This window comes from Bufo bufo, chromosome 6 (genome assembly GCF_905171765.1).
Source record: "Bufo bufo chromosome 6, aBufBuf1.1, whole genome shotgun sequence".
Taxonomy (NCBI): Eukaryota; Metazoa; Chordata; class Amphibia; order Anura; family Bufonidae; genus Bufo; species Bufo bufo.
In genome coordinates this window covers 158,354,824-158,494,180 of record NC_053394.1, presented here as the reverse complement: position 1 = coordinate 158,494,180, position 139,357 = coordinate 158,354,824, and the positions used below count along the sequence as shown (strand labels likewise).

At 44.5% G+C, this 139,357-nt stretch overlaps 3 protein-coding genes and 1 long non-coding RNA gene across 11 annotated transcripts; 1 reads left to right on the top strand and 3 right to left on the bottom strand.

The window, feature by feature from the left end:
• Positions 1-32,422: 32,422 nt before the first annotated feature.
• LOC121003742 (gastrula zinc finger protein XlCGF26.1-like) lies at positions 32,423-58,725 on the top strand. 5 transcript variants are annotated; one of them, XM_040435616.1, is made up of 9 exons: positions 32,438-32,480; positions 36,143-36,259; positions 42,490-42,594; positions 43,965-44,047; positions 44,159-44,320; positions 50,539-50,662; positions 50,777-50,874; positions 51,774-51,897; positions 56,630-58,725. In XM_040435616.1, exons 2-9 carry the CDS (start codon positions 36,199-36,201, stop codon positions 57,685-57,687), a joined length of 1,815 nt encoding a protein of 604 aa, XP_040291550.1. In that variant the 5' UTR covers positions 32,438-32,480; positions 36,143-36,198; the 3' UTR covers positions 57,688-58,725. The 5 variants fall into 5 exon arrangements, with proteins under 5 accessions (XP_040291554.1, XP_040291555.1, XP_040291551.1 ...); XM_040435621.1 differs by lacking the exon at positions 36,143-36,259 and having other exon boundaries at positions 32,427-32,480; XM_040435617.1 differs by lacking the exon at positions 36,143-36,259 and having other exon boundaries at positions 32,427-32,480; positions 43,896-44,047.
• A 10,038-nt stretch (positions 58,726-68,763) lies between these two features.
• On the bottom strand, positions 68,764-92,283 carry LOC121005391 (zinc finger protein 391-like). 3 transcript variants are annotated; one of them, XM_040438117.1, is made up of 7 exons: positions 92,151-92,283; positions 77,297-77,429; positions 74,216-74,395; positions 74,008-74,131; positions 72,876-72,973; positions 71,451-71,562; positions 68,764-70,716 (listed from the first exon to the last, which is right to left on the bottom strand). In XM_040438117.1, the coding sequence occupies exons 1-7, from the start codon at positions 92,180-92,182 to the stop codon at positions 69,692-69,694; spliced, it is 1,704 nt and encodes a 567-aa protein (XP_040294051.1). In that variant the 5' UTR covers positions 92,183-92,283; the 3' UTR covers positions 68,764-69,691. The 3 variants fall into 3 exon arrangements, with proteins under 3 accessions (XP_040294051.1, XP_040294052.1, XP_040294053.1); XM_040438118.1 differs by having other exon boundaries at positions 77,297-77,424; positions 92,151-92,214; XM_040438119.1 differs by lacking the exons at positions 77,297-77,429; positions 92,151-92,283 and adding an exon at positions 77,073-77,153.
• An 11,665-nt stretch (positions 92,284-103,948) lies between these two features.
• LOC121005385 (gastrula zinc finger protein XlCGF26.1-like) lies at positions 103,949-111,254 on the bottom strand. 2 transcript variants are annotated; one of them, XM_040438105.1, is made up of 5 exons: positions 111,201-111,254; positions 110,719-110,864; positions 110,408-110,599; positions 109,975-110,098; positions 103,949-105,514 (listed from the first exon to the last, which is right to left on the bottom strand). In XM_040438105.1, the coding sequence occupies exons 2-5, from the start codon at positions 110,824-110,826 to the stop codon at positions 104,169-104,171; spliced, it is 1,770 nt and encodes a 589-aa protein (XP_040294039.1). In that variant the 5' UTR covers positions 110,827-110,864; positions 111,201-111,254; the 3' UTR covers positions 103,949-104,168. The 2 variants fall into 2 exon arrangements, with proteins under 2 accessions (XP_040294039.1, XP_040294041.1); XM_040438107.1 differs by having other exon boundaries at positions 103,949-105,511.
• A 4,631-nt stretch (positions 111,255-115,885) lies between these two features.
• On the bottom strand, positions 115,886-130,695 carry LOC121005407. Its single transcript, XR_005779933.1, has 3 exons — positions 130,467-130,695; positions 124,247-124,252; positions 115,886-115,897 (listed from the first exon to the last, which is right to left on the bottom strand). It is a non-coding gene; the product is annotated as an uncharacterized LOC121005407 (long non-coding RNA).
• Between the last annotated feature and the right edge of the window lie 8,662 nt (positions 130,696-139,357).

Below are 139,357 nucleotides of genomic sequence, written 5' to 3'. Positions count from 1 at the left end.
TTGCGTTCTTTTCTTCCGGCATAGAGTTCCGTCGTCGGGGCTCTATGCCGGAAGAATCCTGATCAGTTTTATCCTAATGCATTCTGAATGGAGAGAAATCCGTTCAGGATGCATCAGGATGTCTTCAGTTCCGGACCGGAACGTTTTTTGGCCGGAGAAAATACCGCAGCATGCTGCGCTTTTTGCTCCGGCCAAAAATCCTGAACACTTGCCGCAAGGCCGGATCCGGAATTAATGCCCATTGAAAGGCATTGATCCGGATCCGGCCTTAAGCTAAACGTTGTTTCGGCGCATTACCGGATCCGACGTTTAGCTTTTTCGGAATGGTTACCATGGCTGCCGGGACGCTAAAGTCCTGGCAGCCATGGTAAAGTGTAGTGAGGAGCGGGGGAGCAGCATACTTACCGTCCGTGCGGCTCCTGGGGCGCTCCAGAGTGACGTCAGGGCGCCCCACGCGCATGGATGACGTGATCGCATGGCACGTCATCCATGCGCATGGGGCGCTCCGACGTCATTCTGGAGCGCCCCGGGAGCCGCACGGACTGTAAGTATACCGCTCCCCTGCTCCCCACTACTACTATGGCAGCCAGGACTTTAATAGCGTCCTGGCTGCCATAGTAACACTGAACGCATTTTGAAGACGGATCCGTCTTCAAATGCTTTCAGTTCACTTGCGTTTTTCCGGATCCGGCGTGTAATTCCGGCAAATGGAGTACACGCCGGATCCGGACAACGCAAGTGTGAAAGAGGCCTTAAGATATATAAATAATTCTGTAGACCAATATTTTCCAACCTGTGGCTCTGAGGCTGCTGCTAAAACTCTGAGCATGTCCTGGCAGTCTTTGGTGGGCAAGAAATTCAGAAAGTTGTAGATCTGCAACATAGGTGGGGCCCTGGTCACAGACTTTACCTAGGGAATCTCACTTGACTTCGCCCATACAGCATCACAGGGTAGCGACAGCATCACAGGTCCTTTACCTCCTCCAGTTGCACAGCCTGTGAGCCTGACTCCTCCCACACAGGATCACATGGTCTTGACATCATCACAGGTCCTTTACCTCCTCACGCTGAACAGCCAGCCCAGGAGACTGACTCCGCCCACGCAGGATCACGTGGTCGTGACATCATGAAAGGTCTTTTAGCCTCCTCCAACTAGAAAAAGCCTGTAATGTATGGGCTACTGGGAGGAATAGGTCACGTGACGAGGGGACGCGAAATAGCCGGTGAAAAAAAACTCTTTAGCACAGCTGCGGCGGGCCCCTATCCTGGCCGGGCCCTCGGACCACGTCCGAAATGCCCGACCGGTCAGTCCGCCCCTGTAGCACAGTAACACCACAAATGCTATCAACTCTTACCTGCCGCAGCCGAGATGGAAGGACGGCACCAACGACAACCCGGACTTCCCTGCGACCACAAGAAGCATGGAGGTTCCGGGCTGGGAAGCACACAGTCTTGCATATTGCTTAAACCCCTCCAGTGCAACATACACACACCAAAAGTGACACGTCAAGCAGCCATGCTGGTAACAACACCACAAAGACCAGACATGGCACACCACACTAGACGTACAACAAAACCAAAGAGGAAGGGTACAGGAAACAGACACAAATAATAACAATGACAACTAAGGGTGGCTCACACAGCATGACACATTCAGCCAGGTAGCAGAGCTCCAACACAGACTGACAACAAGCAAACTCAAACTGACCTCAAGCTGCACCACACCAACATATAAGGAGGCCTGAGGTCACACCCACCACACTCCAACAAGTTTAACCCCGTGCACACCAAAGCAGGGAAAACACCATTAAACGTTGCCGCAGGCAACTAAATGAAGCCACGACCTTAACACAAGGTCGTGACAGTGTGGTGACGTAACCACGTGGGAGCGTGCAGTGACGTCATCACACACATTGAAGGTCCTGTTCAGTGAAGATAGAAGAGACTGCTGCAGAGCGAGCAAGTGGATAAGCTGTGGGGGATTTTTTCCGTGTAAAATCAAGAAAACAGAAACAACGGTGGACCATTATGGGGGCATTGTTTAAAGCATGGAGGAAATTAAGATGGGGCATTAAAAAAATTTATTCATACCCTACGGGGGGCCATTATTTAAGATGGGGACCTATATTGGGGGCATTATTAAAGCTGAGGGTGCTAAAAACACACACACACACACACACACACACACACTATAGGGGACATTATTAAAGCTGGGGACAGTAAAAAAAAATCCTACACTATGGGGGCGATTATTAAAGCTGAGGTCCTACATGGGGTACATTAAAGCTGGGGTCCTACATTTGTATCATTGAAAGGTCTGTTATTCTATTTTTCTTTTAAAGCAAAAGATGTGAATGTATGAGTTTTTCTAAAATAAAACCTCAACATTAGGCCATTGGCACTTTGCGATAAGTAAGTGGGTTTTGGGTTGCGATTTGGGCACTCGGTCTTTAAAAGGTTCGCCATCACTGCTCTAGGCTGTCGGTTTAGAAAGACACTGAGGAGGATCCGGAGGAGGGTCAAATTTATCTTCCTGTCCCTACCTGGTTGGAGACGGGTCATAGTATGCCGTCATGAAGGATTCATGAAAAGGAAATTACCGGTAAGAAATATGTTTTTTTGTTACCTTACATCACTAAAAGTGCAACACCAAGCGATCAAAAAGGCGTATGCCCCCCAAAATAGTACCAATCTAACCGTCACCTCATCCCACAAAAAATGAACCCCTACCTAAGACGATCGCCCAAAAAATAAAAAAAACTATGGCTCTCAGACTATGGAGACACTAAAACATAATTTTTTTGTTTCAAAAATGCTTTTATTGTGTTAAATAAAATAAAAGTAGACATATTAGGAATTGCTACGTCCATAATGACCTGCTCTATAAAAATATCACATGACCCAACACTTCAGGTGAACACCGTAAAAAAATAAAAATAAAAACGGTTTCAAAAAAGCCATTTTTTTGTCACCTTACATCACAAAAAGTGTAATACTACACAATCAAATAGTCATACTCACCCAAAATCATACCAATCAAACTGTCATCTAATCCCACAAAAATTTGAGACCCTACCTAAGACAATCGCCCCAAAAAAAAAAAGATAATGACTGTGGGTCTCAGACTACAGAGACACTAAAACATGATTTTTTTTTTTGGTTCAAAAATGCTGTTATTGTGTAAAACCTAAATAAATTCTACATATTATACATATTAGGTATTGTCAAATCCCTAACGACCTGCTGTATAATAATATCACATGAACTAACCCCTCAGGTAAACAGCGTAAAAAAAAAAAAAAATTAACTGTGTAAAAAAAAAGCCATTTTGCATGACAAAAAGTCATATGTACCCTAAAATAGTACCAATCAATCAAAGCGACATCTCATACCGCAAAAAATGAGTCCCTACATAAGACAGTCACCCAAAAAAAAAATATTAACTATGGCTTTCAGAATATGGAGACACAAAAAAAATTATTTTTTCAAAAATTCTTTATTATGTAAAACTGAAACAAACAACCAAAAAAGTTGTCATATTTGGAATTGTCGCATCCGTAACAACCTGCTCTATAAAAATACCACATGATCTAACATGTCAGATGAACAGCTATTTTTTTTTCCTTGTCTCACAAAAAGTTTAATATAGAGCAACCAAAAATCATATGTACCCTAAAATAGTACCAACAAAACTGACACCTTATCCCGTAGTTTCCAAAATGGGGTCTTTTTTGGGGATTTTCTACTCTAGTGGTGCATCAGGGGGTCTTCAAATGTGACATGGCAACTAAAAATTATCCCAGTGAAATCTGCCCTCCAAAAACCATATGGCGTTCCTTTCCTTCTGCGCCCTGCCGTGTGCCCGTACTGCAGTTTATGACCACATATGGGTTGTTTCTGTAAACTACAGAATCAGGGCAATAAATATTGAGTTTGTTTGGCTGTTAACCCTTGCTTTGTTACTGGAATTTTTTTTATTAAAATGGAAAATCTGCCAAAAAAGTGAAATTCTGAAATTTCATCTACATTTTCCTTTAATTCTTGTGGAACACCTAAAGGGTTAACAAAGTTTGTAAAATCGGTTTTGAATACCTTGAGGGGTGTAGTTTCCAAAATGGGGTAGCTTTTCTGGAGTTTCTACTCTAGGAGTGCATCAGGGGGTCCTCAATGTGACATGGCAACTTAAAATTATCCCAGTGAAATCTGTCCTCCAAAAACCATATGGCGTTCTTTTCCTTCTGCTCCCTGCCGTGTGCCCGTACAGCAGTTTACAACCACATATGGGTTGTTTCTGTAAACTACAGAATCAGGGTAATAAATAGTTTTGTTTGGCTGTTAACCCTTGCTTTGTTAGCAGAATTTTTTTTTATTAAAATGGAAAATCTGCCAAAAAAGTCTGAAATTTCATCTCCATTTTTCTTAAATTCTTGTGGAACACCTAAAGGGTTAACAACGTTTGTAAAATCAGTTGACAATACCTTGAGGGGTGTAGTTTCTAAAATGGGGCCATTTATGGGTGGTTTCTATTATGTAAGTGCCACAAAGTGACTTCAGACCTAAACTGGTCCTTAAAAATTGGGTTTTGGAAATTTTTGGATTTGCTTCTAAACTTCTAAGCCTTCTAACGTCCCCAAAAAAATTAATATGTAATTTACAAAATGATCCAAACATGAAGTAGACATATGGGAAATGTAAAGTGATAACTATTTTAGGAGGTATCACTATCTGTTTTAAAAGAAGAGAAATAGACATTTTGAAAATTGCAAATCTTTCCAAATTTTGGGTAAATTTTGTATTTTTTAATAAATAAAAATGAAATATTTTGACTCAAATTTATCACTGTCATGAAGTACAATATGCGAAGAGAAAACAATCTCAGAATGGCTTGGATAAGTAAAAGCGTTTTAAAGTTATAACCACATAAAGTGACACATGTCAGATTTGCCAGAAATGGCCTGGTCCTTAAGGTGAAAAATGGCAGGGTCCTGAATGGGTTAATACCACCGCTTTGTTTTTCTGCAAACAGTAATAATCATCAGATAAGGCACTGTCCAACTAAGGCTACTTTCACACTAGCGTTTTTACTGGATCCGGTAGGGTTCAGCAAAAACGCTTCCGTTACTGATAATACAACCATCTGCATCCAATTTAAACGGATCCGGTTGTATTATCTTTAACATACCCAAGACGAATCCGTCATGAACTCCATTGAAAGTCAATGGGGGACTAATCCGTTTTCTATTGTGTCAGAGTAAAACAGACCTGTCCCCATTGACTTGCATTGTGGGTCATGACGGATCCGTCTTGCTCCGCATCCCATCTGGCATGAGAACGCAACCAAATGGAACGGAATGCATTTTGGAGGATTCTGTTCAGTTACGTTTTGTCTCCATTGACAATGAATAGGGACAGAAAGTAAGCGTTTTTTTTCCGGTATTGAGACTCTATAACGGATATCAATACCGGAAAATATTAACGCTAGTGTGAAAGTAGTGTTGATCGCGAATATTCTAATCGCGAATATCGGAACTTCGAGAATTCGCAAAGATGTAGAATATAGTGCTATATATTCGTAATCGCAAATATTCTAGATTTTTTTTTCAACAGTAACCTCCCTTCTTGCTTGTGGGCCAATGAGAAGGCTGCAATGTCTTTGTCAGAGCTTAGCAACATCCCTAGCAACCAATAGGAACGTTGCCTACCCCTTACTATATAAGAAACCCCCCAGCAGCCATTTTCTGCAGTTTTTTTGCAGTTCTGAGAGAGAGAGCAGTGTCATTACTGCGCTCTGTGCTTTCATCTGGATCCTATTCCTTATCCAATTACATTATATAGTTAGTTAGCTCATATATATAATACAGATAGTTAGTGGGAGATAGTCAGTGTAGGTTAGATAGTGATATAGTGTAGCTGATAGGTTCCACTGCAGGGTGTTAGGTAGTGTGATAGGAATTACTGTTTCTCTGCTGTCCATACATACATGCTACAGACATAGTGCTGTGATGTCACAAGTTCACAACAACAAGTACACCAATCAGTAATATCTACTCAGAGACTTCCGGTTCCGGCGCCATCATGTGAAGAAGCAACTCTCGGAGCTCCCGCTTACAGGCGATTCCAGCGATCATTTAGCAGCGTGGGGAGGCGATCATACCCCCGAGGGAAGTGTGGCTGACATTACTTACCTACTCCTGGACGCCGATGGAACGATACTTACTCCGGAGCGGCCAGAAACTTACAGGTGCGCAGCAAGCAGCTTCACAGGACGCGGCAAAGATGGCAGATAGCCAGCCGCTGCTGTTTCAAGATGAGAGCTCCCAGAATCTCCAGGGAGATATGACTCCCCTGGGTAGCCCTGACCCCCTGGATTACAAAAAGCTAGCCATAGAAGTGGTGCGGCGCATTATGCCGGACATCCAGAAGACACTGGAGACTACTATAATGGCCTCATTTAACTCCCTGAGAGAGGAGGTGAAGCAGAGCAGTCTTCAAGTGGGGAACTTGGAAAAAGAGCTGCGCTCTCTCCAGCAACAAGTTGGGGACTCTGATTCTGTCATTCAATCGCAGCAGCATGCCCTAGAATATTTGCGCTCCAAGGTGGATGATCTAGAGAACAGGTCCTGCCGCAATAATCTGAGGGTGGTGGGTCTGCCCGAATCTATCAAGCAACCTGAGCTTCTGGACTTATGTGAAAGGGAACTACCTAAGGCCCTCGGCCTAAATTTTTTCTGCAGGGTGGAACGCGCCCACAGGATAGGCCCGGAAAAAAGCCCGGCGACTCTGTAGCGGCGTCCCCCCGTGGCGGGGATGGACGACCGCGTCAAGTCATCTTTAAGCTGCTGGACTTCAACGACAAGGTGGCCCTGCTATGCAGCTTTCGCAAGAGACAGCACCAAATCATTATCAGGGGCCACAGAATCTTGCTCTTTGAGGACTTCTCGGCAGATGTTGCGAAAAAACGCAAGGTTTTTAGCCCTATTTGCACCAAGCTTTATCACAAGGACATTCGCTTTCAGCTCCTTTTTCCGGCAGTGCTGAGGATCCACTGCGCACGAGGAGGTACAGTCACTTTTAGATCCCCCTCTGAGGCGGAGGAGGCTATCGGCAGGATCTTAGACTCGGAGCTGCGTGACGTCGCCCTATCTCCTCAGCGGTCTACACCAAAGCCGTCAGCGGAACCAACGGCCCGCCGGGGGAGTGACCGTTTACGGAATGGCTCGGGAAGGCACTCCAGAAGGGGACGTTGAAGTGCATTAGTCTCATGCGAGACTCAACCTCAGGGACCACCACGCTTACTCGTGAGCTACGGGGGTGGCACCCGGACCTGAGCAGATCTTGCCTTTCTGGCCCATGCACGGGACGTATCCGGATACTTTTGGCCAGGAGTTTATCTAATTTACGGGGTCTTGATAATTTAGCCTTACTGGTTGTTATTGTTTAGGCAGTGTATACGGGAGTTCCGCCATGGCGGAAAAAAGAGACGTCAACACCCAGATTTAGGGAAGGCAAACACCATCTAGCCTTGGTGCCTGGCGGGTATCATCTGCTATATTTACAGGCAGTGTTATATATTGTTTTTCATTTTTTTGTGTGTTCTTACCCCTTTTCCTCCCTTCCATTTCCCCTACCCACCCACTGCTCTCTCTGCCCGGGGATCCGTGATTATCAGAGCTGAAATGCGAATCATCTCCTGGAACGTCAAGGGGTTACGCTCACCACAGAAGCGCTCCAAAATTTTGCGTCATTTAAAACGCCTCCAGCCTGACATAGTTCTCCTACAGGAGACCCATCTAGAAGATAAGGATTTCTTTCGATTGAATTTTTTTTGGGTGGGCTCTGTTTACGGATCCTTGGCCAGGGAGCGCAGGGCAGGAGTGCTTACACTGCTCCACAAGAATTTATCAGGGACAGTGTTATCAGAATCCCATGATAGCGAGGGCAGATGGCATAGGTTGCTTCTTGAATTTGAGGGGACATCATATAGTATCCACAACGTATATGCCCCAAATGACACTAATGCGCCTTTTTACGCTCTTCTTGAGAACAGACTACATGCGGACGGAACCCATAATAGAATTGTGGGTGGCGATTTTAACTCAGTTGCCTCTGTTCTGGAGGATCGGAAAAGAGGCGAGGGGGTTGTGGGTACACAGAGGCTTTCTGACAAGGTCATATCGCCTCTCTTGGCCTCTACTGGCTTATATGATATCTGGCGCTCTCTACACCCCAATGATAGGGAATACACGCACTTCTCCCATGCGCACAATGCTTGGTCTCGTATAGACTATCTATTTGTGTCATCACATATGTCTTCTAAGGTAGTCTCCTCTAAAATCCATGACTTACTGATCACTCACCCGTTTCCATCTGCTTGCAGAATACATACCCTAGAGGGACAGATTTCCTGGTGCGTTTTCCTTCGTTCCTGGCCAAAGATGACAACTTCAAAGATACAATACGAGGTTGGTGGAGGGAGTTCCAGGGGGACAATCCTCGGGGTGCATCAGATGTTTCGACCCATTGGGAGACCGCTAAAGCGGTCCTGAGGGGTCGGATACTTAGCTATGTGAGCAACTTGCGCAATGTGGTGGCTAAACAATATCAGGAAGCTAGCACAGCCCTCCGGCTAGCATACACTAGATTTTCTTCAGGTGGCCTTCGGTCAGCAATTTTAAATTATGGGTTGATAGGCGGGAAGCCATGTATCGATCAGAATATCAGTTGGATCTTTTCCGATTTGGGAATAAGTCGGGCAAAATGCTAGCAAATTTAGCTAAGGGAAGGAGGGGTCCCACGGTCATTACGTCACTGAAAGGTGAAGACGGAGCTATTCACACAAACCCCAAGTTGATAAATGAACTGCTAGGAAAGTATTACGAGCGGCTTTATAGGGACACCCCAGGGGAACAGGAGGAGGGCGAACGTTTTTTATCAGCAATCAAGCTACCGTCCCTGACGGAGGAACAGCGGGGGATCCTGAATGCCGAAATATCGGCTGAGGAAGTCCTACATATTATACGTTTCCTACATAACGGGAAAGCGCCAGGCCCTGACGGGTTTTCAGGGGAGTTCTATAAGATGCTACAAGATCACCTCGCCCACACCCTAGTTGAATACTTCAATCATCTCCTGCACACGGGCGGTTTCCCCGCCCACGTCAATGTGGCCTACATTAAATTGATACTAAAGCCCAATAAGGACCCGCAAGATCCGGGTTCATATCGCCCGATCTCGCTCATCAATCAGGATCTTAGGATTTTGACTAAAATCCTGGCTGATAGACTGAGCCTCCTAATGCCTGCTCTGATAGGCCCCTCGCAAGTGGGTTTCATAAAGGGGAGGTCGGGGGTAGCAAACATCAGAAAAATGCTGGCAACCTTGGATTGGGTTCGACGCCGCCCCCAGCCGGACACAGCCCCTATCTTGTTGGCTTTGGACGCGGAAAAAAAGCTTTTGATTCGCTGCGGTGGGACTGGCTGGGGGTGGTGTTTGATAAATTCAAGATCTTCGGGGATATCCGTACCTTTTTACAGGGACTCTATACCAGCACCGCGGCGCGCATTCATACGGGAGGGTTTCTATCCCCCATTTTTCCCCTTCAGAGAGGAACCAGACTGCCCGCTCTCCCCCCTCCTTTTTGACTTGGCCATCGAACCTCTGGCTAGATTTTTAGAGGACTCTGAGCTATACTCGGGAATCACTGTAGGTAGGAAAGAGGTCAAACTGGCTTTATATGCCGATGACCTATTGCTCTTTATGGCTACTCCCCAGCGACATCTAGGCCCCTTGATGGATCTCCTCCGTCGTTTTGGGTCTATTTCGGGATATAAAATTAATTATTCCAAGAGTGAGGTCCTGGAGTTGCACACCACGAATCCCCCTTACCTCTGGACTTCCTCTGGTTTCTCCCTAGCGACTGTTAAGTGACATATCACCTACTTGGGGGTGAAGATTGGTAAGCTCCCTGGGTCACTGTATCAGCTAAACTACCCACCCCTCATAGCGAAAATAATTTCAGAACTACAGAGATGGCATTCGCTTCCCTTGTCTCTCCTCGGCAGATGTCAGCTCATCAAAATGATGAGCTTCTCTAAATTACTTTACCCCCTCCAAACGCTCCCGATTCTACTGAAACATGCTGATGTTACTGCTTTGAATAGGGAATTTACCACCTTCTTGTGGTCTGGTCGGCGACCCCGTATCTCTCTCTCAAAGCTCATGTTATGGAAACCTGAGGGAGGGGTAAAATTCCCGAACATACGGGGATACAATCTATCTTGCCTTCTGAGACATATCTCGGATTGGGTACACAATACCGACCACTTTTAGAATAGAGAGCTGGAACAAAACCTAGTAGCCCCGTGGAATCTAGTGGCATGCCTCCATTCCAATCTGGCTTTGCTTCCCAAGGCTATCAAAATCTCACTCTTATTAAGGGATACGGTGGCAGCTTGGAAGGCGATTAGAAAAACAGTTGGACTGTCTCATTCGATCTCTAAGTGGATGCCGCTGTGGGAACATCCCGAGTTCCCCCAGGGGAATCGAACAGGACTCTCTGAGCTGTGGGAGTCTAGAGGGTTGGTCAGGGCGGAACATCTGATGCACTGAGAGGAGAAACGATGGCTGACCCCTAAGGAACTGAAGGAAAAATACGCCCTGCCTGATTCCCATTTTCTGCTGATTATGCAGACTCTGGGTTTCTGTACACACAGGTTACGAGACTTGTCAAGGGAGGCGACTAAGAACTTTGACGATATTCTCAGTTTCTCTCCTCAAACAGTATCTCTCTCGCGGTTGTATAGGGCACTCTCAGGTAATTTCACGAAGGCCAAACCATCCACTCTGTTTAAGAAATGGGAACGCATCACCATGGATGATGAGATCGGGGAAAAAATCCTGGAGGGCTGGGGCAAGGTCCGCCAGTGTGTGATAAGCGAAACATGGCGTGAAACATACTTTAAAATGATGCACCACGCAATTTTTTATTTTATTTTCCAGCCTCTCCTCAATTCCCGGATCGCATCACTCATTGTCCTAATTGCAGAGTCTCGGCAACTGACTTCTGGCATGGTATATGGACGTGTACCAAGGTTGCTAACTTCTGGCTCACAGTGGTGGCTTATATATCAAAAAACACTGGCTATTAGACTTGCCTATGGAGCCCCAGGCTCTGATATTCCACTACATACGTCTTGATGGGGGGCAGTCTGGTTGTCCGACTAAGATCCCGATCATTTTACATTCTATATTGCTGATAGCCAAGAGAGTTCTGCTGCAATGCTGGCTCATAGATACCATGCCAGACATTTCTGTTGTGATCTCTGAGTTGAAGGTGCTGATGGGTTTTGAAAGAGTGGAGGCAGTAAGACACAAGGAGTGCTCGGCTTCAAAAAATTTCAGCAAATGGCGAACCTTCATCATTGCCCACTTTAGCCCTGCGGATATTACGGAGCTGGTCAAACTCTTTCAGTATACCTCCTGGTACCTCAAATCCTCTCTGTGTGACACCTTGGGTCCTCTGGCAGTGTAGCCCTGCCCATCTTTTTCCCCATGACCCCCTCTCCCTCCCCTTTTCCCTTCCCCGGTTCTTGTTCACTGTTTTATTTAAAAAATGCAGTCAGACGCGCATGTTTAAGGCTCATGATCCTTTAAATGCCGTACCGACTCCTTTGTTCTCGCAGTGGGAACATGGGAGATTCATTGTTGTATGATTTGTCTGTACATGACCCTTGTTCTTGTCATTTTGCTGATCTGCTTTCAATAAAAAGAATTAAAAAAAATAATAATAATATCTACTCAGACCTGATAAAATGTGAAGTTGCATGTATTGCGCAAAAAATATGCACATCATTAGTGCCGATTTGCGCAATAATGACGAGATCACGAATTCTAGAATTCGCGAATTTATTATGCCAAAAATTTGCGCAATATCACGAAAACGAATATTGTCTATGCCGCTCATCACTATGTGAAAGTAGCCTTATCAGAGCCTGACTGAATTTCATCTTCAGGTGAGCACTGAACATCACAGTTAGAAGTGGGGGAAGAGGGAGCATAATGCCTGGGAGAATGGTTCCTGGATATTTTTAATTTTTTAGAACGGCTATGGGATTTCTTCACCTACTGAAAATCCTTAGACGATTGGGATTTGAACCATCTGAAAAATCTACTTGTTTCTGGCTGAAATCCGGAATCATCAGCTGGTGAGTCACATACATCGGACTTGTCTGGCAGCAGTTGGGAACACTGCAGACATGGCTGATGTTTCCCTTTTCTCTTACTTTTGCAATGGTCTCCATTGTGACTGGACATCTATAACACAAAATGCCACATAAATACAGGAGCAGGAGAATAAATAGAGCGATACACCAGGCTCACAGCCCTGCGACCTACTCTAACCCTAAACAGGTGCTGGGTACTTGCACCAGGTATCCTGCTAACAACCAGCCACTGCTGCTCAATACTGCCCATAGCACAGATCAAATACACCCAATGACAAGGGGAAAAGGGTGGAAGATCGTAAGATACCAAATAGTGAGGGACACAGCAACCACTGGGAGCGTTAGTATTCTACTAACATAGACTGCAGGTCTCAAAAGGATCAAAGGCATGTATGATGCTGTAAGTTTGAAGTCGGCCTTGGAATAGCCGCCCTAATATGGATGATAAAATGCACCCACATTACGACCTTGTGAATGGATCCTTTAGTCATATAGAGCTGTAGTCCTGCGCCTGGTTGTCTCCATGTTACTTCAGGTGTAAAAGAAAAATGGATAAGGACCCTTGAGGGGAATGTGTAATGATGGGATTTTTTGAAGACACCTAAAAGTTGCAAATTTTGTTGTAAAAATTTATTGCACCAACATTTGTGAAAAGAGTGCATAAGGGGACAGAACTACAGATACAGCATGTCCAAGCTGTTATTATGGGATATTAGTAGTGAAAGCACTACCAGTGCCGTACATGTTCGGCGATGGGCAAACCTGGTGCCCGCTTGCATGTGCAGCGGGCGTCATGGCCAGCAGGTCTCTACTATTTCAAACAACAGAGACCCGCTTCCGGGCTTCTTACCGGCATCCTCTACAGCCAATGAGGATGCTGGTAATTGATTTAAATGTGCTAGGTCTAGCTGAAAAGACCTGGGGCATTTAAGCTGCAATTCTGATTTTGGCCAGCAGATAGCAGGCCAACAAAAGAAATGAGCAATTCTGACCTGCAGGGAGAGCTGGATCTGAGCAACAGAAGTGGCACAGAGGGCAATACTACTACAAAGGTGGCACAGAGGGCATTACTACTGTGAAGGGGGCACAATGGGCATTACTACTACATAGAAGGCACTACTATTAAGGGGCACAATGGGCATTATTACTGTGAAGTGGGCACAGAGGACATTACTACTATTAAGGGGGCACAATGGGCGTTACTACTGTGAAGGGGGCACAATGGGCATTACTATTACAAGGGGGGGCATTACTAAGATTAAGGGGGCACAATGGAACTTATTACTGTGAAGGGGCACAGAGGGCAATACTACTATGAAGCGGGCATAGAGGGCATTACTACTATTAAGGGGGCACAATGGGCATTGCTACTACGAAGAGGGCACAGACGGCATTACTACTATGAAGGGGAAACAATGAGCATTATAACTATGAAGGGGGCACAATGGGCATTACTACTATAAAGGTAGCATTATGAACATTATTACTATGGCAGTTAAGGATTTGGTACCTCCCTGACGGTTGATGTACAACAATGAAGGAAGAAAAAAGAATGTAACAGTGGAGCGCTAAGGGCTAAAGAAAAGGTAAGGGGGTGAAAAAACACCAATAGGTGTATCAGAAATCCCCAGATTAAGTTTATAAGAGATGCAATTAATCTAAAAGGGGTATTCCCATCTCATTGATTCTATTTTAATTTGTTAGAGAAGTGGCCTGTGAGCATTTTTGTAATTATGTTCCTTTAGCAAATCCCTACCTATCTCGGAAAAAATCTTTCAATCCTACCCCACTGTTGTCTTCTGGTATCCACTAGATATGGCCACCGCTTGTCTGCTGCATCAGTGGGCCGAGCCTGCGTAGAACACATTTTCTTCCCCTGGCCGGGCCGCACATCGCTGTCTTGAACGCGCATATCGCTGTCTTGAATGTGCACGCCGCTGCGCATGCGCCATGGTGACTTCTTCCTGGCCGAGTATAGTACAGAGACGCGCATGCTCTGTATGCAGCACAGCTCTATACTATACACGGCCAGGAAGAACTCACCATTGCGCATGCGCGGCGGCCAGGCCCAATCTCTTTGCAGCCACTTATTGCCTTCTGGCTTGTCACTTAAAGGGGTTGTCCCATCTAGCAATTTCATACTCACCTGCTGCGTGCTGCGCTGTTCACTTCCTGGTTTCCGGCTTGTGAGGCTGGGCAGGCTTAGTAAGCTTAATTGAAGGCTTGTCCCGGCCAGGCCGCGCATCGCTATCTAGAACGTACACGCCGCCGCGCATGCGCCATGGTGATTTCTTCCTGGCCAGTATAGTACAGAGCCACGAACGCACATGCCGCCGCGCACGCGCAATGGTGACTTCTTCCTGGCCGAGTATAGTACAGAGACGCGCATGCTCTGTATGCAGCACAGCTCTATACTATACTTGGCCAGGAAGAACTCACCATTGCGCATGCGCGGCGGCGTGCGCGTCTGTACTATACTGGCCAGGAAGAAGTCACCATGGCGCATGCGCGGCGGCGTGTACTTTCTAGACAGCGATGCTTGGATTTGGAGCATACCGGTTCCATTCGTCCTGCTCCACCCGGTTCATTGTGGGTCACGTTTGCCCGTTTAACTGTGAGTCATCCACATGGTACAGCACGGGGCCACTCCGTTTGTTCCCCTGTACCACTCATTTCATTTCAACATTGTGGGGCTCATGTCAGGTTCTCACTCGTACCAATTTGCCAATTTTGTTTTTTTTTTTCGGTCATGCCTGTCAGAACATGTGCAAGAATGCAATCACACGGGAGCTCCGCTCCATGCATATCAACCACAAACTACCACGGGGGTTTGTTGCTGCTACCATGCCTCATGCGGTTCACCGAAACCGGCAAGGTTCTTTCACACGTGCCGGGGCTTCCATTAATCAGCAACATGCTCAGGAAGCCCTCAACTTGCATACATGACATGTCCGCACAAATACTTAAAACACGGTAACACACACAAACACTGCCTTTTGCTTTTTCCACAGGCACTTGTCCGCACGGTACCCGCGCTGCTGCAAGGCCACTCTGCCTCCGCTGCTGTTACCCTCACCCCAGTCACGCCGCCGATGGCGGCCGGCCGCGTCCCCCTGGCTGGTCTGCGCACACGCGGCCCGGCGGTGCTGCGCATGCGTGGCGTTTCCGTCCGCGCATGCGTGGCGTTTCCGTCCGCGCACGCGCGATACCCAGACTATCGTCCGCCGTAGCGGCCTAGCACGGAGAGCCGCCGGCGGTTCGGTCCTGCCACCCGGCGGATCAGCGGAGCACCGGAAGCCGGCAGTCAGCCCACCCACCCCACACCCACACGGGCAGCACGATCGTGGTGGCATTTCGGTCCCGATGCCGCCAGGGGCCATTTCGGGTTGTGAGGCTTTTCCTCCTGCCGGGTCAAGCAGCTCCAATGGCACTGCCACCTAGCTGACTTGCACCCCGGTGGTGGGTCAGGTCCTGGCTCCAGATTTGGTTCACCTGGCGGCTCGGTATGCCACCCCGCCACCGCCTTTCATGCGGGCACCACAGTGCTGAAAAAAAAAAAAAAACAAAACAACAACAAAAGGGGAATCCGCCATATAGTCCGCGTGTTTCGGGCGATGGTGTGGTGGTGCATGGGACCGGCGGTGGTTGCAAATCCTGTATGTAACCATGCGCATTAGAGCCATGATTCATCCCCAGCACATTCGGGTCACTCATATTTACAGCCACACATAATTCTGAGTCACAGGCAGCAAGCATTTTAGTACCACCCCATGGGTATACTATCGGGTGGAAACCACCATAAATGTCACTTCATGTACTCATAGCCATCCTCCATTACACATAGATCTTCCTTGTTTAGCACTGATGGGAAAAAAAAAAAAAAAACGCATGGTATGGCGCCTACGTAGACCATGCGGTCACACGTTCATGACGGTCATTTCAGCCCACATGCTAAGCCTCATTTCTCACGTCTCGATCCAACCGGTCACACGCGCAAGCATGTACTTGTTTTCACTCTCACGTTCATGATCCCATCAAGGTCATGTGTCCGTTCGCACCACAGTCCACACTCATCTTACCACTTTCTTTTAACCCCTTTTAGGCGGTCTAGCATAGACATATTTTTCTCTACACATGTGTTCTGTGAATTTTCTTACCACCAGGTACTTACACCTGCTCTTACGATTTGCATTTCTTTTCATTTCTAGGCCTATAAGAGTGAGGCACCACTCACATCCAGTGCTGCATTCACCCACTTGTGCTTCCACTAAAGCTGCATTTCTTTTCATTTCTAGGCCTATAAGAGTGTGTTCCTACTATGTTCACAAGTTGGTTATTCGTTGTCACGATAAGGGTCTTCTCTTAGCGAACTGCAATGCCTCTGGCTCTTTTCTCCATCAGTTCAATTTTACGGTTCGCGGTTGATTAATGTTTCAGTTGTGCACGTGGTTCGGATCACTACTGTCCATGCTTTTTTCCATCAGGTCTGGCTCATGTTTAACTACTTATCATCACCGTGAGGTCATCCAGTTCAGTCCCTTGGCTTCGGGATCCCGGTGACCGTTCTTCGTGTTGTCCATTAGAGGTACTATACGGTTGTAGGCGGGTTAATGTCTCAAGTTCATTGTCGGAGATGGTCATGGTTATGCGAGTCCTATTGGTGCCGCATAAGTGATAAAAAATAAATAAATAAATAAATAGATAAATAAATAAAAATAAAAAATAAAATAAAGTAAAAATCTGCCATTAGTCGCCCACGCATGGCTTCTCCATTTTAGTTTTACACACAGAACTCCGCCATTGGTCTCCCACGCGTGGCTTCTCCGGTTAGTACGCACATACGACTCCACTATTAGTCGCTCACGCATGGTTTCTCCGTTTCAGTTGTATACATACGACTCCGCTATTTGAGTCTCACGCATGGCTCCGCCATTAGAGTCTCTCACGCATGGCTTTCTCCATTTTAGTGTTTCACACACAACTCCGCCATTAGAGTCTCTCACACATGGCTTCTCCGCTTTAGTATTTCACATATAACTCCGCCATTAGAGTCCCTCACGCCTTACTTCGCCGTTTAGTTTTACACACATTACTCCGCCATTACAGACTCTCACGCATTACTTTGCCGTTTTAGTTTACACATATAACTCCGCCATTAGAGTCTCTCACGCATTACTTTGCCGTTTTACTTTCACACACATAACTCCGCCATTAGTCTCTCACGCATCACTTCGCCGTTTTAGTTTTACACAATAACTCCGCCATTAGAGTCTCTCACATATGACTCCGCCATTAGAGTCTCTCACGCATGGCTTCTCCGTTTTAGTGTTACACACATGACTCCGCCATTAGTCTCACGCATGGCTTCTCCGTTTAGTGTCACGCATATGACTTTGCCAGTAGAATCTCTCACGCATGGCTTCTCCGTTTCAGTGTTACACATATAACTCCGCCATTAGAGTCTCTCACGCATTACTTTGCCGTTTTAGTTTCACACATATGACTCTGCCATTAGTCTCACGCATGGCTTCCCCGTTTAGTGTCACACACATGACTTCGCCAGTAGAATCTCTCACGCACGGCCCTGCCATTAGAGCCTCTCACGCATGGCTTCTCCGTTCTAGTTTTACACATATGACTCCGCCATTAGAGCCTCTCACGCATGGCTTCTCCGTATTAGTTTCACACATATGGCTCCGCCATTAGAGTCTCTCACGCATGGCTCCGCCATTAGAGTCTCTCACGCATGGCTTCTCCGTGTTAATTTTTACACATATGGCTCCGCCATCAGAGTCTCTCACGCATGGCCCTGCCATTAGAGCCTCTCACGCATGGCTTCTCCGTTCTAGTTTTACACATATGACTCCGCCATTAGAGCCTCTCACGCATGGCTTCTCCGTTCTAGTTTTACACATATGACTCCGCCATTAGAGCCTCTCACGCATGGCTTCTCCATTTTAGGTTTACACATATGACTCCACCATTAGAGCCTCTCACGCATGGCTTCTCCGCGTTAATGTTACACACATGGCTCCGCCATTAGAGTCTCTCACGCATGGCTTCTCCGTATTAATTTTACACATATGGCTCCGCCATTAGAGTCTCTCACGCATGGCTTCTCCGTGTTAATTTTACACATATGGCTCCGCCATTAGAGTCTCTCATGCATGGCTCCGCCATTAGAGTCTCTCACGCATGGCTCCGCCATTAGAGTCTCTCACGTATCGCTTCCCCATTTAAATTCTACACACATAACCACGCCAGTCGAGGCCGGCTGCGTGATCCCACAACCAGTAGGTTCCATGTCTTTTCTGCCTTCAGACCCGCTCGCATGGCTCGGTCATCTGTGGCTTGCAATACAATTATCTTGTGGTGACTCGCACGCGTGGCTTGCGCCATCAGAGTCTCTCTCACGTTTTCGTTTTCTCTGACTTTTTATTTTCTAGGTTATCAGATTCCTCTTGGAACATAACATCACGCACCCTTTTGTCATGTCTTCTCTTCTGGGATTTGCTTCTTTCTGCCACCTTAAACTCAAATGTCATACAACGCCATCATACTCTATCTCACTGGCATTCAATACCACATGCTAATCTTACACCCTAATAACATCAGTTTCATGGCCTCTCACCAAATCAAAACCATACTCAGAGGTATTCAGAAAGCGGAACCCGCACGCACAGCCCAGAGGCTACCCATAGACAATCATGTCTTCAAGGCGTTATCCGACCTACTAGACGCAAGGCCTTTTTACACAGATACAAACTCCATCTTCAAAACAGCTTTACTTGGCTTTCTACGGATTCCTAAGGCCGGGAGAATTCACTACATCTTCCACGACCCAAACTACGCCTTTTCTCCTTGTCTCCCACTTGCCAAAACACATGGATCGTTACATCCTGACGTTACCTCACTCCAAGAACAGTCAGCACATTCCCATCAACATTCCGTACTACCCCACGCACAACAGATGGTGTCCAGTCAGGGTTCTTGATGCCTACAGGCAGCGTCATAATCTTCTACCCTCACAGCCATTTCTACAGCTGCAAAGTTCTGTACTCACCACCACCACCTTCATGACTTATGTCAAGTCTTCCCTCACACAACTAGGCCTCAACGCGGCCAACTACTCAGGGCACTGCTTTCGTATAAGAGCTGCATCCACAGCCTCAAGTGCCAACATCCCAACTTATGTCATCAAAACATTAGGGTGCTGGAAATCATCCACTTACTTGCGATACATACCCAATCCAGTTCAGGAGGTTAGGGTTGCTTTCAAAAACATGTCTGGTTAAGAAATACGTGTATTGATTGTCTGCAATAAACTTGTTCTCTTCATTTTTGCCCTCTTCTTTCTCAGGCCTACTTCATCCTCGGTTTCGGCACACCACAACCGACTACGTTCATTACCCTATTTCCTAGGGTTCCTCACTGTACTATTGTAAGCGCCTTACACAAGTATTAAGGCAATTTGCCTGGATTTGTGGGAGGGGCTGAGATCCACCTCCAGCCTATTTAAGGCACTCCCCTTACCTGGCTCCTGTACCGTCCGAGGTCTGAACTGCTTGACCCTCCCACCACTCCACTTATTCACACTCATCCCTTTCCATATCTTTTCCTTGGGTAGGCCCTCTTCTTTCTCAGGCCTACTTCATCCTCGGTTTCGGCACACCACAACCGACTACGTTCATTACCCTATTTCCTAGGGTTCCTCACTGTACTATTGTAAGCACCTTACACAAATATATATATATATATATATATATACAAACCGGATTCCAAAAAAGTTGGGACACTAAACAAATTGTGAATAAAAACTGAATGCAATGATGTGGAGATGGCAAATGTCAATATTTTATTTGTAATAGAACGTAGATGACAGATCAAACGTTTAATCCAAGTAAATATATCATTTTAAAGTAAAAATACGTTGATTCCAATTTTCACGGTGTCAACAAATCCCAAAAAAGTTGGGACAAGTAGCAATAAGAGGCTGGAAAAAGTAAATTTGAGCATAACGAAGAGCTGGAAGACCAATTAACACTAATTAGGTCAATTGGCAACATGATTGGGTATAAAAAGAGCTTCTCAGAGTGGCAGTGTCTCTCAGAAGCCAAGATGGGTAGAGGATCACCAATTCCCACAATGTTGTGCAGAAAGATAGTGGAGCAATATCAGAAAGGGGTTACCCAGCGAAAAATTGCAAAGACTTGCATCTATAATCATCAACTGTGCATAACATCATCCGAAGATTCAGAGAATCTGGAACAATCTCTGTGCGTAAGGGTCAAGGCCGTAAAACCATACTGGATGCCCGTGATCTCCGGGCCCTTAAATGACACTGCACCACAAACAGGAATGCTACTGTAAAGGAAATCACAGAATGGGCTCAGAAATACTTCCAGAAACCATTGTCAGACTTCCAGACACAATCCACCGTGCCATCCGCCGTTGCCAGCTGAAACTCTACAGTGCAAAGAAGAAGCCATTTCTAAGCAAGATCCACAAGCTCAGGCGTTTTCACTGGGCCAGGGATCATTTAAAATGGAGTGTGGCAAAATGGAAGACTGTTCTGTGGTCAGACGAGTCACGAAGTTCTTTTTGGAAATCTGGGAAGCCATGTCATCCGGACCAAAGAGGACAAGGACAACCCAAGTTGTTATCAACGCTCAGTTCAGAAGCCTGCATCTCTGATGGTATGGGGTTGCATGAGTGCGTGTGGCATGGGCAGCTTGCATGTCTGGAAAGGCACCATCAATGCAGAAAAATATATTCAGGTTCTAGAACAACATATGCTCCCATCCATACGTCATCTCTTTCAGGGAAGACCCTGCATTTTTCAACAAGATAATGCCAGACCACATTCTGCATCAATCACAACATCATGGCTGCGTAGGAGAAGGATCCGGGTACTGAAATGGGCAGTCTGCAGTCCAGATCTTTCACCTATAGAGAACATTTGGCGCATCATAAAGAGGAAGGTGCAACAAAGAAGGCCCAAGACGATTGAACAGTTAGAGGCCTGTATTAGACAAGAATGGGAGAGCATTCCTATTTCTAAACTTGAGAAACTGGTCTCCTCGGTCCCCAGACGTCTGTTGAGTGTTGTAAGAAGAAGGGGAGATGCCACACAGTGGTGAAAATGGCCTTGCCCCAACTTTTTGGGGATTTGTTGACACCATGAAATTCTGATTCAACATATTTTTCCCTTAAAATGGTAAATTTTCTCAGTTTAAACTTTTGTTCCGTAATTTATGTTCTATTCTGAATAAAATATTAGAAGTTGGCACCTCCACATAATTGCATTCAGTTTTTATTCACGATTTGTATAGTGTCCCAACTTTTTTGGAAGCCGGTTTGTATATACATATACGTATATGAACCCTATGAACTTGTAAAGTGCTGCGGAATATTGTGACGCTATATAAATACATTTTATTATTATTATTATTATTATATATGGAGAAGATTAAACTCTAGATTATTTCCACAAACATACTAAAAGAAATATAAACAACTTCACAACATCTCCTGCGGTCTTCCTGATCCAGAGAGACACTCTTCCAAAAGGACAGAAAAAAACCCAATGAGCAATGTTGCATTAGGGGTTCTTATAGGACAAAAGGTTAATCAGATTAATTGACATCTCCTGTCCGTATCTTTCAGGAGGATCAGGCATCCCCAATGGTGCTGCTGCTGCTGTAGGACGAAAAGGAAATATATATTATTTCCTATTCAGCGGTGTAGTTGTATGTTCTAAAGCCCTTTTTGGCATGTATTAGTGGCAAAAAAATATATATTATTTGCCGTTCAGCCGTGCAGTTATATGTTCTAAAGCCCTTTTTGGCGTTTATTAGTTGCAAAAAAAAATATATTATTTGCCATTCAGCCATGCAGTTATATGTTCTAAAGCCCTTTTTGGCGTGTATTAGTTGCAAAAAAATATATATTATTTGCCGTTCAGCCGTGCAGTTATATGTTCTAAAGCCCTTTTTGGCGTTTATTAGTGGCACAAAAAAAGTATCTGCCGTTGTGTGGTGAAGTGAGAAAATTACAGCCCTTTTTGGCGTGTATTAGTGGCAACAAAAATCATATATTTGCCGTTCAGCGGTGCAGTTATATGTTCTAAAGCCCTTTTTGGTGTGTATTAGTGGAAAAAAAATTGCCTAATAGCCGTTGTGTGGTGCAGTGAGAAAATTACAGACTTTTTTGTGGTGTTTTAATTTCCTTTTTATTTATTTATTTGATCTAACAATATGTCAGACAGAGAAGTGCCAGGCCCTGCACAGGGGAGTGGCAGAGCCCTAAATGTTTCTGGAGCAGGCACAGGTCGCAGCAGAGTGAGCGGTCGTGCCACTGGGTGATGCAGCGGTTGCTGCGGCAGGCTGGACCACCACATCGGTGGCCGCAACTGGCAGAGTTTGCCCTGGAAAAGCTGTCCTGCCTGACCAGTAGTATCAGAGTGGGTGTTTAGTGTGGCGGGGGCCATAGTTACCCCAAGAAGAACTCACCTGTCAACCCAAAATGTGGAGAGACTGACCTTTGTCAAGATGAATCAGCTGTGGATCAGCCAGGATTTCCACCCACCAATGCTTGATGCATCAGACTAGATCATCCATGGTGCCACACCAACACTTGACAAAAGAGACCGGTTTCTTCTGGCTACCTACCTCAGCTACTATTCTGATGCTGCCACCCGCCTGATGGCACACATCTGATGCCGTGCTCCTTCTTTCACCCACCATCTTCAGCTGGTACTGGTATTGCCACCCACCTCCACAATCTGTCGCCGGGTCACTCTGTGGTCTCCTGATGCTGCGGCCACCTCCACAATATGTCACCTTGCCACTCTGTGGTCTCCTGATGCTGCTGCCACCTCCACACTATGTCACCCTGCCACTCTGTGGTCTTCTGATGCTGCTGCCACCTCCACACTATGTCACCTTGCCACTCTGTGGTCTCCTGATGCTGCTGCCACCTCCACACTATGTCACCTTGCCATTCTGTGGTCTCCTGATGCTGCTGCTGCTACCTCAACGTTATGTCCCCATGTCACTCTGTGGCCTCCTGATGATGCTGCTGCCACCTCCACAATCTGTCATTGTGCCACCCTATGGCCTCCTCCTGATGCTGCTGCTGCCGCCACCTCTACACTGTGTCATAGTGCCACTCTGTGTCCTCCTGATGCTGCTGCCACCTCCACACTGTCATTGTGCCACCCTGTGGCTTGCTCCAGATGCTGCCGCCACCTCTACCCTCTGTCATTGTGCCACTCTGTGGCCTCCTCATGCTGCTGCTGCTGCCACCTCCACACTGTCATTGTGCCACCCTGTGGCCTTCTCCTGATGCTGCTGCTACCGCCACCTCCACACTCTGTCATTGTGCCACTCTGTGGCCGCCTGATGCTGCTGTCACCTCCACACTGTCATTGTGCCACCCTGTGGCATCCTCCTGATGCTGCTGCCACCTCTACACTCTGTTGTTGTGCCACTCTGTGGCCTCCTGATGCTGCCACCACCTCCACACTGTCATTGTGCCACTCTGTGGCCTCCTCTAGATGCTACCACCCACTCCACACTCTGTCATTGTGCCACTCTGTGGCCTCCTGATGCTGCTGCTACCACCTCCACACTGTCATTGTGCCACTCTGTGGCCTCCTCCTGATCCTGCTGCAACCTTCAGACTCTGTCATTGGGCCACTCTGTAGTCTCCTCATGCTGCTTCCACCTCACCACTATGTCATAAGGCCACTGTGGACTTCTCATGCTGTTCCCACCCTTCCCACTTCATGACTGGGCCGCTATTTTGCCTTTCGGCCTAGCTGACATCATTATTTATTTGACCCTTCTTCTGATCTGTCAGAAGGAAGGAAAAATTAAATGCACAGCGGATCCTGTCTATGTAACAGCTGTAAGGCCTGCATGACATGGTCCCTATTTTGCATCAGAATTGGCTTATGATTTGGTAGCCAAAAGCAGGAGTGGGTACAAAACACAGAAGACATGCAAATATTCCATTCATGTGTTATCTCTGTTTTGGATCCACTCCAGTTTTTTTGGGCTTTAGCAATACTGATGGATTACTGACCAAATGCTGACCGAGTGAAGGCGGATGCTCCACAGACAGGATACGTTTTTTGGGGGGTTATTGTCCTGACGGATCAGAGGGAATGCAAAATAATCAGTGACGTCAACACAAACTTACTGCTGACATCCTCTCCATTCTGTCAGGGGGGGCTCTACTTGTATAAGCGTTTAATAGAACAGGTTCTGTAGACATCTATGTGGAATCAGCTGCCGACGGTGTAAAAGGACTGCGCTTCTTCTTGGCGCTAACATTGACCTGTAAGGCTGAGTTCACACTTGAGTTATTTGGTCAGTTTTGGCCCCGTGACTGCCCAAATAAGTGAAGTGTGCAGTGATTCTAAGAGCGACACCTGTCATATGCATGTTATACGGACTCACAGTATTGTTTCACTACCACAGAAGACTCCCTATACGTGTTACTGCAAGGCACAGTGTTCTACACTACTATAAAGGCTCTCTGCAGCCAGGGCCGGACTGGCCTGCCGGGATACCGGGAAATTTCCCGCTAGGCCGGCAGGCCTGAGTGCCGCAAGGCCGCGGCCCTGGTGACAAGTGGGGGTGGCCGGCGGCAGGGCACAGCAGCAGGAGATGAGCGCTTCCATTGTGGAAGCGCTCATTTCCATAGTCATCTGTATCGCCGTCCTCAGGACGGCGATACAGATGTCTATGCTGCGGCAGAGGAGGGAGAGGTGTGTCCCCTCCTGTTCCTCTGATAGGCTGCCGGCCTAGTGCTGGCAGCCTATCAGAGGCCGGTGCAGGCGGCGCGATTACGTCATCGCACTGCCTGAGCCGTATAGCGAGGGACACAGGCCGGAAGAGGCCTTCATCGCATCGCTGGAGGTAAGTATAAGTGTTTTATTTTTATTTTTATATAGGTACAATACTGGCACATGATAAGGGGGGACTACTGGGCTGGCACATGATAAGGGGTGACTACTGGGCTGGCACATGATAAGGGGGCTACTGGCACATAAGGAGGACTACTGGCACATAAGGGGGACTACTGGCACATGATGGGGGTGCTACTGGCAGACGATAAGGGGGGCTACTGGCACATAAGGGGGATTACTGGAACATGATAAGGGGGGGCTACTGGCACATAAGGACGACTACTGGCACATGATGGGGGGGACTACTGGCACATGATAAGGGGGGGGCTACTGGCACATGATAAGGGGGGCTTCTGGCACATGATAAGGGGGGCTACTGGCACATGATAAGGGGGGCTACTGGCACATAAGGGGCGGCTACTGGCACATAAGGGGCAGCTACTGGCACATGATAAGGGGCGGCTACTGGCACATAAGGGGGGTTACTGGCACATAATAAGAGGGGGCTACTGGCACATGATGGGGGCACTCTGGCTACTGGCACATGATATGGGGGGGCTCTGGCTACTGGCACATGATGGTGGGGGGCTCTTATTACTGGCCCATGATTGGGGGCATCTATGGGGCCACATCATACTGGCACATGATTGGGGGCATCTATTGGGGCACTTATTACTGGCAGATTATTGGGTGGCACTATAGGGGCATCTACTGAGGCTAAAAAGAAGGGGTATTTTATATAGGGGGCTCTGTATAGGGGCATTTAATACTGGGACACATTATGGTGGGTACTATGGGGAAGGGCGGAGAGGAGCACTGTGGGGTCATCTACGGGGGCACTGAGAAGGGGTATTTTATATTGGCACATTATGGGAACATTAGCTCAACTGGGGGCATTACAAAGGGGTATGTTTTGCACATTATAAGGAGAATTATTACTACTGGGGGGGACATTATGGTGGGCTTTATTACTCCCCCATGGTATGACCCCCTAGTAGCAGCACCAGCCTCTCCCTGCTCTGCTATCCCTCTGCCCCTTCTCCAAATCCTTATTATGAAATCTTTCTCATTAGGATAAAGCACAACATCAGCTCCACCGAGCCCCCAGCCAAGTGTTGAAGTGGTGTCCGAGATCCCCAAGGACCAAGCCAAGTAATTGTAAGTTTTCATGTGAAATATGTTTATGTTTGTAGTTGATCTTTATTATCGATTTTACATTGCAAATTATTATTTTTTTTCAGCATATGGGTGAGATTTTATAAATATTTTTATTATTTGGTCGAAAGGCTCATTGGGGGGGAGGGGGGATTGTAACAGGACTGCCGTAGAATATCTAAAATAGCTGGCCAACTAAAATGTTGCATGCAACAATCATTAAATAGGTGGCCAACAAAAAAGGGGCGGGTCGAAGGGCGTGGTAAAACACTGTCTGAGCAAGCTGAGAGTTGTAGTTTTGCAACAGCTGGAGGCATCCTAGTTGGGAAAACACTGTGATAATATGAACAATGGGGGTTCTACAAAAGAGCTATCGTGGGGCAAAGTTCATATTCGTGTTTACACACGTGTTTTAAAATGAATGCTTTCTCCTATTATAAACAAGTAAATAATGACGCAATGCTGTGGGGCTGGTGTGCAACTTTTTCCAGGGCTGGTTTTTATCCCCAGTCCGGCCCTGTCTGCAACCAGGAAATAGACATTTTAGGTTTTTTTTTTTTTTTTTTTTAAATGCGAACCGGACTAATTGAATTTTTTAGAAATTCGCTCATCTCCAGTGAACAATGAGGGCATAAATACTGTGAGGGGGCACAATATGTCTATTAACCCCTTAAGGACGCAGGGCGTACCGGTACGCCCTATTTCCCGAGTCCTTAAGGACTCAGGGCGTACCGGTACGTCCTAACTTTAAATGGCGATTCCGGCGCCGCGGGGGTTAATCGGAACGGGATGCCGGCTGAAATCATTCAGCCGGCATCCTGTCACAACGCCAGGGGGGGTCATGTGACCCCCCTGTATCGGCGATCGCCGCAAACCGCAGGTCAATTCAGACCTGCGGTTTGCTGCGCTTTCTGCAGTTTCTGCAGAAACTTTAGTGTCCCTAAAATAAAGATTTTGCACCCCACCTGCACCACTGCATGATTTTTTGCCGGCGGGTGGTGCAGGGGGGGAGTTGGGGGCGGTGTTGGGGGCCCGCCTCCTCTTGAAAATTTGTTGGCGTCTAGTGGGTATACCAGGGTGTCAGCACATTGCTGACACCCTGGTATAAACGGCTGACATCTGTGCAGATGTCAGCCATTTAACCCTTTCCATACCGCGGTCCGTAACGACCTGATCTATAAAACGGTCATGTTACTTTCCCCGCACGATGAACGCCATAAAAATTAAAAAATAAAAACTATTAGGAAATTGAAATTTTGCCCACCTTACTTCCCAAAAAAGGTAATAAAAGTGATCAAAAAAGTCGCATGTACGCCAAAATAGTACCAATCAAACTGTCATCTCATCCCGCAAATATCATACCCTACCCAAGATAATCGCCCAAAAATTGAAAAAAACTATGGCTCTCAGACTATGGAAACATGATTTTTTTTGTTTCAAAAATGAAATCATTGTGTAAAACTTAAATAAATAAAAAAAAAGTATACATATTAGGTATCGCCGCGTCCGTATAGACCGGCTCTATAAAAATATCACATGACCTAACCCCTCAGGTGACCACCGTAAAAAAATAAAAATAAAAACGGTGTAAAAAAAGCCATTTTTTGTCATCTTACGTCACAAAAAGTGTAATAGCAAGCGATCAAAAAGTCATATGCACCCCAAAATAGTGCCAATCAAACTGTCATCTCATCCCGCAAAAAATGAGACCCTACTTAAGATAATCGCCCAAAAACTGAAAAAACTATGGCTCTTAGACTATGGAGACACTAAAACATTTTTTTTGTTTTAAAAATGAAATCATTGTGTAAAACTTGCATAAATAAAAAAAATTGTATACATATTAGGTATCGCCGCGTCCGTGACAACCTGCTCTATAAAATTACCACATGATCTAACCTGTCAGATGAATGTTGTAAATAACAAAAAAAAACGTGCCAAAAAATCTATTTCTTGTTACCTTGCCGCACAAAAAAGTGTAATATAGAGTAACCAAAAATCATATGTACCCTAAACTAGTACCAACAAAACTGCCACCCTATCCCGTAGTTTCTAAAATGGGGTCACTTTTTTGGAGTTTCTACTCTAGGGGTGCATTAAAATGGAAAATCTGCCAAAAAAGTGAAATTTTGAAATTGTATCTCTATTTTCCATTAAATCTTGTGCAACACCTAAAGGGTTAACAAAGTTTGTAAAATCAGTTTTGAATACCTTGAGGGGTGTAGTTTCTTAGATGGGGTCACTTTTATGGAGTTTCTACTCTAGGGGTGCATCAGGGGGGCTTCAAATGGGACATGGTGTCAAAAAACCAGTCCAGCAAAATCTGGCTTCCAAAAACCGTATGGTATTCCTTTCCTTCTGTGCCCTGCCGTGTGCCCGTACAGCAGTTTACGACCACATATGGGGTGTTTCTGTAAACTACAGAATCAGGGCCATAAATAATGAGTTTTGTTTGGCTGTTAACCCTTGCTTTGTAACTGGAAAAAAAATATAAAAATGGAAAATCTGCCAAAAAAGTGAAATTTTGAAATTGTATCTCTATTTTCCATTAAATCTTGTGCAACACCTAAAGGGTTAACAAAGTTTGTAAAATCAGTTTTGAATACCCTGAGGGGTGTAGTTTCTTAGATGGGGTCACTTTTATGGAGTTTCTACTCTAGGGGTGCATCAGGGGGGCTTCAAATGGGACATGGTGTCAAAAAACCAGTCCAGCAAAATCTGGCTTCCAAAAACCATACGGCGCACCTTTCCCTCTACGCCCCGCTGTGTGTCTGTACAGTAGTTTACGGCCACATATGGGGTGTTTCTGTAAACGGCAGAGTCAGGGCAATAAAGATACAGTCTTGTTTGGCTGTTAACCCTTGCTTTGTTAGTGGAAAAAATGGGTTAAAATGGAAAATTAGGCAAAAAAAATGAAATTCTCAAATTTCATCCCCATTTGCCAATAACTCTTGTGCAACACCTAAAGGGTTAACGAAGTTTGTAAAATCAGTTTTGAATACCTTGAGGGGTGTAGTTTATAGAATGGGGTCATTTTTGGGCGGTTTCTATTATGTAAGCCTCGCAAAGTGACTTCAGACCTGTAGTGGTCCCTAAAAATTGGGTTTTTGTAAATTTCTGAAAAATTTCAAGATTTGCTTCTAAACTTCTAAGGCTTAATTCACACGTCCGTGGTGTGTTGCGGACCCGCAAATTGCGGGTCCGCAACACACCAGCCCGTCACCCCCATTGAAATGCCTATTCTTGTCCGCAAGCTGCGGACAAGAATAGGACATGCTCTATCTTTTTGCGGAGCTGCGGACCCAAAATCGGGGCCGCGCTCCGCAATTGCGGCTGCAGACAGCACACTGTGTGCTGTCCGCAACCATTCCGTCCCCATAGAGAATGAATGGGTCCGCACCCTTTCCGCAAAATTGCGGAAAGGATGCGGACACATTTTGCGGACGTGTGAATGGAGCCTAAGCCTTGTAACATCCCCAAAAAATAAAATATCATTCCCAAAATGCTACAAACATGAAGTAGACATATGGGGAATGTAAAGTAATAACTATTTTTGGGGGTATTACTATGTATTACAGAAGTAGAGAAACTGAAACTTTGAAATTTGCTAATTTTTCAAAATTTTTGGTAAATATGGTATTTTTTTTATGCAAAAAAATTAACTTTTTTGACCCAATTTTACCAGTGTCATGAAGTACAATATATGACGAAAAAACAATCTCAGAATGGCCTGGATAAGTCAAAGCGTTTTAAAGTTATCAGCACTTAAAGTGACACTGGTCAGATTTGCAAAAAATGGCCAAGTCCTTAATGGTTATCCGACTTAAATAAATCTATTCTAATTGCATTTATTGTAGACCAGTGAAAGATTCCTAAAATCACTTTCATCACCTATCTATCACTGTTTGGCCAGTTCAGTTCAGGGTCATGTTACACCTGACGTCAGTAGCACTGACGTCCCGTTTACAAGCTTCTCTCTGCTTGAGGGAGTGTCCAGGCTGTGTAAACGGAACGTCAGAGCCTCTGGTGCCCTTCCCCCTCCAGCTCTTGTCACTGCCTCAGCACTGCTATGCGATCGAGGCAGTACAAATCAGAGGTGATCTCCAGCAGCACAGGGTAAGTTTGTCCCTCCTGCATTCACTGGGGCTAGAGGTGGCAGTTTGTAAACGTTCCCCTCTGCATCTGGGGATCATTATTACAGCCCTGGTCCCCCCCCCCCCCCCCCCCCCACACTAGTACACATTGAACACCCCCTGGGAAATATAAATAAATTATTGGCCATCATTATTATCATCATCATTATTCAGCTATATAAAATCCTTATCTGCCACCAATATATGGATTTATCTAAGCAATATCCATATTGAATATATATTTGAATAATATAGATATTGCTTAGATACAGATAATGCTAATGATATTTTCACACTAGCGGCAGGACGTATCCGACAGGCTGTTCACCCTGTCGGATCCGCCCTGCCGCTATTTGACGGTGCCGCTGGACGGATCCGTTATTGCAATTCATTTCTAGACGGATCCGCACCTGGATCAGTCTACAAATGCTGTCAGTTGTCACACTGATCGGCGGATCCGGCGGGCAGCTCCGCCGATGGAACTGCCTGCCGGATCACACTAACGCTAGTGTGAAAGTACCATAAAAAAAATCCAGGACTTTTAGTCAAGTGGCCGTTCGCTGTGCACCGCCGTGCTGCGCCATAGCTCCACCACCGTCCCCTTTATAGTCAATGGGGACAGAGTGGCAGTCCAGCGGCACGGCAAAATAGCGGCTGGCCGGATCCGACAGGGTGAACAGCCTGTTGGATCGATCCTGCCTCTAGTGTGAAAGTACCCTTAGGCTCCATTCACACATCCGCAAATGGGTCCGCATTTGTTCTGCAATTTTGCGGAAAGGGTGCGGACCCATTCATTTTCTATGGTGACGGAATTTGGAATTAGTGCAAATACGTCCTCCTTGATATACTGTAATAACAGAAAGAACATTTTTAGACTAGAAACAAAACCAAACATGAAAGAAATGTATGTAAAATAACATAACTAAGGCTACTTTCACACGAGCGTTCGGGTGTCCGCTCGTGAGCTCCGTTTGAAGGGGCTCACAAGCGGCCCCCAACGCATCCGTCCAGCCCCAATGCATTCTCAGTGGAGGCGGATCCGCTCAGAATGCATCCGCCTGCCAGTGTTCAGCCTCCGCTCCGCTCAGTGAGCGGACACCTGAACGCTGCTTGCAGCGGATCCGTTCAGACTTTACATTGAAAGTCAATGGGGACGGATCCGCTTGAAGATGACACCATATGGCTCAATCTTCAAGCGGATCCGTTCCCCATTGACTTTCAATGTAAAGTCTGAACGGATCCGCTCAGGCTACTTTCAGACTTAGAAAATTTTCTAAGTTATAATGCAGACGGATCCGTTCTGAACGGATGCGAACGTCTGCATTATTGGAGCGGATCCGTCTGATGACACATCAGACGGATCCGCTCCGAACGCTCGTGTGAAAGTAGCCTTACACTGTACAGCTGCAATGTGACAGGGAGGTCTTCTGCCCTGTGTGTGTATTTATTTATTTTTATGCAAAGTGCAGAGCAGGGGGCGGGGAAGGTCAGGTTGTTCACGCCCAGAAATATTCATGAGGCAGAGCTCAGGCTTTGTTGTTATACGCCCCCTCAGCATGTAAACAAAGCAATGACAGGACCATGAAAAGGTGCAAATATGGGTTTTAACTTGATGAAATCAAGCTTAACCAAATTATATGTATATCCTGATGGATTTTAAGTGTTTTTTTTTTTTTTTATTAACTCGGATAACCCCTTTAAGGTGAAATAGGGCTGAGTCCTTAAGGGGTTAATAGTAGGCACATATCTAGACATAACTACTGTGAAGGTTATACAATGAGGGCAATGCTACTCTGAGGTGGCACAATTTTTTGAAGTATTGGGCGAGGCTTGCCAGAGAAAGGGTGCCAAACATCTTGGCACAGCACTGATTCCGTTATAATCCTGTTATAACGGAATTGCATTACAGCTGGTACAAGTCTCCACTCACAGAGCAGCTTCTCACCAGACACGCACTGCTCAGCCCCGCCCCCATCATGTGACTTATCACATGACGGTGACATCATCACAGGTCCTGTAGTGACTAGGATTGAAGAGCTTCAGTTCTTGGTCAGGGTATGTATTTAGTAACGGTTATGTGCTGCCGCCATGTATCCACGTACAGAGCTGTCATGTGTGTATACAGAGGCAGGATACAGCCTTCTGTCATATATACCCCCCTTGTATATAGCACTGCTCTTTTGTGAGTGATAGACAGGGCAGCCCCCACCCCTTTGTCTGGGATTTGCAGGACCTGGCTTGTCCTGGCAGCCACATCCATCTTCCTCCTCACCTCATATACTTTCTGTGGCTTCCCTTGTGTTATTGTGACTTGATGGTTGCAGATTGGTCAGCAACCTCTGGCACTCCAGCTGTGGTGAAACTACATCTCCCAGCATGTCCCATTTACTTCTATGGGAGTTTCCAAGATCAGCCAAGCAAGTGTGCATGCTGGGAGTGGTAGTTTCACCACAGCTGGAGGTTGCTGATCCCTGTTGTGGCCGATAAGTAGATCTCTCCACTAGCGCTGATATTTTCAGAAATTTGTGTCCACTTGTGAAGGTTGAAGTAGACCTCAGATGGCTGCCGGGTGCCGGCTGTCACCTCTGTCAAGGCAAAGTAATAATAGTGCCTTCCCAGGATTCTTTGCTCCTAATGATTGCTTTCAGCCAATGGCAAGAAGTAGTGTCACATGACACTTCCCTTTAATAATGGCAGTGTCACATTAGGAGAAGCAGTCATCTTAGGTTATGTTCACACAGCAGATTCCATGCTGATTTCGGCACATGTTCCAAGCAGAAATCTGTGTGCAGAAAATCTAAGGCCCATTCCGATGGGAATCTGCATTGCCGTTCACACTGCCCCACACACTTGAAATCCATAAAAAAAAAAAAGACAGGTTCTTCTTGGTGCAGTTTGCGAGGTCAGATGTGCAGCATTCAAGCTACAAATATGCAACATAAATCCGAGGGTCAGCCTCAGATTTTTGCCACAGATTTTACAGCAAATATCTAGCAGCACAGTGGCTCATGGGTTAACACTTGTGCCTTGCAACACTGGGGTCCTAGGTCCAAAGGACAACATCTGCATGGAGTTTGTATGTTCTCCCTGTGTTTGTGTGAGTTTCCTCCGGGTTCTCCGGTTTCCCCCCACACTCCAAAGACATACTGATAGGGAACTTAGATTGTGAGCCCCACTGGGGACAGCAAGATGCTAATGTCTGTAAAGCGCCGCGGAATATGTCAGCGCCATATATTCCGTGCCCTTATAATGTGTCCCTCCTAAACGTCTGAGGGGGATGTTGGCAGGTTCCTCACCCCATGTAACCCTAACTCTAATTTCTACAGGCCTAAGCAGAGGTCTATTTATCTACTTTACTGATGCAAGTCACCAAAATAAGTGACACACTAACTCTGGATCGGGAATCTGCCCCAATTTTTAAAAGTGTCTGCTTCGGCATTCACCACCAAATCAGCTCCTAAACATAACAGTATCTTCCAAAAACCTGGTGTTCCACAGGGAGAAATGGATAAATACATAAAAAACTCCAATTCACCTATTCAAAAAGTGAACACACCGTTCAAAGCCTCCTCACCTGTAGCTCAAGTAGACACTGGAGAAGATACAGACAGCGAGACAGATAATCCATCACACCAAGATTTTCTTCCAATTTCTCGCTCCTTCCTACAAAAATCCCTAGAATAAACACTGGCCAAAGCGCTAGACCCTCTCTCAAGGGACCTACAAGATATAAAGCAAGAAATGAAACACATTGGCTCCCGAGTGGAAAAAATTGAAAATGCACAAACGGCTATATGTAGCTACAGTACTGCCGTCACTGAAAGTATCTCCACTTGCCAAAACTTTTTTAACGCCGCTTTCGAAGCTCAGGAACACCAAGAGAATAGAGGCCGCAGGAATAACCTACGAATAAAAGGCCTCCCAGAAACTGTAGCTCCGGCAGCCATACATGAAACACTGATAACAATCTTTAAATCTATCCTGAAAGACACCTGCTCAGAAGAAATCGTCATAGAGAGAGCCCACAGAGCACTACGGAGAAAACCCAAAGACTCTGAACTGCCACGTGACGTCAATTGCTGTCTTCTAAACTATAGAGTGAAAGAGGAAATACTGCAACATACAAGGCTATCTGAACATATTGAATATGAAAGTGCAGAAATCCAAATCTTCCAAGATCTATCTCCACAAACCCTACAAAAAAGAAGAGCTCTCAAGCCACTAACAGAGGCCCTCAGATCCAAAGGAATCCAATACAGCTGGAAATTCCCCTTTGGACTTACATTTTCCTTGGAAAAGAAGAGGTTCCTGGTTCGTTCATTGTCTGACCTCCCTGAAGTCTACGCTGCTCTAGAACTTCCAGACCTTCAGATTCCCGACTGATCAACGGTGACAGGCCTAGCTAATCTACCCCATTTAAAGCCATTTACTCCTTGGGAAGAAGTTTCCTACAGCTGCAACACAAGATCCAAGAAAAAAGCAGGAAAACTGACACCCAATTACCTAATCGCTGACAACACCTGACACGCTACAGTGTTTCTTGGGACTATATTGTATTTTCTATTTCATTAGCACTTGCGGTAAATTATCTCTCGCCCTCCCCCATTCCTCCCTATACCCCCCCCTTATACCCCTTTACTTAGCTTGACCGCTATCATCCCTCCCCCTCCTTCCCCATCCAAGCCTCCCTCCCTTTACCGAGAGATTATAAATGACTCATGTAAGGTATAATTGTTTCTACAATTTATATACCAAACAATACCGAGGTTCTCTCTATTCTACCTTGGGATATCTTTCTCCGCATTATTAACCTTTCTCCACTTTATCCAATATGATATCGCTGTTTCAATCTATACTGCAGCCTTCTTCAGCTCTACTGCTCTCCTACAGTATTTTGTATATGCCTTTCATGGGCCTACAGGACGCCAATTCTCCACTAGATGAGATTTAAGGGATCTATTTGGTCCCGCAACTCCACCCATAACGCACTTCATTTATCTACCTTCTCATTCTACAACTCCGTTGCTCTCTTGCAACATTTTTACACCTTCAATCTTTGCTATCCTCTGCTTTCACCCCTTTTTTCTTCTATCTTAGCCTACCTCACCACATCATCAAGATAGTTGGGTCTCTCCGACTATGGTGTCAGAGACCATAATTTTCATCCTCAGTCATACATCTTTAGGGCGAACTGTCTGTCCCCTACTGGTATATAAAAGGGAACCTATCACCGGGATTTTGTGTATAGAGCTGAGGACATGGGTTGCTAGATAGCCGCTAGCACATCCGCAATATCCAGTCCCCACAGCTCTGTGTGCTTTTATTGTGTAAAAAAAATGATTTGATACATATGCAAATTAACCTGAGATGAGTCCTGTCCTTTAGATGAGTCAGGGAAAGGACTCATCTCAGGTTAATTTGCATATGTATCAAATCGTTTTTTTTACACAATAAAAGCACACAGAGCTATGGGGACTGGGTATTGCGGATGTGCTAGCGGCCATCTAGCAACCCATGTCCTCAGCTCTATACACAAAATCCCGGTGACAGGTTACCTTTAACTGTGTTCATTCTTTTAGTTATATGAGAGACGTTCCCTATTCGTATTTAAATTTTGATATCTTTGCAATTATTTGTTATCTTTTGTCTTATTATGTACCCCTCACCTTCCCTTCCCTCCTGTCCCTGCTCATACCTCCCCCCCCCCCTCTATACAGGTCCTGGACAATGGAAGAAGCCACATGCATAATCATCCATCTACATTTATACTCCAATGACGAGACTTAGAATAATAACCTACAACGTGCGTGGACTGAACTCTCCATCCAAACGAGGTCAGGTAGTTTATTTTCTCAGGAAACACAAAGCAGACATCTGTTTGCTACAAGAGACACACTTTAAAAACCCACATATCCCCACGATGAACAAAACCTTTTTTTCCACCTGGGTCCATGCTGGGTCAGACAGCAAAGCCTCGAAAGGAGTCAGTATCGGAATAAGAAAAAATGTAGCCTTCTCCTTATTAGATAAATGTACCGACCCAGATGGTCGCTATCTCTTTAGTAAGGGAAAGGTAGGTAATTTTACTGTGACCATAGGGAACATACATGCTCCCAATAAAGGACAAATTTCTTGGCTCATTTCTACTATGAAGAAACTGTCCCGTTTTTCTGAGGGTGTACTTATCTTGAAAGGTGACTTTAACGTCTTCTTAAATCCATTAATTGCTACATCCAGTGGAAAAACATTGATTAGCTATAGAGCATTAGCAAAACTTACGGTAAACGACAACTTTTATACTTAAACATGTCTGACTCCTGGAGTCAAAGACTTCTTCCACTACTCCGCCCCGCATAATTCCTACCAAAGAATCAACTACATATTCTTACCCACCAATCAAATTCAAAATTGCTGATAGAATTGGTATATACAATACATTCTTCTCTCCCAAGCTCCCGTTGCTGGAGATTAAATGATTTATCACTAAAACCCCCCCAAAATGTTCAAAAGATTAAGAGATATTAGAAGAGTTCTTTGAGATAAATGACAATAATGACATCTCTCTGCAGACACTTTGGGAGGCTCATAAATCACATATAAGAGGTGAATTCATATCCCTCTCCTTTCATTCCAATAAAGGAAAGGCAAAAAAAATAACGGAACTACAACAAAATATTTCAAAACTAGAGTGTTTGCACAAGAGATCCCTACTTAAGACACATTTAGCAGACTTAACAGCTCTACGGGTAGAACTGAAAAACGCTCTTAATCTTTGTTCAGCTAAAGCCTATCTATATGCAAAATATAAGCACTACACCCATTGAGACAAACCAACTAGATTTATGCTAGCCCAGATTAAGAACAGGAAAACCAAATCATACATCTCCAACCTTAAAAATTCCTCCGGCAATTCCCCATATAAAACAGAAGAAATAGCACGGGAATTCAGCAATTTCTACACCCAACTACAAAAAAGATTTACAATCCTCACAAGATGCAGATACACCACAACTTAAAAAAGAACTGATATCCCACTTCTTATCCTCCTTAACCCTACCTCAAATAACGACAGAACAATCTCAGAATCTCTGCTCTCCTATCACACATCGAGAAATCCAAGACACCATTGCGAATTCCCCTAAGAATAAATGCCCTGGCCCAGACGGCTTATCTTCCTTTTATTCTAACACATTTCAAGACTGTTTAATCCCATACATGAGTAAACTGTTCAATGACGCGTTGAAGGGAGTCCCCTTTCAGAAACAAACATTAGCAGCTCAAATATCTATTATACATAAAGATGGGAAAGACCCAGCCCTATGTAATAATTACAGACCGATCTCGCTTCTTAACACTGACTTGAAACTTTTTGCAAAAATTATAGCAAAAAGGCTGCAGAATATTCTTCCCTCTCTCTTGCCCCCTTTCAAGTAGGATTCGTGCCCAATAGGGAAAGGAAAGATAACATTTACAGGGTTCTACAACTGATGAAATATGCCAAGCTCTCAGCCAAACCTTTAATACTGCTCAGTACTGATGCCGAAAAGGCATTCAACAGAGTTGATTGGGACTATTTACAATCCTCACTGTCTGCCTTCGGTATTCCGCCCATGTTTATTGAGGCGATATTTTCTATGTATAAGGGTCCCACGGCAAGAGTTTTGGTAAATGATTTTCTGTCGCCTGTGTTTTGCATCTCCAACGGTACCCGACAGGGTTGTCCATTATCTCCCCTACTTTTTGCTCTGATGATGGAGACCTTGCTGCAAAAAATCTGACAAGACTCCCGAATTTGTGGGCTTAGCTGTGGAGGTAGAGAACACAAGGCTGCAGCATATGCGGATGAACTGTTATTGCTACTGTCTAACCCGTCAGACTCACTCCCCATCATAGAACTATTATTTCAAGATTTTGGCAAGATCTCCAATTTTAAAGTTAATATGAGTAAATCCTATGTATTAAATATTTCACTATTCAATATTTAGCCACCAATTTTCTTCACTCTCTGAAACATCCCCCCTTTGACTATTCACAACCCCATATCACATTTTTAGGCATAAAGATCTCTTCGGACCCGTCACAATTATACAAAATCAACTTCCCTCTTTTACTGAGTGAAATGTCTAAAATATTAGCATCATGGCCAACCCCATATATGTTTTGGCTTGGTCGCAAAAACGTTGCTAAATGTCTCATATGGCCAAAAATCACATATTTGCTTCAGGCATTGCCTATACATATTAGCAATTCCTTTTATATTTTGGTTAACAAGACCCTCTCTAAATATGTCTGGAATTCCAAAAAAACACGTATTAAATACTCAACACTTCAACTTCCGAGACAATTCGGATGTATAGATCTCCCTACCCCACAGATATTTACTCAGGCAGTACACCTCAATATAATAATTGATTGGATCAGGAGACCTTCTCAAAAACTATGGATATCTATAGAAGAAGAAATTCTTCAGATCCCACTTAGACAGATAGTCTTTTCAGAAAAAAAGAACCCACCCCTCCCCAAAATCTGTAATATCTTGACCTCAGAAACGTGGAGAATTTGGAATTTAGGAGGGGTTCGCTCAAAGTGCTCACCCTTCCCATCTCCGCTAATGCAAATCAGAGATATTTCTGAGACCTCAGATGTTACCTACAACAATACTATACCGAAGAGATTAAACTCAACATTACCAATATTGACTCTTTGTTATCTCAAGACACATTCCCTTCTTATGAGGCATTGATTAGACAACTACAGTGTCCCTTCTTTATCTCCACTACTCTATAACAAATTTAAGCTTTATGTTAAACAGCTTATGCGTGCAGAAAACCTTAATAGACCACTGACCAAATTTGAATCCTTCCTCGCTCAACAGAAACCACCTAAAAAGGTGTTATCAACCCTTAATAAAGTACTACTATCACCACCAGGAGATATAACACACTCCTTCATCCAGGCATGGGAATCTGACTTAGACCGGAAATTCACGCCTGAGGATCTTCAGAGGCTCCTACACAATCCTCCAAATGTGTAAGAATGCAGGAAAGTGGTTATAAGATATTAGTTAGATGGCATCTTACCCCAGTATTTCTAAATAAATATAATCTTAACTGCGATCCCTGCTGTTGGAGATGCAGCCAACATATGGGAACGTACTTCCACTTATTATGGTCTTTCCCTCTTATTAAACTTTACTGGTCCTCTGTTTTAGAACAAATTAACCAAATCACTAGACTATCTCTCCCTCTTATTTCAGAGATTTTCTTACTACACCTCTTTTTAGACAAAATCCCCCAAAATACTCTTGTATTAACGAGACAGCTTCTTGCCGCAGCTAGAATTTTAATCCCTAAGTTCTGGAAAGCACGTACACCTCCAACCCTAGCACAATGGACTGAAAAAGTAGATTCCTTACACTGATTAGAAGAATTGGTTAGTTGGGAAAATAAATCTCATTCTTTATACAAATCCATCTGGAACCCATGGGCTCAACATAGACACTTCCCCGCTTAACGCACCCCCCTCTTCTTCTTCATACCAATCGCACTGCTTTTCCTCATCTCCATTTCCTTGCACGTCCTATATTCTTCTAAGATATAAACTTTTGCATCTAACTTTATTCAATATGGCTTCTTATATACACTATTACCACAGAAATTGATCCATGGACCTCTCGAGGACCTCTCAGATGTAAGTAAATGTCTGTCTGTAGGACTACATACCCCCCCTCCCCCAGTACCTAACTGTTCCTCCGCCCCCCCCCTTCTCTCATTTCTTTTTTGCTTTTAGTTATACCACTTGTGTTATATTTGGCCACATCTTTATCCATATGACTGAACTTTAGAAGACATGCGCTATCATACATGTAAACCAGTTCAAAAGGATATTCTTTGTAAAGTCTTCTTACTGTTAGATAACGGTTTATGCCATTTAATCTTACATGATGTGTCTAAGTGTAATACTGATACATTGTAATGTATTATTGATAAAACCAATAAAAAGAGTTTTGAAAAGAAGGGTCATGGGCACCCATGTAGGAAGTGAAAACAAACCAATTTGGTCTGATCCCACAGAAGAGCCACTGTAGCACAAATTACTGAAAAATGTACCATTGGCCATGATATGATAGGTGTCAGAACACACAGGGCATCATAGCTTGTTGTGTAAGGGACTGTGTGACCACAAACTAGTCATAGTGCCATGATGACCCAAGTCAACCGACGAGTGCACCTAAAAGATGCATGTGAGTCTCAGACCTAGACTGTAGAGCAGGGGACATCTTCTGATGAATCACATTTTCTTTCACATCATTTGAACAGATGAGCATCACTTACCTGGTGAACAGCTAGCACCAGGGTGCACTATGGGAAGGAGGCAATGTGAAGCTCTCTGCAGTATTCTGCTAGCGGATTTTGGGTCCTGGTATTCATGTGGGTGTACCAGCTACCTAAATATAAGTACAGACCAAGTAGAATAATGTACCCTGCCACAATGCAGAAATTATGGTTTGAGGAACATGACAAAGAGCACAAGGTTTTGACTTGGTGTCCAAAGTCTTCATGTTTAGGGCTCCATTAGACTGCCTGATATTGATGGATGATAAACACATCCACTGGCCAATTACACAGCCCGATGCTAAGTGAGTGGGGAGGAATGAACGCTACTACAGTCGTTCCTCCCTCATTCAGTTCTGTTGATTATTGGTGGCATACCTTGATTACACAAGGAGACATGCTGATCATAATAGTGCATCTTTTATTCCGATAAAAGATTCTAGTCAGCCAACAAACAGGCATTTCCTCATTCATCAGCTGATCGGCAGCACCACACAGTACGGGACAATTATCAGGAAGAAGCGTTTTTATGATTGTTCCCGATACTTGGCCCCAAAATCTATCAGTCCAAGGCCTCTTTCACACAAGCATATTGAATCTGTCAGTATTCTGGCTCTGGATTACATACAGATTCCTGATGATATACCATCAGTATTGCTTTAGGATTTCATCAGGATTTACAGGTGGATTCTTTCCTCCCTGCATTTTTGATGCACTCCAATAGACTATAATGGGTGTATTTGAAAACAAATACACACAAAACTTGGACATGCTGCGGATTTCAAATACTGAGGAATATTATACGCCAATGTGAATAGCCCTAGTCATTAACATTAGTAGCGGATTCCGATACATAAAATCTGGGCCCTACATGGACGCTTGTGTGAAAGAGGCCATAGTCTTGTGTCTGCCTTTGCTTTACTGGATATGCTGATGGGTCCCTGGTGTAGAACTCCAGCTGCATCATTTTTCTGCTTGCTAGAGGAGACACTGAGCAAGAAAGAAGATGAATGTGTTTATGGGTGCTAAATAAGACAATATAAAATGATATGGAAATACTGTATACTGTATTATGGGTAGTAGAGGTGATAGAACTGATTTGCCAGGTTTAATATTTGCAGCAAATGAAACTGATCCTCATCTATATTTACAGGACATCTTATCTGCCCCCAGTACTGTACTGGTCTTCTGATGTATAGAAGATCTCCTAATCCTACATCTCATTGAAGAAGGGCTTTGGTTCCTCTCAGTTGGCCAACACCAAGCCAATATTCAAGTCAATTAACAATAGTTTTAAAGGCCTTTTACACGGGATGATGAAAAATGAATGCCTTTCTGTGCATGTCCCCACTTTCCCTCTTTCATTATAATATTATCATCATGCCTTTTATTGTAAAAAGAACCTGTGAGCTCTCTATAGCATTCACTACTTCAGGAGTTAATGACCTGCCAAAGCCAGCGGTGTGCACCAGTCCTGCAAGAGAGATGAATCCGATTCCACATGCTGCCCTCTCCTCCCCCACCTCTATTTTTTTTTTTAATGTTGTGTATAGGCAGAGGAGAAAGTGTGCGACATCGGACTCATGTCTCTTCCAGCACTGCGGGCTTTGGCAGGTCAGTACTCTAAAAGTACTGAATGCCATCACAAGAGTCAGTGAAGGCATCATGGGAACTGACAGATTCTGCTTAAAAGGGTTATTCCACAAAAAGTACTTATCACTTATTTACAGGAACACTTCATAGTGAAGCACCACCCTGGGAGCTTGGGAGAGCAGAATTTGGCAGAATAAAACTTCATAATCACCCTACTCCTGATGAAAAAAGCTCAACAAAAGGTATGTTTGTACTGCTCTCCCCAGTCCTTGTGCTGTCCACCATTTAGATTTGTCAAAACTACTGACAGACCCTCTTTAAATGTGCTACAGTCTATTGTTGTTAATAAGCAAGATCAAGGTGACAGACTTCCTTTAAAAGGATCACTAGAGTTTATAAAAACTACTGACATGTTATACCAAAATCCCAGAAATTTTGATTGGAGAGGGTCTGGGTCCTGAGACCCCCATTCATCACTGAAACAAAGGAGCTAAAGTGCTGAGCGATTTGCTGTTTTGACAGTGATCTGCTATGCTGGACTTTCCTTGGAGCCTCAAGCAGAGCAATGAACAGATCCAAGGAGAGCCAAAGAGGCACAGCACTCGGGATTGCACCTCTGCCCCTTTATTTCAGCATTTGGTGGGGCTCTCAGGACCTGGAGTCCGATGACCGATAACTGACAGGATTGAAACCTAACAGATCCCATTGACTATAATGGGATCCGTTAGGTTACCATTCAGGAGAATATTTTTTTGTGGAGAAAAAAAATCCTGCATGCAGGACTTCTCTCTCTGCTATTTTTGATGAACTCTGTGACGGAAGCCCTGAACGGAGCTTCCGACACAGATGTGAAAGCAGCATTACCATGTTAAGAATGTTTAAAGTCTATGTACACCTTTGGGGGCAATTTTTTTTTTATTACTGCATTGTACTCACTTTGAGCTAAAAATCTTTTTTTCAATTGGTCTTTATTAAAAATATGGCATACTTTTTTCTGTACAGAGCTGAGATGCTGTAGTAGCACCCTTTTGGATTTTCTCTCTTTTCCGTCAGTTAGGGAGCTGACAGGCTCCTTATCTCTAATCTCTGACATTATAAACACTCATTATAGCTCAGCTCTTATCTTACTGATGTGGCTTAAATAAGTGTTTATGAGATAAAGTTTATTAGATGACCGGCACAAAGTGAAAGTACCAGTCAACAGCTAGAAAAACAGTTAACCCTTTGTGACAGAACGGCTCAATATTTTTATAAAGAACAATTGAAAAAATTATTTTAGCAAAAAATGCAATCATAAAAAAATTGCCTCCATAGGTTTACATAGCCTTTAACTACAGTATGTTTCCAGTAATGTTTTGGAAACCGTTTTTGTTTCTGTTTTGTTACAGAAGATTACTTTGATATAGATTATTGTTATAGAGTCAGATTTATTGCTTAATTTCCCACCTGTCCAAGATATTTTTTAGCTGCTAGGGGAAATATTCAAGCATAAATTTTTTTGAAATGCTTCTCATTTCTTTCTGTTCATGTCCCGACAGTACAGGATCTTTCTAGTTAAAGTTTTTTCATACTCATCTCCTCAAAACAATGGTACTATTATTGACTAACCAAGCAAGGATGGAAAAGGACAAGAATGAGATGACAAAGAGTATATTAAACCTCACTCTGGAGATAATTTACCAGCTTACTGGAGAGGTAAGAGATCATGGGAATAATTTCACATGGCATTACTCTTACATGGCATTCTCACTGGAGAGGGATTTTGGAAATGTGTATTGTCATGTAATTGTCATCCTCCATATACAGGATTACACAATTGTGAAAAACACAACTGGTCATTTTGTGATACCCAGAATCCATCCACTAGTTTCAGCAGAAAGGAGCAAACGTCAGAGAATTCATGAGAGAAACAACAAGCAGAAGATCCTAGAACTCACCAACAAGATCATTGAGCTGCTGACTGGAGAGGTGAGACATGCTGGGACATTATACAGTAATATAAGGGATAATGTGTCTGGGTCTGTGTCATTTTGTGTGTGAGGTTCCTATAGGGTATTAACAGGCACTCAATCACCAGGAACTGTACCGAAAACAGATATTTATTATATCAAAATATAAAATCTATGGGGGGCGGAGCCTAGCGGCGCATGGAGTAGGACGCACGCCGCACTAGCTCCGCTAAGTATCCTTTCTATTATACCTACTACGGTGGCGATCTATCTTTAAAATACCTGAAGGAGCTGGGGACATATCCAGGAAGCGGTCCGGTGCAAGGAAACAGCATTATGCCTGCGAAAAGAGGCAAAACGCCAAGCCGTCAGGAAAGAGAGACCCGGTCTCAAGATGGCGCTGAGGAGGAGGAATGGCCTGACCTGAGGGCGGCGGTGAGTCAGGGAGCTGCAGCGCGGCTAGAGCGCTTCGCTCACAAGTCCCATCAGTCCCCCAGCCATGTATGGGGAGAAGGAGATGACACCCTGGCACAAGTGGAGGAAGGCTTAGGGGAGCAAGACGGCCCCTGTAATGATGACCAGCATTCCCCTGTTCAGCATGAGGGGGGGGCGAGCTCTAGCCTGTGCAGCACTGAAAAGGGTCTGCCAGTGATCACTGCCCCTGAGCCCACCTTGAAAGACGTGATGGCAGCTATTGCTAGTTGTAACGTCACCCTCCAGAATATGAATATTAACATTGGGAGCTTAAAAGCGGATATATCCATTATCCGTCATGACCTGCATAAGGTGGCTGAACGCACCTCAGAAGTAGAGAGGAGGGTCTCGGATCTGGAAGATGGGGCTGTTACCCTACAGAGAGAGAGTCAGGCTGCGTCAAAGGATATAGCGGCGCTTTATGCAAAAACTGACGACCTTGAAAACTGCTCTCGCCGCAATAATATTAGGCTGGTGGGCATTCCTGAGAAGTCTGAAGGCCCAGAGGCTACTGATTTTATTGAAAAATGGCTTGCGGAAAAATTCTGTGATAGAGGACTCTCTGCACTTTACGCTGTTGAACGAGCACATAGGGTCCCCACCAGGCCCTTGCCGCCAGGACGTCCGCCACGCCCAATACTGGCTAAAATCCTGCACTATCGAGACGGATGTACAAAAGAAGAGAGCTCGTTTTGTGGAGATTAAACGGAGGCTGAGGAAATTGCAAGTCCAGTATTCCATGATGTTCCTGGCCAGGCTCCGGGTGGTGGCGTTTGGAACCGCTGTGTTCTTTGAGGACTTGGATGCTGCGGTCAAGTGGCTGGATCAAAATGAACGTCGCCTTAGGATCCCTTCAACAGACACCTGAGACTGATGGACATTCCTGTTCCTGATCAAAGTTTTGATGTCCCCTGGACTATCCACCCACCGTTGTGGACATTTTACTTCTGTCTTTAGCCGGTTGCTGGAGACACTTTGTGGGTAGAGCATACGCCCTCGGTTGCTCCCCACCTTCTCAATGTGCCTGCGTATGGTACCGTGCTGGGTGCTGTGCTGCTTCAGGCGCTGTTGGGCCAGGTTCACTACTGAATCTAATTATGCTGCATATGTTTATTGTGTGGGGAGGGATAGTTGGGTGGGGGGAGGGAGGGGGGAAGGGGTTAGTGGGGGTTAATACTGTCAAAGGTGCTATTGATGGCAATTCTAAAATGCTGAAACGTACAGTCCTTTTATACCTTGTCGGGGGGAAATGGAGAAGGGATGGGAGACTATATTCTGGTGATTAACATTGTTTTTCCTTGCAGCTGCTGGGAGGTGGAGAGGTGTGAATCTCAATTGTACTTTTATGTATGTATGCATTCTTATGGGACCTGTTACGAGAATACTTAGCTGGAATGTGAGGGGAATGGCGGATGCTACAAAGAGACACGGTCTGTTCCGTTACCTATCTAGATATCAGCCGGCAATAATATGCTTGCAAGAAACGCATATGACCAAACAATCTACACATGTTATACAAAAGCTGTAGTTGGGTTATTCGGTGCATTCCGTCTTCTCCTCGCATTCCAGGGGGGTTAGTATCCTAGTTCATAAGAATATCATATTTGAATGCCTCAGGGTATGTGTGGATGATGAGGGAAGGTTTATAGGAGTGCATTGTGTGGTCCAAGGGATGAGAATGGTGTTAGCGACAATCTATATACCCCCACCATTTTCCTCGGTGCCTTTAAGGAAGCTTATGGAGTTTATGGCAGAATTTTCGGAACTTCCAATGTTAATAGTGGGAGACTTTATTAATGTACTTGACAGTTCGCTTGATAGATGCCAGATCACACCTAGCGGTAGTAATACGGGTGAAACCCCGTTTGCAAGAATACTGAGGGAAGTAGGTCTGATGGATGTATGGAGAGAGACCCACCCCCTGGACAGGAAGTACTCGTGTTGCTCCACGACGTATGGCTCCCTGTCGCGTATAGATCTGGGTCTGGTAAATGCTCATATGTTTCCGTTTGTACAGAACTCAGAATATCTGACTAGGACCTTATCTGACCACTCCTTATTCAGCATCGCCCTTGATATTTCTGAGACAGCCAGGCCGGGGATTAGATACTGGCCTTTAAATGCCTTTTGGTTAAAACTTATGGGTGACCCGTCCGATACGCTTCAATCCCTTAGGGAATATTTTTGTATAAATGAGGGGACTGCGTCTCCGATAGTCGTTTGGGAAGCGATGAAGGCCTTCCTCAGGGGCTCCCTTATCAAAGCAGTCAGTCGGATTAAATCGAAATCTAGAGAGCTTGATCTGCAGAAACATGATAACATGAAGCTAGCGGAGGAAGCCTTTTTTGTGTTGAATCCATCTAACCTAACAAGCAATGCCTTAAAGACTAGGCAGGAGGAGTTGAGGTGTCACCTCTTGGAGGTAGCAGAGAGGAAACGACTGTTTTACAAGCAGCAGTTTTTTACTGAAGGCGAGAGTGTAGGCCATATGCTCTCGGTTATTGCGAAAGCGCAGCAAGGGTCACAATGTATATCTGGCCTGTTAGATGCTGGTGGCGTCCTCAGGCGTGATACTGACAACATTTTGAATATACTGAATAATTTTTATTCCTCTCTGTATGCTTCTAAGGTGACATGCTCGGATGAAGAGATTGACGCCTTTTTAGCCACATTAAATCTCCCTAAGCTCTCCAGGGAAGACAGTATGCGGTTAGAGTAGCCGATTGAGTTAGAAGAATTGAGGGCGGCACTAGCTGCTATGGCTAGCGACAAGGCGCCAGGTTTAGATGGGCTCCCGGCGGAAGTATATAAGTCCTTTGTGGAAGTGTTGCTCCCGGAACTTCTGAAGGTATTCAATTATTCCAAGGAGAGGGGGGTGCTACCTCCGTCTATGCAGGAGGCGTTAATAGTAGTCATTCCTAAGCCGGACAAGGATCACTCTCTCCCTGACTCATATAGACCGATATCGTTACTCTCCACTGATGTTAAGTTGCTTGCAAAGGTTTTGGCCATGCGTCTGTCTAAAGTGATTTTGTCTATCATACACCCTGACCAGACAGGCTTCATGCCTCAGAAATCAACGTCAATTAATATTAGAAGAGTGTTTGCCAGTATTCAACTTCCAGCTGACAATGTTGGAGATAGAGCTATCCTTTCTTTAGACGCGGCCAAGGCCTTTGACAGCATTGAGTGGCGATTCCTGTGGAGAGTTATGGCATATATGGGGTTTGGAGATGAGTATATATCATGGGTCCGGGTGCTATACTCTAATCCCAAAGCATGTGTCAGGGGGAATGGAGGGGTGTCCCCCAAGTTCTGTTTGGGCCGGGGTACTAGACAGGGATGCCCGCTGTCGCCTCTGCTATTTGCAGTTGCGATTGAGCCGTTAGCCGCAGCGATTCGTAAGTCACCGGACATTCAGGGGTTCCAGTATGGGACAGTTAATAATAAAGTGGCGATGTATGCAGACGACACTTTGCTTTTTCTGGGGGACACTGGTCCATCTTTGGAAGCGGCTCTGAAAATCATTGATTGCTTTGGTGACCTGTCGGGTCTGACTATTAACTGGAGTAAGTCGGCGATTATGCTGCTTGACGGGCAAGTGCAATCGCAGACAGTGCGAGACAGAAGTATTCCATGTGTAGCGACCTTTAAGTATTTGGGTATCCATATATCCCCTAGAATCCGAGACTTTGTGCGCCTTAACTTTGACCCGCTGGTTATTAAATTTCGTAATAAAGCTAAGGCATGGTGTAAATTATACCTGTCGGTGGCGGGAAGAGCCAATCTTATTAAAATGGTGTTGATGCCTCAGCTACTCTATATTCTACATAACTCCCCGGTCTGGCTGTCAAAGTCCAAATTCGCTCCAATCAATGCTACTTTCAGGGAGCTCATATGGCGGAAGGGGCAACCGAGAATTAAGCTCGAAACGTTGCAATATCCTAAGACGGAAGGGGCCTTGCAGTGCCAAACCCCTGGGTGTACTTCCTGGCTGCACAATGCCAACATTTTAAAGGGTGGATAGAACTGGAGTCGAGTGAGGTGTCGTGTCAGTTGTTTACTCATTGCTTGTCATCTAATGACCTATTGCTGATCCTTGAGACTAAGGGAGCCGGGAAGAATGGTACGATGGGAGATCTGGGATACTTGATGCACTCCGTGTGGAACAGGGTTAAGCTCCTGAGGGGGGTTATCGGCAATACGAAATACACTCCACTGTGGGATAATCCCGTGCTGCCGGAATTCCTCTCCCTGTCTGATTTTGGGGCATGGAAAAGAAAGGGTATTCTGAGGTTGGGCCACCTTTTGGAAGAAAAGAAGTATATGTCATTTACCAGATTTCAGGAGAAGTATGAATTGCCTAGAACTCACTTTTATAAGTATCTTCAGGTGAGACACGCATACAACTCCACATTTAAAGGTACGATTGTGATGGCAGGGAGAGATGCTGCATTGCACCAGATTCTGTCCAGGGGGGCGAGGAGAGGTATGATTTCCTGTATATACAAGCTGTTGCTTGATAAGTTTCTAATGTCACATCCGCTTGCGGCTAAAGGTAAATGGGAGAAAGATGTTGGCGAGCTAACTGATGACCAATGGTCTGACATACTGGAGGCGATACCTCTCTCTTCCCTGAGTGAAGGACGTAAACTCTTGCAGCTGTTTATTGTCCATAGGGTCTACAAGACACAGGTTTTTTTGTTTCGTATAGGGTTTAGACCCACGGATGAATGTCCAAGGTGCTCTGTGGTTTCTGCAGATTTGTTGCATATGATGTGGACGTGCGAGAGGTTAGGGAGATACTGGGAGTTGGTATCTCAGACAATACAGGACGTTTACAAGGTACGGATACCCTCTGACCCTAAAGTGTGTGTGTTGGGATATGTCTCTGAATTGGCCACCGGTCAGGTGCATAAAATAGCTATAGGTAGAGTGTTATATGTTGCTAGAAAATTAATCGCCCTACATTGGATACAGACAGCGCCGCCAACTCTAGGCGAATTCTTAAGTGCGGTTGACACGATGTTGAGTTATGAGCGGATGGTGTACCAGAAGCGTGGATGCCCAGCAAAATTTGAAAAATTATGGGAACCATGGCTGTCGTTTCGACGTCTGAATAGAAATGTCTAACAGTGTGCCTTTGTATTTTGCAGGTTAGGGTGGGGTGGGGTGGGATGGGAGGGGTTGGGGGGTTGGGTTGAAATTTGATTATTACACATGGTTGGGTATCCTTTTTGTTATCAGCCTTATGGATAATATGTCTCTATGTCATCTTTGTACGTGATATGTTAAAACGTGTATTTACATTGTAAAATGTTCAATAAAAAATGATCTGATTCAAAAAAAAAATAATATATAAAATCTATGTTAACTAAAATATACAGACATTAAGATATATGTATTTGTATATAAAAAATAATATGAAAAAAAAAACCTATGAAAAATGAAATATTAAAAAATACTGTGTAAACTGATCAGGATGTATCCCTGTCTTGCTCAGTCATAGTGTCATGTACCAGTAGCAATTTACTACTTTTTATATATTTTTTTTTATATACAAATACATATATTTTAATGTCTGTATATTTTAGTTAACATTGATTTTATATTTTGATATAATAAATATCTGTTTTCGGTACAGTTCCTGGTGATTGAGTGCCTGAATACTTTTAAAATATTATTCTTACTGTGGGGCAGTCTGATAACAGTGCACCTATATCCAGAAGCCAAAACGGGTGAGCCACTATAATTCTCTCCTAGGTTCCTATAAGGTGTCAGGATGTCACTGTTCATTTCTCCATGGAGGAGTGGAAGTATTTAGATGGACACAAGGATTTGTATGAAGACATCATGATGGAGAACCACCAGCCCTTCACATCACCAGGTAAGAGGAGAATTACATGGGTGGGTAATGAGGTTTTGAGGATCATTTCGCTATCCCATCGTCTGAGCATCACATATACATAATGTATTCAGCCATTGTGTGTGTTTTCTACAGATGGATCCAGTAAGACAAATCCACCAGAAAGGTGTCCCAGTCCTCTGTCTTCCCAGGACTGCCCAGAGGAAAATCACAGTGTCCCAGAGAATCATCAGGTAAGTGAAGCTGCGGGCTCAGGAAATGTGTATGCCATGTAGAAGACCTGTGTGGACCTCTTTTCCAGAAACATATCATGGGAGACCTTTAAGTAGGATAAAGCAATAGTATCTCCATTCAGTTGTTGATGTGATTAAAGGAATATTCCCATCGCAAGCATTCATGGTTGAGATCAGAATAACTTGGGTTACAGAAACAACCAAACTAAATGGGAGCTATGGAAACAGTGTTGCACAGCAAACTCTGCTATGTCCTTAGCTTATAAGTTATAAAAACAGCGTAGCTTGCTGTGTCCATGACTACCCTTCATTTCTGTTGGAGTCATGGAAACAGCATACCACAGCCATCTCGACTGTTTCTGAAATCCCAGCACATCTAGCGCCACAAACAACAGGTATTCCAATCTCAGCCAGAATGGCTAAGATTCTAATGCCCATTTAAAGGTATTATCCAAGAATAATAAAGACCTCCCAGAGTGGGCGACCCATGGTGTGATCATACTTACCTGGTCCCCGCCGCTGGGTTCAGTCTCTGTCGCTCCTGGGCTGGCTCTTCCTCTACCTGCACCTCTAAAATCAACACCCGTCGTTGGGGGGAACACGTGACCACTGCAGCCAATCACAGGCATAGTGGTGCCCTGCTCCCCTTGTGTCACATGACCAGTTGTCGTGAAACAAAGGGAGCAGATCACTGCTGCAGCCTGTGATTGGCTGAAGTGGCCAGTGGTCAAATGCTCCTACCTTGCTTTCCCACTCCTTGTCGACGGATGTTGAGTTCAGCACTGCGGAGAAAGGAAGAGCCGACCCAAGAGCGTCAGAGACCAGTTAAGTATTATTACCACTGTGGGTTGGCCACTATTTCAACTCTTTGTTAATTTGTACATTATTTCTTCTACAAGTTGAATCCGGATGAAGACTTGATCGATATTAAAATTGAAGTTATAGATGGTGATGAAGAGGATGAATTTTTAAAGGCAGATCAGCAATGTAAAGAAGAGGACATTCCTGCAGATATCCGCCAAAGTGAGTAATTATCACAATATCTGTATTCCAGTAAGTAATTGCAGTGTGTATTTCAAGCAGAGTGCACACCAAATACATTTCAAATGAGTAGAAATACTTCTCCTTGCATTTTTAAGAAGTGTTTTTAGCCAAGTGTATTATTTGCAGCAACTAAATTTGGTAGTAATGAAGCTGAAAAATGTTTAGTTTTGTAGATTGATTACAATCTGCAATCAACTACAGTAATAGATGAACGTGCACATGGTAATATATTCACTCTCAATATGTAACAAAAATGAAGAAATGACAGGGTAAGTTCAAAATGACTTCTGATTTCCTTGGAAACATCGTATGACAGTCCAGTCTGTGTAGTCGCAATAGTACTGATATACTGTGATAACACATCAGAATGCTATCCTGCCTAAGTACGGTGTGTCTCGCTGCTGTGTTCTTGGAAAATAGAAAGGACTGCGTGGTCTAAAAGCTTAAATCTGCACAATTTCTTTTATATGCTGAAGATTTGAATGAATTTGTTTAATCTTCAAGAACTGGTGCTATGGATCAAACAAAGCATGGAGGGAAAATAATGTGACTTGTAATTCCAAGTCATGATTAGCCTCTTCCTGACTGGGTGATTTTCCGTTTTTGCTTTTTCGTTTTTTTTCTCCCTGCCTTACAAGTTGTACTTTCTAATGGCACCATTTAATATCGCATATGATTTAGTGAGAAGCTGGAAAACATTCCTAATGAGGTGTGATTGGGGAAAAAAAATGCAGTTCCAACAGTTTTATGGCTTTTGTTTTTTCGGAGTTCCCTATGTGGTAAAACTAATGTGTCCACTTCAGGCCTCATGCACACGACAGTATTTTTTCATGGTCCGCAAAACGGGGTTCCGTTGGTCCGTGATCCGTGACCGTTTTTTCAGCCGTGGGTCTTCCTTGATTTTTGGAGGACATGAAAAAAAAGTCGTTTTAGTGTCCGCCTGGCCGTGCGGAGCCAAACGGATCCGTCCTGATTTACAATGCAAGTCAATGTGGACGGATCCGTTTGATGTTGACACAATATGGTGCAATTACAAACTGATCCATCCCCCATTGACTTTCAATGTAAAGTCAGGAGTTAATATACCATAGGATCGGAGTTTTCTCCAATCTGATGGTATATTTTAACTTGAAGCGTCCCCATCACCATGGGAACGCCTCTATGTTAGAATATACCATCGGATTTAAGTTACATCGTGAAAACTCATATCCGACAGTATATTCTAACACAGAGGCGTTCCCATGGTGATGGGGACACTTCAAGTTAGAATATACTACGAACTGTGTACATGATTGCCCCCTGCTGCCTGGCAGCACCCGATCTCTTACAGGGGGCTGTGATACGCACAATTAACCCCTCAGGTGCCACACCTGAAGGGGTTAATTGTGCGTATCATAGCCCCCTGTAAGAGATCAGGGGCTGCCAGGCAGCAGGGGGCAGACCCCCCTCCCTCCCCAGTTTGAATATCATTGGTGGCCAGTGTGCGCCCCCCCCTCCCTCCCTTTATTGTATTATCATTGGTAGCCAGTGTGCGACCCCCCCCGGCTCCGCCTCCCTCCCTCAATTGTATTATCATTGGTGGCCAGTGTGCGGCCTCCCTTCCCCCCCCCCGATCATTGGTGGCAGCGGAGAGTTCCAATCGGAGTCCCAGTTTAATCGCTGGGGCTCCGATCGGCAACCATGGCAACCAGGACGCTACTGCAGTCCTGGTTGCCATGGTTACTTAGCAATATTAGAAGCATCATACTTACCTGCTGCGCTGTCTGTGACCGGCCGGGAGCTCCTCCTACTGGTAAGTGACAGGTCTGTGCGGCGCATTGCTTAATGATCTGTCACTTACCAGTAGGAGGAGCTCCCGGCCGGTCACAGACAGCGCAGCAGGTAAGTATGATGCTTCTAATATTGCTAAGTATTAGGGGGGGGGGAGAGGGGAGGCTGCACACTGGCCACCAATGATATTAATACAATAGAGGGGGGCCGGGGGGGGCGCACACTGGCCACCAATGATAATACAATAGAGGGAGGGAGGGGGGGCCGCACACTGGCTACCAATGATAATACAATAAAGGGAGGGAGGGGGGGCCGCACACTGTGCCACCAATGATATTAATACAATAGACGGAGGGGGGGCCGGGGGGGGGCACCTGAGGGGTTAATTGTGCGTATCACAGCCCCGAAGTGAAAACTCAGCTCTGAAAAAGCTTTTATGCAGACGGATCTTCGGATCCGTCTGTATGAAAGTAGCCTACGGACACGGATCACGGACACGGATGCCAATCTTGTGTGCATCCGTGTTTTTTCACGGACCCATTGACTTGAATGGGTCCGTGAACCGTTGTCCGTCAAAAAAATAGGACAGGTCATATTTTTTGGACGGACAGGATACACGGATCACGGAGGCGGATGACAAACGGTGCATTTTCCGAGTTTTCAACGGACCCATTGAAAGTCAACGGACAACGGTCGTGTGCAGGAGGCCTCATTCTCAGGATCAGTATGATTACAACAATACCACATTTATATAGTTTTTCTTGTGTTTTAATACTGGAAAAAAAAAGAAACATTGCAAAAAATTTTTTTTTTACTTTGCATCACCATATTCTGACCCCCATTATTTTGTTTTAAAGCTATGACTATGGAGCTGTCTTAGGGCTCTTTTTTTGGGGGGGGGGGAGGGGGCGATCTATAGTTTTTATTGTGACTATTTTGGGATGTGTATGACTTTTTGATCACTTTTTCTTTTGTTACATTTTTTTGGCAGGTGAAGCAACAAAAAAATATCAAATCAGGCAGGGCTCCAAAGAAACCAAAGAAACACTGCTGCAACAGGCCTCAGAGCCTGCTTAAGGCTGTCACAGCAAACAATTTTTGGGGAGGGGGCGATCTATAGTTTTTATTGTTACTATTTTGGGATGTGTATGACTTTTTGATCACTTTTTCTTTTGTTACATTTTTTTGGCAGGTGAAGCAAAAAAAAATATCAAATCAGGCAGGGCTCCAAAGAAACATTGCTGCAACAGGCCTCAGAGCCTGCAAAAGGCTTAAGGCTGTCACAGCAAACAAACAGTTCGGGCCCCAGAAGTGCAGCGCTGCTAGGGAAAGACCTCTCAGATGCAGTGGTTACAATTTACCGTGGAATCTGAGGGCTTAAAAGTCCACGATCAGTGTTATCACCAATCTAAGACTTTACCTCTGGGTGTCTGCTGTATAAAACACCAGGTTGCTCGAGTCTATGCTGAGCAGGCGCCATTGTTAAAGATCCAACATGCACAGCACATGCGGATGTCAGGAAAGGGGTTATAATAAAAAATAAAAGTGATTTTATCATTGTTTGTGTTGAAAATGCTAAAATACAATTCAGCTGTATATATTCATCGGAAAAGGTGATCTAAGACAAAGAGAGGTATCCAGATTAAATCTGCTAAATGTGCATCTGAACATTAGAATAATGCTAGCCCATATCCTGTATAGTGTATTAATTGTAATTTCCAGCTGTGGTACCGTGATTCTTAGCAAGTGCATCCTTCAGATAAGTTTTATTTTTCTAAGTAAAAAAAATATATATATACAGTACAGACCAAAAGTTTGGACACACTTTCTCATTCAAAGAGTTTTCTTTATTTTCATGACTATGAAGGCATCAAAACTATGAATTAACACATGTGGAATTATATACATAACAAACAAGTGTGAAACAACTGAAAATATGTCATATTCTAGGTTCTTCAAAGTAGCCACCTTTAACTTTGATTACTGCTTTGCACACTCTTGGCATTCTCTTGATGAGCTTCAAGAGGTAGTCCCCTGAAATGGTTTTCACTTCACAGGTGTGCCCTGTCAGGTTTAATAAGTGGGATTTCTTGCCTTATAAATGGGGTTGGGACCATCAGTTGCGTTGAGGAGAAGTCAGGTGGATACACAGCTGATAGTCCTACTGAATAGACTGTTAGAATTTGTATTATGGCAAGAAAAAAGCAGCTAAGTAAAGAAAAACGAGTGGCTATCATTACTTTAAGAAATGAAGGTCAGTCAGTCAGCCGAAAAATTGGGAAAACTTTGAAAGTAAGGGCTATTTGACCATGAAGGAGAGTGATGGGGTGCTGCGCCAGATGACCTGGCTTCCACAGTCAACGGACCTGAACCCAATCGAGATGGTTTGGGGTGAGCTGGACCGCAGAGTGAAGGCAAAAGGGCCAACAAGTGCTAATCATCTCTGGGAACTCCTTCAAGACTGTTGGAAGACCATTTCAGGGGACTACCTCTTGAAGCTCATCAAGAGAATGCCAAGAGTGTGCAAAGCAGTAATCAAAGCACAATGTGGCTACTTTGAAGAACCTAGAATATGACATTTTCAGTTGTTTCACACTTGTTTGTTATGTATATATTTTCCACATGTGTTAATTCATAGTTTTGATGCCTTTATAGTCATGAAAATAAAGAAAACTCTTTGAATGAGAAGGTGTGTCCAAACTTTTGGTCTGTACTGTATGTTTGTCTTTCACCTAAACTTGGGCGTGTGAATTATAGACCAACTCAATTCTAATATATTTTGTGTCAACAAATAAGGATATTTGGTTTGTGTTAACCGTGACTTATAAAACATTCCGGTCATTTTGCAAGCCAGTAAAAACTTTTTGAGATACTATTCATGCTCCTTATTAACATTAGATGACCATGGCAGTAACTCATATTGACCTTTTTTTATCCCTAGATTTAGAAGAAGCTAATGGTGCCATACAAAGTTCTTCAGGCGAAAATTCCACTTGCCCCAATATACATTCACAGCTTCTCAGCAGTGATTCATCATCTTATACTTCTAATACCAAGAGAACTTCTGATCAGTCGCCAACTTATAGAGAAGGTAATATATTCCTATTTCCTGAGCCAGAGGACAATTTCACAAAAAAATCAGATAGTAATGAGAGCGGCCAACCCTCTACTTGGGAATCTTATATCATAGAACATCAGAGACGTTACACAGGAGAGAAGTCTCTTCCTTATACAGATGATGGAAAATATTTACCACAAAGGCCAAATCTTCTCAATCAACAGAGAGCAAACATGGGCCCGCCTCAGTTTCTTTGTTTGGAATGTGGAAAATGGTTTCCACAGGAATCCGATCTTTTAAAACATCAGAAAATTCACACCGGGGAGAAGCCATTTTCATGTGCAGAATGTGGGAAATCATATGCTCAGAAATCAGGCCTTTTTGAACATCAAAAGCTTCACACAGGAAAGAAGCCCTTTTCATGTTCAGATTGTGGAAGATGCTTTACTCGAAAATCGAGCCTTGTTGAACATGGAAGAATTCACACAGGGGAGAAACCTTTTGTATGTTTAGAATGTGGAAAATGTTTTACTTATAAATCAGGCCTTAGTGAGCATGAGAAAATTCACACAGGAGAGCGGCCATTTTCATGTTCGGTATGTGGAAAATGTTTTAACAAGAGAGCAGTTCTGGTTAATCATCTGAGAACTCACACAGGCGAAAGGCCATTTCCATGTCCCGAGTGCGGAAAATGTTTTACCGATAAATCAGTTCTCGTCAAACACCAGAGAATTCACACAGGGGAGAAGCCATTTTCATGTTCAGAATGTGGAAGATGTTTTACCCAGAAATCCGTTCTTGATAAACATCAGAGAATTCACAAAGGAGAGAAGCCCTTTTCATGTTCGGAGTGTGGAAGGTGTTTTACCCAGAAATCTGTCCTTATGAAACATCAGAGAATTCACACGGGGGATAGACCCTTTTTATATCGCAATATGTGAAATGCTCAGAGCATTTTTTTTTTTTTTCAGATATGAGGTTCTTCCCAAGTAATAATCACACCAGGTCCTTAACTTTCAATTTGGGTGGAATTATTCACCATTTTACACCGTCATATTATATTTTCTTGAGGACGACCATGGCTGCTATTCCGAGGAGAAAAAGAGGTAAAGGATGCAGGTGCGTCGCCTATCTAAGCAGCGGAGCTGAGTTGTCACCCTGTCATTGTAGTGTACAACAGAGCATTTTCTTGTTGTGTTGTGCCCTTTAGACCAAAGTGACCACATTTTTCCTTGTCTGGACAAAATTGAAATTGAAGCCTCTAATGTAGCAGAAAAGGAATGAAGCAGTGAGTGTGTGCCGTGCTCCTGTTATACCTGGACAATGAGTTTTTGCCTTGGCATGGACTTTGGAAAAAAAAGCTGCCATTTGTATTAGTATTTATTCACAGAACTGATCTGGCTCTAGATTGAGCTCTCTTCACCTCTGTCATTCTGGAGAGGACCTCCATGTAATGTTCTTCCAGTTGGCATATTATTATATGATATTAATTTCCTTTTCTTACGCGTGATGTTTAGTATAATATATTGGAAGTGCTTGGTCAATAATTTTTATAATATGTTAGTTCATATGTAACATATAATGTGTATTCTGTAGTCATGTCAAGAAATAAAAAAAATAAAAAAAAGGTAAATTATGCAATGATTGGAGATCAAGATTACAAATAAGATAATTCAGGAACATTTCAAGTTACATGCATGGGACTTTGGTTGTAGTAAATTATATTTCCAGAGGCCTGATGGTTGGCCACTGACTAATGAATCAACTTTGCCTCCTCTGAAGTAACCACACCGAGGCCGAAGAGTCCAACCATAGTCAAATCCCATCAATCTGTATATATCCAGGGGAGAACTGGGAACTTTAAGTGGCTCTGTAAAAAATCTAAAAGTAGCCTCATGTTGTAGGTGGGTTCAAATTGACAGAAGGCAGGGGCAACACACGTAGGCAGGGACAACAGAAGTAGGCAGGGTCAGCAATACCGTAGTGCAGGACAAAATACAGCCCCAGCAGAATCAAATACCACAGTGCAGCACAAAATGCTGACAACCCTCCACAGTATTTAACTGCATCACTGTATTGATGGTAACATAGTAGAATTCAAGAGGGCCCCTGGCCAAGTGCCTGATACTTCTAGTATTAATTAAAGGCTGAGAGGATCGTTATGTACCTGGCCGGCGGCTGTGAAGGGGGCTCAGACGGCGCCCTGGGCATCGGCCCACCAGGAACTTTCTCTGTAGGGTCTATGGACAGTCCGCCCCTGGGTATATCCTAGTGATGTACTGTTCATGCAATAACATCTTGTCACATCAAGGTAGGTGGCCTAAACTAGCTATCATAAGACAGGTGGACTAATTTTTGTGTAATACAGCTGCAAAGGTAGACTAATGATAAAAAATAGAAGTTTTATAGAAGCACTGCCACATGATAGAAAGGTAAATAATGTCAATTTTAATAAAAGTACTCTTTTTAATCGGTGGCTGTAGTTGTGTGTCATGTGACCAGCGTCAGCCTGAAGTCCCTTGGGCCCTCCAGAGAAAAGGATTCTAAGGGCCCACTCTTTGTGTGTATAGGACCTTAGGGGGCCCTGTTTTATTAGGGGTCTATTAGTGTCAGAGCTTGGGCCCACCAGATTCCACCTTTCAGAAGTCCTTTGGCAAATGAAAGGATCCGATTGTTTGCTATGGACAACCAAGCCAATTTTCCTTTGCACTAGTTTTGATAACTCATCACATCTTATGTGTGGACAGGAATTCCGTTTTTCTATTTATTAGTATGAGACTGACATTGGTAACAGGTGAATCCTCCAGATGGACCCCGAGATAGGAGTGGGCCCCAGCACCACATGGCACAGTACGTTCGCTGGACTACGTAGGCGACATACAGGATCTCAGCCAGCCATCAGCCAATGCATCCATATAAAATAAACTAGGTCCATAGAATAACAAATAGCGCTACTATCTACCACCACTTGCTGGGAGTTGTAGTTTTCCCCACAGATGGTATGCCAAAAGGAAACTTCTTAAGACACAGAGGTCACACATAGCAGCTGCAATGTGTCCGAAAACCACAGACATGCTGTTTTACCACAAATCAACATTGTTTTTAAATTGACTGCCGCTGGTTGTTTCCCTTTACCCATGTGAGGAGACATCCCATCCAGGAGAGGAAACCTAAGACGATACAAAGATTCACAGCCACACCTCAGTTCAGGTTTCCTGTCTTCCTTATAGGATGTCCTGAGCGAGCTCTTGCTCCCTGGAGGATTTTTTTTGCTTAAGGCTTCACTCCTAGGAGCTGGGAAAGATTTTGCTATACTAACTATAAGGGGACATACCATCTATCTAAACTTGATTTTTACTCCACTCTCTATTCCAGGCCCCCACATTTTTGGGTGGGAGCTGGTGTGGCATACCATGTGTCCCTAATCTAGTCCATCCTAGGTTGTGTTTCCCACACAGCTGGGACCACAATTGCCAGCCTCCAAGATGGCCACTGGTAGTGTTAAAGGCTTCCAGCTGAGGATACAGAACTATTGCTGAAAGAAGTCAGATCAACTATGCAATTACAAGATTTGAAACAACCCAGGTCTATTGCTGACCAGATGATACAGGATACCAATGTGCTGTGCCAGGGTTTATCCAAGCTTCAGGAGGGCACAGACATAAGTAGCGATGCATGCTCCAGCCTCTAAGGCGTTCACTGTGGCCCCAGTGGTATCCGTACTCCAGTAAGCGCTGTACTAGAATACTGAGTCAGTTTTCGAATTGATTTATACTGAGTTTTCCAACTGATTCTCATGTCCAATATGTACTTTAGAATTAGGAAGTATTATTCCTGTGATGATATAACAGGATATATTGCTTACAAATTTACACTTGAAATGGTGATATTTACCTCACTTTATACCTTGTTAAGCTTGTAATGATCTTATTATATTTGCTAATAAAAACAAAACTTACAAGAATACTGATTCTAAAGCTTGATAGACCCCTGAACTTCAGGTGCCTATTTTGCTAGGAAAACATCAAAATCCTTAAAAAGAAAGAAAGTATATTAGAATAATTTTTTTTTAGGGCATTTGGGACATAAAAAAATAAAAAAAACATTTAGATCAGGGGTGTTGCTAGGTTAAAACAGGGGTGTTGCTAGGGCCTGGGCCCCTGATGTTTTGTCCCAGGCCCCGAATGTCCTGCCTGCTATATACAACTACAAACCGGATTCCAAAAAAGTTGGGACACTATACAAATCGTGAATAAAAACTGAATGCAATGATGTGGAGGTGCCAACTTCTAATATTTTATTCAGAATAGAACATAAATCACGGAACAAAAGTTTAAACTGAGAAAATGTACCATTTTAAGGGAAAAATATGTTGAATCAGAATTTCATGGTGTCAACAAATCCCAAAAAAGTTGGGACAAGGCCATTTTCACCACTGTGTGGCATCTCCCCTTCTTCTTACAACACTCAACAGACGTCTGGGGACCGAGGAGACCAGTTTCTCAAGTTTAGAAATAGGAATGCTCTCCCATTCTTGTCTAATACAGGCCTCTAACTGTTCAATCGTCTTGGGCCTTCTTTGTTGCACCTTCCTCTTTATGATGCGCCAAATGTTCTCTATAGGTGAAAGATCTGGACTGCAGACTGGCCATTTCAGTACCCGGATCCTTCTCCTACGCAGCCATGATGTTGTGATTGATGCAGAATGTGGTCTGGCATTATCTTGTTGAAAAATGCAGGGTCTTCCCTGAAAGAGATGACGTCTGGATGGGAGCATATATTGTTCTAGAACCTGAATATATTTTTCTGCATTGATGGTGCCTTTCCAGAAATGCAAGCTGCCCATGCCACACGCACTCATGCAACCCCATACCATCAGAGATGCAGGCTTCTGAACTGAGCGTTGATAACAACTTGGGTTGTCCTTGTCCTCTTTGGTCCGGATGACATGGCGTCCCAGATTTCCAAAAAGAACTTCGAATCGTGAATCGTCTGACCACAGAACAGTCTTCCATTTTGCCACACTCCATTTTAAATGATCCCTGGCCCAGTGAAAACGCCTGAGCTTGTGGATCTTGCTTAGAAATGGCTTCTTCTTTGCACTGTAGAGTTTCAGCTGGCAACGGCTGATGGCATGGTGGATTGTGTTCACTGACAATGGTTTCTGGAAGTATTCCTGAGCCCATTCTGTGATTTCCTTTACAGTAGCATTCCTGTTTGTGGTGCAGTGTCATTTAAGGGCCCGGAGATCACGGGCATCCAGTATGGTTTTACGGCCTTGACCCTTACGCACAGAGATTGTTCCAGATTCTCTGAATCTTCGGATGATGTTATGCACAGTTGATGATGATAGATGCAAAGTCTTTGCAATTTTTCGCTGGGTAACACCTTTCTGATATTGCTCCACTATCTTTCTGCGCAACATTGTGGGAATTGGTGATCCTCTACCCATCTTGGCTTCTGAGAGACACTGCCACTCTGAGAAGCTCTTTTTATACCCAATCATGTTGCCAATTGACCTAATTAGTGTTAATTGGTCTTCCAGCTCTTCGTTATGCTCAAATTTACTTTTTCCAGCCTCTTATTGCTGGGGATTTGTTGACACCGTGAAATTTTGAATCAACGTATTTTTCCTTTAAAATGATACATTTACTCGGATTAAACGTTTGATCTGTCATCTACGTTCTATTACAAATAAAATATTGACATTTGCCATCTCCACATCATTGCATTCAGTTTTTATTCACAATTTGTTTAGTGTCCCAACTTTTTTGGAATCCGGTTTGTATATTGCCATCCTCAGGACAGCAATACAATTCAATCTAATAAACTGGAAGATCTGAAGGACCTGTGGTGACATCACAGGTTATGTGACCAGCAAAACAGGCAGTGGTTGAGAAGTACCTGCGATGATGTCACCATCATGTGACCAGTGCAGGAGAGGATGGCAGTGAAGATGAGAAGACCTGGGGGAAGAAGCTGTGGTGAGATCTGCTACATGAGGAGAGGTAAGTGAAGGGAGAGGCAGAGCAATGCTGGGACTGTATGTTAGGGCTGAAGGGAGGGATGTTATTTACATGGAACTGTGTGTTGGAGGTGGCTTGGGAGGGGGTCATGTTATTTACATGGGACTGTATGTTGATGGCGACTGTGGGAGGGAGTAATGTTATTTTCATGAGACTGAATGTTGAGGGGGCAATGTTATTTACATGGGACTGTATGTTGAAGGTGGCTGGTGGGGGGGAATGATGTTATTTACATGGGACTGAATGTTTATGGGGTGATGTTTACATGAGATTGCATGTTGGAGGTGGCTGGGGAGGAGGTGATGTTATTTACATGGAACTGTATTTTGGAGGGGGCTGGAGAGATGGTGTGATGTTATTTACATGGGACTCTATGGCGGAGACAGGGAAACCGTGTTATTTACATTGGACTGTATATTGGAGGAGCTGAAGGGAGGGGAGTGATGTTATTTACATAGGACTGTATTTTGGAGGGGGCAGGAGGGATGGTTTGATGTTATTTACATTGGCCTGTATGGTGGACAGAGGAATATAATTACAGGGGGCACTGTAGGGGTATTATAAATCCAGGGGACATTAGGCGTTCTTATTACTACTGGGGCCTCTAGATAACCACGGCTAAATCAACAAGCTTCTTAAGCTGGAATGTCAGAGGGATTAAAGAGGCTAATAAAAGAAAGGCCATAATGGAAACTTTGAAACTTTACCAGCCCGATATGCTGCTTGCAGGAGACCCATTTAATGTAGGATCAGACCCAGGTACTTAAACGGGCGAATCATTGCTTTCATGCCACTTATTCCACCTATGCGAGGGGGGTTAGCATAGGAGTGTAGCTTTTCAATATATATCTGATAAGATAGACGATAAAGGGTGCTATGTCTGTATATATGGCACAATTCTCAATACACCTTGTGCTATAGTCAGGGTCTATATACCACCACCATACTCACCATTGACCATTAGGAAAGTGGTGTCATTTCTTGCGGACATACCCACTGTTCCAACGATAATTATGGGGGATTTTAATAATGTGATTAGCCCGGCATTGGACAAAATGGGTACATTCACCCATTTGACGTCAGAGGAGACTACCCCATTTGGCAGGCTCCTGACTGAAGCATCCCTGTTAGATTATTAGAAGCTGAGGAATCCATACACAAAACAATACTCATGTTACTCCAGTACCTACGAATCGTTATCCAGAATAGATCTAATTCTAGGGAACGCTGAAATGGGCCGCCTCATTGAGGATATACAATACTTACCCAGAGGACTCTCTGATCACTCCCCAGTTTTAGCAACGGTTAATTTTCTTCCCCCAACATTGGTTAGAGGTAAATTATGGAAATTCAATCCGCACTGGCTCTCTATTCTACCTGACCTGTCGGGAGTGGGAGAAAGGCTGAGGGAGTTTTTCCATTATAATCTACCTACAGCAACTAGGTTAGTAGTGTGGGATACCATGAAGGCATACTTGAGAGGGCTGCTCATAGCAGAAGTTAACGCGAAACGTAATGAAACTAGAGCGACTGTACAGAAACTAATGATGGTGGTGGAAAAGGCAGAGGCAGAGTATGTGGAGAGTCCTTCTCTGGAGAACACAACACTCTGGAAGGAAACGCAGCAAGCTCTAAATAAACGCTTGCTCCGTAACGAGACGAATAAACGCTTTTTTCAAAAGCAGTCGTATTACGAGGAGGGGGAGAGAACGGGGAGGTTATTGGCACTCATATCTAGGGCCCAACAACCATCGGCATACATACCTGATCTGCGTAATTCAGCTAAGAATCTTGTGCACGGCAACAGATCAGATCCTAGAGGTCATGCACGAGTTTTATTCCTCATTATATAAATCAAAAGTGGACGTTGCAGACGCAGAGATAGCAGGATTCCTAGACAGATTGCAACTCCCTACTCTAAATGAGGAGCAGCGACACTTCCTGGATGCTTCTAGAACTATAAAGGAAATAGAAGATGCCTTGGGGACCATGTCAAATAATAAGGCACCGGGGTGGGATGGATTGCCGTTCAAAATATATAGAACCTATGCCTCTACACTATTACCTCAAATGTTATAGGTCTATAAGGAAGCACAAAGACAGGGTACACTTCCTGGGTCTATGAATGAAGCTATTATTGTGGTCATCCCCAAACCAGGGAAGGATAGTTTGGAGGACGAATCATATATGGTAGATGTTAAAGTTTTAGCTAAAATATTGGCAAATAGGTTAAATTCAGTGATAGCCTCGCTCATACATACTGATCAGGCAGGATTCATGCCTAATATGTCAACGGCCGTGAATATTAGTAGGTTATTCCTGAATATCCAAGGGAGTCAGATCCACGCCTTGAATGCGGCGGTCGCATCTCATGATGCGGCCTATGCATTCGATAGCGATAGCGTGGAATGGCAATAATTATGGCTGGTGCTCCAGAAAATGGGAGTTGGACGAGTATTCGTTAAATGGATACAGTTAATGTATAATTGCCCCATGGCTAGAATCCAAATAAACGGCAGACTTTCTAAACCCTTTACTAAACTAGGCAGGGATGTCCTCCGTTGCTGTTTGCAATGGCGATAGAGCCCCTTTCAGAAGCATTAAGGAGAGCGGTAACAGTGAAAGGACTGAGGTATGGCCCATTAACGGAAAAAGTGCCTGTTATTTTTAGATGACTGGAGTTCTTCTCTTCCGGAGGCCATGAGCATTATAAATGGTTTTTGGGAAGTTATCCAGCTTGACTATAAATTGGACGAAGTCGGTACTGATGCCGCTCTCTAATGATGGGGGAAGCTTTCCAGCGCATGCAGCAGATTTACAAATAGTTACCTCCTTTAAGTACCTAGGCATCCAAATTTCGAACAACGTGCAGGAGTATGAGAAACTTAACTTGACACTGTTGATACATAGGTTTAGACAAAAAGTCCAGGCTTGGAATCGCTTGCCCCTTACTATGATTGGGCGTACTAATCTGCTTAAAATGATTTTCATGCCCCAACTTCTATATATGCTACATATTGCCCCAACCTGGATTCCCCTCCGCTTTTTCTATACCGTGAATGCGATGAGACCTAATTTTGAAAAAGGGAATACCGCGTATAAAGCTAGCTACTTTGTGTAGACCTAAAACTCAAGGAGGATTGAATGTCCCAGACGCATGGATTTATTATTTGGCGGCCCAGCTGCAGCATATCAGGGGCTGGGGAGTGGATGATGGGCTCAATACAGCAGGCAGGATTGTAAAATACTTGATTAACGATAAAAACCTGTTGTCAGCCATAGAGGACGGTACATTCCTTGAAATAGGGAAGCATTGTCAGCTTTCTCAGCACTATACATAGGGTGTGGTGGAAGGCTAAAACGGTTGTAGGGCTCATTTGGTATACTCAATTCACTTCCATTTGGCCCAACGATATGTATAAAGAATTGAATAAAATAAAAAAAAATGCCCGGGTGTAGGAACGATTTCGGCTTAATCGTATACATCAACTTTTCGAGAATGGCTCCCTTAAGGAGTTTGCACAGCTACAAAAATAATATTCTCTGCCCAAAACTCAGTTCCATCTTTATTTGCAACTCCGACACGCAATACAGACACAGGAGCAGCATGAAAAGATAGCACCGGCCAATAAGCATCCTGGATCTTACTATCTCACAAGGGGGTACCAGTGGAGATATTTCTCTACATTATAAGGTTTTGCTAGAGATGCAACTCAAAAAATACCCTTTAACGTTATATGATAAATGGAAGGAGGATATACCCGAACTGATTGTAGAACAATGGGAAGTGGTGTTGGAGGAGTTTACGGCAGTGGCTGTGAGTGAGGCTCATAGAGTGTCCCAGCTGTTTCTACTGCATAGGGTCTATAGAACTCTGGTTTTACTGAAAAAAAATGGGATACAGGGAAGACGATAATTGCCCAAGATTTGGAACACCTAACGCTGACTTAATCCACCTTATGTGGAACTGTCCTAGACTTAGATGCCACTGGAATGAGACTGTTGACCTATTGCGGCAGGTATTCGATATACAAATAGATCAGTCTGCAATTCTCTGTGTGTTAGGGCATGTTAAAACACTGCAACTGTCTCCGGAAAATAGATTAGCCTTAAAGGGTTTCTACCACCACATTTTCACCTATTTAGCTGTCAGACACTAGCGAACTAGCGATCTGCTGTACCTAACCATGCTATTGTAATCCCTTTCTGTGCAGCGGTTACCCTAAAAAACGTAGTTTTATTGCTATGCTAATGAGCCTCTAGGTGCTATGGGGGTGTCTTTTCAGCACCTAGAGGCTCCGTCCACTCACTATTTCCGCCGCCCAGCACGCTCCAGCCCGCCCCTCTCCTCTAGATTGACAGCCCACTCGCGCCTGCGCCGTGTGCTTCTGTATTCGGCGCAGGCGCAGTGAAGATGCCGGCGCAGGGAGACAGTCACTGCGCCTGCGCCGAATACAGAAGCACACGGCGCAGGCGTGAGTAGTCTGTCAATCTAGAGGAGAGGGGCGGGCTGGAGCGCGCTGGGCGTCAGAAATGGTGAGTGGACGGAGCCTCTAGGTGCTGAAAAGACGCCCCCATAGCACCTAGAGGCTCATTAGCATAGCAATAAAACTAAGTTTTTTAGGGTAACCGCTGCACAGAAAGGAATTACAATAGCATGGTTAGGTAGAGCAGACACTAGCAGATCGCTAGTGTCTGACAGCTAAATAGGTCAAAATGTGGTGGTAGAAACCCTTTAATGCGCATATTATATCAAGCAAGGAAACTGATCGCTTATCATTGGATCAATCATCATCCTCCGAAAGTTACGGAATTGGTGGAAAAGATTCATATGTATATCCGAATGGAAAGTTACATGTACCAGAAAAGAAAGTCAGAAAAAAAATTGAGAAGATATGGAGTCTGTGGTTGCAGCATTATAACACTGTTCTATAGGGTGAGTGTAGGTGGTGGGGAAAGGTAGTGTCCACTACCTGGCGGACGACAACATGGGGGCATAAAATAGGGGTAGGTTGGTCTTGTATTTCATTTCATCCTCTTGTGTGGCTGGGATAACTCCTAAAGAAATATGAAATACTCCGGGTGTAATAGCTCTCTCATGCCGGAATTGATGTATAACACTATGTAAGGGAGTGAATGAATGAAGGTGTTGAATGTGTACAGGTTCTGAGAAGACAAATGCTACACACAAAGAAGTACCACGCTGTGACCATATATATTTTACACCATTGAGCACCACTGGACTTTATGGTCGATTCGCTTCATGACCTTTGACATGGACTTTTGTTGTGCTGCAGATTTGGGAGCGGGGGGAGGGCAGTAGGTACTATTTGTATCTGTTTTTTTTTTAAATGCCATTAATAAAAATTATCTGATTTAAAAAAATATAACATACCTTTATTCTAGTGGTAACTACAATGATAATAATACCACATTTCTATATATTTTTATTATTTAGTCTTTTTTCCTGCAGACTGCCTACCCCCCTCTTCCAGACCGAACAGGAGAGGTTGTGGCTGCTTTAGCTGCTTATATTCCTGGTTCGAAGGCTGACATTCCAAGCTTTCAAACAATACCAGAATGACAGCAATATGTTCAGTACAGGGCAAGATATCACTGATAGAAATCAGGAAGCAGTGAATGCAGCTGAAAGAACAGTTAAAGACATTTTCCCACAGCCAGAGCAGATCTTGGGCAGTGGTTAAGAAATGGTAGTGATGTTTAAGGGACCCTAAGAATGTGTTCAGTGTGCTGCAACTTTAATAAAGCTTGGTCCTTGTATGCTGTAAAGAATCCATAGCCTTTGTCAGTTTGTTCACAGTTTGACTGCTGGACAGCAGTGCGTGTATTTATTGGTTTAAAATCTGGGTGGTGACAGCAAGTTGTATACCTGGCATGTGTGGACTGTGTTGGGGATGTGATTTATGCTCAAGTGGAGGGTGAGTGCAAGACTAAGTGGAAATAGATTAACACCTTGAAGTGGTGACCATACAGAATACCATGCTATTTTATTTTGATTTGGAAGACATGTGCCAAGAACGACACATTATATAACATTGAAAATATTAACATTAAATAAAACAAGGTTCACCAAACACTTCCAATATATTAGGACAAAAATCACACATTGTGTGAGGAAAGAAATATCATCCTGGAGAAAATCACAGCAGCTCAGAACATTACAAGGGAGGTCCTTCTTGGAGAAGCATAAGAGAAAACAATGTGAAACCTTCATTCCAATACAGAATTTTTTTTTTGTTCTGTGGTTGGATTACAAATGTGAATAGTTTCTACTACATGAAAATTCAATGGTTAACTTAGTATTGGGTACAGTTGCTCTCATTCACATATCCCTTCAAACTATAACTCTAAAGAACAAGAAAGTATTCAAGACCCATAGAAGTACAAAGAGGTATCTCCCGAGGAAGAGAATCATCTCACTAGCACCAGCTCTTGGAAGTGACTCCCTACGAGTCAAAATCAGAATTTTCAACAAGCCTTGGGATTTGACAAGGGAATGTAGCCAAGATACCCATGGTTTGGATATATTTCCTTGTCAAATCCCAAGGCTTGTTGGAAAGTCCAATTTTGATTTCATAGGGAGCCATTTCCAAGAGGTGGCACTGTTGAGATGGGTCTCTTCCTTGGGAGATACCTCTGTGCATATTTGTTTCCCATGGAGCATTGGCAATAAGTTTCCATACCATGGGGTACTTCCAGTAAGTTTCCATAAATTACTGGTCTCTTTGAGGAGATTAAGCATCCTGCCCAAGACCCATTGAAGGGAACTAGTGAATACAATTTTAAAGGTGGCCACTGCTCCAACAAGGATTCCTTCTGTTTTCACTCTGTGGTTTCCACATAAAGATAAATTTGGGGTATAGTAATTCAAGTCAAAGTCAGGAATATGAATGAGTGACTAATTTGTATGAAGAATCTGATGTCTTATAAAATTTGATCTGTATTTAAAACATCTCCCACATTCGGAACAGGAAAATGGCTTCTCCCCTGTGTGAAGTCTGCCATGCTCAATGAGACCAGATTTATGAGCAAAACTTTTCCCACATTCCAAACAAGGAAACGGCCTCTCCCCTGTATGAATTTTCCAGTGCTTAGCAAGATTTGATTTCTTAGTAAAACTTTTCCCACACTCCAAACATGAATACGGTTTCTCCCCTGTGTGAATTCTCCGATGTTCGACAAGACCTGACTTCTGGGTGAAGGACTTCCCACATTCCAGGCATGGAAATGGCCTCTCTCCAGTATGAATTCTTTGATGTTTAACAAGAACTGATTTCTTGGTGAAACATTTGCCACATTCTGAACATGAAAACGGCTTCTCCCCCGTATGAATTCTCTGATGTTTAATTAGATCTGATTTTTGAGTGAAGCATTTCCCACATTCGGAACACTGATAAGGCCTCTCATCCCTGTGAATTCTCTCATGTCTCTCAAGATTTGCTTTATGTGTAAACCATCTCCCACATGCTGAACACTGATACTGATTCACATTTGTGTGTGTTCTCTGATTATTAAGAAGATATGTATTCTGTGAAAAGCAATTAGCAAATTCTGAACAAGAACATTGTTCCCCTCCTGTGTAAAGTCTCTGATGTTCCATAACATAAGATTTCCAAGTAGAAGACTGGCTGCACTGAGCAAATGGGAACATATCTGGTCTCTGCAAAAATTGTTTCTTGCAGTCTGGAAATGTAAAGATTTTATTCTCACTATGGCCTGTGCCTTGTGTAATAATTTGTGATTGATCAGGAGAAAGATAGTCATGGTTAGATGGATCAGATGATACATCTCCACTGTAATGGACTGCATGTGTATCTGGAGTCATGGGGTTTTCCACTGGAGAATCTTGTGCGTCATCATTTTCTTCTTCACAATTTGGATATAAAAGGAGATGTTCCTCTGAGCTCTTGGTGTGGTCATTTTCTAGGAATAAAAATGGATTTTATGGATACAGTTCATAACAGAATATCAATGTTGCATTAAAACGATGCTTACTACCAAGCTACCCTAGTTTGGCATATGTTTAGAAGCTACTCTCCAATATTGCACTTTCTTTGGCACATTTCTTGGTTCGGGTTACATATATGCCTTAGTATCTCTTGTGTCAGTCTGTAAACAAAATACTGCCACCATGTGGTTGGATGAGCACATGACACACCAAGGCATACCAATAGAGGGAATATTTGACACCTAATTTTCTACACTGTAGAGGAGACTGCCGCTTGCATTCACCAGGTTGGGTTTGAGGGAAAACAATGTTGCTCCACCCATTCACCAGTTATATTCACAGTTAGTGCCCACATCTAAGCGCTGTACAGGAATGTGCAGAGTGATGTGGGCGGTACCAAGCATAGGGAGGGAGGGGGAAGCCGTCTCATCCAAACTCACTCCACTGTGCTCTGTACTCAGCAGTGTAGAGGAGAACTGCTTCCCCTACCCTACACTAACCTGCGCATATGGCGGAAATGCTTCTGCTTCCCCAACCAGTGGCAGACTACCACTATCTACTAGTGTGTATATAGTATGGCATACAGCAAATGCCTAAATTCCTTAGATAGAATAAATGTCACAGCTTTAGGGATAGCCCACTATTGACTGTTGTAGTAACTGAACAAGGTCAACCTGAGACTCTTCTGTACTTAGTGGTTAATACTCACCTGGACTTATAGCTGTAGGAATTTCCTCCTCCTTACACAAATGATCACCCATCTCATCCATATTCCCTTCTTCTGCAATGACTTCAACTTTAAAATCAATCACATCTTCACCCTGATTCACCATGTGGAACAAATAATGTACTAATCAGAAAAAACGCTGAGCAGAAACGTTTTAAGAAACGGAAAATGATTTGTTACATAAACTGGAGTCCTGCATCTGGAAGGTTACCAACAAAACCAGTGCGTAACCATAGGTGGGAACAGTACTATACACCACTAGTATTCATGGTAGGTCCATCTACTCCCATCAGGTGTGCCCTCCTTACACAAATGATCACCCATCTCATCCATATTCCCTTCTTCTGCAATGACGTCAACTTTAAAATCAATCACATCTTCACCCTGATTCACCATGTGGAACAAATAATGTACTAATCAGAAAAAACGCTGAGCAGAAACGTTTTAAGAAACGGAAAATGATTTGTTACATAAACTGGAGTCCTGCATCTGGAAGGTTACCAACAAAACCAGTGCGTAACCATAGGTGGGAACAGTACTATACACCACTAGTATTCATGGTAGGTCCATCTACTCCCATCAGGTGTGCGCTGCAATATAGTTAACCACATCACAATTACCCAGTAGCATCCTACAAGCTCTAAAATAATTTTTACTGCTGGAAAGGAGCTTTCTATTCTAATCATTGCCCTTAGGACCCATTCAAAAGGTGGAATTCACAGTTGGAATTCTGGTGTGCAGACCACTCCAAAATTCAGTCAGTGGCCACAAGGTATCTGCTTCCAACGGGAGGCAGCACTGGAGTTCGAGGTCCGGCAGTATAAAGTTGCAACCACGGCAAGAAGAGACATGTCCCGTTTTGGCGCGGTGTGCGGACAAACACCACTTGAAGCCGTGGTGGGTGTTCGCTCACGGTTTAGCTCAATTCAGTGGAGCTAAGCCACAAACAGGTCTGCAGCATCCAATGTGAAAACTGCAGCGGAAACCACGGCAGTTTCTGCTGGGATATACGTGGCAAATTTTATCCACCGAGGGAATAGACCATAGGGGAACCCGTGGAATTAGCCCTGAAGTTGGCAAAAGAAGTGGGATCCAAGGTTCCTGCCTGTATTGCACTAACTTATGAAGATTTGAATGATGTTTCAATGTTCTCAAACAAGTCACACTTGTAGGTTTCTTAACGCCAATTATTTGAACAAAATGTACTGGACAAATGTAGAAAAACTCCTTTGACCAAATTTGTCTGCAGCTCTAATGATTTATGCCAAATAACTACAGTTCTCTTACATTCTGCACATCTCCTCCATGCAGGGTTATTGAATCAAACCAAAGGGGTGCACACAGCTTTTCTAAAGACCACATAGAGTAGATAGATCTACTTTGGTGTTTCATGTCAGTTTAATCCACCTGATGATCCTGTGGGCCATTGTGATTTTCTCTGGCACAATCCTGGGAAGACAGACGACTGGGACTTCTCTCTAGTGGAATTCTCGTTCTGAATCCATCTGTAGAAAATACACACAGTGACTGAATACATTATGCATTGGTATTGACCAGTGTCACAAAGAAGGTGCAGACCTATTACGTCACTGAACAGATTTGACTTGGGGCTACTTCTAAGGGTGACATTTCTTGAAGTAGTCTCTGTTCAGTGAGGGGTGACCTGGGCAGGTTAAGAGACACCAGTGCGTAGCACTGACGGGACATGTAAAATCATAGTCAAGGGATGCGCTAAGTTCAGGACAGGAAGAGTTCTTCAATCTGAAATAAGTCTAAGGATACCTGCACACGGTGCGGATTCTTGTGCGAAAAAAACCCCTACGTAATACGGTACGAGCAAAGTGAATGAGATTAGACAAATTGCATGTACACTTTGCCATTTTTTCCATGCAGAAATTGACCTGCTGGGCAGATTTTGAAATCGCAGCATGTCAATATTTGGTGCGGATTTTACACTCTTTTCAATGCAAGGGTGAAATCTGCACCAAAAACTGCAGGTAACGCATGCAGATTTTCTATTTTGAAACCTGAACCCATGTGCAGGTAGCCTAATGGTCAGGGCAGGCAGCACAAGGTCAACACGAAAGTCAAGGAGAGGTCAGGTCAAACGGCTCAGGGTCAAGTCCAGTAAACAGACAGAGGTTGAGCACGGGAAGTCAGAATGAAATATAGCGCACCTTCACAGGGACTAGCAAGCTAGAATACCTACTGCTCAGACAACCTCCCACAGTTTAGGATGTGTGTGCGCTGGACCTTTGAAAGTCAGAGGAAGCACATGTGACCCTAGGGGCAGACTGATGCACTGCAGGCAAGAGAAGTAGGCTGCAGCCAGTGTGGAATGAATGGAGCAGTAATATCAAGGCACCCATGCCTCTGGCAAGGAACAGGGAAAAACTGAGGAGCAAGGACTGCCAGAATGGGGTAAGTGTTCTGGAAGTTGTACCCGCCAGGAGCAGAAAGGGCACAGACTGCCGACATCACAACGACTTAGTTCACTCTTATAATTTCTATGGCCTTTACAATCAAAGTCTCCTATTACCTGTTATCGTAAGGGGCTGGTGATTCTCTATCATAGCGTCCTTGTACAGATCCTTGTGTCCTTCTAAATACTCCCACTCATCCATGGAGAAATGGACAGAGACATCCTGACACCTTATAGGAACCTGATACACACAATGACACAGTCATCATCCAGATATATCATCCCTTATTACTGAATAATGTCCAGCATTCCCAGCAGAGCTTACCTCTCCGGTCAGCAGCTGAAGGATCTTCTTGGTGTGTTCTAGGATCTTTTGCTCATTTTTATTCCTACATATTAGTGAGTGAAGTGGAGGTATGTTCATGGGACTCGAAGACGTTGACAGTAGGGGACAGCTGCTCGTGTTCATACACTGACCAGAAGTCTTCTTCACTACTGTACAATCCTATGATGCAAAAAAAAGGACAAATATGACTATATACATTTCCAGAAACTCTCAACCCTCCAGCCACTTCCCTGTTATAATAAGCGAGAGATTTAATTTGGCTTTTCCATGTGGAATCCTTGGAAATAAGTAGTATGCTACCTTATTCTGCTGATTTTTTCTAAAGTACAGACAAAAAGTGTTAGGCCTCATGCACACGACAGTATTTTTTCACGGTGCGCAAAACGGGGTTCCGTTGTTCCGTGATCCGTTTCCTTTTCCGTGTGTCTTCCTTGATTTTTGGAGGATCACCAGACAAGAAAAGTGAAAAAAAAATCTAAGTCAAGTTTGCCTTGAAAATGATAGGAAAAAAACGGACGCGGATGACAATCTTGTGTGCCTCCGTGTTTTTTCACTGACCCATTGACTTGAATGGGTCCGCGAACTGTTGTCCGTGAAAAAAATTGGACAGGTCATATTTTTTTGACGGACTGGAAACACTGATCACGGACGCGGATGACAAACGGTGCATTTTCCGAGTTTTCAACGGACCCATTGAAAGTCAATGGGTCCGCAGAAAATCACGGAAAACGGAACAACGGACACGGAACCCAACAACGGTCGTGTGCATGAGGCCTTAATGGAATATTAACGATGCATGTGAACAGGGCTACCAAAGCCACATTCACATGAACTGAATGCAGATTACAGTTGGTTCTTACTGGATTTAAAGACAGAATGCATGCCGTGTGAACATAAAAAAAAAAAAACACAATAGATGCAAATATTATATATAGACTAAGCCCTCATTCTGATATGATAAAATCTGAGACTCTCAGCCAATATATTTTGATCAAAACACATCTGTGCCCGCCTACCAGCGCCAAGGTGGTCTCAGTCAGGCAGGACCTACTCTAAACCTCTCTCTATGCCCTTGGGCATCTATATTCAGGGGAGCAGACCCTGCACATATAGTGTGCTGTTCCTAGTTACCTCTATGTGCATCGAGCAACCAATGAGAGGAGGAGCCCGCACAGCTATATGCACCATCTAATCAAGGTCGTCTGTGGAATAGGTGGGGCAAAGTGCACAAGAATGCTACTCCCAAGGTGGTATAATAGGAGCGCATTAGACTTGAAGGTGCCACTCCTTCAAGTATATACTACAGAGAAAAAAGAACACTCTCCTGAATGTAGATGCCCAATGGCATAGAGATAGGTTTAGAGTAGGTCCTGTAAGACTGAGATAACCTTGGCGCTGGTAGGCGGGCACAGATGTGTTTTGATCAAAATATATTGGCTGAGAGTCTCAGATTTTATCATATCAGAATGAGAGCTTAGTCTATATGTTGTATTTGCATCTACTGTGTTTTCAATTATTTTTCTTTTTTAAATGTAGCCATGTACATACTCATATTTATCACATTGTACAGGATGTCTTATCTTTTGCAGTGATCTTTTCAGTGTGTACATAGGAAAACAATTCCACCAATCTCTGAAAACTTAGTTCCAGAATCCTCTACCACTTTTCAAAATTTCTCTCTCTTCTTTACTCATCTGTCCCCCTGCAAATGACAATTCTCTGTCTTTTACTCAATGCTTTTTAGACAAAAACAGGGTACTCCATTCTAGGCAAAAGAGAAAACATGGGATGTTGTCCCCTTAACTGACTGAGTGGTCTCTTGTTACAGACAACAGTTGTGGACCCACTGTGCCAAGCAACTTGTGTGGATGGCTGCTGACCCACAGGGATCAGAAACACCACAGTAAAGCACCTTGCAGTCAGGCAAAACTCATAGTCAGGATACAGGAAGAGGTCAGGGCATGCAGAGTTCATGTGAATCCGTGAAACAATTCAGAGGTCAGGGCTGGTGGCAAAGGATGAGTAAAGTGAACAGGCAGAGGTAGGTATACAGGTAGACAAACAGATTATAGCTCTTTTGCAAGCTCTAGCAAAAGCTGGCAGAAACTGTTGATCAGGCAAGAAGTGGAACCAAGAGCCCAACATATATTGGAAAGCTGATGAGCCCATTAGTCACAGAGAAATCGGGGACTTAACCGTAGCAGTACTACAACCAAAGTTACATACACTGAATACTAGTCCCAGTTCACACATTGGCAGCCGACACATGTGCGCATGGGACAGCAGCGGCATGAACTGCCATTATAACATGCCTTGAAATGCCCAAAATGGGTTCCCCAAAGCATGGAGAATATGCCCTTTAATTATATATTTTACATGGTGCCTACTACACAACACCCTTTTGCGGAAGTTTTGATATAATTTACCTATGTCCCAAATGCTGTTCCTTGGAACCCTCTTTTATTTTCTCTGGTCCTGCCATATTGGATGGTCAATCACACACCAACTCCAAGAAAATGGGTGAATTGGGTCATTGCCACTGTACCCTTTAAAATGTGCTTACCTTTACAGAAACTGTCTTGACAAGTTTCTCAAAATTTGGTACCACTGAACTACGTCCCCCCACAAGATATCTCTGGCCTGTGCCCAAGGACCCCCTAACACCTGGAACTTTACAGGTTTACTGATAGGATAAGTTGTTTATCCTATGTCTCTCTCTTTTCATGCTAGGACAGTGTTCCACACCAGTCTTCAAGACCCACCTACCTGTCATGTTTTTAGGATTTTCTTAGTATTAAGCAGGTGATCTAATTGGTGTCAATACATCAGGACTTACCACGGGTATTCATCCTGAGGGATGTTCTCAAATCATGAGCAGCAGGTGGGCCCTGAGGACTGGAGTTGAGGAACACTATGCAGGGAGATATGGCTTGCACTCTCTAGAAGCACCTGTGGTCCAACCTTACGCCACAGCACACGTGATCCAATTCACGTGAATATACTTTAAGCTAAATTAAAAAAACACAGTGAGATCATGTGACAATTTCTGGAATCCCTCACCTCTCCAGTCAGCAGGTAGATGATCTCCAGTGTGAGGTTTAGTACTCTATAAGTCAGCTCACTGCCATTCTCCTGCATCTCCAGAGGATCAGTCAATGAGGGGATCATTGTCTTCGGCAATGAGGATTCTGCACTGCAGGAACAAGGATGGAAAACGCAAGCAATTCTATTAGTAGGTGTAGATTCTCACTACGCTTGGATTTTAAAATAACTGAAATATATACAAAGTACAGGGTAAGCTTAAAGAGCCTCCTAAAAAATGTTAGTTGTGAGAATTTGTCAGAAAGTTGCAATCTTTTGAGGGCAAAAGCAAACTACTTCAGGGTGTAATGTTTTGGTCAAGACGGTAAACTGAACATTGAGAGATTTTCTTTAAGGGGTTGTCTGGGTGGTAAAAAAATAGTCTAAAAAAGATGAGAATGGCTTAATGAAATAAAAAAATTCACACTCACTTGACTGCTGCTCCAGTTCAGACCCTCCCCGGGACCCTCTCAGCCTCAGCTGTGACCTGCACCGGCCACTGATCGGCTGAGCGGTCACATTTCTGTGTCGAGAGGGACCAGGAACTAGATGCCTGTGATTTCTTCTATTTTCCCCATTACGCATTTAAAGAAAATTGCCAACTAGACAACTCTTAACTCTTTCCATGATTTACTGGTAGCAGCAGTAATCACTCTCTTACATATATCTATGAATTTAACAAGCAATTTGACTTTTTACATCCAGGAGATGAAAAAAGGGGAAAAAACGTCATCACCATTTAAAGGGTTTGTTAATAGGTGTCATGTGACCTCTGCAGCCAATCACTGTCCGCAGTGGTGACCGGTCATCTATATGGCACGTCACTGGGTGACATGCTGTACAGGCAACAGGTCACTGTTGCGTCCAGTGAATGGCTGCAGCAGTCATGCGACCTCAGTCAACAGGATGTTGATGCCAAATATCACAGAGCTGATGAGACGGCCGGGACCAATGGAGCCGGAACCTAGCGGCGGGAACCAGGCAAGTATGAAGCCCACCGTGGGTTGGCCCCTCTCCGAGGTCGGGCGGCAGTGATCGGAACAACACATGACGTACCGGTACGTTATGTGTCCTTAAGGGGTTAAGGACACAGCCTTATTTCACCTTAAGGACCAGGCCATTTTTTGCAAATCTGACCAGTGTCACTTTAAGTGGTGATAACTTTAAAACACTTTGAATTATCCAGGCCATTCTGAGATTGTTTTTTCGTCAAAAAAATCATTTTTATTTATAAAAAAAATACCAAATTTACTAAAAAAATTTAAAAAATTGCAAATTTCCAAGTTTCAATTTCTCTACTTCTATAATACATAGTAATGCCTACAAAAATAGTTATTACTTTACATTCCCCATATGTCTACTTCATGTTTGGATCAATTTGGGAATGATATTTTATTTTTGGGGGATGTTACAAGGCTTAGAAGTTTAGAAGCAAATCTTGAAATTTTTCAGAAATTTTCAAAAACCCAATTTTTAGGGACCAGTTCAGGTCTGAAGTCACTTTGCGAGGCTTACATAATAGAAACCACCCAAAAATGACCACATTCTATAAACTACACCCCTCAAGGTATTCAAAACTGATTTTACAAACGTCGTTAACCCTTTAGGTGTTCCACAAGAGTTAATGGCAAATGGTGATAAAATTTCATAATTTAGATTTTTGGGGAAATTTTCAATTTTAATCCATTTTTCCAGTAACAAAGCAAGGGTTAACAGCCAAACAAAATGCTATATTTATTGCCCCGATTTTGCAGTTTGCAGAAACACCCGATATGTGGCCGTAAACTACTGTACGGGCACAGAGTAGGGCGTAGAGGGAAAGGTGCGCTGTATGGTTTTGGAAGGCAGATTTTGATGGACTGGTTTATTTACACCATGTCCCATTTGAAGCCCCCCTGATGCACCCCTAGAGTAGAAACTCCATAAAAGTGACCACATCTAAGAAACTACACCCCTCAAGGTATTCAAAACAGATTTTACAAAGTTTGTTAACCCTTTGGCTGCGTTCACACGGGGGAGATTTCCGCGTGGGTGCAATGCGGTAGGTGAACGTATTGCACCCGCACTGAATCCCGACCCATTCATTTCAATGGGGCTGTTCAGATGAGCGGTGATTTTCACGCATCACTTATGCGTTGCGTGAAAATCGCAGCATGCTCTATATTCTGCGTTTTTCACGCAACGCAGGCCCCATAAAAGTGAATGGGGTTGCGTGAAAATCGCAAGCATCCGCAAGCAAGTGCGGATGCGGTGCGATTTTCACGCACGGTTGCTAGGAGACGATCGGGATGGAGACCCGATCATTATTATTTTCCCTTATAACATGGTTATAAGGGAAAATAATAGCATTCTGAATACAGAATGCATAGTAAACTAGCGCTGGAGGGGTTAAAAAAATAAAAAAAATAATTTAACTCACCTTAGTCCACTTGATCGCGTAGCCCGGCATCTCCTTCTGTCTCCTTTGCTGAACAGGACCTGTGGTGAGCATTAGTTACAGGTAAAGGACCTTTGGTGACGTCACTCCGGTCATCACATGATCCATCACATGATCTTTTACCATGGTGATGGATCATGTGATGACCGGAGTGACGTCACCAAAGGTCCTGTTCAGCAAAGGAGACAGAAGGAGATACCGGGCTACGCGATCAAGTGGACTAAGGTGAGTTAAATTATATATATATTTTTTTTTTTAACCCCTCCAGCGCTAGTTTACTATGCATTCTGTATTCAGAATGCTATTATTTTCCCTTATAACTATGTTATAAGGGGAAATAATACAATCTACAGAACACCGATTCCAAGCCTGTGAAGAAGTTCGGGTTTGGGTACCAAACATGCACGATTTTTCTTACGCGAGTGCAAAACGCATTACAATGTTTTGCACTCGCGCGGAAAAATCGCGGGTGTTCCCACAACGCACCTGCACATTTTCCCGCGACCCCCCTGTGAACCCAGCCTTTAGGTGTTGCACAAGATTTAATGGAAAATAGAGATACAATTTCAAAATTTCACTTTTTTGGCAGATTTTCCATTTTAATAATTTTTTTCCAGTTATGAAGCAAGGGTTAACAGCCAAACAAAACAAAATATTTATGGCTCTGATTCTGTAGTTTACAGAAACACCCCATATGTGGTCGTAAACTGCTGTACGGGCACACGGCAGGGCGCAGAAGGAAAGGAATGCCATACGGTTTTTGGAAGGAAGATTTTGCTGGACTGTTTTTTTTGACATGTCCCATTTGAAGCCCCCCTGATGCACCCCTAGAGTAGAAACTCCCAAAAAGTGACCCCATTTTAGAAACTACGGGATAGGGTGGCAGTTTTGTTGGTACTAGTTTAGGGTACATATGATTTTTGGTTGCTCAATATTACACTTTTTGTGAGGCAAGGTAACAAGAAATAGCTTTTTTGGCACCGTTTTTATTTTCAACATTCATCTGACAGGTTAGATCATGTGGTACTTTTATAGAGCAGGTTGTCACGGACGCGGCGATACCTATTATGTATACTATTTTTTTATTTATGTAAGTTTTACACAATGATTTCATTTTTGAAACAAAATAAATCATGTTTTAGTGTCTCCATAGTCTGAGAGCCATAGTTTTTTCAGTTTTTGAGCAAATATCTTGGGTAGGGTATGATTTTTGCGGGATGAGATAACGGTTTGATTGGCACTATTTTGGGGTGCGTATGACTTTTTGATCGCTTGCTATTACACTTTTTGTGATGTAAGGTGACAAAAAATAGCTTTTTTTTTTTACACCGTTTTTTTTTTTTACGGTATTCACCTGAGGGGTTAGATCATGTAATATTTTTATAGAGAAGGTTGTCACGGACGTGGCGATACCTAATATGTATACTATTTTTTTATTTATGTAAGTTTTACACAATTATTTCATAAAAAAAAAAAACAAAACATGTTTTAGTGTCTCCATATTCTAAGACCCATAGTTTTTTCAGTTTTTGGCCGATTATCTTAGGTAGGATCTCATTTTTTGCAGGATGAGGTGACGGTTTGATTGGTTTTTGATCACTTTTATTACCTTTTTTGGAAAGTAAGGTGGGCAAAATTTCAATTTCATCATAGTTTTTTTTTTTTTTTTTTACTGGCGTTCACCGTGCGGGTAAAGTAACATGACCGTTTTATAGATCAGGTCGTTACGGACGCGGTGATATCAAACATGTGTAGGGAATTATTTTTTTTTCATTTTTAATCAATGATAAATCAGTTTTTTGACTTTAACTTTTTTTCACTTTTTTTTAAACATTTTTTTGACCCAGACCCACTTGGTTCTTGATGATCCAGTGGGTCTGATGTCTGTATAATACAGTACAATACACTATATAGTGTACTGTACTGTATTTTCACTTTACAAAGTCTGATTAGACTTCTGCCTTTAGCAGAAGTCTAATCAGCACCATGGACAGCCTCTGAACAGTACCATGGACAGCCGGACGCCTGTGAAGGCGTCCGGTTGCCATGGTACCCATCACTCGCTGCCACAGCAGAGCAGTGGGTGATGGGGAGGGAGGAAGGCCCCCTCCCTCTCCCATCAGAGGCTGAAAAGGCACAGCAGCCCCCGATGGGAGAGGGAGGGAGCTCCCTCCCTCTTAACCTTTTTCCATACAGCGGTCCCTACGGACAGCGCCATGGAAGGGGTTAAACGCATGGCATCTGTGCCAGCACGGATGTCAGGCGTTTCAAGCAGAGTGTCAGCAATGTGCTGACACTCTGCAAACCGCTCGGCTATCCTGAGAGAGGGGGCGGGCGGATGATCGCATGCCTGCCCGCCCCCCCAAGCACCGCATGCCCTGCCGCAATCCCCGTCTCCCCCCCCCCCCGCCGGCAGATGACAAAGAGGGCAGCAGGGGGGGGGTTAAACATTAAAATAAAGGTTATTTATTTTGTGACCGCGGGGATCAGAAACTTCCGAAACCGCAGCAAACCGCAGGTGATCGGAACTATACATGATGTACCGGTACGTCATGTGTCCTTAAAGGGAATCTGTCACCTATTTTGACCATATAAAACCGTTAACATAGCAATGTGCAATAAAGTACCTTCATTCTAGCATGTGTCTTCTTTCTTTTATTCAACTTTTATTCGATTTTTCTGATATACAAATGAAGTCTCAAGGTGCCCAGAGGGGCGTTATTACTCTGCTCTAGTGCCCAGTAATGCCCCCCTGCAGTGCCCAGCCCGCATTTCTTCCAAGCCCAGCACGCCTCCTAAGAAATAAATGTCCTCCCACATACTTGCTGAACGGCACCGCCCCCTCCCCACTACGTCATTTAACCACCTCCGGACCGCCTAACGCAGGATCGCGTTCCGGAGGTGGCAGCCCTGCTCAGAGTCACGCATATATGCGTCATCTCGCGAGACGCGAGATTTCCTGTGAACGCGCGCACACAGGCGCGCGCGCTCACAGGAACGGAAGGTAAGAGAGTTGATCTCCAGCCTGCCAGCGGCGATCGTTCGCTGGCAGGCTGGAGATGTGTTTTTTTTAACCCCTAACAGGTATATTAGACGCTGTTTTGATAACAGCATCTAATATACCTGCTACCTGGTCCTCTGGTGGTCCCCTTTGTTTGGATCGACCACCAGAGGACACAGGCAGCTCAGTAAAGTAGCACCAAGCACCACTACACTACACTACACCCCCCCCCCCCCCGTCACTTATTAACCCCTTATTAGCCCCTGATCACCCCTGATCACCCCATATAGACTCCCTGATCACCCCCCTGTCATTGATTACCCCCCTGTCATTGATCAACCCCCTGTAAAGCTCCATTCAGACGTCCGCATGATTTTTACGGATCCACTGATAGATGGATCGGATCCGCAAAACGCATCCGGACGTCTGAATGAAGCCTTACAGGGGCGTGATCAATGACTGTGGTGATCACCCCATATAGACTCCCTGATCACCCCCCTGTCATTGATTACCCCCCTGTCATTGATTACCCCCCTGTAAAGCTCCATTCAGACGTCCGCATGATTTTTACGGATCCACTGATAGATGGATCGGATCCGCAAAACGCGTCCGGACGTCTGAATGAAGCCTTACAGGGGCATGATCAATGACTGTGGTGATCACCCCATATAGACTCCCTGATCACCCCCCTGTAAAGCTCCATTCAGATGTCCGCATGATTTTTACGGATGCACTGATAGATGGATCGGATCCGCAAAACGCATCCGGACGTCTGAATGAAGCCTTACAGGGGCATGATCAATGACTGTGGTGATCACCCCATATAGACTCCCTGATCACCCCCCTGTAAAGCTCCATTCAGATGTCCGCATGATTTTTACGGATGCACTGATAGATGGATCGGATCCGCAAAACGCATCCGGACGTCTGAATGAAGCCTTACAGGGGCATGATCAATGACTGTGGTGATCACCCCATATAGACTCCCTGATCACCCCCCTGTAAAGCTCCATTCAGATGTCCGCATGATTTTTACGGATGCACTGATAGATGGATCGGATCCGCAAAACGCATCCGGACGTCTGAATGAAGCCTTACAGGGGCATGATCAATGACTGTGGTGATCACCCCATATAGACTCCCTGATCACCCCCCTGTAAAGCTCCATTCAGATGTCCGCATGATTTTTACGGATGCACTGATAGATGGATCGGATCCGCAAAACGCATCCGGACGTCTGAATGAAGCCTTACAGGGGCGTGATCAATGACTGTGGTGATCACCCCATATAGACTCCCTGATCACCCCCCTGTCATTGATTACCCCCCTGTCATTGATTACCCCCCTGTAAAGCTCCATTCAGACGTCCACATGATTTTTACGGATCCACTGATAGATGGATCGGATCCGCAAAACGCATCCGGACGTCTGAATGAAGCCTTACAGGGGGGTGATCAATGACTGTGGTGATCACCCCATATAGACTCCCTGATCACCCCCCTGTCATTGATTACCCCCCTGTAAAGCTCCATTCAGACGTCCGCATGATTTTTACGGATCCACTGATAGATGGATCGGATCCGCAAAACGCATCCGGACGTCTGAATGAAGCCTTACAGGGGCGTGATCAATGACTGTGGTGATCACCCCATATAGACTCCCTGATCACCCCCCTGTCATTGATTACCCCCCTGTAAAGCTCCATTCAGACGTCCGCATGATTTTTACGGATCCACTGATAGATGGATCGGATCCGCAAAACGCATCCGGACGTCTGAATGAAGCCTTACAGGGGCATGATCAATGACTGTGGTGATCACCCCATATAGACTCCCTGATCACCCCCCTGTCATTGATTACCCCCCTGTAAAGCTCCATTCAGATGTCCGCATGATTTTTACGGATGCACTGATAGATGGATCGGATCCGCAAAACGCATACGGACGTCTGAATGAAGCCTTACACGGGCGTGATCAATGACTGTGGTTATCACCCCATATAGACTCCCTGATCACCCCCCTGTCATTGATCAACCCCCTGTCATTGATCACCCCCCCTGTCATTGATCACCCCCCTGTCATTGATCACCCCTCTGTAAGGCTCCATTCAGACATTTTTTTGGCCCAAGTTAGCGGAATTATTTATTTATTTTTCTTACAAAGTCTCATATTCCACTAACTTGTGTCAAAAAATAAAATCTCACATGAACTCACCATACCCCTCACGGAAACCAAATGCGTAAAATTTTTTAGACATTTATATTCCAGACTTCTTCTCACGCTTTAGGGCCCCTAGAATGCCAGGGCAGTATAAATACCCCACATGTGACCCCATTTCGGAAAGAAGACACCCCCAGGTATTCCGTGAGGGGCATATTGAGTCCATGAAAGATTGAAATTTTTGTCCCAAGTTAGCGGAACGGGAGACTTTGTGAGAAAAAAATTAAAAATATCAATTTCCGCTAACTTGTGCCAAAAAAAAAAAAATTCTATGAACTCGCCATGCCCCTCATTGAATACCTTGGGGTGTCTTCTTTCCAAAATGGGGTCACATGTGGGGTATTTATACTGCCCTGGCATTCTAGGGGCCCCAAAGCGTGAGAAGAAGTCTGGTATCCAAATGTCTAAAAATGCCCTCCTAAAAGGAATTTGGGCACCTTTGCGCATCTAAGCTGCAAAAAAGTGTCACACATCTGGTATCGCCGTACTCAGGAGAAGTTGGGCAATGTGTTTTGGGGTGTCTTTTTACATATACCCATGCTGGGTGAGAGAAATATCTTGGTCAAATACCAACTTTGTATAAAAAAATGGGAAAAGTTGTCTTTTGCCAAGATATTTCTCTCACCCAGCAAGGGTATATGTAAAATGACACCCCAAAACACATTCCCCAACTTCTCCTGAATACGGCGATACCACATGTGTGACACTTTTTTGCAGCCTAGGTGGGCAAAGGGGCCCATATTCCAAAGAGCACCTTTAGGATTTCACAGGTCATTTACCTACTTACCACACATTAGGGCCCCTGGAAAATGCCAGGGCAGTATAACTACCCCACAAGTGACCCCATTTTGGAAAGAAGACACCCCAAGGTATTCCGTGAGGGGCATGGCGAGTTCCTAGAATTTTTTATTTTTTGTCACAAGTTAGTGGAAAATGCTGATTTTTTTTTTTTTTCATACAAAGTCTCATATTTCACTAACATGTGACAAAAAATAAAAACTTCCATGAACTCATTATGCCCATCAGCGAATACCTTGGGGTTTCTTCTTTCCAAAATGGGGTCACTTGTGGGGTAGTTATACTGCCCTGGCATTCTAGGGGCCCAAATGTGTGGTAAGGAGTTTGAAATCAAATTCTGTAAAAAATGACCTGTGAAATCCGAAAGGTGCTCTTTGGAATATGGGCCCCTTTGCCCACCTAGGCTGCAAAAAAGTGTCACACATCTGGTATCTCCGTACTCAGGAGAAGGTGGGGAATGTGTTTTGGGGTGTCATTTTACATATACCCCTGCTGGGTGAGAGAAATATCTTGGCAAAAGACAACTTTTCCCATTTTTTTATACAAAGTTGGCATTTGACCAAGATATTTATCTCACCCAGCATGGGTATATGTAAAAAGACACCCCAAAACACATTCCTCAACTTCTCCTGAATACAGAGATACCAGATGTGTGACACTTTTTTGCAGCCTAGGTGGGCAAAGGGGCCCATATTCCAAAGAGCACCTTTCGGATTTCACAGGTCATTTTTTACAGAATTTGATTTCAAACTACTTACCACACATTTGGGCCCCTAGAATGCCAGGGCAGTATAACTACCCCACAAGTGACCCCATTTTGGAAAGAAGAGACCCCAAGGTATTCGCTGATGGGCATAGTGAGTTCATGGAAGTTTTTATTTTTTGTCACAAGTTAGTGGAATATGAGACTTTGTATGAAAAAATAAAAAAAAAAAAATCATCATTTTCCACTAACTTGTGACAAAAAATAAAAAATTCTAGGAACTTGCCATGCCCCTCACGGAATACCTTGGGGTGTCTTCTTTCCAAAATGGGGTCACTTGTGGGGTAGTTATACTGCCCTGGCATTCTAGGGGCCCAAATGTGTGGTAAGGAGTTTGAAATCAAATTCTGTAAAAAATGACCTGTGAAATCCGAAAGGTGCTCTTTGGAATATGGGCCCCTTTGCCCACCTAGGCTGCAAAAAAGTGTCACACATCTGGTATTGCCGTACTCAGGAGAAGGTGGGGAATGTGTTTTGGGGTGTCATTTTACATATACCCATGCTGGGTGAGAGAAATATCTTGGCAAAATACTGCCCTGGCATTTTCCAGGGGCCCTAATGTGTGGTAAGTAGGTAAATGACCTGTGAAATCCGAAAGGTGCTCTTTGGAATATGGGCCCCTTTGCCCACCTAGGCTGCAAAAAAGTGTCACACATCTGGTATCTCCGTACTCAGGAGAAGGTGGGGAATGTGTTTTGGGGTGTCATTTTACATATACCCCTGCTGGGTGAGAGAAATATCTTGGCAAAAGACAACTTTTCCCATTTTTTTATACAAAGTTGGCATTTGACCAAGATATTTATCTCACCCAGCATGGGTATATGTAAAAAGACACCCCAAAACACATTCCTCAACTTCTCCTGAATACAGAGATACCAGATGTGTGACACTTTTTTGCAGCCTAGGTGGGCAAAGGGGCCCATATTCCAAAGAGCACCTTTCGGATTTCACAGGTCATTTTTTTACAGAATTTGATTTCAAACTACTTACCACACATTTGGGCCCCTAGAATGCCAGGGCAGTATAACTACCCCACAAGTGACCCCATTTTGGAAAGAAGAGACCCCAAGGTATTCGCTGATGGGCATAGTGAGTTCATGGAAGTTTTTATTTTTTGTCACAAGTTAGTGGAATATGAGACTTTGTATGAAAAAAAATAAATAAATAAATCATCATTTTCCACTAACTTTTGACAAAAAATAAAAAATTCTAGGAACTTGCCATGCCCCTCACGGAATACCTTGGGGTGTCTTCTTTCCAAAATGGGGTCACTTGTGGGGTAGTTATACTGCCCTGGCATTCTAGGGGCCCAAATGTGTGGTAAGGAGTTTGAAATCAAATTCTGTAAAAAATGACCTGTGAAATCCGAAAGGTGCTCTTTGGAATATGGGCCCCTTTGCCCACCTAGGCTGCAAAAAAGTGTCACACATCTGGTATTGCCGTACTCAGGAGAAGGTGGGGAATGTGTTTTGGGGTGTCATTTTACATATACCCATGCTGGGTGAGAGAAATATCTTGGCAAAAGACAACTTTTCCATTTTTTTATACAAAGTTGGCATTTGACCAAGATATTTATCTCACCCAGCATGGGTATATGTAAAAAGACACCCCAAAACACATTCCTCAACTTCTCCTGAATACAGAGATACCAGATGTGTGACACTTTTTTGCAGCCTAGGTGGGCAAAGGGGCCCATATTCCAAAGAGCACCTTTCGGATTTCACAGGTCATTTTTTACTGAATTTGATTTCAAACTCCTTACCACACATTTGGGCCCCTAGAATGCCAGGGCAGTATAACTACCCCACAAGTGACCCCATTTTGGAAAGAAGAGACCCCAAGGTATTTCGTGATGGGCATAGTGAGTTCATGAAAGTTTTTATTTTTTGTCACAAGTTAGTGGAATATGAGACTTTGTAAGAAAAAAAAAAAAAAAAATCATCATTTTCCGCTAACTTGTGACAAAAAATAAAAAGTTCTATGAACTCACTATGCCCATCAGCGAATACCTTAGGGTGTGTACTTTCCGAAATGGGGTCATTTGTGGGGTGTTTGTACTGTCTGGCCATTGTAGAACCTCAGGAAACATGACAGGTGCTCAGAAAGTCAGAGCTGCTTCAAAAAGCGGAAATTCACATTTTTGTACCATAGTTTGTAAACGCTATAACTTTTACCCAAACCATTTTTTTTTTACCCAAACATTTTTTTTTTATCAAAGACATGTAGAACTATAAATTTAGAGCAAAATTTCTATATGGATCTCGTTTTTTTTTGCAAAATTTTACAACTGAAAGTGAAAAATGTCATTTTTTTGCAAAAAAATCGTTAAATTTCGATTAATAACAAAAAAAGTAAAAATGTCAGCAGCAATGAAATACCACCAAATGAAAGCTCTATTAGTGAGAAGAAAAGGAGGTAAAATTCATTTGGGTGGTAAGTTGCATGACCGAGCAATAAACGGTGAAAGTAGTGTAGGTCAGAAGTGTAAAAAGTGGCCTGGTCTTTCAGGGTGTTTAAGCACTGGGGGCTGAAGTGGTTAATTTATTCACTGCACCTTCGTGGCTTCCTCCTCTCTTGTCCTCCGAAATCCCGCGCAGGCGCAGTATTGCTGAGTGCCTGCACCGGTAGAATACTACTGCTCCAGAGGGCAACAGCCTCAATAGTGTCACTGGGCATGCGCCAAGCCCAGTGACGTAATCAGAGCGCTGTTGCCCTCTGGAGCAGGAGTATCGCACAGGCGCAGGCACTCAGCGATACTGCGACTGCGCGGGATTTCGGAGGACAAGAGAGGAGTAAGCCAGGAAGGTGCAGTGAATAAATTAAATGACGTAGTGGGGAGGGGGCGGCGCCGTTCAGCAAGTATGTGGGAGTACATTTATTTCTTAGGAGGCGTGCTGGGCTTGGAAGAAAGGCCGGCTGGGCACTGCAGGGGGACGTTAATGGGCACTAGAGCAGAGTAATAACGCCCCTCTGGGCACCTTGAGACTTCATTTGCATATCTGAAAAATCGCTTTTTTATAAGAATGAAAAGTTGAATAAAAGAAAGAAGACATGCTGGAATGAAGGTACTTTATTGCACATTGCTATGTTAACAGTTTTATATGGTCAAAATAGGTGACAGATTCCCTTTAAGTACCAGGACAACATGCCGTACCGGTACGTCATGTGTCCTGAAGAGGTTAAAGGGAGCCTGTCCCCGGGATTTTGGGTATAGAGCTGAGGACATGGGTTGCTAGATGGCCGCTAGCACATCCGCAATACCCAGTCCCCATAGCTCTGTGTGCTTTTATTGTGTATAAAAACCGATTTGATACATATGCAAATTAACCTGAGATGAGTCAGAGCTTGAAAATATGACTCTTCTCCGGTCACACAAGTAAGATATGACTCTTTTATGTTAATTTGCATATGTATCAAATAATTTTTTTTTTACACAATAAAAACACACAGAGCTATGGGGACTGGGTATTGCGGATGTGCTAGTGGCCATCTTGCAAGCCATGTCCTCAGCTCTATACCCAAAATCCCGGTGACAGGTTCCCTTTAAGTCTTTCTCCCAACTCCTAATAAAAGGAGGTTTGTGCGTTTTGGATACTTCAAGGAGAGAAGAGTATATCTTGGAGATTTTTTACTCGGTTCCCTCATTCCCATAATCATTTGTTCGAAGTTTGTGGGGGAGCTGCAATTGAGCATCTGTACTTCGGCGATGGATTGTAGGATATGAGCACGTTGAAATTGGGTTAGGTTCCTTATTTGGGGGTAGTCAAGAGCTGCCTCTTCATCACCATGAAGTCTTGATACTAAATCTAGAATTGGGGTCAAGTTTGCCCAGTGTGGATCTAAACCGAGGGGTGGAGTCCCACATAACATCTCTGACCTGCAATATTGGTGAAATCGGACCTGATAATAATTTTTCCGCTACACCCGCATACCACAACTTGAGGGTGTTACGCATGAGGGGATTGGTTATACCGTATTTTTCGCCCCCTATAAGACGCACCTAGGTTTTTGGGGAGGAAAATAAGAAAAAAAATATTTTTAACCAAAAGGTGTGCTTTTGGTGGGTTTGGAACTAATGGTGGTCTGTGGATGGCACTATTACTGGGGATCTGTGAAGGACACTGTTATGGGGGGATCTGTGGATGACGGACACTGTTACAGGGGGGATCTGTGGATGACGGACACTGTTACAGGGGGGATCTGTGGATGACGGACACTGTTACAGGGGGGATCTGTGGATGACGGACACTGTTACGGGGGGGATCTGTGGATGACGGACACTGTTACGGGGGGGATCTGTGGATGACGGACACTGTTACGGGGGGGATCTGTGGATGACGGACACTGTTACGGGGGGGATCTGTGGCTGGCGGACTGCGGATCCCCAGTGAAATGATGTTAGAAACCTTCGATTCTTGGGAGTTGAGGACAAATGATAGGATGTCTGTGTGTTGATAACTGGTAGTGCCGCCTCCCCGGAGGAGCAATATCTGTCCGATTGTTGCTCTTTTTACCTTAGGAGCTCATTTTGGAGTCCTGATTCTATTCCTTTCCATTGACCCTTGCAAAAACTGCCTGTTATTGCTATAGTCTGGTAGGGGAGGGAGGGGGTTTAGTAGGAGCTGGGGTGTTAGGTTTCACTATTATTTGATGGTCAATTAAGTTTGTCATAATTCAAAAATGATACTTTAATGTGTTTAAATTGATCTTGACATTGTAAATATAACGTGCATTTTGTTTGCTTAGGCTACTTTCCGTTTGGGAGATCCGTTCAGGGCTCCCACAAGCGGTCCAAAACTGATCAGTTTGCATTCTAATGCATTCTGAATGGAAAAGGATCCGCTCAGAATGCATCAGTTTGCCTCCGTTCAGTCTCCATTCCGCTTTGGAGACGGAAACCAAAACGCTGCTTGCTTCCATCTGATGAAACTGAGCCAAACGGATCCGTCCTGGCACACAATGTAAGTCAATGGGGACGGATCCGTTTTCAGTGACACAATCTGGCACAATAGAAAACGGATCCGTCCTCCTTTGACTTTCAATGGTGTTCAGGACGGATCGGTCTTGGCTATGTTACAGATAATACAAACGGATCCGTTCTGAACGGATGCAGACGGCTGTATTATCTGAACGGATCCGTCCATGACGGATCCGCAAAAAACGTGAGTGTGAAAGTAGCCTTAATTATGAGAGAAAAATCAATAAAAAGATATCCGATTAAAAAAAAAAAAAAAAGAAAAGAAACCTCCAATTCTGGTTTCATCTGATTGGTGCCCCACAACATGATCTTGTGGCACTGATGGGTCAGCCTATTAGGACATAGGCATGGGCTAATGGTTTGGATTTCAGGGCAGCACTGACAGGCAATAATACTATGTAAACTAATGCCAGTCACAGTGCCAATGCTATAACATAATGCCAGTCAGTGCTAATGCTATTACATCATGCCAGTCACAGTGCCCATCCATCCTGTATGTACTTGACATAGATGACAGCAGAGAGGTGCAGTGTATTCTGTATAAAGCACATCCAGAGGCAGGAGGTGCAGTGTTTGGAGTGGCCGTGTATACAGCCCCAGGACACAATGACAGCACATAAGACTGACACTCACTAACCTGACATTTATTTCTTCACTGTGTACTGTCATGAATCCATCCCGGAAACAATCCTCCCTCTCCACAGCCACTTCCGGTCAGTACCTGTGACTTCCGCTGTGCGGACCTCTGACCGCAGCTGAGAGATTGTACACCGTTAACTCCTAGGAGAAGAGGAGCGGCGGCCATTTTGTTGTAGCCTTATACTGCAGGGTGTAGCGTACGATATACATGCTGGCTGTATGAAGTTCATACCATGAACCTTACGGTTGTTAATGGAGACTTGCTTCAGTAAGTCTGCTCTGCGGATTATTATTATTATTATTAGGGTTGTATATACAGTAGTGTCTGATGGCGGGGGTCATCTAAGATAGGTGCTTGTGTTCCCCCATTTGAATGGAGCAGTAGACATGCACTAGTCTCCACTCTGTGAGACTGTCAGAGAAAGCCAAGCGCTAGTGCTATCTCCGGCACTCCCATAGAGTCAATGGAGGGAGAATGATCAAACTGTTGTAAATGAAAGCTGTCTTAGTTGCCCATAGCAACCAATAAGATTCCACCTTTCATTTTTCATGGCTCCTTTGGAAAATGAAAGGTGGAATCTGATTGGTTGCTATGGGCAACTAAAACAGTTTTCCTTTACACCATTTGATAAATCTCCCCCAATGTATCCCACTCCAATGCTGCTCATCAGGAGATGTGAAAACTGTAAGGCCTCTTGCACACAAACGTATTTTCTTTCCCTGTCCATCCGTTTTTTTTTTAGCGGACTGTATAAGGAACCATTCACTTTAATGGGTCTGCAAAAAAATATGGAAGTTACTCCGTGTGCATCCCATTTCCATTCCACCAAAAAATAGAACATGTCCTCTTATTGTCCGCATTACGGACAAGGATAGTACTGTTCTATGAAGGGCCAGCTGTTCCGTTCAGCAAAATACGGAATGCACACGGACGTCATCCGTATTTTTTGCGGACCGCAAAATACATACGGTCGTGTGCAAGAGCCCTAATGATGTTGGGGTTACATCATGTTGGAGGGTGGTGTCTGTATTAGTTTAGGGGTACATAGGTGTAATGTGTTTTGGAATGGCATTGTAAGGGTTAAAATGCTGCATTCCGCTACTTGAGGGTAATTACTGTGGGGTGTATAACTAGAAATTGGGCAGAGTGAGAGGCAGGGGTGCACCACCAATGAGGCTAGGTGAGGCGATTGCCTCAGGCAGCAAAGGAGTTAGGTTAAGAAATTGGCATGGGGGGTGGGGTGCGTTTCAGTTTTCGCCTCAGGCAGCAGAAAGGCTAGGTGCACCCCTGGTGAGAGAAGTGGCTTAACGGCGAAAATTGCTTCTCTGCACATAGTGCGTCGCTGATAATGTTCCTCCTTTGGTTTTTGAAAAGTTCCTGGGTATGAGAAGAAAACACATAGGGGGACATTTATGAACAGATATACGCCACTATTGTGGCGGAGATTCTGTCGCACACCATGTTGTGGCAGAATCTACGACTTCTTCCACGCTCACACCAGGTCTAAAAGAGGGGGAGGGATGTGGAAAGTGATGGGCCGGCAGGAAGCTGCCTTACATTTAGAAGCGGCCCTGGATGCACTGAAGTTATGTAGAGACTGGTGCCTCTCCATAACTCTGGCGGATCCACCGCCAGCGCAGGGGCTTATGAAGACCAGCGGCTAAAACGCTGCTTTTACTAATTGTGCCCCATAGGCGTTATCCTCACAGGACATAGGATGTTTCTTTACTCCTGTAGTGCCCTGGAGCAGGGACACTCTGAAGTCTGGACATTTGCCTATTTCCCTAGTGCAAAGGTATAAACGCAGAAGTTGTAGAGAGAGCTACGGTAAGCATCTTCAAAGAGGTATTCCCATCACATACAATGGGGGCAGTTCGCTAGGAATGCACTGTATAATCCTGTATAATTCACTGCACCCTGTGTATAATCCTGTATAGTGCACTGCACCCTGTGTATAATCCTCTACGGTGCACTGCACCCTGTGTATAATCCTCTACGGTGCACTGCACCCTGTGTATAATCCTCTACGGTGCACTGCACCCTGTGTATAATCCTCTACGGTGCACTGCACCCTGTGCATAATCCTCTACGGTGCACTGCACCCTGTACATAATCCTCTACGGTGCACTGCACCCTGTGCATAATCCTCTACGGTGCACTGCACCCTGTGCATAATCCTCTACGGTGCACTGCACCCTGTGCATAATCCTCTACGGTGCACTGCACCCTGTGCATAATCCTCTACGGTGCACTGCACCCTGTGCATAATCCTCTACGGTGCACTGCACCCTGTGCATAATCCTCTACGGTGCACTGCACCCTGTATTATCCTGTATATCTCACTGCACTGTGTATAACCCTGTGTATAATCCTGCACTGCACCCTGTGTATAGTACGGTTCGCGGACTCATTCAAGTCAATGGGACCGTGAAAAAATGTGGAGGCACACAAGATTGTCGTCCGCGTCCGTTATTTTCCTATCATTTGCATGGCAAACTTGACTTAGACTTTTTTTTTACTTTCCTTCATGTCTGGTGATCCTCCAAAAATAAAGGGAGACACACGAAAACAAAAACGGATCACGGAACAACGGAACCCCATTTTTCGGAACGGAACGCAACAACGGTCGTGTGCATGAGGCCTAATACTGTATGCTGCATTACACCCTGTGTATAATCCTGTACAGTGCACTGCACCCTGTGTATAATCCTGTACAGTGCACTGCACCCTGTGTATAATCCTGTACAGTGCTCTGCACCCTGTGTATAATCCTCTACGGTGCACTGCACCCTGTGTATAATCCTGTACAGTGCTCTGCACTCTGTGTATTATCCTGTACAGTGCACTGCACTCTGTGTATAATCCTGTATAGTGCACTGCACCCTGTGTATAATCCTGTATGGTGGCGCTATTTAAATAAAGATTATTATTATTATTATTATTTTGGAAATGATATAAAATGTTACATTATAGACAGAGATGAGTGAATTTCTTGAAATTTATTTTGAGTCTGATTTGCACAAATTGGTTGTTAAATTCGATTTTGGATGAAAAATGTTACCTGAATTGAAAGTGCTCTGATACCTGGTGAAGTTGTGTATGACACTGGGGTCTCCTAGGACTGTATCCAACCCCTTTCAAGCTCTTTAATACCAAGACAGCATTAGTACTGGCAAAGTGACACTAAGGCTACATTCACACGACCGTATGTGCTTTGCAGTCCGCAAAACATGGATATCGGCAGTGTGAATGTAGCCGGCCCTGTGATAGAAATGCCTATTCTTATCCGCGATTGCGGACAAGGATAGGACATGCTCTATCTTTTTTCCGGGGCCACGGAACGGATTTACGGATGCGGACAGCACATTGCTGTCCGCATCTTTTGCGGCCCCATTGGAATGAATGTGTCCGCACCCGTTCCGCAAAATTGTGGAACGGACGCAGAGCCAAAAATACGGTCGTATGAATGTAGCCTTACATGTATAGTTGTGGGTAAATGGATGGCAGCCGGTGGTAACAAACATTCTTTTTAAACCACGTTGCGCTGTTGCGTTTGGAGTTATGTTAAAGAAAGTACATATCTATAGAGTCTTCACCAATTACATTTTTATTAGGTTATTTTGCTATATTTTTTTAAATGGTCGATTGGACAAAGTCCAGTACAATATATGGCAATTGTGATGCAGAAAAGTGTATCAAGTGGTATGCTATCAGCAGCAGGATTAATATTGTAAAAGATCTGTGTCTGTGATAGTGAATTCTGTAATGAACTTTGGGGTGATACACACTTATAAAAAAATTAATGATATAGCTTTAAATGACGCTGCAGTAGGACTGACTGAATCCTGTTCCTAGCTAAAACCTATATCTCTGTCTGTCAGTTGATAGATTATTCTACAGTAACTAGAAGACAAAATAAACTTTTTTTTTCCAGGACATCCCTCCATGACAGTACCCACTGGAGGATGTCCTATTGGATATCTGTAGGGACAGGAAGCGTGAAAAGGTTAAAAGGCTCCTTCCCTACCCTCCCACCAGTGTTCTTCCTGTCCCTACGGGGATAGGAGCTGTGAGAAGAGATCCCTGCTACCTGTAGGGAACAGCACTAGGCCAGGCTGGTCGGGGGGCTCATGCCTCTCCTCTTCAGCCTCCGTTGCGGCCTAAAGCCAGCACCCCTCGGGGAAGGGGTCCCCTAGCTTTCCGGGTACCTTTTTTTTTTTTCAACGCCGCGGTACCAGGACGCTGTTGCGGCTTCTCCGATGGAGCTCTGCGCACAGCAGCGGCTCCGTCCTCCTCGGATGATGCGTTCCACGTCACTTCCTGTGCGACCCGGAAGTGACGTATCCAGGATACCGGCGCGCATTCATGCTGGAGGCCTCAGCCGGAGGCTTCGCATGTGGGGTCGACTCCTCTTAGGAAGAGTCCCCCGGAAGAGGAGGCGGATCCGGGCGGCGATGAGGGAAGGGCCAGTAAGGTAAGATCCTTTTAAAAAACGCTGTGATGTGTGCTCCAGGCGGTACATCATGGAGGCCCAGGGTTTGAGCAGGCTAGATGCGGTAGCTGACCCCCTCATCCAGAATACTGTAAGTAGTATCCTGCTGGTTAGGTTAAAAATCCTTTTGGACCAGTTTTATATCTCCTTCTCCCCCTATTAAGGTGGAAAAGGAGACGGGACATAAACCACATGGAGACTCCAGAAAAAAAAGCTAGGAAATGTGCTACGTGCACTAAGAAGCTTTCTGAGTCGTATAAGAAGGCCCTCTGCACGGATTGCTTGGCAAAAATCCTGAAGGAGGAACAACCATCCTTTCTGGAAGAGCTGAGAACCATTGTCAGAGAGGAAGTACAGGCGGCAGGAATGAGTCAGCCCCCTTCCCTTCCAGTTCCCTCTTCCCCTCCGTCCAAGCGTGCCAGAGTACATGTGGTATCAGAGTCGGAGGAGGAAATCGGGTATCCTTCGGACGAATTGGAGGAGGAGATCCCCCCTTCCGTGTCAGAGGAACCCAAGAGATTTCTGTTTTCCTCAGAACATCTTGACTCGCTCCTAACAGCAGTGAGGCAGACCATGGCGGTTGAGGAGGAGGAGCCGAAACGTTCAGTACAGGACGAGATGTTCGGCGGATTAAGGGCCAGGAAAAGAAAGCTTTTCCCGGTGAATTCGTATTTACAGGATCTTATCAAAGATGAGTGGGAAGAGGGCGACAAAAAGCTCTATGTACCCAGAGAATTTAAAAGCAGGCTGGCTTTCAACCCGGAGGAAACAAAACTTTGGGATGAGATTCCAAAAGTCGACATCCAGGTAGTCAAAGTGGTGAAGAAGACGTCCATACCATTCGAGGATTCCTCACAGTTAAAGGACCCCATGGATCGGAAGATGGATGGTCTTCTGAAGAAAGCCTGGGAATCTTCGGCGGCTACTATTAATGCTAATATTGCAGCAACCTCGGTAGCTCGCGCCATGTGCCTATGGCTTGAGCAACTGGAAGAGCATCTCAAAATGAAAACTTCCAGGGAGGAAATACTTGAGTCCTTACCTTTACTAAAAATTGCAGCGTCCTTCATGGCAGACACTTCGGCAGAGTCTATTCGTTTCACAGCCAGAAATGACGCCCTTACAAACACAGCAAGACGGGCCCTCTGGCTCAAATCCTGGACGGGAGACATTGCCTCAAAAAATAAACTATGTGCAATCCCCTTTACCGGAGCATACCTTTTTGGCCAGGTCCTCGATTCCATTTTGGAAAGTGCAGCGGACAAAAAGAAGGGGTTTCCAGAAGAAAAGGCAAAGAAACCAGTACAGCCCTTTCGTAAAACCTCTAGGCAGTTTACATCCTCAGAGAGAGGAAAAGGTAAAACGGGTAGATGGAGCTACCCTAAAGGAGGGAGAGGTAGGGGTTTCCTCTTCAATCCTAACTCAGGCCCAAGCAAGCAATGACATCAGGCCAGTAGGGGGCAGGCTCCGCTTGTTTTGGGAATCCTGGACTCGGGTTACCCAAAATCAGTGGATCCTCAATTCCATCCGAGAAGGGGTAAAATTAGAATTTCGCGGTCCTCCCCTGAAAAGATTCCTAATCACCAAATTCCATTCAGTGGGGCAACAAAATCAGTTAGGTCTGGACTTACAGAAGCTTCTAAAATTAAATGCTATAGTCCAGGTTCCGGAAGATCAAAAGTACTTGGGTCACTATTCAAGTCTCTTTCTAATAAAAAACCGGATGGATCTTACAGGACAATTATCAACCTGAACAAGTCAGTAGCCTATCACAAGTTCAAGATGGAATCCATAAGATCAGCAATCCCGTTAATTTCAGTTGGAGATCTACTATGTACCATGGACCTGAAGGATGCGTATTATCACATCCCGATTCATCCTCTACACCAGAAATATCTCAGGTTTGCAGTCATCCAGGAGGGGACTCTCCTTCATTATCAGTTCCAGTGTCTCCCCTTTGGAATTTCGTCGGCCCCTCGCATTTTTACAAAGGTCATCACGGAGGTAGTGGCGTATCTGAGAGAACAGCAGATAAGGATTGTTTCATACCTCGACGATTTTCTCCTAATAGCAGACACCAAACTGAACCTCGAGAGCAGCATCCATCAGACCATAGCTCTTTTCAAGGATCTCGGCTGGATAATAAATTACCCCAAATCCGACCTAATACCAAGCACCAGAAAACAATTCCTGGGAGTTCTCTTGGACACAAGAGATCAATTTTCCTTCCTTCCAGAGTCCAAGCAGGAGATCATAAGGGGGAAGATTAGTGTCGTTCCAAAAAAGGAAGGTCCATACTCTAAGAGAGGCAATGAAGATTCTGGGCCTGATGACATCATGTATATCAGTGATCCCGTGGGCTCAGTTTCATTCCAGGATCCTACAGTCCGCAATCCTGACATCATGGGACAGGGATCATCATTCCCTAGACTCAAAGATAACGCTTACAAAACGGTGTCTAAATTCCCTTTCGTGGTGGACCAACCCCGAAAATCTAAGGAAGGGGGTGGCCTGGAACCCGTCTCCATCCATAGTCATCACCACGGATGCAAACCAGTGGGGCTGGGGTGCTCATCTGAAGGATCATGTCTTCCAGGGCAGATGGTCCAGCCTGGACAGCCACAGGTCCTCAAATTACAGGGAATTGAAGGCGGTATGGAAGACTCTAAAATCGGCCGAATTCATTCTCTCCAACCACCACATCAGAATTCTGTCAGACAACATGACTACAGTGTGTTACCTGAAGAGGCAGGGGGGAACCAGAAACCCTCATCTTCAGGTCTTGTCAGAAAATTTTTGTTCACTGGGCAGAGAGGAAGATCCTCTCAGTGACGGCCGTTCACCTAAAGGGAGCAGAAAACTCAGCGGCAGACTTTCTAAGCAAACACTGTCTCGACGCAGGCGAATGGTGCCTAATCCGGGAGGTTTTCCTTCAGATCTGCCACCATTGGGGGTTCCCACAGATAGACCTATTTGCTTCCAGGAGGAACACCCAAGTGAATCAGTTCTTCTCTCTGAACCCCAGAGACAATCCGCTAGGGGTAGACGCCTTATCCCAGGATTGGGACATAAACCTGGCATATGCCTTCCCTCCATTTCCCTTGATTCCTTTGGTCCTGAAGAAGCTAAAGGCTTGCTCAGCTACCCTTATTCTGATAGCCCCGGCCTGGCCGAAGAGAGCCTGGTTCCCGCTGTTGAAGGATTTACTCCTAGACGATCCAATAACCCTTCCAGGAAGGAAGGACCTTCTCATACAGGGGCCCCTGGAACACCCGAACCTCGAGAAACTAAAACTAACAGCCTGGATCCTGAAAGGCAAATCCTGAGAAGTAAAGGCCTGTCAGATAAGGTAATTTCAACCTTGCAGCAGAGCCGTAAACCTGTAACCTCAGCCATATACTTAAAGATATGGAGGAGGTTTACATCATGGCTCTCAGACACTCATCCAGGGATCTCTGTCCCGTCTATAGGCTGCATTCTGGACTTCTTACAGGCAGGTTTCGATTTGGGCCTAAAACCCAGTACCCTTAAAGTCCAGATTTCGGCTTTGAGTAGTTTTCTTGATACCCCTCTGGCAGACCACAGGTGGATTAGAAGATTTGTTAAATCAATTTCCAGGTTGAGACCTACTATTAGGCAGACGGTCCCCCCATGGGACTTAAATATAGTCTTAGAGGGTCTTCGTGGTTCTCCCTTTGAACCTATTGACCAGTTATCGGATAAATTACTTTCCTTAAAAACTGTCTTTCTACTAGCCATTACCACAGTTCGTAGAATTGGTGAGATTCAGGCCCTCTCCATCAGGGAACCATTCTTGAAGATTCTGGATGACCGAGTCATTTTAAAATTAGATCAGTCCTTTTTACCAAAGGTGGTATCTCCGTTTCACAGGAACCAGGAAATAATCCTTCCCTCCTTTTGTGCCTCCCCCAAGAATGCGAAGGAAGAAAGATTCCACTGCCTGGACGTAAGAAGATCCATTCTCGCTTACCTTCAGAGGACGGCGCCGTGGAGAAAATCTCAGAACCTCTTTGTTTCATTTGGTGGAAGGAACAGAGGCAGCAAGGCCTCGAAACAGACTCTAGCCCGTTGGATCAGAGACTTGATTCGAGAGGCTTACATACAGAAGGGACTTACTTGCCCTTTATCTATAAGAGCCCACTCCACCAGAGCAGTGGCATCGTCATGGGCAGAAAAAGCAGATGCTTCAGTGGAGCAGATTTGCAGGGCCGCTACCTGGTCCAGTTTCTCTACATTTGTTAAGCATTATAGACTAGATTCTCTGGCCAACCAGGACCTAGCGTTCGGTCGTAAGGTCCTTCAGGCTGTGGTCCCCCCCTAGTTATTTAGCTGGTAGTTCTCCAGTGGGTACTGTCATGGAGGGACGTCCTGGAAACTAAAGTTTAGTCTTACCGGTAAACGGTTTTCCAGGAGTCCGACATGACAGTACCCGTTATTTCCCCCCCCCATATTTCTTTTCGATTATTGCCAGGGTCCTTAATTACCTTTCCAATGTGAGATTAACATGGAAGTTCAATAAATGGTTTGGATCCTATCTGGTGTAGTAATTGGAAAGAACACTGGTGGGAGGGTAGGGGAGGGGCCTTTTAACCTTTTCACGCTTCCTGTCCCTACAGATATCCAATAGGACATCCTCCAGTGGGTACTGTCATGTCGGACTCCTGGAAAACCGTTTACCGGTAAGACTAAACTTTAGTTTTTTTTTGGGGGGGGGGGGGGGTTCTTAACTAATTTGATTAAATTTGTGGTATGGTCACACTTCTTTCTAATGTAGAAACACTGTTAGCTAGAAATTCTGATTGTCAATCAGTAGCGTGACCCAAAGGTGTAGTTAGGGGGTAAGCATGGGTGGAACATATCTGTCACCTGGGTGGTCCGTCAACCTAGGTAATGGCGCACCATGACCACTACACAGTGATGTCTTTGATTACAATCACTTTCCCATCTTTTACATTCGGCACAGACCACTACGATGACTTCTTCCAGTCAAGACTTGTGTCTGTAGAGTTTGCAACAGAGACAACTTTGGGTCCCCCCTGTCTTTTTCCAACCAACAAAAACTCATACAGATACCCCAATTCTGTGCCTGTTGCTGCCCCATCCATCCCTATTGCCTCCTTAATAACTAATATTGCCACCTGAAAAATGCCCCATTGAGGCCTTAAAATAGTAACGTCCTTTGTGTCCCTTAATACATAACAATGCCCCTTGTACCCCCTGAATTAATAATAAGGCCCTATTTTGCGTCTGAAAGATAATAATGCCTCACGAATAAATAATAATTCCCACTCCTGCCCCTCAGACAATTGCGAGAAGAAGACAAAAATAAACCTTGTAGTCACCTTACCTCAGTCCCCCAATGAGCTCAACAAGTCTTCTTCGCACCTCAGCCGTCTTAATATTATCTGCCTCTTGGGGCCCATTTACCACCTGCTCCTCAGCCGTTTGAGGCCAATTTAACATCTAAAGATGGTTTTTTACCATCCAAACCATGTGAAATTCCCATGAATGAAGACTCTGATGAGCAGAGCAGCAGATCTGGTAAGTTTGGCCACTTCTTTCATCTTGTCTCTCTCATTGTTTTTTTGTACATTCTGTTTCTTATTTGGATTTTTTTTCTCTGATAGGATCTGACTACAAAACAACACATGGAACCTCTTGGGACCCTCTTCTGGCATCGGGAGATCTGACAGATGTGCTACCTCCGACCTCCTCTCACCAAGTGAGTGGACCTAAATCCATCCAATAGGAGAATCCCAGGGGAAAATGAAGGAACCTCCCCTCCCTTAAAGAGCCAGAAAAACTGCACTAAAACCTATAACTTTTTATAATAAAACCTATAACTTTTTTATTGTATTGAGCTGGTGACGTATTGAGGGGTGATCATGCTACCCTTATATGGATGTGTAAAAATAAAGAGAAAACTAGGCCACAAGATTGTTCTTAGCCTTGCGAGAGTACAGATTTACCAAGTTGAAAAGTTGTGGATGTCAGGGACAGGTTGGGAACTCAACGTGGCCCTGGAAAAAACGTAGAAATGGCCCCATGTTGTAGGCAGAGCAATACTGGTAGAAGACATGGCCAAGACAAGTAGGTGGAGTCAGCAAACCATTAGGCATGGTCATAATAGCAGAAACAGCCATATATAGGAGCAGCTAATTAGCAATTGTACACAGCCATGCAGCAGCTCACAGAGCAGGAGATTAACCCTTGCAGTACTGCAGCTGAGTAGAGATACAAAGCACAGTGGCCCTAATTCACACACAGGAAGCTGGTGCCTGTGCGCAGTGGACAGTGATGTCCAAGAAATGCCATTGTAACAAACCACCATAGTAACTGACAGCTTCTGGGGTAGTATTTTGTGAAAAGATTCCTCCCTATCTTGTATTCCCCTCTCCCCTACTCTAAAATATATGTTCTTTTTTTCATTTCTTCTTCGTTTTCTTGGATCAACCATCCAACCAGAATCCAAGTGAATTATTGTCTAATGAGGAGGCAGCTAGATATATCACTCAGAGCCTGTGGCATAACTAGACATGACTGGGCCCCACAGCAAATTTTTTAATGCCCCCCCTTCCCCAAACTACTTTTTCACATACCCCTCACCCGTGCAACCCCCACTCCTGTGACTAGTGACTATCGCTCTCTCAGACGAGGCCCGGCAGCCTCTCTTTCCGTTTCCTGCAGTATCATTGTATATCGTGTCATTGTCTAATTGTGTTGAGGGGGCCCTGACAATAAAATCTTTTAGTCCTCCGTCTAGCTGTTCGGGCCTCAAAGCAGCCGCTTCCCTTATAGCTACGCCCCTGCTCAGAGAAAAGTAGGCGGGCTGGGAGGTATTCAGTGAAGACAGCCCAGGACATTGAACATGAAGGAACCGCCTTGTAAGCACTTGCTGATCTGGAAGGATTAAAACTTTGCTTCCTCTGTCATGTATACTGCATAACCATCAGTCAAGTATGTTTACCTTGCTCTCTGTCCCCTATATAGTGCTGTCAGCAGTTTTGAAGGCTCAGAACTGCTGACAGAATCCATATACCTTCAATAAGCACACTAGCCAGCTGTAGCACTATTTTGTGAAGACAGAAGCCATAGTCTTTTATCCAGAACAAGCCTTTTAACCAAAATTGTCAAATTTTCACAATAAAGATCGCATCAACAGACATAACGCTGGGAATCTAGCTGTGCAGTCATTTGATACTTCACTTTCCCAATCAAAGTTGAATTTAATAAAAATAAATCTTTATATATTTTAATAATATTAGGAAGGCATGAACAAATTTGAATGGAAATATTATCAAGCCAACATTGTTAGAATAATGGTAAGATTCCTGTATTCCTACCACAGAGCCTAATGTGTATGATCAAAGCTGGTTAATAATATCTTGACCCTGTAGGTTTCTGAGTTGGATGCATAGAGGGATGTTTATAGGTAACAACTCTGTTCAAGTTTTGCACTTTGTAACAAAAAGTATCAGCATTGCCTATAGAATCCCATCTGATCACGTGAGCAGCTTCTCTCCTGTGTGAATTTTCTGATGCCTAGTAAGATCTGATCTAGTGCTAAAGCATTTCCCGCATTCTGAACAGAGAAATGGCCTCTCTCCAGTGTGAATTCTCTGATGGTCAACAAGTCCTGATTTATGGGTAAAACATTTCCCACATTCAGAACATGCAAACGGCTTCTCTCCTGTGTGAACTTTCAAATGACGGGCAAGAGCTGATTTGTTGGTAAAACATTTTCCACATTCGGAACAAGGAAAGAGATTCTCTCCAGTGTGAGTCCTAAGATGTTCTACAAGACCTGTTTTATGGATATAACATTTCCCACATTCTTGACATGAAAACGACCTCTCTCCTGTGTGACTTTTCTGATGTCTTGAAACATCTGATTTATGAAAAAAACACTTCCCACATTCTGAACATGGATACGTCTTTGCCCCCGTGTGAATTTTCCAATGTCTATTAAACTCTGATTTCCTGCTAAAGCATTTTTCACATTCTGGACATGAAAACAGATTATCTCCTGTGTCATTGGTCTGATATTCAAGAAGATCTGGGTCCTTGGTGAAAACTATCCCATATTTGTATGAAAACAGCTTCTCTTCAGTGTGAACTTTCTGATGTCTAACAAGGTCTGATTTCTGGAAAAAACTTTTTCCACATTCAGAACATGAAAATGGCTTCTCCCCTGTGTGACGTTTCTGATGTTTAAAAAGATCAGATTTGTAGACAAAACATTTGCCACATTCTGAGCATTGAAACAATTTCTCTCCTGTGTGACTTTTATGGTGCCGAATAAGGAGTGACTTCCGGGAAAAACATTTCCCACATTCTGAACATGGAAATGGCCTCTCTCCCGTGTGACTTCGCAGATGTTCAACAAGACCTGTTTTTTGAGTGAAATGTTTTCCACATTCTGAACATGAATGTGGCTTTTCCTCAGTGTCGATTCCTTCATGTTCACTGAGAACAGTTTTTTGATTAAAACATTTCCCACATTCTGTACACAAAAACAAATTCACACTCCTGGTGTTTTGTTTTAAACATTCTCCATTTTCTGAATACATCATTGGCCATTCTTCCATGTATGATGACTGGCTGAGCTCACTTTCAGGAGACTGAAACATTTCACCCTCTCGATAATTTTCACTTTGTGCTTTTGAGTGATTAGAAGATTGTTTCTCATTAGATGGATTAGATGGTGGAAGTCTGCTTCGAAGTTGTGAACAGATATTTGGGGTAATGAGATTTTCTTCAGATGAATCCTGAGTGATATTATTCTTGTTGTCTTCAAAATCTGAAGATAAAAATAAATGTCCCTCGGGGCTTTTCTTATAGTCATCTACTGGCAAAAACAAAAAAGATTAAAAAAAATTTAATAAAAAAATGTTGGGATATGGCACTTCTATAAATCTTAGGGCTCGTTCACACGAACGTTTTTTTGCGTTCCGTATACGGGCCGTTTATTGCGTTCCATATACGGTCTGTATACGGAACCATTCACTTCAATGGGTCCGCAAAAAAAACGGAATGTACTCCGTGAGCAATCCGTTTCTGTATGTCCGCAATTCTGTTCCGCTAGATTTTGAGTCTTGTCCGCAAATCACGGTCCGTGGCTCCATTCAAGTCAATGGGTCTGCAAATAAAACGGAACACATACGGAAATGCATCCGTATGTCTTCCGTATCCGTTCCGTTTTTTGCGGAACCATCTATTGAAAATGTTATGCCCAGCCCAATTTTTTCTATGTAATTACTGTATAGGCCATACAGAAAAACGGAACTGAAACAAAAAACGGAGCAACCGAAACTGAAAAAACGGCCCGCAAAACACTGAAAAAGCCATACGGTCGTGTGAAAGAGGCCTTAATATGCAAGTTTTGAAATGCAGATTTCTCCTCAAAATCAGCTGTTCTGCAGGGGTTTAAGAAATCTGTGGAGACAGATAATCACTGAAGAAGTTTGCTTTTGAGAAGAGGATGTTCAGTTAGGACAACTTTTGCAGCATAATCAAGAAATGAATTTGGAACAAACATATTTTTGGCCTACAGTAAGGCATTATAGAAAGGAAACTGCTGTCTGAAAGAGTGAGATCAAATAGCTCCCTGCATTATCATGGTCCAAAACTGGAGATTAAAGGGCATCTGTCAGCAGATTTGTACCTATGAAACTGGCTGACCTGTTGCATGTGCGCTTGGCAGCTGAAGGCATCTGTGTTAATCTATGTTCATATGTGTCTGCATTGCTGAGAAAAATGAAGTTTCAATATATGCAAATGTAGGAACAACGGGAGCATTGCCATTACTCCTAGAGACTCCGTTTTCTCTACTACTGCGGCTCCTCTGCACTTTGATTGACAGCGCCAGGAATGATGACGTTCACTGCCTTCAGCTGCCAAGCACACATGCAACAGACAGTTAGACAGTTCCATAGGTACAAATCTGCTCACAGATGGCTTTTCAAAAAATGGTAGAGTAAATAGTCTGGTCCCTCTGTGCAGGTTCTCAATTCTGGCTATTAGAGGATGGTCCTGAAAGGGGGAACTCTCTCTATTGCCATCAAATGTCATAAGTGCTTTGCAAAGGAACATTGAATAGCATGGTCGGTTACAGAAGACATGTACATGCCATCAGCTAAGTGATATTGCAACAGTTTTGGGATAATGTTTCTGACATGGAGCATAGAGAGATATTGGGTGGGACAGTTGCCAAGGAAACGGTCAGACACCCAGCGAATATCATGCATGGGTCTTATTCTGACAAATGGGAGCCATGCATGATACTCACTGGGCATCGCTGTCACGACCATTGTTCAGTGGGATCTCTCCATGTGTGGGAGAGTATATGTGCACAACTTATTTGATATACAGTAAAGATGCAGGCATAAATGAGGAGGAAAGAGACAGCAGAAGGTGAAGAACCGCAAGTCAGCCCATTGCTCCGGAGAATAACAAAGTCATACTCATTGCTCATCGGTTGTCCTTTAAACTAGCTGTAGAAAATAATCCAAAGACAAATTGCGGAAAAAAAAAAAAATTACAAACAAAATCTGTGTTTTTTACACAATTTTTACAACAATATCAAATGTTTAACAGGGTCAAGACAAAGGCATGTGATGATAATATGGTTCAGTAATGAAGTGGCGTAAGAGTAATTCTTGAAGCCTATTTTGATACTGTTCGCACAGTTTTTCACTGACACTTAAAAAGTGTAACTGTCATATTTTTTGTTATTTGCTAGTTTATTACAGCTAGGCATGTATACCTGAGTTAGTCTGTCAATGATTGTGAAAAGATCTGTAATCACCTTATAATAACAACTTTCATTAATGTCCCCTATGCCTTTCAATTGGTCCCTTAAGAGAGCATTGCTAGGTCTTCAGTGTATACAGAACACAGAGGGGCGGTCCTTCTCACTGCATGCCTGCATCAGGCTTCAGAGTGAAGAGGCGTGTCTCATAGGAATCCAATCTGATTGGCCGGCAGGGAGCCGCTGGTTTAAGCAAATGTACAGTCAGGTCCATAAATATTGGGACATCGACACAATTCTACAATTTTTGGCTCTATAGACCACCACAAGGGATTTGAAATGAAATGAACAAGATGTGCTTTAACTGCAGACTGTCAGCTTTAATTTGAGGGTATTTACATCCAAATCAGGTGAACGGTGTAGGAATTACAACAGGTTGCATATGTGCCTCCTACTTGTTAAGGGGCCAAAAGTAATGGGACTGAATAATAATCATAAATCAAACTTACTTTTTAATACTTGGTTGCAAATCCTTTGCAGTCAATTACAGCCTGAAGTCTGGAACGCATAGACATCACCAGACGCTGGGTTTCATCCCTGATGATGCTCTGCCAGGCCTCTACTGCAACTGTCTTCAGTTCCTGCTTATTCTTGGGGCATTTTCCCTTCAGTTTTGTCTTCAGCAAGTGAAATGCATGCTCAATCGGATTCAGGTCAGGTGATTGACTTGGCCATTGCATAACATTCCACTTCTTTCCCTTAAAAAACGCTTTGGTTGCTTTTGCAGTATGCTTTGGGTCATTGTCCATCTGCACTGTGAAGCGCCGTCCAATGACTTCTGAAGCATTTGGCTGAATATGAGCAGATAGTATTGCCTGAAACACTTCAGAATTCATCCTGCTGCTTTTGTCAGCAGTCACATCATCAATAAATACAAGAGAACCAGTTCCATTGGCAGCCATACATGCCCACGCCATGACACTACTACCACCATGCTTCACTGATGAGGTGGTATGCTTAGGATCATGAGCAGTTCCTTTCCTTCTCCATACTCTTCTCTTCCCATCACTCTGGTACAAGTTGATCTTGGTCTCATCTGTCCATAGGATGTTGTTCCAGAAATGTGTTTTTTTTAGATGTCGTTTGGCAAACTCTAATCTGGCCTTCCTGTTTTTGAGGCTCACCAATAGTTTACATCTTGTGGTGAACCCTCTGTATTCTCTCTGGTGAAGTCTTCTCTTGATTGTTGACTTTGACACACATACACCTACCTCCGGGAAAGTGTTCTTGATCTGGCCAACTGTTGTGAAGGGTGTTTTCTTCACCAGGGAAATAATTCTTCGGTCATCCACCACAGTTGTTTTCCGTGGTCTTCCGGGTCTTTTGGTGTTGCTCAGCTCACCGGTGCATTCCTTCTTTTTAAGAATGTTTCAAACAGTTGTTTTGTCCACTCCTAATGTTTTGCTATCTCTCTGATGAGTTTGTTTTGGTTTTTTTCAGCCTAATGATGGCTTGCTTCACTGATAGTGACAGCTCTTTGGATCTCATCTTGAGAGTTGACAGCAGCAGATTCCAAATGCAAATAGCACACTTGAAATTAACTCTGGACCTTTTATCTGCTCATTGTAATTGGGATAAAGAGGGAATAACACACACCTGGCCCTCGAACAGCTGAGAAGCCAATTGTCCCATTACTTTTGGCCCCTTAACAAGTGGGAGGCACATATGCAAACTGTTGTAATTCCTACACCGTTCACCTGATTTCAAATCCATTGTGGCGGTCTATAGAGCCAAAAATGTTAGAATTGTGTCGTTGTCCCAATATTTATGGACCTGACTGTATAAGTGAAGTGAGGGAACGCAGTTTTGGCCTCAAAAAACTGGCAGAGGAACCATCTTGAGAAGATTTTCATAATGCAGGGTACAGAACAGCCGTAACTACGGGAAAAGCTCAAGGAAAAAAAAGTGGTATGTGAAGAAATTAAAGATTGCTTTATGCATAATGCTGCTGCAGCAGTAACATATGCTAAATTTTTTTTTTTTTTTTTATGAAAACATGACAGTTACACTTTAAAATTATGCCTTTTACAACACTATGATAACTCTATGACTACTACTTTCACATCTACATTTTTAATTCAGGTTTTGAGATCCGGCAAAGGATCAAAAACCCTGAATTTAACGGATCAGTTCTGTTCCTATTCATTGTTAATGGGGACAAAAATGATCAGGATGCATCAGTTCAGCTGTGTTTTGTTGCCTGGCACAAAACTGATGCAAGCAGCATTTTTGTGTCCGGTTTGCAAAATGCAACAAACCGGATCCGTCATGGAAAAACTGGATCTGGTGCCCATTGACTTACAATGATTTTCTTACCAGATCCGGTTTGTTGCGTCTTGATTTAATACAACCGGATCCGGCTGAAACTGAGTCATCCGCATGTATTAAATGAAATGGATCTGTTTAATTCAGGTTTTGGGATTCTCAGCCGGATCTCAAAGCCTGAATTAAATACGCAGATGTGAAAGTAGCCTAAGGTTATGAGGTTCTTGCCTTACCTGGTGATATGATGGGCTGGTAGTCCTCCATGAAAACTTCCTTGTACAGATCCTTGTGTCCTTCTAAATACTCCCACTCCTCCATGGAGAAGTAGACGGTGACATCCTGACACCTTACAGGAACCTGACACACATACAAAGACACAGTCATCAACCATCCAGACACATTGGGGCAGATTTACCGCTCAGTCTCCTCAGTGTCGTTAGTAAGTGTCTTTAAGCCACACTCCCCAAGATGCAAAATTGTGTGCCAAAATCTTGGCGTAAAGTAAACTTCCTAATTGATGGTACAAAGTTAGACAAGTGTCTAAAGCTGCACCATACTTTGATAAATCTACCAAACGTTTAGACTGTCTAATCTAAGTTTACACAGGTTTAGTAAATGTGCCCCATTATCACCTGTATTACTGTATAAGGTCCCAGCAGGGCTCACCTCTCCAGTCAGCAACTCAATGATCTTGCTGGCGATTTCTAGGATCTTCTGCTCATTGCTTCTCTCATGGACCAGTGTATTAGGTGGAGACTGCATGACAGGGCTGTGGGGCCTGCTCCATCCTCCTGACACAAGAGGGCAGTTGCTGGTGGTCACGCATTGACTAGATGTCTTTTTCACTACTGTGCAGTCCTACAAATTGAGAAATATAATTTTTTACAGCCACAGTCCCTTACCTCTCCAGTCATGTCCACGTGATATTAATGGAGAGAGGAGTGATGTAATGTGACATAATGGTCAGCGTCCCTCACCTCTCCGGTCAGCAGGTAGATGATCTCCAGGGTGAGGTCTAGGATATCCTTGGTCATTGTAATTCTGACCTTGTTGATCCCTATTGGGTCAGTCAAGGAGAGAACCATTGTGATGTGGAGGAGACTTCAGCAGGAAGCAAGCTGGACTGCAGATAGATAGAAAATGGTGGAGACATTGTAGTCTACGAGTTCAGTTTTGCACATACTATTGAGAGAAATCGCCCTTTACTAGAGAACGTCAAGGACCATGGAAGCTGGATTGTTGATCATTGAGAGCATCCTCTGATTAGGCGTGACAGTGGCGCCCCACTGGGTTCTTAACCTGCGACTTGAGGCATGCAGCAAAGAAGAGCAGTGGAGCTCCTGTCGTCATAGAGACACGACTGACAGCCAATGTAAGAATAGATATCAACGTAATTGACCTGTCAGTGGTTTCGGTGTTATTGCTGTACAGTATAACAACGTCTACAAGTCATACATACCCCAATCAGCATCTCATGTGTAGCTGCTCTCTCCTAGTAACTGCAGGACCTGTGATGATGTCACTGTCATGTGACCAGTCACATGAGAGGGTGGAAGGGATGAACTAAAGAGTAGTCAAGGAATTAACTCATGAAACTCCTCCAGCAGCACAACCTGGGGCCTGCCTCTTCCTATACATGTGACTGATCACATGATCATGACATCATCAAAGGTCCTTTCACCCATTTGGATTTCACATGTACAAAATAACTCCCTGATGAGTTTGCTGCGGCTCCCAGAAGAGAGATAAGTGGCAGTCAGTTAAGGCCACTTTCACACCGCTTCGGAATATACATGGATATACATGGATTCTGGATGACATACCTTCTGTATTTCATCCGGATTTACTTGTGTCCTTCCTGCATTTTTAATGCACTCCCATAGACTATAATGGGCGTATCCAGAGTCAAGCTAGGACAAACTAGGACATGCTAAAATTTTATATATATATATATATATATATACACTGCTCAAAAAAATAAAGGGAACACTTAAACAACACAATGTAACTCCAAGTCAATCATACTTCTGTGAAATCAAACTGTCCACTTAGGAAGCAACACTGAGTGACAATCAATTTCACATGCTGTTATGCAAATGGGATAGACAACAGGTGGAAATTATAGGCAATTAGCAAGACACCCCCAATAAAGGAGTGGTTCTGCAGGTGGTGAACACAGACCACTTCTCAGTTCCTATGCTTCCTGGCTGATGTTTTGGTCACTTTTGAATGCTGGCGGTGCTTTCACTCTAGTGGTAGCATGAGACGGAGTCTACAACCCACACAAGTGGCTCAGGTAGTGCAGCTTATCCAGGATGGCACATCAATGCGAGCTGTGGCAAGAAGGTTTGCTGTGTCTGTCAGCGTAGTGTCCAGAGCATGGAGGCGCTACCAGGAGACAGGCCAGTACATCAGGAGACGTGGAGGAGGCCGTAGGAGGGAAACAACCCAGCAGCAGGACCGCTACCTCCACCTTTGTGCAAGGAGGAACAGGAGGAGCACTGCAAAATGACCTCCAGCAGGCTACAAATGTGCATGTGTCTGCTCAAACGGTCAGAAACAGACTCTATGAGGGCCCGACGTCCACAGGTGGGGGTTGTGCTTACAGTCCAACACCGTGCAGGACGTTTGGCATTTGCCAGAGAACACCAAGATTGGCAAATTCGCCACTGGCGCCCTGTGCTCTTCACAGATGAAATCAGGTTCACACTGAGCACATGTGACAGAGTCTGGAGACGCCGTGGAGAACGTTCTGCTGCCTACAACATCCTCCAGCATGACCGGTTTGGCATTGGGTCAGTAATGGTGTGGGGTGGCATTTCTTTGGAGGGCCGCACAGCCCTCCATGTGCTCGCCAGAGGTAGCCTGACTGCCATTAGGTACCGAGATGAGATCCTCAGACCCCTTGTGAGACCATATGCTGGTGCGGTTGGCCCTGGGTTCCTCCTAATGCAAGACAATGCTAGACCTCATGTGGCTGGAGTGTGTCAGCAGTTCCTGCAAGACGAAGGCATTGATGCTATGGACTGGCCCGCCCGTTCCCCAGACCTGAATCCAATTGAGCACATCTGGGACATCATGTCTCGCTCTATCCACCAACGTCACGTTGCACCACAGACAGTCCAGGAGTTGGCAGATGCTTTAGTCCAGGTCTGGGAGGAGATCCCTCAGGAGACCATCCGCCACCTCATCAGGAGCATGCACAGGCGTTGTAGGGAGGTCATACAGGCACAGGGAGGCCACACACACTACTGAGCCTCATTTTGACTTGTTTTAAGGACATTACATCAAAGTTGGATCAGCCTGTAGTGTGTTTTTCCACTTTAATTTTGAGTGTGACTCCAAATCCAGACCTCCATGGGTTGAAAAATTTGATTTCCATTTTTAAATTTTTGTGTGATTTTGTTGTCAGCACATTCAACTATGTAAAGAACAAAGTATTTCAGAAGAATATTTAATGCACTCAGATCTAGGATGTGTTATTTTTGTGTTCCCTTTATTTTTTTGAGCAGTGTATATATATATATAATGTGAATAGCCCTATTCACCTATATATGCAGCGGATTTCAATGCACAAAATAGACAAATATGCTTGTTTCTGCATTTTTAAGGGTAAGACCACAGTGAGTGCACTGCACATTTGTCACAAATTTCACACTTCGCCTTGCAGGGGGTGAGCTCTCGGCAGAAATCTTCAGCAGAAATTAACATGCCAAGTGTCAAGTTACGTGTGTAAACTTTCTGCAGTGTGTATATGAGCCTTAAAAAAGTGACCAGGAGGTCATATTTATCCCAGAATGATACCTATGAAAACTACAAATCTTCCTATGAAAAAAAAAAAAAGCCCTCACACAGCTATGTGCTTGAAAAAAAGAAAGATATGGCTCTCAGATTAGGGTGAAACATAAAAAAAAAAAAAATAATTCTTCTGCAAAAGCAGTCAAACTATAAAAAGAAAGCTATCATTTTGGTATAACTGAGACATGGCTGGATGATAGCTATGACTGGGCAGTTAATGTACAAGGTTACAGTCTGTTTAGAAAGGATCGCCAAAACCGGAGAGGGGGAGGGGTCTGCCTTTATGTAAAGTCCTGTCTAAAACCCACAGTCCGGGAAGATATAAGTGAGGGACACGAACATGTGGAGTCACTGTTGGCAGAAATACATGGAGCTAAAAACAATAATAAATTACTAATAGGAGTTTACTATAAACCACCTAATATACCAGAGTCCACAGAAAATCTACTACTAAACGAGATAGACGAGGCGGCAAATCATAATGAGGTCGTTATTATGGGGTAATTCAACTACCCAGATATAGACTGGGAAACTGAAACCTGTATATCTCATAAAGGAAACAGGTTCTTGGTAATAACCAAAGACCATTACCTTTCCCAACTGGTTCAGGACCCGACTAGAGGGACGGATAACCCTTTTAATAACAAATTTCTGCTGTGTCCTTCATATATACAGTGAATATGTCACCATGGAGGACTACAGTTTAGACACATCCCGGTGGTTGTCTTCATCAATATGTTCCCTTTATGAGTGGTCACCACTGCCAAATGATGTAGTATTTGACCTTTACTGCATTATTTAGATCAGCCATTCCTTATGTGACCTGTACTTAGATGAGCTGTCTGACGTGTTAAGGTAATGAAGGCATGGAAGGTAGATAAAAGATGCACGGCACTCACCAGGATCGAGTCTTTAAAGGAGCTTTATTGCTGACTAGCAGGGTAACATCAGCTGCACAGGCTGGGGAGCGGGACGGCCCAGGTGTGGAGAGGCGGTGACGGCCGTTTCGCGCAGAATCGCTCTTCTTCGGTCCGAGGAAGCGCGATTCTGCGTGAAACGGCCGTCACCGCCTCTCCACACCTGGGCCGTCCTGCTCCCCAGCCTGTGCAGCTGATGTTACCCTGCTAGTCAGCAATAAAGCTCCTTTGAAGACTCGATCCTGGTGAGTGCCACGCATCTTTTATCTACCTTCCATGTCAAGTGTTATTCTTGTCACGCTGAGCACCACACTGTCTGGGTCCGCTTGTGCAGCCGCGGGTCTAGGAGTTCCGGAGTTGAAGGAGGCGTGGGTGACTTTCCTAAAGGAGCAGTGCCGCTGTTTTCCTTTTGCTCTTGCTTCCTCACCATTTTTTTTTTTAAGGTAATGAAGGTTTATTGAGATTGCCACCAACCATTGAAAGGTCCTTGGCCTTGAGGCCTTATGATGACAGCACATCAGTCTGGAAAGGCTAATTCAGTCCAGGGGGCATCTGTGTCTGATAAGCTACTGATGGAGGAGTCAAAATAACGATGGTTTCAGCATGTATTGTATCATACATACAGTACAGACCAAAAGTTTGGACACACCTTCTCATTCAAAGAGTTTTCTTTATTTTCATGACTATGAAAATTGTAGATTCACACTGAAGGCATCAAAACTATGAATTAACACATGTGCAAATATATACATAACAAACAAGTGTGAAACAACTGAAAATATGTCATATTCTAGGTTCTTCAAAGTAGCCACCTTTTGCTTTGATTACTGCTTTGCACACTCTTGGCATTCTCTTGATGAGCTTCAAGAGGTAGTCCCCTGAAATGGTTTTCACTTCACAGGTGTGCCCTGTCAGGTTTAATAAGTGGGATTTCTTGCCTTATAAATGAGGTTGGGACCATCAGTTGCGTTGAGGAGAAGTCAGGTGGATACACAGCTGATAGTCCTACTGAATAGACTGTTAGAATTTGTATTATGGCAAGAAAAAAGCAGCTAAGTAAAGAAAAACGAGTGGCCATCATTACTTTAAGAAATGAAGGTCAGTCAGTCAGCTGAAAAATTGGGAAAACTTTGAAAGTAAGGGCTATTTGACCATGAAGGAGAGTGATGGGGTGCTGCGCCAGATGACCTGGCCTCAACAGTCACCGGACCTGAACCCAATCGAGATGGTCTGGGGTGAGCTGGACCGCAGAGTGAAGGCAAAAGGGCCAACAAGTGCTAAGCATCTCTGGGAACTCCTTCAAGACTGTTGGAAGACCATTTCAGGGGACTACCTCTTGAAGCTCATCAAGAGAATGCCAAGCGTGTGCAAAGCAGTAATCAAAGCAAAAGGTGGCTACTTTGAAGAAACTAGAATATGACATATTTTCAGTTGTTTCACACTTGTTTGTTATGTATATAATTCCACATGTGTTAATTCATAGTTTTAATGCCTTCATAGTCATGAAAATAAAGAAAACTCTTTGAATGAGAAGGTGTGTCCAAACTTTTGGTCTGTACTGTATGTATATCTCATGTAGTAGCTAAGCATGGCATCCACATCATACAGGATCCTCCTAACTGGCATGTCCTCTGTTCAACAGAACAGTGGTGTTTTCCTTGAGTCAGCAACTAGTGATGGATAGAAGTAAGATGACTGAGAGGATATTAAACCTCACCCGGGAGATCATCTATCTGGAGAGGTGAGGGATTATGACCTCAGTTTATGATATGGGTAGGGACTCTGAGAATGGATATAGGATATGGAGACAGTCTAATACTGTGTCAGATTTAGGCTGATGCTGGATGAAAAATCTGTTGAGCATTTATACTGTCTAGTCTTTAGTTTATACCACCTATTTGTTAGCTTACTTTATGCTTACTTACTTATTACTTTATGTCGCTGAGGTAACCACTTTTCAGGAATGTGGCCTCAGCACAATGGGGGATGGGTACAGTGGCGTACCTATCATATAGGCAGACCACACAGCTGCTATGTGGCCCATTGCATGGGGGGGCCCGTTGTAACGTTACATTACCCTGCTTCGTGAGATTTCCCTACCTCCTTACTTCCGGTAGCACCGCTAATGACGTGAGGAGGCGTTCCTGAGTTTTGACGATCTGCGCATGCGATCTGCGCAGGCGTGGAGATCGGATGGATCTTCTGGAGTTAGCCGCTCTTGCGCACTGGGCCATAATATTTCCCTACTGAGGCTCTCCGGAGCATGCGCAGTGTCCCGGTGTGCAGCTGAACGCCGCTGTGAGATTTTCCCTAAACTGTCAGTTTGCGCATGTGCAGATCGTCAAAACTCAGGAACGCCTCAAAACGTCATTAGCGGTGCGACCGGAAGTAAGGAGGTAGGGAAATCTCACGAAGTAGGGTAATGTAACGTTACACCGGTGCGCATGGAAGGCCCCGCCTCCTACATCTGCAGACAGTTTATCGGGCATTGAGGAAGCACGCCCATTTTTCCTCAGTTCAGTCCTGGCCGGGCCCTGCTTGCTTCCTCTATGCTCAGGACCCCCTCTGAACCTCCCCCCCCCCATTCTGTACACAATAGAGCACACTCTGCTGATGTCCCGACCCTCCGTGTCAGACTCAAGCAGACAGAACTTCACCGGCCACGCCCACATCCATGAAGCCACGCCCCCACCGCCAGTCGCAAATAAATACTGCAGCAGGAAAGAATCTGAGGCAGGACACTAGCTGTTTGCCACCTCCCTCTAGCCTGCTGTTACCTATTATCTCCCTTCTGAACCCCACAGAACCTCTCTTGTATGCCCCTCTACTACTCTCCCACAGAATAGCTTTAAACTTGGTTACACGGACCGTGACTTGTAGCGCTCTGGGGCGAAGGGGGTTGGGCACTAATGGTCAAATGATCGTGGTTAGGATTGTTACCTTCAAAGCTACGTCCGTGTGTCTGCATTTACATTTTGTCCTATATGCCATTCACTACTAGAGCTCCGTTCATGCGTACGCTGTTGCATTACATTAATACTCTGCTCACTTTCAGATTGCATTCATACGGCTGCTTTATACCATGCTCCTCATACTCAGAGCTGTGCCCATACCATGTTTTTAGGCACCACCCACATCCAGAGCTGCATTCACCCACTTGTTCTTACATCATGTGTTATACTCTGCTTCCACTTAAAGCTGCATTTCTTTTCATTGCTACATAATGGTTACTCAGTATTATTACTAGGGCTATCAGCACACCGCTCTGATACTGCTCTTCCGATAAACATAGCTGCTTTCTTTTCAGGCTTACGTTTCTTTCCTCGGTGGTTTGTTACATTCCTTAGGCCTACCTTTTTCTATTTACTTGGGGGGAAGAGAGAGGGGGAAAAAATAAATAAAAAATTGGTGTTCTTTAATCCTGGTTTGCATTCACTCAGATTGATCTCCCGCCCCAGTTAACCAAATAGCTCCCTAGCGGACAGTGGGCCAATAGGAGTAAGTTCCTACTATGTTTTCACAGTTGTTCATTAGTTTGTCACGACAAGGGTCTTTTCTTAACGAACTGCAATGCCTCTGGCTCTTGTTTTTCTCCCATCTGTTTCAATTTCACGGTTCGCGGTTGGTTAATGTTTCGTTCATGCAAGTGGTTCGGATCACTAATGTCTATGCATTTTCCATTAGGTCTGGCTCACGTTTTAATTACTTATCGTCACTGTAAGGTCCTCCAGGTCAGTCTCTTGGCTTCGAGGGGCCTCATGGCTTCGGGGGCCCGATGACCGTTCCTCATGTTGTTCGTTAGGGGTACAATATGGTTGTAGGCTGGTTAGCATCCTAGGTTTATTGTCGGAGAGGGTCATGGTTATGCGAGTCCCCAAGTCATACTGGTGCTGCATAATTGGTTTATAAAAATAAAAAAAACGCTATTAGAGTCTCTCACGCATGGCTCCGCCATGAGTCTCTCACGCATGGCTTCTCTGGTTTAGTGTTACACATATGGCTCCGCCATTAGAGTCTCTCACGCATGGCTTCTCCGTTTTTAGGTTTACACATATGACTCCGCCATTAGAGTCTCTCACGCATGGCTTCTCTGGTTTAGTGTTACACATATGGCTCCGCCATTAGAGTCTCTCACGCATGGCTTCTCCGTTTTTAGGTTTACACATATGACTCCGCCATTAGAGTCTTTCATGCATGGCTTCTCTGGTTTAGTGTTACACATATGACTCCGCCATTAGAGTCTCTCACGCATGGCTTCTCCGTTTTTAGGTTTACACATATGACTACGCCATTAGAGTCTCTCACGCATGGCTCCGCCATTAGTCTCTCATGCATGGCTTCTCCGTTTTAGTTTTACACACATGACTCCATAATTAGAGTCTCTCACGCATGGCTCCGCCATTAGTCTCTCACGCATGGCTTCTCCGTTTTAGTTTTACACACATGACTCCGCCATTAGAGCCTCTCACGCATGGCTTCGCCATTAGTCTCTCACGCATGGCTTCTCCGTTTTTAGGTTTACACGCATGACTCCGCCATTAGAGTCTCTCACGCATGGCTCCACCATTAGAGTCTCTCACGGATGGCTTCTCCGTTTTAGGTTTACACATATGACTACGCCATTAGAGCCTCTCACTCATGGCTTCGCCATTAGAGTCTCTCACGCATGGCTTCTCCGTTTTTAGGTTTACACATATGACTCCGCCATTAGAGTCTCTCACGCATGGCTTCTCTGGTTTAGTGTTACACATATGGCTCCGCCATTAGAGTCTCTCACGCATGGCTTCTCCGTTTTTAGGTTTACACATATGACTCCGCCATTAGAGTCTCTCATGCATGGCTTCTCTGGTTTAGTGTTACACATATGGCTCCGCCATTAGAGTCTCTCACGCATGGCTTCTCCGTTTTTAGGTTTACACATATGACTACGCCATTAGAGTCTCTCACGCATGGCTCCGCCATTAGTCTCTCATGCATGGCTTCTCCGTTTTAGTTTTACACACATGACTCCACAATTAGAGTCTCTCACGCATGGCTTCTCCGTTTTAGTTTTACACACATGACTCCGCCATTAGAGCCTCTCACGCATGGCTTCGCCATTAGTCTCTCACGCATGGCTTCTCCGTTTTTAGGTTTACACGCATGACTCCGCCATTAGAGTCTCTCACGCATGACTCCGCCATTAGAGTCTCTCACGCATGGCTTCTCCGTTTTAGGTTTACACATATGACTACGCCATTAGAGCCTCTCACGCATGGCTTCGCCATTAGAGTCTCTCACGCATTACTTCTCTGTTTTAGTTTTACACGCATTGCTCCGCCATTAGTCTCTCACGCATGGCTTCTCCGTTTTAGTTTTACACATATGACTCCGCCATTAGTCTCTCACGCATGGCTTCTCCCTTTTAGTGTTACATATGACTCCGCCATTAGTCTCTCACGCATGGCTTCTCCCTTTTAGTGTTACATGCAAGGCTCTGCCTATCACGGTCGGCGTGGCTATCACATACGTGACACAGAGGGAGGGAACAAGGAAGGCCCTGCCCAAGTGAGAGGGAAGATGGTGACCCCTGACTCACCTGGCGGCTGGCACCTGGCTGCCCTGACGTCCCTAGACGGGTTCCTCACCCGTACGCCGATCACGTGCCTAAAGCCCTGGCTTTCCCTGAGCTGAGCCCTAGGTAGTGAACAGGGCGGTGGGAACACTAGTCCGCACCACTAGCTCTAAGGGAAAACACCAAGGGAAGGACAGACAACACAGACTCAACATATAATCCCAGGTGGGTGACAACAGGAGACAACAATAAGCCCAACAGGGATCCGGAGGGTAGCACACAGGAACAACAACCAGGATTAACCACTCCAGTGGGTCAGTATAGATGTCCAGGCAGGAAGCTCTATAACTGGCAACTAGAGAAGTGTGAGGGGAGAATATAAGGAGGTAGGGAGTGGCAGACACGAAACAGCTGAGGAGGAGAAGCTACGGATCCCTGAGAGAGACAAAAAGGATAGCAAGGCAAACACAGAAAACAATAACTAAGAAACACCATGATCTTTAGCTATAGAGCGCGCAGCCACCCGCTGCGACTTCCTGACCCCGGGTATAACGGAGTCAGACGTGGCTCTTGATACCCTCGTGACAGTACCCCCCCTTTCACGAGGGGCCTCCGGACACTCAGGACCAGGTCTCTCCGGATGAGAGGCATGGAAAGTCTGAATTAACCTGTTGGCGTTTACCTCTGACGCTGGAACCCACATTCTTTCCTCGGGACCGTAACCCCTCCAATGCACAAGATACTGAAGAGAGCGGCGGACCCGACGAGAATCAACAATTCTGGCTATTTAAAACTCCAGATTACCATCCACAATAACAGGAGGAGGTGGCAGCGGCGATGGTTCTAGAGGTGGAACATACTTCTTGAGTAACGATTTATGGAAGACGTTATGGATCTTAAAAGTCTGAGGTAGCTCCAGGCGAAAAGCCACAGGGTTAATGACGGTTACTATTTTATAGGGACCAATGAACCTAGGACCCAGTTTCCAAGAAGGAACCTTCAACTTAATATTCCTAGTAGACAACCACACATAGTCATTCACTCCTAGGTCCGGACCTGGCGACCGTTTCTTATCGGCCATGCATTTATATTTACCACTCATCTTTTTCAAGTTAACTTGCACCTTCTGCCATACCGATGAAAGAGATGAAGAAAACCTTTCCTCTTCGGGAACCCCAGAAGACCCCCCCTCTTTGAAAGTACAAAATTGGGGATGAAAACCGTATGCACCAAGGAATGGTGACTTGCCGGTGGACTCCTGATAATGATTATTTATGGCAAACTCAGCTAACGGTAAGTATGATGACCACAACTCTTGGTTTTCAGACACAAAACACCTTAAATATGTTTCTAGGTTTTGGTTGGTACGCTCAGTCTGTCCATTCGACTGAGGATGGAAAGCTGAGGAAAAGGACAAGTGAACCCCCAAACGGGAACAAAAAGCTTTCCAAAACTTAGAAATAAACTGGGTTCACCGATCCGAAACCACATCGGAAGGGACCCCGTGAAGCTTCACGATTTCACTGATAAACACCTGAGCAAGAGTTTTAGCATTAGGAAGTGCGGGTAACGCAATAAAGTGTACCATTTTGCTAAACCTGTCTACTACTACCAAGATAACTGTTTTACCCGCCGACAACGGTAAGTCAGTGATGAAATCCATAGACAGATGTGTCCATGGCCTATTGGGAATGAAAAGTGGCAATAAAGACCCTGCTGGACGTGTATGAGAGACTTTCGCGCGTGCACAAGTAGAACAAGTAGACACGAAATCCATTACATCCTGACGCAACCTTGGCCACCAAAAACGACGAGATAAAAGCTCCAAGGTTGCTTTACTACCCGGGTGTCCAGCAAGTGCCGAATTATGATGTTCTTTTAATAATTCAAGACGCAGGTTTAACGGTACAAACAATTTCTCTGAGGGGCAAGAGGCCGGGGCGTCCCCCTGAGCCTCTAACACCTTTCCCTCTAGAACAGAGTGTACAGCAGAGACAACCACTCCTCTTTGTAAAATAGGTACCGGATCACAAACATTACCCCCTCCAGGGAAACTACGAGATAATGCGTCTGCCTTGGTATTTTTTGCCCCAGGACGATAGGTGATTACAAAGTTAAATCTGGTAAAGAATAGCGACCACCTAGCTTGTCTAGGGGTGAGACGTTTAGCCGATTCTAGGTACAGAAGGTTCTTGTGATCCGTAATCACCGTGACGGGGTGGACTGCTCCCTCTAAGAAGTGACGCCACTCTTCAAGCGCCAGTTTAATCGCCAACAGTTCCCTATTTCCAATATCATAATTCTTCTCTGCAGAAGATAATTTTTTGGAAAAGAAAGCGCAAGGACGCCATTTGCCAGGAGACGGACCCTGAGACAATACAGCTCCCACTCCCACCTCTGACGCATCTACCTCGACAATAAAAGGCTGGGAGACATCAGGTTGAATTAGAACAGGTGCCGAGGTAAACCTCTCCTTTAGAGAGGAAAATGCATCTTTAGCGGCGTCAGACCATTTGGAAAAATCCGTCCCCTTCCTAGTCATGTCGGTAAGGGGTTTAACGATCACTGAATAATTTTTAATGAACTTTCTATAGAAATTAGCGAAACCCAAAAACCGTTGTAGGGCTTTAAGGTTCTCAGGAAGATCCCAATCTAAAATTGCTTGGACCTTCCCAGGATCCATGCGGAAACCTGAAGCAGATAATAGATATCCCAGGAACTGTAATTCCTGAACAGCGAAGACACATTTTTCAATTTTCGCATATAATTTATTCGTCCGTAGGACCTGCAGTACTTGCCTGACATGCACCTCATGTGTTTTCAGATCAGCCGAATAAATTAAGATATCATCTAGGTATATGACTACAAACCTGCCGATGAGATGACTAAAAATATCATTAACGAAATGTTGGAAGACAGCAGGGGCATTGGTCAGACCGAAAGGCATAACTAGATTTTCATAATGCCCCTCAGGGGTGTTAAAAGCTGTCTTCCACTCATCCCCTTCCTTGATACGAATCAGATTGTAGGCCCCCCTAAGATCAAGTTTGGAGAACCACTTAGCACCCGCAATCTGATTAAAAAGGTCAGGAATGAGAGGAAGAGGGTATGGGTCACGGATGGTTATCTGGTTTAACTCACGGAAATCTAAGCAAGGACGCAGGCCCCCATCTTTCTTTTTAACAAAGAAAAACCCTGCAGCCACGGGTGAAGAAGAGGGTCTGATGTGTCCCTTAGCCAGACTCTTGGAGATATAATCTTTCATGGCTTGTCTCTCGGGACCCGAAAGATTATACAACCTGGACTTGGGTAATTTTGCCCTGGGAATCAGGTTAACCGGGCAATCATAAGGACGATGAGGTGGTAGTTTCTGACAACCCTTTTCAGAAAAAACGTCCTCAAAGTCCGAAATAAATGTAGGTAGGGAAGCTATGGAGGCGATTAAGCAATTGTTATTTAAGCAATTCTCTCTGCAATGCTCACTCCACTCCAATATCTCCCTGGCCTGCCAATCCACCACTGGATTGTGCGCTACCAACCAGGGAAGACCCAATACCACCGGAGAGGGAAGGCCCTCCAGAACGTAACATGAAAGACACTCATTATGGTGGTCCCCTACCCGAAGGTGTAAATTACGAACAATGTGGGTGAGGTTTCTCTGAGACAGAGGAGCAGAATCTATAGCGAATACGGGAATAGGTCTCTGCAGCGTACAGAGAGACAAACCCATAGTGCGGGCAAAATGGGCATCAATCAAGTTTACCCCTGCTCCACTGTCTAGAAAAACAGAAATAGACTCCGTCTTAACACCAAAAACAATGACCGCTGGTAACACAAATTGAGATGTTCGTATGGAGGAAACGTATACCCCCCCGGCTGACATCCTCCGCACAGCCCGGGGTTAGTAGTTTTCCGACGGTCTTTTGTTTTTGAGAAAGGAGGGACAGACATTAATGGAATGACCCCTCCCCCCACAGAAAAAACAAGCCCCCCCCCCTACGGCGAACCTCGGGAGGACGGACCTGACGAGAAGTTCCGCCTAGCTGCATAGGCTCATCTAAGTCAGTACAGGCTGACTGTTGCTTTGGAGAGGTAACCAATTGCTCCGGAATTTTCGATCTCTCCCTAAGACGTCTATCTATTCTGATAGAGAGGGACATAACAGCATCAAGGGAAAGGGGGGTCTCATACAGCGCCAGTGCATCCTTAACCCTTTCAGATAACCCAGAGCAGAACTGACTCCTGAGAGCCGGGTCGTTCCACTGAGTATCCGTAGCCCACCTACGGAACTCTGAGCAATATTCCTCTGCTGACCGATCTCCCTGTAGGAGTCTCCGTAACTTAGACTCAGCCAGGGCGACTCGGTCGGGGTCATCATATATGAGACCCAAAGCCCCAAAAAATCCCTCCACTGACCAAAGAGCCTGAGAACCAGGGGGTAACGAGAACGCCCAGGATTGCGGATCCCCCTGAAGCAGGGAAATGACAATCCCAACCCGCTGTTCTTCATGACCTGAGGAGTAAGGGCGCAACTTAAAATATAATTTGCAGGCCTCACGGAACGTTGCAAATTTGTCCCTTCCCCCAGAAAATCTGTCGGGAAGAGCAACCTTGGGTTCTGTAACAACCTGGTTACCCATAGCAACCGCTGGGGGTGCGGTCTGCTGCATTTGCTGCTGTTGTTGGAGAACAGACGCCTTCAATCCTGCCACCTCCAAAGACAGGCTTTGAAGCTGTTCTGCCAAGGCATCAATAGGATCCATATTGGATTCTAAGTAGAGAAAAAAAAAAACAACAAATAAAAAATTATATAATTTTTATTTATTTATTTTTTCTCAAAAAGTAATGGCCAGTTATAATATCACGGTCGGCGTGGCTATCACATACGTGACACAGAGGGAGGGAACAAGGAAGGCCCTGCCCAAGTGAGAGGGAAGATGGTGACCCCTGACTCACCTGGCGGCTGGCACCTGGCTGCCCTGACGTCCCTAGACGGGTTCCTCACCCGTACGCCGATCACGTGCCTAAAGCCCTGGCTTTCCCTGAGCTGAGCCCTAGGTAGTGAACAGGGCGGTGGGAACACTAGTCCGCACCACTAGCTCTAAGGGAAAACACCAAGGGAAGGACAGACAACACAGACTCAACATATAATCCCAGGTGGGTGACAACAGGAGACAACAATAAGCCCAACAGGGATCCGGAGGGTAGCACACAGGAACAACAACCAGGATTAACCACTCCAGTGGGTCAGTATAGATGTCCAGGCAGGAAGCTCTATAACTGGCAACTAGAGAAGTGTGAGGGGAGAATATAAGGAGGTAGGGAGTGGCAGACACGAAACAGCTGAGGAGGAGAAGCTACGGATCCCTGAGAGAGACAAAAAGGATAGCAAGGCAAACACAGAAAACAATAACTAAGAAACACCATGATCTTTAGCTATAGAGCGCGCAGCCACCCGCTGCGACTTCCTGACCCCGGGTATAACGGAGTCAGACGTGGCTCTTGATACCCTCGTGACACTGCCATGAGTCTCTCACGCATGGTTCTGCCATTAGAGTTCTGCCATTACTTCTCTGTTTTAGTTTTACACGCATTGCTCCGCCATTAGTCTCTCACGCATGGCTTCTCAGTTTTAGTTGTACACATATGACTCCGCCATTAGTCTCTCACGCATGGCTTCTCCCTTTTAGTGTTACACATATGACTCCGCCATTAGAGTCTCTCACGCATGGCTCCGCCATTAGAGTCTCTCACGCATGGCTTCTCCCTTTTAGTGTTACATATGACTCCGCCATTAGTCTTTCTCACGCATGGCTTCTCCCTTTTAGTGTTACATATGACTCCGCCATTAGTCTCTCACGCATGGCTTCTCTGTTTAAATTTTACACACATAACTCCGCCATTCGAGGCCGTCTGCGTGGTCCCACAACAAGTAAGTTCCATGTCTTTTTCTGCCTTCAGACCCGCTCGCATGGCTCAGTCATCTGTGACTCGCAATACAATTTTCTTGTGGTGGCTCGCACGCGTGGCTTGTGCCATTAGAGTCTCACTCACGTTATTGTTTTCCCTGACTTTTATTTTCTAGGTTGTTGGGTTTTCATTGTTTTCTTTATAAGCAGTTATCCCAAGCCTGCCTTTGCGGACATCATCTTCTCCCAGGCATGCTTACTTCATCTACAAACTCGGGCTGAGGGTGTTGGTGTCCGGCCTAAGTCCTGGGTATCGGTCCATCTTCCAGTAGGAGGTACAGTAATAAGGCGCAGTTTACGAAGTCTGTCGTGTCTTCTGACACGACAAGTCTTATCACGACTACAGGCGCAGCATACATAGTTTATCACGACCGTCAGCTTATTTTCTGTCACAACTGCAGGTATTATGTGTACGTTCTGTCCTTATTACAGGCAACATTAGCTCGTTAATCGAAATAGCCATGTATTCCTGTGGATGGTTCCCCAGGCCTGGTGGGTTTACACATTTCACTTAATTTACTACTACAGTAAGACGGCAGACTCCATGTTCTGACTTTTGGGCCCTTAATAGAAAGTGTGGCCTGGGGAATAAGTAGAGGTAAAGTATTTTGCCACCAGGAACAGTCGGTGCCCGATCAGGGCCCTTGGCGGATGGTTGGAGTTCATCTAGGCCCTTCCAACAGATTCACCATTGTTTGTTTCAGTCTGCAGCTCTCAGGATTCAGACCTTTTCGTAATATGGTCATATGTTAATTAACATAGTAGTAAATCGTTCCAGGTTACCAGCCACTCTTTCAATTGCATCAGCATTAACCATCTCCAAGAACGATGTGGCGGTGCACATGACAAAGAGGTAAGGTAGATGGAAGTCACTGTGATATATACGGTATATTCCGCACCTTCATCGTGAAAGGTCTTTTCCGTTCAAAATCGGGTGTCGTAACGGTATGTATATATTTACTCTAAACAACGTCTGCTCTTTTTGGCCCCTTTAGGCTGCCCTACCACGGCAGTTATGGCATAACTCCACTGCTTGTTGTAGATAGGGTTAGATAGGTTAGGTTCACCTTTCTGATAGCCGATCCGACCACAAATTATGTTATTTGTGCATAGTGTATGGGAGAAGCACTATATGGTGGAGTTACTGGTGTATGCAAGGTTTAACAACATTATTGGTGTGTAACTTGTAATATATCATGTTTTTTGTGTATAACGTATGATGTTCACGCTTTTATTTCTTGCACGTTATGACAACAATATCAACTTATACTCAAGTCATTATTCATGATAAATGGCTATTTTTTCCTCATGGTAAACTAAGCATCAGCAGCAAGGAGTTAAAGGGGTTATTCAAACCCTATAATTCCCCCAAAAATGCCAGGGCACCTCATACAGGTAATACTTTGCCCGCTCCCGGCACCCGCGTCACTGATGCCCACATGGCCACCACTGCATCCCTCTGTCACATGAATGAAAACATCCAGAAACGTGGGGGGCAGTCAATAGCAGGCCACAATGGGAACGAGCCTCCTTAGCATCACGGGTGACGCTAGGGAGGCTCATTTCATTCCCGGCCTGCTATTGGCTGGGATGGGTATTGGCAGGGGTGGGTAGTGGCCGAAGTTAGGGGGCCCAATTCAGATTCTTGCTATGGGGCCCAATGATTTCTATGTACGCCCCTGGATGGGTATGATCTAACTATCCCTAACCCACTACATTACAAGGAGGACTTTATTACACAGAATATTAAAACTGAAATAAGGGGTCAGAAACAATCAGTACAAAATACCCTTACAGCACAGTTATATAGTGGGTGCAGGAGTAAAATGAAAGGTTCCTTGAGCATCAGTTTTCATTTTGGTATAGACTTTGACCATGAGTAAGAAGGCCCAGAAATTGAGTGGATTGTCTGTGATAAAGGCTCGGTTCACACACAACGCAAAAATTATGCTGTGGAGCCAGCTTAAAAATCTAAAATGAATTCTGCATGTGTGACATTCTGATTTTGTTGCTGATATAGCCACGGATTTCACACTTTGCATTGCAACGAATTAAATCTGAGGTGGATATGAGGTGCATTGTTGCAACAGATAGGGCATGCTGTCAAAATCTGCAGCATACCTAGAATTAGGTATGTATTTTTACACGGAGAGTCAATGGAGGATACTTGTGGCACCACCATTCTTATATATTGTAGGTCTACTTGATGCTCGATTACAGTTTAATCAACTATTACATACACTGACAAGCAAAAGGGTAACAATGTTTAGAACTTTTGACTTTTAGGCTCCATATCTCACCATCCACTACAGCTTCGAACGTGAGAATACCATCATTTTATAGACAATCATCTTGGCTATCTCATACATAAATTGAACTAGCGAATATTCAGCATATGATTAGTTATGCAGATTCTTGTCATGTAACTGCATTGTTACTGTTTTGCAATTTAAAATTATAAATTTAAAATTTTATTATTTTGTAAATCCACCTTTGTCTTTCAACACTGTCTGAATTCTTCTGGGCATGCTCTTGATCAGATTCAAGCATGTCTCGACCCGAAATCTGTTCCCAGGTCTCTTCTACATATTCCCAATGTTGGTGCATACTGTTCGACTCACTTGGGTACGAATACAGCTTTTTCTTCAACTCTAGCCACAATTATTCAATTGGGTTGAGGTCTGGGGACCAATCTAGCACCTCTACTTCATTGTTATTGAACCATTTCTTTACCCACCTCGATGTATGCTTCGGGTCATTGTCCTGCAGGAACATTATGTTGTCCTTTTCATACCCATAGTACTCGAGTGTATGAAGTAACTCGTCTTGTAGGATACTCACATATAGCTTTGAGACCACTATAGATCCTGGTCAAGTATCCAACGCCTTTGGCTGTGAAACAACCCCATATCATCAGGCTTCCTCCACTAAACTTGACAGTTCCTTCAATTTCTCAATCCGTTAGCCCCCTTTTCTCTTGTTTCTTCCAGACCCATATGCATCCTTTACAGCCCAGTCTATTAACTTTCAACTCAGCGCTCTAAATTACCGTATTTTTCGCCCTATAAGACGCACCTAGGTTTTTGAGGAGGAAAATAAGAAAAATAATATTTTCAACCAAAAGGTGTGCTTTTGGTGGGTTTTGAACTAATTGTGGTCTGTGGATGGCACTGTTATGGGGGATCTGTGGATGGCGCACTGTTATGGGGGATCTGTGGGTGACGCACTGTTATGGGGGATCTGTGGGTGACACTTATGGGGGATCTGTGGGTGACACTTATGGGGGATCTGTGGGTGACGCACTGTTATGGGGATCTGTGGGTGACGCACTGTTATGGGGGATCTGTGGGTGACGCACTGTTATGGGGGATCTGTGGGTGACACATATGGGGGATCTGTGGGTGACACTTATGGGGGATCTGTGGGTGACACTTATGGGGGATCTGTGGGTGACACTTATGGGGGATCTGTGGATGGCACTGTTATGGGGATCTGTGTATGACACAGTTATGGGGAGGATCTGTGGATGACACATATATAGCATCTTATGCTATGTGTCATCCACAGATCCCCTCCATAAGTGTCCCTGTAGTGAATGACCCTCAATACACGCTGGGGGCCGGCATCTGCTTTTATAATGACAGCGGGGCCCGTGCAGTGACTGTATTCTACTACACGGGCCCCGCTCACTGTATAATCCTATGTCTAATAGTGAATTGTAATTGTATGTAATCGCATAAGGAGCGCTGTGTATTACCGGTACTTACAACTACAAGCGCTCACCGCTCGGTAGGTAGCAGAGAGGAGGGAGGAGGCAGGCCGGGAGGACATGTGCTGGCAGCGTGAGTCATACGTCATGCGCCTGCGCCGCCTGCTTCATTTATAAAGTGGGCGGCGCAGGCGCATGACATATGACTCACGCTGCCAGCGTCCGTCCTCCCGGCCTCCCTCCTCTCTGCTACCTAACGAGCGGCGAGCGCTTGTAGTTGTAAGTACCAGTAATACACAGCGCTCCTTATGCGATTACATACAATTACAATTCACTATTAGACATAGGATTATACAGTGAGCGGGGCCCGTGTAGTAGAATACAGTCACTGCACGGGCCCCGCTGTCATTATAAAAGCAGATGCCGGCACCCAGTCCCACCTCCCTCACAGCTGATACACCCGCCGCACGGCATCGTGGCGGGTGTATAATTGAAAACTCAGCAAAATCAGCAGCATTCACCGTATAAGACGCACTGCTATTTCCCCCCCACTTTTGGGGGGGGGAAAGTGCGTCTTATACGGCGAAAAATACGGTACCCATTTCCAATCTTGTACTGTCCACTGTTTGTACTTTTTTACAATTGTGAGGGATTGCACCTTCATTTTGTATCCTGGATTCCATTTTACTTTGCTGGTTTATTTTAGGTCAGAATGGAGAATTGCCGAGCCATGTGTACTTGAGACAAACAAAGTGAATTACGTGTTAGTTCTCAGAACTATGTGTGTCTGATGTTCTGGGAGTACAACTGGTTCTAGATACTTCTCAAGGATAAACAACTCAAGGATAAGATAAGGTTTTTTGTAATTAAATGTGCTTGACTTGCAAACATCAAAAATAAGTTATTATCATTATTATTAATCACGCGATGCTTACATAAAATGACGATATCTGTGGTGCCTTGAGTTCTATAAAATGGGTATAAATATTTTGTATCCATCCAATAAAGATGAGAGATCATTCTGATACAACCTTGAGCCTCTGTCATTTATCTCTTCTGAGTACTCGTACCTTTACCTGATTTGGACCCCAGCAGATCATAGAAGTAGGGGTTTTGCCCTAACAATTCTTGGCCCCATCAACGTGGGGCTCGACCAGTGGACTCCTCCCAACAACTCCGACCAATTAAGGAGAGGGTCCAGGACGCACAGATGATCTAAAAACAGCGCTGTTAAGGTAAGAAGCTTATTCTTACAAATCTATCTGTGTCTCCTTTGCCTTTATGCCTGGGATCTGGACTGTGAGGAAGTATAAAAGGTCTACTTAAGGTCGAGCCATATTTGAGAGGTAAGAACCCCAACCACGTGATTCCTATGATCGCTGGGTATGGATAATATTGTTTTTTGGAATACCTTTGGGTTTGCACTTGGTATCGTGATATATGTCTTAGTAGTCCTCTGGATTTTTTATAGAATCACAGTAAATGCAGCATAGAGCAATCAGGAACCCTGGAACCCCTTAAGGCGCTGGTGAAAGCAGGTAGGGGTTGGTATTCTGCTGTCCTACGTAGTGTACACTAGTGCAGTGTTTCCCAACCAGTGTGCCTCCAGCTGTTGCAAAACTACAACTCCCAGCATGCCTGCACAGCCAAAGGGGTGAAGAGTGAAAATTTAGCATGTGGTGATTGGGAGAAGGCTGAGGTCTCAGGGACAGAATACAGTAGAATTTATGGGCAAGGACAAAAGAAGATGACAGTAACGGAGCCTGAAGGATGTAGTACAGGAGACCAAGGAGGACGTGGTGTCATTTGAATCCAGACTACGGACTGTGTGGACAGACATGGGATAGGACACGACAGGACCAATGGGACAGAAACTGTTAACATCTGCCTTCATGGAAGGACTGAGACCTACTTTGCAGGCAAAATTAAAAGTCTGCAAACCAGAGTGGAGGGTAACACCATTACCTCAAATAGTTGCTGCTGCAAAAGGTCTGAAGCTGGACATGTCTAGTTCCAAGCCCTCAAAGATAAACATGGTCCAGGGCCAGGGCCGCTGATAGAAATCATGGGGCCCCGTACAGCATACATGACGGGGCCCCCTTCAGCTCCACCCCCTGATCCCTCCTTCAGCCACACCCCTGGCCCCGCCCTTGGCCCCTCCCCAGACGCCGCCTTGAAACAACATGCAGATTTGTCTACAAGTGATATTTATGGCGCTGGGGGGTCGTCTGTGAATGGCGCTGTTATGGAGGGGATCTGTGAATGGCACTGTTATGGAGGGGATCTGTGAATGGCACTTTTATGGAGGGGATCTGTGGATGGCACTGTTATGGAGGGGATCTGTGGATGGCACTGTTATGGAGGGGATCTGTGGATGGCACTGTTATGGAGGGGATCTGTGGATGGCACTGTTATGGAGGGGATCTGTGGATGGCACTGTTATGGAGGGGATCTGTGGATGGCACTGTTATGGAGGGGATCTGTGGATTCAGATTGAGGAGGGGGGGGCAGTTTGTCACTTGCCTAAGGCCAGGGTAAGGGGGGCCTCCCACCCAGGCTGTGCACATTAATCCTGGCTGATCGATCGCTTCTGGCCTGCTGCTGTGCTGCCTGCAGTCACATCTGAGTGATGAGAGTACTGATTAGTTTTTTCCTAAAGGAGCGGGTATTGACTGGTCTGGTCTGGGGCTGCTGGGCTTAGTTATCACTGACTATGTCACCGCCACCGGCGCTTCCACCAGGCGGGTTAGGGCCCCCGGACCGGACTCACTCACTCAGGGACACTCACAGTTCACAGACACACACTTTAACTGGTCTGGACCGGACCACCAGGACCCTGGTCCAGTCGGATGGTCCAGCTAGCCACGCTCACCTCAGCACAGCAGACAGTCTGGCAGGCAGCCGCACTCGCAGGCTCAGGATAGGAGGAGCCGAGGAGGGGAGCTCTCAGCCAGGAGAGGAGGCGGAGTCAGTCAGTACCGGCGGCTGCACACAGCTTCCTCTTTCGTCTTCTGACCTCAACTGAAGCCACTCCCCCTCCCTCCTCCTACTTAGCCTGCCCTGCCCTGCACAGTGCGCGTCATGCAGGGCCTCGCCTCCGCTCCGCCTCCGCCCCATGTGAATCTGATTTCACCAGCTTGGGGCCGCGTTCTCCTGGCTGAGGGGGCCCCGTGGGCCCCCCTGACTTAGGGGCCCGGTCGCAATTGCGACCGCTGCGACCCCTATAGCTACGCCACTGCCGGGCCCCCCTGCCAGCCGGGCCCGGTACAACTGGGCCAGCTGTACTGGCCTATCAGCGGCCCTGTCCAGGGCCGACAGAGACCATGGTCTGGTCAGCAAGGGAGACAGAGGAGGAATGAGTTTAAATGTTACAATTTTGGAAAACCAAGACATATTCAGAGATACTGCCGTTCCCCTCACCAACAGCCTCAACAGGACCAGGATCTTCAGACTCAGGGGCCTCCATGCACCCCTGCCTCTGTGGGTTCACAATAGGAGGCCGGCAACCCCATGTCCTTATCTGTCATAAGTACAGCAAAAGCAGGATGTCAAATACAAATACTGGTTCAGGTGGGGAATCAACAAGTTCCCTTTCTGGTAGACACGGGGGCAGCCAAAACAGTGATAAATCCGGATTATATTAAACCATGACAGATAAGTGCACAGCGTGTACCCGTGTCTGGTTTCACGGGGGAAGTAGTCTATGTTCCAGAAACATTGCCTATAAAGATAGCACGGTGGTAACACAGTTGGTCAAAGAAAATATTCCTTTTAATCTTCTAGGCACTGATGTTTTGCAGGCACTGGGGGCACATACTCATTTTAATGAGGACAGTACCACACAGGTAGATATAGGAGTTTCGAATGAGGTTCTGTGTCAAGTTATGGCCCTGTACCTAGAGCCGAGATAGGATGCCATTTGCACTACAAGGATTGTGGGGAGTTACAGGTAGTCCCGGACAAGTTATGGGCATCCACAAAGTTAGACATTTGGAAACTTAATGTTACCCCTTTCATGGTTCATCTCAAACCAGGGTGCCCCAGCACCCCGTGTTAAGCAGTACCCCCTGAGTCATGCCCATGAGAAGTCAGTAGCCTTACAAGTGAAACAATATGAGAGTCTTAGTAAGGACCAGTTCACCAGCAAATACACCCCTGTTCCCAGTTAAGATGGTTCATGATCTCAGAGAGGTAAACAAGGTCACTATATTACAGACCCCCATTGTACCAAACACACACACACCTTGTTATCACAGGTACCACCAACTGCTACACACTTCACTGTGATAGACCTGACAAATGCGTTCTTCAGTGTTCCCCTACACCCAGACTGTCAATACCTGTTCACATTTACATTTAAAGTAGAGGTGAGACCACGAATCCCTTGAATTTTGCTGGATTCGTAGACTCGAATCCTGACGTAATTTACAAAATTCAAATCCGACAAATCCCGCCGCAAAGTCGAGCTGCTCAGAAGTGGGGGGTGGCGGCCGCAGGGCACAGGGAGATGAGCGCTTCCATTTGTGGAAGCGCTCATCTCCATAGTAATCTGTATCGCCGTCCTCGGGACATTCTAATATCAGAGAATGAAAGTCTTAAGTTTAACTCTACTGCAGTGCCCCTCCCTATTGCTGGATGGGTAGAGCCCCCCTTGTAGCAGGCCAATGTGACTGCAAAAAAAGGACAACACTGTCAGAGTATGGGATTTTGATGGACAGAAGTGGGCCAGAAAGTACGAAAGCTTCATCTAGGAGATTTTGATTTTCCAGTTTCAGTCTCTTTTGCACTGGCTCAGGGATACGATCAGACTGAAGGAGTCCCTATAGTGGCGATACAAAGGACTGTACATAACGTGTCATGGGAGCATAGCAACAAGTTTGAAGGGTCCATAAAGGGTAGTGATGATTGTAAAGACAACCCTGGGGTTGTATAGACTCCTAAAACTAATGACAGTTATTCCTGCGGGTTTGGGGGGAAAATAGTCAGTGATAATGATGGTGGCCAAAAATTGCGTTTATATAATGAAAGTGTAACCATTACTGCAGTTGCTTATATACTCCTTTATCATGTAACCTATAATTATACTCTTCCTGGTGATCTATATTTTGTTTGTGGAGTGGCAGCATATAAGTGGATTCCACCTGGAGCTTACGGAACCTGTACTCTTGTCCGACTGACTCCAGCCACATTTATGCTGTCACATGATAAGCTTAATATAAATGCTGTGCCTAAACATACATTATATAAAAGAGCTGCAGACAACAAACCCAGACCAAATGAGAAGCCTCATGTAGTAGAGATGAGTATTACAAATAAGTTCTTTAGTACTCTGTTTATTTACCCAATGGTTATGCAGATGTGGGATAAGCTAGTAGTGGAAACAGATTATCTAGATGACCAAATATGGGATGTGTTAAGCCTTGTAAACCAAACTAACGATGTACAATCTCAGTTAATCATAGTCATTAACCAGCATACGTTAGTTCTGAATTATCTCACTGCCAGGGAAGGAGGAATGTGTCAAGTGATAGGACCAACCTGCTTTCATTATATAGATCCTGGTAACCTCCAGATAAGGGAAGGTATTGAAAAGATGAAAGAAATGAGAAATAAGTGGTTGGATGAACATAGTGCAGATAAAGATTCTTGGTGGTCAGACACTTTCTCTTTCTTGAACCCAGCAAATTGGTTCAAAAATATTGGCGGATGGCTTGTGGGCATAGTGCAGGGGATAATACAGATTTTGTTGATTATTGCACTTATTTACATTGTGATTAAGCTAGCATTAATGTGCTTGAGTAAAGTGTTTGACAAAACCAGTAGTAGGAGAGATAATTAAAATGTATTGAGATTATCCCTCATGCAGGTACGGATATGCAGAATCTGGGAAACCAGCAGCAAAGGGGAATGTCCGGCTGAAGTATGTGTACCTGTTGCCTGCAATGAGTGAATATCTCAAAATGTTATGATACATCAATAGGGAGTCGCACTCGCCAGATCTTGCGGTCAACCGGAATGCAGCAGCCCACCTGCATCGTGGTCTCACCTATATAGATGAAGCCACAAGGGCATGTGATCATATATACCACGTCACGAGATCTACAGTACAGACCAAAAGTTTGGACACACCTTCTCATTCAAAGAGTTTTCTTTATTTTAATGACTATGAAGGCATCAAAACTATGAATTAACACATGTGGAATTATATACATAACAAACAAGTGTGAAACAACTGAAAATATGTCATATTCTAGGTTCTTCAAAGTAGCTTTGATTACTGCTTTGCACACTCTTGGCATTCTCTTGATGAGCTTCAAGAGGTAGTCACCTGAAATGGTCTTCCAACAGTCTTGAAGGAGTTCCCAGAGATGTTTAGCACTTGTTGGCCCTTTTGCCTTCACTCTGCGGTCCAGCTCACCCCAAACCATCTCGATTGGGTTCAGGTCCGGTGACTATGGAGGCCAGGTCATCTGGCGCAGCACCCCATCACTCTCCTTCATGGTCAAATAGCCCTTACTTTCAAAGTTTTCCCAATTTTTCGGCTGACTGACTGAACTTCATTTCTTAAAGTAATGATGGCCACTAGTTTTTCTTTACTTAGAATTTGTATTATGGCAAGAAAAAAGCAGCTAACAGTCTATTCAATAGGACTGTGTATCCACCTGACTTCTCCTCAACGCAACTAATGGTCCCAACCCCATTTATAAAGCAAGAAATCCCACTTATTAAACCTGACAGGGCACACCTGTGAAGTGAAAACCATTTCAGGGGACTACCTCTTGAAGCTCATCAAGAGAATGCCAAGAGTGTGCAAAGCAGTAATCAAAGCAAAAGGTGGCTACTTTGAAGAACCTAGAATATGACATATTTTCAGTTGTTTCACACTTGTTTGTTATGTATATAATTCCACATGTGTTAATTCATAGTTTTGATGCCTTCAGTGTGAATCTACAATTTTCATAGTCATGAAAATAAAGAAAACTCTTTGAATTAGAAGGTGTGTCCAAACTTTTGGTCTGTACTGTACATGTATAAAATTCTTTTATTTTATAGGATTTACCACTATAGGGATGGGCAAAGGTATCTCCTTTCACCATATTCCCACAGTTGCAGCATACAAGGCAGGGATAACTTCCCAACCTCCTTGGCACCAGATACCTTTGTCGATCCCCCAGGGAATCCCTTGTTTCTGTCCTCACCAACTTATCTCGTAAATTGGCGCCTCTTTTATACGCCATCATGGGGAAGTGCTCAAACTCACCTATTGTAGGTAACCCTTTCTGAAGGATATGCCACTCCTTATTTATAATGCGTGCAATCTCCCCACTGACGGCACCATAAGTGGAAACAAAGGGAATACGTTTCTGATCCCTACTCTTATTTTTGCCTTGGAGCGTGGACTCACAGTCAACAGCCACTACCTTTTTTGTTTCATTTTCTCCACCAATTAATGAGGATAACCCCTATCTAGGAATTTCCTCCCCATCTCATCAACTCTTGTGCCAAACTGTTCATCACTAGACACCACCCGTCTCACCCTCAGAAGTTGGCTCCAAGGGAGTGACTCCACCATCCGATGAGGATGGTTACTGTCAAATTTCAGCAAGTTGTTCCGTTCAGTTGGCTTATGATAAATATCAGTCACGATTGTCCCATCCTTGATATATATCATCACATCTAAAAATTGTAATTCAACCACTCCACGCTGCTGCTGGTAAAAGGTGTCCCCAAAGTGGAAGTAATTCCGCCTCAGGACCACCTCAAGGAGTTGGAGGACAAATCTACGGCCACCCGGGGAGAGCCCGGTGCCGGCCAGGGCCACATCGACGACTCTTAATCCAAATGCATGCTCAATAGATGTGTAGAGTGAGACCACGTCAAAACTGACAAGAAGAGGGTGGGCAGGCAGACTCAGATCCCTCAATTTCAACAAAAAATGGCTGGTATCCCTAATATAGGATGGGGCGCTGGTGGCATGGACACGTAGCACCTTGTCAAGGAATATGGCCGTATTACTGAAAATCGGCCCCCTACCCGATACAATCGGTCGGACAGGGGGATCGACAAGGCTCTTGTGGATCTTGGGGAGTACATAGAACAGGGGAGTGACGGATGTTTAATCCTGAGAAATTCACTAACATCCCTATCAATGATGCCCTCCACTAGGGCCTCACTGATGATGTTCTCAAGTATACGCATAATGTCCCACTTGGGATTATTCTGTAACACTATGTATACCTCCCGGTCACTCAACTGTCTGAGCACCTCCTGATTATAGCCAACCGTGTCCATCACCACCACCACCCCTCCCTTGTCAGCCGGTTTAATAGTCAGGGTCTTATTCTGTTCCAATTGTATCAGCGCCTCCCTCTCTCCCCTTGTCAGATTCACAGAGGCACCCACCTAACTGCCTCAATTTGTTGTGACACGATATTAATATAGGCCTCCACAACATGGTTGTTGTGGGGAGGGGCAAAATCACTCTTAACTCTTAAATCCAATGCTTTTAATACAAAATCAACACCATCACCAGTGTCAGATACCGGTCCCACAACATTCTCCCCCTTAGTGAAAAAGAAGGCTTTAAGTCTCAACAATCGATAAAAACGATGTAAATCAAGTTCCAAATCAAACCAATTTCTCTCGTGTCCAGGACCAAAGGACAAACCGCGTCCCAAAACCTTCAATTGATCACTGCTCAATGTACTTGCTGAAATGTTCACAACCAAATTATTTATTACAGCTGGTTGCGTCACGTCTTTCTCCCCCTTGCGCCCCTGTTGGATTTCTGATACGGTGGAGGTAGATTCTTTCTGGGGTCTGCGGTGTTTCCTTCCCCCCCTGCGTCACTGTCGCTTGCGCCTAGTAGGGGAGGTCCTAAAAAAGCTGTTTTATTCACATCATCTGATGAATCTGAATCGCCAGTCGTAAAGCCAAACCGGCTCTGGTCAAATTTCCTTCTCTTCCTCCTGCGTGGCCTATTCTGTATCTGTTGCTGCCGATTATATACCTGGCCCACCTGATAGTACTCTAAATCACAGTGCCATTTATCCCTCTTAATTTTCTCCACCTCTGCTTTATGCCGCTGTGTATTACTTTTGATTTTCTCCATAAAAGCCATGGCTTCCTCATTACTCAGCAATCCCTGAATTTGTGTTTCTAGAGCAGTCATGGATTTTTTGACTCCCTCAATCTCCTGACCGAGGAAGTCTGTTAAGCAGCATAAGTTCAAATGCATGTTTGTTGTTAATCATTTCAAATTTCTTACAGAATTCTTCATTGCTCGGGAATAGAGTAGGCCTGAGATGGGACCTCAATCCCCTAGGTATCCGCTGTGAGCGATAATATTCTCTTAAGGTATTCAGGTGCAAGTCCATGGTGACCAATTTCTTAGACTCATGTTCAAACTTTCTCTTGAGCAGGTCTACAAACGGGGTACTTAAAAAGAATACATCCCCGCTGTCACCATTAATGAGTCTCTGAATTTGTTCCTCAGTATATAAGCACGTATTCACATTGGCAGTTTCATTGACCTTACCAGATCCTGAGGTTCCCTCCATATTTGAAGTTTCAAACCCCGGTGCTGACTCCTTGGATCCAAATCATACGATACATCAATAGGGAGTCGCACTCGCCAGATCTTGCGGTCAACCGGAATGCAGCAGCCCA

Excerpts from the sequence above, each read along its gene's own strand:
- LOC121003742 (XM_040435616.1), top strand. The coding sequence starts at position 36,199 with ATGACGAGACTTAGAATAATAACCTACAACGTGCGTGGACTGAACTCT. Across the intron at positions 36,260-42,489 it reads GAACTCTCCATCCAAACGAG|GAACACTTCATAGTGAAGCA; the intron begins GTCAGGTAGTTT and ends ACTTATTTACAG. Across the intron at positions 51,898-56,629 it reads TCCTGCAGATATCCGCCAAA|ATTTAGAAGAAGCTAATGGT; the intron begins GTGAGTAATTAT and ends TTTTATCCCTAG.
- LOC121005391 (XM_040438117.1), bottom strand. The coding sequence starts at position 92,182 with ATGACAGTACACAGTGAAGAAATAAATGTCAG. Across the intron at positions 71,563-72,875 it reads ATGGCCCACAGGATCATCAG|GGTGAAGATGTGATTGATTT; the intron begins GTGGATTAAACT and ends ATGGTGAATCAG. Across the intron at positions 70,717-71,450 it reads TCCTACAGCTATAAGTCCAG|AAAATGACCACACCAAGAGC; the intron begins GTGAGTATTAAC and ends TTTTATTCCTAG.
- LOC121005385 (XM_040438105.1), bottom strand. The coding sequence starts at position 110,826 with ATGGTTCTCTCCTTGACTGACCCAATAGGGATCAACAAGGTCAGAATT. Across the intron at positions 110,099-110,407 it reads TTGAGTTGCTGACTGGAGAG|GTTCCTGTAAGGTGTCAGGA; the intron begins GTGAGCCCTGCT and ends TATGTGTGTCAG. Across the intron at positions 105,515-109,974 it reads CCAGCCCATCATATCACCAG|TAGATGACTATAAGAAAAGC; the intron begins GTAAGGCAAGAA and ends TGTTTTTGCCAG.